This window comes from Oncorhynchus nerka, linkage group LG12 (genome assembly GCF_034236695.1).
Source record: "Oncorhynchus nerka isolate Pitt River linkage group LG12, Oner_Uvic_2.0, whole genome shotgun sequence".
Classification (NCBI taxonomy): Eukaryota; Metazoa; Chordata; class Actinopteri; order Salmoniformes; family Salmonidae; genus Oncorhynchus; species Oncorhynchus nerka.
In genome coordinates this window covers 79,149,908-79,271,803 of record NC_088407.1, presented here as the reverse complement: position 1 = coordinate 79,271,803, position 121,896 = coordinate 79,149,908, and the positions used below count along the sequence as shown (strand labels likewise).

Genomic DNA, 121,896 nt, shown 5'->3' with positions numbered 1-121,896 from the left:
AGTGGCCAAGCCAAATTTCTTTAGCCTTTTGAGGTTGAAGAAGCACTTTTGCACCTTCTTCACCACCATGTCTGTGTGGGTGGACTATTTCAGATTGCCAGTGATGTGTACACCGAGGAACTTGAAGCTTTTCACCTTCTCCACTACAGTCCCATTGATGTGGATAGGGGCGTGCTCCCTCTGCTGTCTCCTGAGGTCCACGATCAGCTCCTTCATTTTGTTGACGTTGAGGTTATTTTCCTGGCACAACTCCGACAGGGCCCTCACCTCCTCTCTGTAGGCTGTCTCGTCATTGTTGGTAATCCTCTGCAAACTTGATGATTGAGTAAGACACAATGGTCCCATCTGATCTCACCTCCTCCAGCCTGCCATCTTTGAGGACATGTATTTCCATTGTTAGAGCAATCAATCGAAAATCTTGGATGTGAACTGTGATTATATTTTAGCAGACACTCTTATCCAGGGTGATTTACAGTAGTGAGTGCATTAATTTTCATTCTGGTCTCCTGTGGGAACTGAACCCAAAATCCTGGCATTGCAAGCACCATGCTCTACCAACTGAGCCACACAGGAACTTATTATGAAAAGAAGGATCATGGATAGTAAAGCAAGGAGGCCATAAAATCACTAGACAGCCTATAAATATCAATACACATATTTTTTTTAATCAGAAAGTATACTATTCAGATTTAAGGTTTATGTAATCATTATGAACACAAGACAAGACATTAGGCTATAATAAACACTACAAACACAGATTATTATTATTAGTAATCGGTAGGCCTTAAATGTGTGAGAAAATCCAGGGTGATGTGAGCAATAGCAGAGCCAACAAACTATTACCTTTTGTAAAATAAAAATGTTTTTAAAACGGTTTAAAAGTAGGCTTTAGTTTTTACTTTAGTATAGATGTGCAACAATTGTTCCATGGGTAATGTATGTTGTTATGTTTGGGGCGGCAGGGTAGCCTAGTGGTAAGAGCGTTGGACTAATAACTGGAAGGTTGCAAGTTCAAATCCCCGAGCTGACAATGTACAACTCTGTCGTTCTGCCCCTGTTCCTAGGCTGTCGTTGAAAATAAGAATTTGTTCTTGACTTGCCTAGTTAAATGAAGGTTAAAAAAAAAAATTGCTAAGAAACCTGATCAAGTATAGTGATCAGATTTTGTATGGTTCAATTTATTCCGGGTATAGGTGAAGAATAACAAGAGCTATCATATTTTTGCACAAAAACAATACATTTATTCAAGTGTTCTCCAGCACAAATACATAAGGAGCCGTTTTCTTATTTCTGGGCACTAAAACATAAGTAATGGGTAAAGGGTGGAGAATGACTGCTACATCTGCTGTATCCACTGATCATCTTAAAGACAAAGAACATAGGCCATAAAACAATGAATATGACACAAAAAGAAAGTCACACAGACTGACCTGTCTGATGCATTGGAACAGTGAAATGTCATGGGTTAGAATCCTAAATGGCACCCTATTCCCTATATAGCGCACTACTTTTGACTAGTGTCCAATGTAGTGTAGTGCACTATATAGGGAATAGGGTGCCATTTGGGACACAGCTTAATATTTGCCAATAATAACAAAAATGACCATTGAAAACAAGACATGGAGGACAGAATATTATGGCACGGAATGTAGGATTAAGAAGCAAAGCGAATGCCAGGTTTTACACATACATTATGCTACAGTAAACGTTATTACTGAAATGCTTTTATTTTTTTGTTATTTCCCATTATGGAGTAAATGGTATTTCCAACAGATAAGCACCAACCAACTACAGCAATTTCTAGTCTAAAACAATATAGGAAACTCATTATTATTTATATTTTTTTCAAGTCAAAAGTTCAAATGTTAATATATGCATCCTATGAGAGTGAAATAATGGTGCTTTTCCATCATACTACAAGGAAGTTAAAAACAGTCATTGTCAAGACAAGTTTTATTTCTCTTCCAAAACAAATATATTTTTTCTTGATTAGATAAAATGTTTAGCACCGTCAGAAACACCTACAATCCCTCTTTATAGTTCTTATAAAAAGAACAAAACAAAAGGCAAAAACAACCAACATTATGTAGGGCTGTGCAGTGAAGTAGAGACCGTTGCATCTTAAAGCTGTCATTATTAGGCTAAAGATCACTTGACACATTTAAACTGGATTCACTCAGGACTCACTCAAAACATCAAAAAACAAATCAAACAAATGAACAGTACTAGAAGGCAACACTTGGAGTCTACCCTCTAATGCTTCATAGCTTATTATGATATTTAAAAAAAAACTATTTTTACTTGATTTTCTTTTTACTTTTTCACCTAATCTTTTTTTTTCTAATTCCATGATATATATTAGCAAAGAATTATATTTGTACATCTCATAGGTCATTCAAAAAGATAAAAACAAATCAAAAACAGTGACAGGAAAACTCTATGTACAAACTGTACAAGGGGCATGGTCATTTACTATAGGCAAAGGGAATTAACATCAACGTCAACACAACGCATGAGGATTCCTGCAAACCCAATGTCCGAAGTTCAACTAAAAAGGTGGAAAGGATACGATAAGGTCACTTAAGAACTTAATCATGTATGAAACTACATTTATGAAATGAAGTCATTTTGAATATTTAGATACAACATTGGTAAGTCATCATCTCTGCTACTGTATTTTTATGGTCACCGTTCACTCTTCAGTTTTGAGTTCTGAAAAACTCATTTCTAAATCGTCCACAAATTTAAAAATGAATTCCCAGCAATTCTACACGTCTTGCCATGGGGCGTAGAGAAAATGTTGCAGTTTTAAATAAAGTTTTCTGCAATTCTACACATTTTGCCATTGGACAGAGAATTATTTTTGCAATTTCATCACACATTTCATGCAATTCTACTCATTTTGCCATGGGGCAGAGAATTTATTTTTCAGTTTTATAGCTAATTTCCTGCACTTCTATCCATTTTGCCAAGATTTAGAGTGAGAATAACTAACCAAATAAATGGGGCCCCCTTGAAGTCAGGGCCCTAGGCACGTGCCCTGCTTGGCCGGTCAGTATTTGGCCATGACTACTCAAGTTTAGATAGCAGGCTAGACTAACTACCAATCTAAAAATGATTAGCTGACATGGCCAATTGAGTGACTGTCAGTGACTGACAAAACAAAAACTGCAGAATGATGCCCAACCAAATTTCTAAATTGCACCTGGTGTATTGTACTATTCTTACTTTCAATAGTAAGTTCAGACCCCGACTGAGTTCCTAAAAAAAAAAAACGCTTATGCCTGGAGCAGGCCCTGTAATCAGTTTGAAAATCTGTCTCTATCACTCTCGCTTTTTCTAATTATTTGAGGTCTACAAGAGGAAGGTGCAGAGGACATTGCATCTGCGGTCTGGAATTCATTTGGAAAGGTAACGTTACAAACATACGGTATAACATAGTTCCTCAACTCTGTTTTAAATTCTACAATGTATTTTTTTATCCAGAGAATGGCATACTGAATTACGGCTTTCAACAGAAGACAATATGAAAATGGAGCACATCAATCATTTTCTATGAATCTACTGTACATTGAGTAGGATCAATAATCAATCGTTTCCATGGATACATGGATTTAACATAATTCTATGAGTCCATTCTTCCACTTCTATTGGCACAGCCCTACTGTATAGAAAACATACTGTATTACACAGCTGTAGAACAGTTCACATCATAAAAACAACATTTCACAAGAAAAACCAAGAAGAAACATTTTAAAATACTGAAGAAAAAAAAAGTATACATATAAAAAAGTGCTTTATAATGTTGGTAAAACAGCACAAAATCGCTATAAAAAGGTAGAAGAACATTGTGAAGCCGCACCATTTTGTTAGAAGATTTGCACCTGACAGTATGTAGTTTGCAGGGGTGAAAAAGGGAAGGAGAGAGTCTTTACTTTATTGTGGAAACCCCAGGCCATCTGCCCTCCCTCCAGTCCAACCACCGTGCTCACTAACAGTTGTACAGTGATGACATTAGAAAAGAAGCATCACCACAGACTTTGATCTTAAGGTATTTTGTTGTTGTTGTAACGACAGAATGCATCACCGCCCATGTGGCTTCATGTTGTGTTTGTGCAGAGTCAGACACAGGCATGCATGGGGGGGCCTGAGTTTACATGTAGCAAGGCTTGAACAATTATTTTAAAAACACCAGTAGAATTGATGTTTATAAAAGCTGTAAAACAGAAAAGAGGAGGATATGGCATATTGTTCTGCAGTCTACTGTCACCACACCTTTAATCGCCACTTTGAAATCATTTAAATTGACTAAAATAACACAGAACTTCTTTAAATAGTAAAAACATTACACTGAAAAAAAAAACATTAAAAAAAATAAATTCCCATCTTGTCTAAAGTGTAGTGCCTGTGCCACATGACCTGTGATGCTTCCTATCGTCGTGAAGCACCATGGTATTGTAACCATTTTACAGTAGTACCTTTACCTTCAGTTAACTGTGTATATAAACTTTAAACAAAGAGGTATATGTGATCTGATGTTTTGGATTCATTAAGATACAGCTTTCTATGACACTGAAGACAATCACCCTTATTCACTTTAGCTCTGCGAGGCTCAGTAGCTGGAGGAATCTAAACTCAACATGACGATACTATCGCTGGCTTGCTTTACCCACTTGAGATATTGGCCAATAGAAAATCATGCCTACACAGCCAACATCTTTCACATACATACTGTACATACAGTATCATCAACTCTCTTTCAGATCTTTTCCAATCATCCAATCCTAGTCCTTATTCTAAAAGCCACACAGATCCTAGTTTCTTCTTTCTCAGTGCCTTGAGAAGAAAGCCTTGTCTCAAGTATAGCTTGCACTAATAAATCAATTTAAAAAATACTGGATAACACTGCTAAAAGGTAAAATGACATATACATATTAAATAGAATAAGAAGTACATTTCAAATTACAAGAAATAATTTGAAATATTTACTTTCATGATGTTTTGCTTGCCTGGGAAATGATACCAGGTACCAGGGAGTAGTATAATTTCACCAATGCTCATGTTTCTGGTTACAACATCAGTTCTATGTTTGTGATGGTCTAGTAAGTCAAGTCTTGTTAAACGCAGGTGGTCTTGTTGAGTCAAGTCTTGTTAAACGCAGGTGGTCTTGTTGACGCCAAGTCTTGTTAAACGCAGGTGGTCTTGTTGAGCCAAGTCTTGTTAAACGCAGGTGGTCTTGTTGAGTCAAGTCTTGTTAAACGCAGGTGGTCTTGTTGAGCCAAGTCTTGTTAAACGCAGGTGGTCTTGTTGAGCCAAGTCTTGTTAAACGTAGGTGGTCTTGTTGAGCCAAGTCTTGTTAAACGCAGGTGGTCTTGTTGAGCCAAGTCTTGTTAAACGCAGGTGGTCTTGTTGAGCCAAGTCTTGTTAAACGCAGGCAAAATATTCTTTGAGTGGTGCAAACAAGTGTCGGATGACCGGTACACTCCACGACCTTCCCAGAAGCCTTTGCCTGGCCAGCCGACTCATGTTGGACACGTCTGTGTAATGGACTGGGAAGCCAAACACCCTGGGGAAGGAGACAGTAACCAGACAGCCACCAGAGGGAACAAGAGACAGACAGACAGCGCAGGAGACAGATGGATAGATACAGAGGGACAAAGAGAGGAAGAAAGCCTTGAGAATTAGTGACATAGGGCTATGTTTCCATGTGAGATTGACTTTAGGTCCTTTATAGAAGGGTACATTGGAATCATACAGTGGGGCAAAAAAGTATTTAGTCAGCCACCAATTGTGCAAGTTCTCTCACTTAAAAAGATGAGGCCTGTAATTTTCATCATAGGTACACTTCAACTACTTTAAAAAATCCAGAAAATCACATTGTAGGATTTTTATTGAATTTATTTGCAAATTATGGTGGAAAATAAGTATTTGGTCACCTACAAACAAGCAAGATTTCTGGCTCTCACAGACCTGTAACTTCTTCTTTAAGAGGCTCCTCTGTCCTCCACTCGTTACCTGTATTAATGGCACCTGTTTGAACTTGTTATCAGTGTAAAAGACACCTGTCCACAACCTCAAACAGTCACACTCCAAACTCCACTATGGCCAAGACCAAAGAGCTGTCAAAGGACACCAGAAACAAAATTGTAGACCTGCACCAGGCTGGGAAGACTGAATCTGCAATCAAGAAATCAACTGTGGGAGCAATTATTAGGAAATGGAAGACATACAAGACCACTGATAATCTCCCTCGATCTGGGGCTCCACGCAAGATGTCACCCCATGGGGTCAAAATGATCAGAAGAACGGTGAACAAAAATCCCAGAACCACACGGGGGGACCTAGTGAATGACCTGCAGAGAGATGGGACCAAAGTAACAAAGCCTACCATCAGTAACACACTACGCCGCCAGGGACTCAAATCCTGCAGTGCCAGACTTGTCCCCCTGCTTAAGCCAGTACATGTCCAGGCTAGAGAGCATTTGGATGATCCAGAAGAAGATTGGGAGAATGCCATATGGTCAGATGAAACCAAAATATAACTTTTTGGTAAAAACGCAACTCGTCGTGTTTGGAGGACAAAGAATGCTGAGTTGCATCCAAAGAACACCATACCTACTGTGAAGCATGGGGGTGGAAACATCATGCTTTGGGCTGCTTTTCTGCAAAGGGACCAGAACGACTGATCCGTGTAAAGGAAAGAATGAATGGGGCCATGTATCGTGAGATTTTGAGTGAAAACCTCCTTCTATCAGCAAGGGCATTGAAGATGAAACGTGGCTGGGTCTTTCAGCATGACAATGATCCCAAACACACCGCCCGGGCAACGAAGGAGTGGCTTCGTAAGAAGCATTTCAAGGTCCTGGAGTGGCCTAGCCAGTCTCCAGATCTCAACCCCATAGAAAATCTTTGGAGGGAGTTGAAAGTCTGTGTTGCCCAGCAACAGCCCCAAAATATCACTGCTCTAGAGGAGATTGCATGGAGGAATGGGACAAAAAAACAGCAACAGTGTGTGAAAACCTTGTGAAGACTTACAGAAAACATTTGACCTTTGTCATTGCCAACAAAGGGTATATAACAAAGTATTGAGATAAACTTTTGTTATTGACCAAATACTTATTTTCCACCATAATTAGCAAATAAATTCATAAAAAATCCTACAATGTGATTTTCTGGATTTTTGTTTCATTTTGTCTGTCATAGTTGAAGTGTACCTATGATGAAAATTACAGGCCTCTCTCATCTTTTTAAGTGGGAGAACTTGCACAATTGGTGGCTGACTAAATACTTTTTTGCCCCACTGTATATATCACTTTCTGTAAGGGAATCATTTTATAATAAAGATGTGAAAAACTGCTCGTAATAAAGTCATTTAATTATGGTATGATTAATTCATTTGAAAGGTAATCCATTCCTACCTCTCCATCTCAGTGCACCAAAGAATGTCCTCCTTCTCGTTCATGAAGACGGGAAAGTGCTGGTCTTTACCCTGCTTAATGGAATTAGAGCGAGTGGTGATGGTCCTCACTTTGCCAAACTGAGGGGAAACCAGATGGTGAACACACTAAGTGGCTGGTGCATAAGAATAGGACAACCAAGTATTGTTTACAGACCAAATTGTTCATATGACCAAACATTTAATTTGACTGTTCAAAAGGTACTCACACTCAACTTATTTTTTTCTTGAACTAAGTTAATCAAACTAATGAACTATATAAATTACATATTTGGCCATATGCATAATTTGTACAATAAAAAAAAAATACAGCTACAAAAATAGATGAATAAGTGACCTTCGCTGTTCTGCCGTGCTCCAAACAGTCCTGAAGGTCTAGTCTGTCAGTGAACATGGCCGTCAAGGGCCTGAAGAGGAATACAGATGGAAAAGTAAGAGATGTGTGAAAATACAGAGTGAGAGAGAGAGACAGTGGGAAAGAGAGAGGGCAAGTGAAAGAGAGAATAAGAGCGAGAGTGAGAGAAAGAGAGTGAGCGAGTGAGCGAGAGGAGGAGAGCGTGAGAGAGATAGGGCGAGTGAAAGAGAGTAAGAGCGAGAGAGTGGGTGAGTGAGCGAGAGGAGGAGAGCGTGAGAGAGAGAGGGGAGAGAGAGAGAGAGAGAGAGAGAGAGAGAGAGAGAGAGAAAGAGAGTGAGTGAGCGAGAGGAGGAGAGCGTGAGAGAGAGAGAGAGAGAGAGAGAGTAGAGGGGAGAGATAAAAAAGGTGATTAGGATTATTTAGTTCCTGGGTTTGACTGGCTCAGGAACTGGCCCAGGTATAAATTGCTTTAGGTGACAGGCTCGCTGTTTCTTCCCTCACCGTTCTCTCACCAACCTGTTCATGCCAGGCAGGTTGCCCCAGAAGTAGCGAGCACGGTGGGCAGCAGTCACCTCCTTGGCATCGATCATCACCGGGTTACACTGGAAGAGGAGAGACAGGATATTCATTTAACCTCTATTTAACCAGGTTATTGAAGACTCATTCTCTTTTGCAATAATTACCAGAAGAATGTAGTGAAGATAATATTTTGTGTAAGGAAAATGTCATACAATGATCAATTAATATGTTTAAATTAACAGTTTAAACTGCTCCTTCATAACTTAACTAGTATATTGACAGCATACACTGTCAATTATCACCACAAGGCATTCATAATACGTTAATCCATATGCCAATGGATGACTGATATACATGACTTACATGACTGAAATATAGTATAATTTGTTCTTCTAGAAGTTATATAGTCTCTGTAAAGGAACAAACCTCTAGAAAGCGAGAGATGTCCCTCTTGTCACTGACGCCCATTGCCACCACGTTTTCAAAGAGCCAGAAGAACGGCCGGTTGTCGCCCTCTTTGGGCCGAGCCTCGTGCAGCAGGCGGTAGAACTCAAAGAACAGCCGACCAGTGCCCTCTACAGGACAGACAGAGAAGGACAGGCATATGAAATTCAGCTACAGGAAATAAGTCTTCAGCAGGCCCAGACCACAAGTGATAAATGGTAAAGAGTTGTCACCTACCATAAAGACCCTTCCTAGCTGGGTTGACAATAGAGAGGTCGTTACACGGACTTCCACCAATCACCAAGTCAAAGGGGCCCCACTCGTGTAACTGTTAACGAGGGAGAGAGAGAACAGGAAAACAACGAGAGAAAGGAGGAGGACAGGAGATAAGAAAGACAAAATAGATTGATTATTCAACTAAGAGACACATTTTGTGTTATATGAAGTGTTATTGTAATAACTCTCACTGATAGGCACCTTACAATCTTTGAGCCAGGCTATAGGGATATCCTTATTGAGAGACTGGGCTAGGGTGTTCGTCTTTGAACCAGGCTATAGGGATATCCTTATTGAGAGACTCTGGCTAGGGTGTTCGTCTTTGAGCCAGGCTATAGGGATATCCTTATTGAGAGACTCTGGCTAGGGTGTTCGTCTTTGAGCCAGGCTATAGGGATATCCTTATTGAGAGACTCTGGCTAGGGTGTTCGTCTTTGAGCCAGGCTATAGGGATATCCTTATTGAGAGACTGTGGCTAGGGTGTTCGTCTTTGAACCAGGCTATAGGGATATCCTTATTGAGAGACTCTGGCTAGGGTGTTCGTCTTTGAGCCAGGCTATAGGGATATCCTTATTGAGAGACTGTGGCTAGGGTGTTCGTCTTTGAACCAGGCTATAGGGATATCCTTATTGAGAGACTCTGGCTAGGGTGTTCGTCTTTGAGCCAGGCTATAGGGATATCCTTATTGAGAGACTCTGGCTAGGGTGTTCGTCTTTGAGCCAGGCTATAGGGATATCCTTATTGAGAGACTCTGGCTAGGGTGTTCGTCTTTGAGCCAGGCTATTGGGAGTGACCTTGATCTAGTCTCACAGTTCATAACGTTATTCTGTATGATACTCACATGTTTGCGTGTGACGTTCCTCACGTCGCCCACGTACATGATGCGTCCCTGATGCCTGACGATGCCCACCGTGATAGAGTCCTCACACACCTCCGACGCCACATAGCGCTCCACCTGGATACCCAGCTCCTTTAGCACCAGCAGACCTAAAGGTCAGAGGTCAATGAGGTCAAACAGTAGCATGTTGTTGCTCTTTTGATGGACGCCATGACTTCCTGGACAACACTGACAGTTGTTGCTGAGTGGATTATCCTGGTTAAATAGAGTGGATGATTCTATTTATATAATGATTAACTTGAAATTGATGAACTGAATGACAGAATACAGACACAACGCTGAAGGTCTGGCCTGAGGCGCACCATTAATTAGCGTTCACAGTTGTTGCCTTTTCTTTTTACAGGAGTGGGAATTCCAACGTCTTTTGTATTTTTGTGTGGTTTTATTAAACAGATGGGGAAGTGAAGGACAGACAGGAAAGGTATGAGAAGTGCACTGCTAGACAATATGGTTAAACAGCATACTGTGTGGATTAGTTTTCTATCCATCCATCCATCCATCCTTCCAAGACAGTCAGTGTAGTAAATATAGTCATGAGTTAGGGGGCCAGTCCCAGTGAAACCTGAGGCGGGCAGAACGTTTTGTAGAGACAGAGGCTTTCAGAGGGTTTTGTGTCAAGGAGAGGAGAGGAGGGGAAGGAGAGGGGAAGGAGGAGAGAAGAGGACAGGAGGGGAGATTCCTGTCTAACCTGTTGCTATGCCGTCGAACAGTGACAGGACACGAATAGGTTGTCTCTTCTCTGCCATGACTGGAGGGTAAAGCTTTGGTTGTTCCTGTGAAACAACAGAGAGAGAGAGAGAGAGAGAGAGAGAGAGAGAGAGAGAGAGAGAGAGAGAGAGAGAAGATACGGCTCAGTTTTGACCCAGAGGAGAGGGAGCCTGGAATGACTTCAGCTGTCTCTAATGTGTGAAGCCCTATTCATTGAGCCCCATAGCTGTGATAATCTGCCTGCTCATTGTTGCAGATTTAGGGAGCTAATTTGGCTGTAATACACACTGTGTGTCACAATGGAACATAGAATCACTGTGGCTCTGTGGCTTCTTTATTTTGATTTGTTATTTAATTTATACATTTTTTACTTCAGGTTATTTTAGTAAATACTTTCTTAACACTTGTTTTTCTTAAAACTGCATTGTTGGTTAAGGGCTTGTAAGTAAGCATTTCACTGTTGTATTCGGCGCATGTGACATTTTTTTTTGATTTGGGTGTGAAATTCACACACACAGCTAGTACTGAGGTACTACTCACAAAATCTTGGTCGTGATTGTTAGCGAAGAAGTGCTGTAGACGGCAGGGCCAATCAGTGTGACGCTCCAGCAGGCCGAACACTCCCTTCTGGCCCTTCTCACACATGTAGCAGCACCAGGGATCCTCTTTTATAGCTATCTGTGCTGATCCTGGCCCCACAAGTAGGTCAACACACTCCACACAGAAACACCTGGAGGGGACAGAGGGAGGTGTGTTATTCCACTGCTAGACACTTGTACACACACACACACACACAGACACACACACACTCACGGACCCACGCAATCACACATACGTAAGAACGAACATACTGTACACACACAATGCACAAAGACACACACACTTATGCAAACCATCAAGATAAACGTAAACTGGCACACTCTAACAAACCGAGTGAATCACACAAGTTAATGAACAATAACACACATATTTGTGAACTCAGCATCATATGAAAGTAGTCCACTCACCTGCAGCAGTTGTTGTTCCCACACATGAGAACCTCTCGTCCTCCACAGCAGATGGTGCAGTATGACTGGTAACCATCGTCATCATACTGATATGCACATTCTAGAAAGCAGTTCTGGAACACAGTGAACAAGACATTTCAGCGTTGAGATTCGCTGTGTAATGATATGCGCTCTATAAGCTGAATCACATTATTGTCAATATTATTATTAAAAGAACAACAAGTATCAATGAGAAAACCAGTGTGAACACTAAGTATCATTGACTCACAGAGAACACTGACTGTGTACTAAAAGGTTTGTTGTGTTTGTAATAGCCTTATTGTTAACACATTATGTGCTTAGTGATTCTGTAAGCCTTTCCTGTAAGCTGTGTTTGTGTTTTGGTAACAGAGAGCTTTAAAATAGGGCTTAAAACCTAGAGGGGGGTTAGACCAGGGTCCATATCAAGCATCTCAGAATAAGAGTGCTGAATCATGTCCAACCCGTCCTTGTAATCTTATTTATTGTGATCTAAAAGCAAAACTGATCTGAACTTTATAATAACCGTTTCATCATAAACTGATCTGAACTTTATAATAACCGTTTAATTATTTTTTCATTCAACTTTTTCACCTGGACGCTTTATCTGGTTAGGGTTAGGTTTATGGTTAGGGTTTAGGGGTAGAGGTTAGGGGTTAGGTTTATGGTTAGGGTTTAGGGGTAGGGTTAGGGGTTAGGTTTATGGTTAGGGTTTAGGGGTAGAGGTTAGGGGTTAGGTTTATGGTTAGGGGTAGGGGTTAGGTTTATGGTTAGGGTTTAGGGTAGGGTTAGGGGTTAGGTTTATGGTTAGGGTTTAGGGGTAGAGGTTAGGGGTTAGGTTTATGGTTAGGGGTAGGGGTTAGGTTAGGGGTAGGGGTTAGGTTTATGGTTAGGGGGTTAGGTTTATGGTTAGGGGTAGGGGTTAGGTTTATGGTTAGGGGGGTTAGGTTTATGGTTAGGGTAGGGGTTAGGTTAGGGGTAGGGGTTAGGTTTATGGTTAGGGGTAGGGGTTAGGTTTATGGTTAGGGGTAGGGGTTAGGTTTATGGTTAGGTTTATGGTTAGGGTTTATGGGTAGAGGTTAGGGGTTAGGTTTATGGTTAGGGTTTAGGTTTATGGTTAGGGTTTAGGGGTAGAGGTTAGGTTTATGGTTAGGGTTTACGGTAGAGGTTAGGGGTTAGGTTTATGGTTAGGGTTTAGGGGTAGGGTTAGGGTTTATGGTTAGGGTTTGGGGGTAGGGGTTAGGTTTATGGTTAGGGGTTAGGGGTTAGGTTTATGGGTAGGGGTTAGGTTTATGGTTAGGGTTTAGGGGTAGGAGTAGAGGTTAGGGGTTAGGTTTATGGTTAGGGTTTAGGGGTAGGGGTTAGGTTTATGGTTAGGGTTTAGGGGTAGAGGTTAGGGGTTAGGTTTATGTTTAGGGTTTATGGGTAGGGGTTAGGTTTATGGTTAGGGTTTAGGGGTAGAGGTTAGGTTTATGGTTAGGGTTTAGGTTTATGGTTAGGGTTTAGGGGTAGAGGTTAGGGGTTAGGTTTATGGGTAGGGGTTAGGTTTATGGTTAGGGTTTATGGGTAGGGGTTAGGTTTATGGTTAGGGTTTATGGGTAGAGGTTAGGGGTTAGGTTTATGGTTAGGGTTTATGGGTAGGGGTAGAGGTTAGGGGTTAGGTTTATGCTTAGGGTTTATGGGTAGGGGTAGAGGTTAGGGGTTAGGTTTATGGTTAGGGTTTATGGGTAGGGGTAGAGGTTAGGGTTAGGTTTATGGTTAGGGTTTATGGGTAGGGGTATAGGTTAGGGGTTAGGTTTATGGTTAGGGTTTATGGGTAGGGGTAGAGGTTAGGGGTTAGGTTTATGGTTAGGGTTTATGGGTAGGGGTTAGGTTTATGGTTAGGGGTAGGGGTAGAGGTTAGGGGTTAGGTTTATGGTTAGGGTTTATGGGTTGGGGTAGAGGTTAGGGGTTAGGTTTATGGGTAGGGGTTAGGTTTATGGTTAGGGTTTAGGGGGTAGAGGTTAGGGGTTAGGTTTATGGTTAGGTTTAGGGGGTAGGGGTTAGGGGCAGGGTTAGGGGTTAGTGGTAGGTTTAGGGTAGGATTTGGGGTAGGGGTAGGGTTAGGGGTAGGATTAGGGGTTAGGGGTAGGGTTAGTGGTAGGGTTAGGGGTAGGATTAGGGGTAGGGTTAGGGGTAGGATTAGAGGTAGGGTTAGGGGTAGGATTAGAGGTAGGGTTAGGGGTAGGGGTAGGGTTAGGGCTACCGACGTAAAGGCTAATCTGAAGAGGGTACTGGCTAAGGTTAAAACTGTAGAGTGTAGAGAGTATAGGGATATTGTTATCCACGTTGGCACCAACGATGTTCGGATGAAACAGTCAGAGGTCACGAAGCACAACATAGCTTCAGTGTGTAAATTAGCTAGAAAGATGTGTCGGCATCGAGTAATTGTCTCTGGCCCCCTCCCAGTTAGGAGGAGTGATTAGCTCTACAGCAGAGTCTCACAACTCAATCGCTTGTTGAAAACTGATTTATGCATGTCCCAAAACATAGAATGTGTAGATAATTGGCCCTCTTTCTGGGACTCATCCACAAACAGGACCAAGCCTGGCCTGCTGAGGAGTGATGGTCTCCATTCTAGCTGGAGTGGTGCTCTCATCTTATCTACCAACATAGACAGGGCTCTAACTCCTCTGGCTCCACAATAAGATAGGGTGCTGTCAGCCAGCCTGCCAGGTTAGTGGAGTCTGCCATTAGCACAGTCAGAGTAGTCAGCTCAGCTTTCCCCATTGAAACCGTGTATGTGCCTCGATCAAGGTTGGGCAAAACTAAACATGGCAGAGTTCGCTTTAGCAATCTCACTGGAATAAAGACCTCCTCCATTCCTGTCATTGTTGAAAGAGATTGTGATATCTCACATCTCAAAATAGGGCTACTTAATGTTAGATCCCTCACTTCCAAGGTAGTTATAGTCAATGAAGTAATCACTGATCATAATCTTGATGTGATTGGCCTGACTGAAACATGGCTTAAGCCTGATGAATTTACTGTGTTAAATGAGGCCTCTCCTTTTACAACAAAAAAAATGACTGTGTTTTCGTCTTTTGAGCTTCTAGTCACGACATCTATGCAGCCTACTCAATCCCTTTTTATAGCTACTGTTTTCCTCACTGAGTTCCCTGAATTCCTATCGGACTTTGTAGTCATAGCAGATAATATTCACATTTTTGGTGACTTTAATATTCACATGGAAAAGTCCACAGACCCACTCCAAAAGGCTTTCGGAGCCATCATCGACTCAGTGGGTTTTGTCCAACATCTCTCCGGACCTACTCACTGCCACAGTCATACTCTGGACCTAGTTTTGTCCCATGGAATAAATATTGTGGATCTTGTTCTTCCTCATAATCCTGGACTATCGGACCACCATATTATTACGTTTGCAATCGCAACAAATAATCTGCTCAGACCCCAACCAAGGATCATCAAAAGTCGTGCTATAAATTCTCGGACAACCCAAAGATTCCTAGATGCCCTTCCAGACTCCCTCCACCTTCCCAAGGATGTCAGAGTACAAACATCTGTTAACCACCTAACTGAGTAACCTTGAATAATACCCTAGATGGAGTTGCACCCCGAAAAACAAAAAACATTTGTCACAAGAAACTAGCTCCCTGGTATACAGAAAATACCTGAGCCCTGAAGGAGAAGCATGCTTCCAGAAAATTGGAATGGAAATGGCGCTCCACCAAACTGGAAGACTTCCAACCAACTTGGAAAGACAGTATCGTGCAGTATCGAAGAGCCCTCACTGCTGCTCAATCATCCTATTTTTCCAACTTAATTGAGGAGAATAAGAACAATCCCCACCAAAAATGTGGTACTGTCGCAAAGCTAACTAAAAAGCAGCATTCCCCAAGAAAGGATGGCTTTCACTTCAGCAGTGATGAATTGATAAACTTCTTTGATGAAAAGATCATGATCATTAGAAAGCAAATTACAGACTCCTCTCTGAATCTGCGTATTTCTCCAAAGCTCAGTTGTCCTGAGTCTGCACAATACTGCCAGGATCTAGGGTCAATGGACACGCTCAAGTTTTTTTATCCTTTGTCTCTTGTGTCACGCTCGTCGAAATCGTGGAAATGACCGGACCAAGGTGCAGCGTGCTGAGCGTACACTTTACTTTACTTTAAAAAAAAAAAATTAAATGTCGCCAACAAAACAAGAAACAACAAAAACAAACATGAAGCTTACTAGGGCTATACAGGCCACTAACAAAGATAACTACCCACAAAATACAAAAGGAAAAAAGGCTGCCTAAGTATGATTCCCAATCAGAGACAATGATAGACAGCTGTCCCTGATTGAGAACCATACCCGGACAAAACATAGAAACACAGAACATAAGAGTTTCCCACCCGAATCACACCGTGACCAACCAAACAGAGAATAAAAAGATCTCTACGGTCAGGGCGTGACATCTTGACATATTCATGAAAATAGTCATGGCCTCTAAACCTTCAAGCTGCATACTGGACCCTATTCCAACTAAACTACTGAAAGAGCTGCTTCCTGTGCTTGGCCCTCCTATGTTGAACATAATAAATGGCTCCCTATCCACCGGATGTGTACCAAACTCATTAAAAGTGGCAGTAATAAAGCCTCTCTTGAAAAATGCAAACATTGACCCAGAAAATTTAAAAAACTATCAGCCTATATTGAATCTCCAACTCCTCTCAAAAGACAAACAATGTATACAAAATGCTTCAGTCTGGTTTTAGACCCCATCATAACACTGAGACTGCACTCGTGAAGGTGGTAAATTACCTTTTGATGGCATCAGACCACGGCTCTGCATCTGTCCTCGTGCTCCGAGACCTTAGTGCTGCTTTTGATACCATCGATCACCACATTCTTTTGGAGAGATTGTAAACCGTAATTGGTCTACACGGACAAGTTCTGGCCTGGTTTAGTTCTTATCTGTCGGAAAGATATCAGTTTGTCTCTGTGGATGGTTTGTCCTCTGACAAATCAATTGTAAGTTTTGGTGTTCCTCAAGGTTCCATTTTATGACCACTATTGTTTTTGCTATACACCTCTTGGTGATGTCATTCGTAAAAAATATTTTTATTTGTTGTATATTCTATTCTTTTTTTTACCCCTTTTTCTCCCCAATTTAGTGGCCAATTGGTAGTTAGTCTTATCCCATCGCTGCAACTCCTGTACGGACTCGGGAGAAGCGACAGTTGAGAGCTGTGCGTCCTCCGAAACACAACCCAACCAAGCCGCACTGCTTCTTGACACAACACCCGCTTAACCCGGAAGTCAGCCGCACCAACGTGTAGGAGGAAACACCGTATACCTGGCAATCGTATCAGCGTGCATTGCGCCCGGCCCACCACTGGAGTCGCTAGTGCGCGATGGGACAAGAATATTGTTGCCGGCCAAACCCTCCCCTAAACCAAACGACGCCGGGCCAATTGTGTACTGCCCCATGGGTCTCCTGGTTGCAGCCGGCTGCGACAGAGCCTGCACACGAACCAGGATCTCTGGTGGCACAGCTAGTACTACGATGCAGTGCCTTAGACCACTGCGCCACTAGGGAGGCTGTCATTTGGAAACATAATGTTAACTTTTACTGCTATGCGGATGATACACAGCTGTACATTTCGATGAAACACGGTGAAGCCCCAAAATTGCCCTCCCTGGAAGCCTGTGTTTCAGACATAAGGAAGTTGATGGCGGCAAATGTTTTACTTTTAAACTCGGACAAAACAGAGTTGCTAGTTCAAGGTCCCAAGAAACAAAGAGATATTCTGTAGTGTCTGACAATTAATGTTGATGGTTGTACAGTCGTCTCAAATAAAACTGAAGGGCCTCGGGGTTACTCTGGACCCTGATCTCTCTTTTGACGACCATATCAAGAATATTTCAAGGACAGCTTTTTCCATCTTCGTAACATTGCAAAAATCTGAAATGTTTTGTCCAAAAATGATGCAGAAAAGCTAATCCATGCTTTTGTCACTTCAAGATTAGACTACTGCAATGCTCTACTTTCCGGCTACCCGGATAATGCACTGAATAAATTTCAGTTAGTGCTAGAATCTTGACTAGAACCAAAAAATGTGATCATATTACTCCAGTGCTAGCCTCTCTACACTGGCTTCCTGTTAAGGCAAGGGCTGATTTCAAGGTTTTATTGCTAATCTACAAAGCATTACATGAGCATGCTACCACCTACCTCTCCGATTTGGTCCTGCTGTACATACCTACGATCACAAGACGCAGGCTTCCTTATTGTCCCTAGAATTTTTGCGCAAACAGCTGGGATTTCTGCTATAGAGCTCCATTTTTATAAAATGGTCTGCCTAGCAATGAGAGAGACGCAGACTCGGTCTCGACTTTTAAGTCTTTATTGAAGATTCATCTCTTCAGTAGGTCCTATGATTGAGTGTATTCTGGCCCAGGGGTGTGAAGGTGAACGGATTAGGCACTGGAGCGGTTCCCCTCTCTCCACTGAGATTATCTGCCTCTGACCCTTTACGGGGGCTAAGTCACTGGCTTACTAGTGCTCTTCCCTGCCGTCCCTAGGAGGTGTGCGTCACTTGAGTGGGTTGAGTCACTGACATAATCTCCCTGTCTGGGTTGGCGCCCCCTTAGTTTGTGCCGTGGGGGAGATCTTCATGGCCTATACTCAGCCTTGTCTCAGAGTAGTAAGTTGGTGGTTTGCGGATATCCCTTTAGTGGTGTTGGGGCTTTGCTTTGGCAAAGTGGGTGGAGTCATATCCTGCCTGGTTGGCCCTGTTCGGGGGTATTGTCGGGCGGGGCCACAGTGTTTCCCGACCCCTCCTGTCTCTGTCTCCAGTATCTATGCTGCAATAGTTTATGTGTCGGGGGGCTAGGGTCCGTCTGTTATATCTGGTGTAATTCTCCTGTCTTATCCGGTGTCAGGACCTGAGCCCTGGGACCATGCCTCGGGTTCACCTGGTCGTGCTGCTGCTACAGTTTCAACTGTTCTGCCTGTGGCTATGGAACGCTGATCTGTTCACCGGACGTGCTACCTTGACTCTCGACTCTCTCTTTCTACCTCACCTGCTGTCTAGAACTGAATGCTCAGCTATGAAATGCCAACTGACATTTATTCCTGAGGTGCTGACCTGTTGCACCCACTATAACCACTGTGATTATTATTATTTGACCCTGCTAGTCATCTATGAATGTTTGAACATCTTGGCCATGTTCTTTTACAATCTCCACCCGGGCACAGCCAGAAGGGGACCCCTCAGAGCCTGGTTCCTTCTAGGTTTCTTCCTAGGTTCTGGCCTTACTAGGGAGTTTTTACTAGCCACCGTGCTTCTACATCTGTATTGTTTGCTGTTTGGGTTTTTTCGCTGGGTTTCTGTAGGGAAACTTTGTGACAAAGGCTTTATAAATAAATGTGATTTATTTATTGAAGTCAGCACTCCTGCTGCAGACACTTGATACATAGAGCCCTCCTACAGCTAGTCATGACCCCTAAAGGTAGCACTGACCCCTACAGCTAGTCCTGACCCCTAAAGGTAGCACTGACCCCTACAGCTAGTCCTGACCCCTAAAGGTAGCACTGACCCCTACAGCTAGTCCTGACCCCTAAAGGTAGCACTGACCCCTACAGCTAGTCCTGACCCCTAAAGGTAGCACTGACCCCTACAGATAGTCCTGACCCCTAAAGGTAGCACTGACCCCTACAACTAGTCCTGACCCCTAAAGGTTGCACTGACCCCTACAGCTAGTCCTGACCCCTAAAGGTAGCACTGACCCCTACAGCTAGACCTGACCCCTAAAGGTAGCACTGACCCCTACAGCTAGTCCTGACCCCTAAAGGTAGCACTGACTCCGACAGCTAGCATTGACGCCTACAACTGGTCCTGACTCCTACAGCTAACACTGACTCCTACAACTGGTCCTGACTCCTACAGCTAATCCTGACTCCTACAGCTAGTCCTGACTCCTACAGCTAATCCTGACTCCTACAGCTAGTTCTGACTCCTACAGCTAGTCCTGACTCCTACAGCTAGTCCTGACTCCTACAACTAGTCCTGACTCCTACAGCTAGTCCTGACTCCTACAGCTAGTCCTGACTCCTACAACTAGTTCTGACTCCTACAGCTAGTCCTGACTTCATGGTCTCGATGGCCTCTTCTTCTCTCCTTACCTTACAGCTCTGGCACATTCCTCCAGCAAACAGAGGGTGTTCACGGGAAACATTCAAACTTCCACAGGAGATGCAGATGTCTGTGGAGAAAGACAGAATGTAATTGGTGCAAGCCAGAGACGTAGTGGTAAAACCAACAAGTGGGTAAACCCTGATCGCTCAGAGATGTAAATCAATAAGTGGGTAACTAATCTCTGATGGAGACACGGTGCTTTAACATAATAGGCGCCTAGCAACTACTTACAAAAGAAAAAGGTGCGTAAACAGAGTCCTTTATCAACATTTATACAACGGGTGGGTCTAATCCTGAATGCTGATTGGTTAAAACCGCATTCCAGCCAGTGTCTATTCCACAAGTTACCACCAGCTAAATCTATGATGTTAAAATGCCTATTTACTCTGTTTCACCTGACTGCACAATCCACTGTCAAGAAAGTTCAATGCCCACAAGACCAACTGGAGGTCTGAAAATCCCACTGCCATGCACCCAGCCTTGGATCCAAAAGGAATAATTGAACAGATGTGAGAAGAATGTACATTTCATAAGGAAAGCCAATGTGCTTTGAGGATATAAAATAGTCCCTTCGTTCCGTTTGATGCCCACTGAACACGAGCCTGGCTACCTGAACATGACCCTGGCTGCCTGAACATGACCCTGACTGTCTGAACATGACCTTGGCTGCCTGAACACGACCCTGACTGTCTGTACACGACCCTGGCTGTTTGAATACGACCCTGGCTGTCTGAACACGACCCTGACTGTCTGAACACGACCCTGGCTGCCTGAACATGACCCTGGCTGTCTGAACACGACCCTGGCTGTCTGAACACGACCCTGGCTGTCTGAACACGACCCTGGCTGCCTGTACACGACCCTGACTGTCTGAACATGACCCTGGCTGCCTGAACACGACCCTGACTGTCTGTACACGACCCTGGCTGTCTGAACACGACCCTGGCTGTCTGAACACGACCCTGGCTGTCTGAACACGACCCTGGCTGTCTGAACACGAGCCTGGCTGTCTGAACACGAGCCTGGCTGTCTGAACACGACCCAGACTGTCTGAACATGACCCTGGCTGTCTGAACACGACCCTGGCTGTCTGAACACAACCCTGGCTGTCTGAACATGAGCCTGGCTGTCTGAACACGACCCTGGCTGTCTGAACACGACCCTGGCTGTCTGAACAAGACCCAGGCTGTCTGAACACGACCCTGGCTGTCTGAACACGACCCTGGCTGTCTGAACACGACCCTGGCTGTCTGTACACGACCCTGGCTGTCTGTACACGACCCTGGCTGTCTGTACACGACGCTGGCTGTCTGAACACGACCCTGGCTGTCTGAACACGACCCTGGCTGTCTGTACACGACCCTGGCTGTCTGAACACGACCCTGGCTGTCTGAACACGTCCCTGGCTGTCTGTATACGACCCTGGCTGTCTGAACACGACCCTGGCTGTCTGAACACGACCCTGGCTGTCTGAACACGACCCTGGCTGTCTGAACACAGAGACAGAACACTTACCCTCTATGCTTCTGCACTTCTGTCTCACTTCATACACAAGTCTCTCTGGAAACAGACAGACAGTTTCAGATCAGGATATGATATGCATGTTTGTTGTATCATTCGTGGGGGACAACATGTTTACTGTTGTTTACATCTGCAGACAGATACATCTTTACAGACGACATCTTCAAGATATGTAAAAAATATAAATAAATCTGCAGACATACTTCCTCCTACCCTTCCATTTGCTTCACATATATTAAATAGATCTATCTACAATATAAAGTGTATTATAACGAGAGTTAGGCTGAGTACATTTATAACAACTACATAAAAGCTAGATAAGAGCTACATAACATTTACCAGCTACATAACATACAACACCTACACTCATTAACAGATTTGATGTGTTAACCCTTTGACTTCTAGTACAAGCACCTGCTAACCTGTCACCACACACACACACACACACACACACACACACACACACACACACACACACACACACACACACACACAGCCCTGAGATCCTCCCTGAGGAGGAAGTATATAGGGGTCACAACCCCTATTTAAGCCACTTAAAGGAGCCGCCTTACCTCTCGTCCCCTCATCAATCATCTCCTTGACCTTGGGTTTCTCGGCTGCTGTGCTTTTGCGAGGCTTTTTGGCTGGAGGGGGCGTGTAGGCTGCCGCCTCTGGCTCCACCCAGACGTCAGGGTACACCTCCTTATATGGGTTACGCTCCTCTGGTGGGCGGGGCATATGAGTAAGACAATAAACACCTCTGATAAGCAGAGGAAAACAGAGTACTTGCAAAGGACAACCCAAGTCAGATTCTTTATTTCCCCATTATGTGCCATGTTAGCTGTTGTGTAATACATCTAGCATATGGTGTAGAAATTGAGCTTCCGCTTTCTTTGTGGCGCTCATTTCGGTAACACTTTACTTAAAGCCTGCCGGTATATTGGATTATTACTTGTTTATAAGCGTGTAGGTAGGTAGGGGCGGTAGGTAGCCCAGCGGCTAAGGAGTTGGACCTGTAGCCGCAAGGTGGCCAGTCTGAATCCCGGGCCAGGCGCTGGAAAAAAGGGGGGAATTGATCTGGCAACTGGAGGGCTGCTGGGATCACATCCTAAAGACATTCCCCTACCGTTGGGCCCTTGAGCAAGGCCCTTATCCCCACAACATGCTCTCCAGCTGCAGTCTGGCCCTGTACTTCTCTCAACTGTGTGTGATGTGTGCTGTCTCGGTGGGAGTTGAGAAGGGAGCAGAGGACACATTTCACTTGGCCACTGTAACGTGGACACTTCAATGGTATTGTAGGTATGAGCCTTCACGTCTTATTAGAAGGGTTGTAACATGATATGAGCTTCTCTTGCCTTCAGGTGGCTCTAAGCTCAGGTGATTTCCAATATATTCACTACAAATCATTGTAAAATAAACATGAAACTCTAACTTACCTTCTGGTGGCTCTAGGCCCTTGGGCCCGGTGGGTTGGAAGCCTGTCATAGCCCAATCTATCATCTGGTTGTTGTGTAGATCCACTGACTTGGAGGTGTCTGTCTCATCGCTCTCTGGACAGGCAAGGAAGGCTTTGCCTGCACGGGTGCTAGCCACCTGCAAAGAGACATGACCTGTCAGTGTTTTCATAATTTCATCACGTGTGTGTGTGTGTGTGTGTGTGTGTGTGTGTGTGTGTGTGTGTGTGTGTGTACGTACAGTGGGGTCCGAAATTATTGACACCCTTGATAAAGATGAGCAAAAATGACTGTGTAAAATAAATAATTAAAATGCTGAGCTATATTGTATGCAAATTATATTATTTTATACTCATTTTATACTAATACAATTGCTTTGTGTTGCTTAAGAAGTAAAACAGCTCTATTTTCGTGTCATTTAACAAATGTAAATGCCTGGAGTTTTCTAAAAGTTATTGGCACTTGGATTGGAACTGGTGCTTTGGTCAGATAATATGAGCTCTTTGGCCACGCACACCAGTGGTGGGTTTGGTGTCTAAATGAGAAGGGATCCGTAGAAAATAACCCAATACCTACTTTAAACCAGTGGTGGGTTTGGTGTCTAAATGAGAACGGATCCGTAGAAAATAACCCAATACCTACTTTAAACCAGTGGTGGGTTTGGTGTCTAAATGAGAACGGATCCGTAGAAAATAACCCAATACCTACTTTAAACCAGTGGTGGGTTTGGTGTCTAAATGAGAACGGATCTGTAGAAAATAACCCAATACCTACTTTAAACCAGTGGTGGGTTTGGCGTCTAAATGAGAACGGATCTGTAGAAAATAACCCAATACCTACTTTAAACCAGTGGTGGGTTTGGTGTCTAAATGAGAACGGATCCGTAGAAAATAACCCAATACCTACTTTAAACCAGTGGTGGGTTTGGTGTCTAAATGAGAACGGATCTGTAGAAAATAACCCAATACCTACTTTAAACCAGTGGTGGGTTTGGTGTCTAAATGAGAACGGAGCCGTAGAAAATAACCCAATACCTACTTTAAACCAGTGGTGGGTTTGGTGTCTAAATGAGAACGGATCTGTAGAAAATAACCCAATACCTACTTTAAACCAGTGGTGGGTTTGGTGTCTAAATGAGAACGGATCCGTAGAAAATAACCCAATACCTACTTTAAACCAGTGGTGGGTTTGGTGTCTAAATGAGAACGGATCCGTAGAAAATAACCCAATACCTACTTTAAACCAGTGGTGGGTTTGGTGTCTAAATGAGAACGGATCCGTAGAAAATAACCCAATACCTACTTTAAACCAGTGGTGGGTTTGGCGTCTAAATGAGAACGGATCCGTAGAAAATAACCCAATACCTACTTTAAACCAGTGGTGGGTTTGGCGTCTAAATGAGAACGGATCCGTAGAAAATAACCCAATACCTACTTTAAACCAGTGGTGGGTTTGGCGTCTAAATGAGAACGGATCTGTAGAAAATAACCCAATACCTACTTTAAACCAGTGGTGGGTTTGGCGTCTAAATGAGAACGGATCTGTAGAAAATAACCCAATACCTACTTTAAACCAGTGGTGGGTTTGGCGTCTAAATGAGAACGGATCTGTAGAAAATAACCCAATACCTACTTTAAACCAGTGGTGGGTTTGGCGTCTAAATGAGAACGGATCTGTAGAAAATAACCCAATACCTACTTTAAAATATGGTGGTGGATCTTTTTGTTTCCTTTTTTGTTTACACCGATCCTTGTTAAGGTCAACGGCATCATGAACTTTACTCAGTACCAGGACATTTGAAATGTTGAAAACGTGTGGTTTGAATGGAAGAGGGCAGTCCATAAGTGCAGACAAAGGATATCAAGGGTCTGTAAAGTTTCTGTATGGAGGAAGGGTCTAAGATCCCTCCCAATGTGTTCTCCAACTAATAAAGCATTTTAGAAAAAGCTCAGTGCCGTTATCCTCACAAGGTGAGGTATTGAAAGGTATTGAAAACGTGGTGTCAATACATTTTACTCCCATTTTTTTGAGAAAAAAAGATTACTTGTTAAACAAAATCGCTTTCTCTGAGCAATTGTATTAGTATAGAATACTATAATTCCCCAATTTTTGGGAGCATACAATATAGCTCAGTATCTAAATTGTTTATTTTATACAGTCATTTATGCTCGTCTTTATCAAGGGTGTCAATAATTTCATAGCCCACTGTATGTACAGGGCATTCGCAAAGTATTCAAACCCCTTCCCTTTTTCCACATTTTCTTACGTTACAGCCTTATTCTAAAATGGATTAAATAAAACATTTCCCTCATCAATCTACACACAATACCCCATAATGACAAAGTGAAAACAGTTTATACACATGTATTAAATATAAAAAACAGAAATGCTTTTGCTTTGACACTCGAAATTGAGCTCAGGTGCATCCTGTTTCCATTGGTCATCCTTGAGATGTTTCTACAACTTGATTGGAGTCCACTGTGGTAAATCCAATTGATTGGACATGATTTGGAAAGGCACACACTTGTCTATATAAGGTCCCACAGTTGACAGTGCATGTCCGCAAAAGCAAAAACCAAGCCATGAGGTCGAAGTAATTGTCCGTGGAGCTCCGAGACAGGATTGTGTCGAGGCGCAGACCTGGGGAAGAGTACCAAAACATGTCTGCAGCATTGAAGGTCCCCAAGAACACAGTGGCCTCCATCATTCTTAAAAAGAAGAAGTTTTTAACCACCAAGACTCTTCCTAGACCTGGCCGCCCAGCAAAACTTAGCAATTGGGGGAGAAGGGTCTTGGTCAGGGAGGTGACCAAGAACCCGATGGTCACTCTGACAGAGCCCCTCTTTAAAGATGGGAGAACCTTCCAGAAGGACAACCATCTCTGCAGCACTCCACCAATTAGGCCTTAATGGTAGATTGCCCAGACGGAAGCCACTCCTCAGAAAAAGGCACATGACAGCCTGCTTGGAGTTTGCCAAAAGGTACCTAAAGGGCTCCCAGACCATGAGAAACAATATTCTCTGGTCTGATGAAACCAAGATTGAACTCTTTGGCCTGAATGCCAAGAGTCACATCTGGCGGAAAACTCACACCATCCCTACAGTAAAGTATGGTGGAGACAGCATCATGCTGTGGGGATGTTTTTCAGCAGCAAGGACTGGGAGACTAATCAGGATTGAGGGAAAGATGTAGCAAAGTACAGAGAGATCCTTGATGAAAACCTGCTCCAGAGCGCTCAGGACCTCAGACTGGAACGAAGTTTCACCTTCCAACAGCACAACAACCCTAAGCACACAGTCATGACACCGCAGGAGTGGCTTTGGGACAAGTCTCTGAATATCCTTGGGTGGACCATCCAGAGCCCGGACTTGAACCCGATCAAACATTTAAGTCATTTAGCAGACGCTCTTATCCAGAGCATCTCTGGAGCATCCAAACATCTCTGGAGAGACCCAAAAATAGCTGTGCAGCAATGCTCCCCATCCAACCTGACAGAGCTTGACAGGATCTGCAGAGAAGAATGGGAGAAACTCCCCAAATACAGGTGTGCCAACCTTGTAGCGTCGTAGCCCATAAGAATCAAGGCTGAAATCGCTGCCAAAGGTGCATCAACAAAGTACTGGGTAAGGGATTTGAATACTTATGCAAATGAAATATTTCAGTTTTTAATTTGTAATAAATTTGCAAAAAGTTCTTAAAACCTGTTTTTGATTTGTCATTATGGGGTTTGTGTTTAGATTGATGAGGAAAAAAAAATGTAATCCATTTTAGAATAAGGCTGTAGTGTAACAAAACGTAGAAAAAGTCAAGGGGTCTGAATACTTTCCCAATGCACTGTATGTATGTATACTAGCAGGTATTTACATTGACATTTTAGTCATTTAGCAGACGCTCTTATCCAGAGAGATTTACAGTAATGAGTCATTTAGCAGACGCTCTTATCCAGAGAGATTTACAGTAATGAGTAATTTAGCAGACGCTCTTATCCAGAGAGATTTACAGTAACGAGTCATTTAGCAGACGCTCTTATCCAGAGAGATTTACAGTATTGAGTCATTTAGCAGACACTCTTATCCAGAGAGATTTACAGTATTGAGTCATTTAGCAGACGCTCTTATCCAGAGAGATTTACAGTATTGAGTCATTTAGCAGACACTCTTATCCAGAGAGATTTACAGTATTGAGTCATTTAGCAGACACTCTTATCCAGAGAGATTTACAGTATTGAGTCATTTAGCAGACGCTCTTATCCAGAGAGATTTACAGTATTGAGTCATTTAGCAGACACTCTTATCCAGAGAGATTTACAGTATTGAGTCATTTAGCAGACACTCTTATCCAGAGAGATTTACAGTATTGAGTCATTTAGCAGACACTCTTATCCAGAGAGATTTACAGTAATGAGTCATTTAGCAGACGCTCTTATCCAGAGAGATTTACAGTAACGAGTCATTTAGCAGACGCTCTTATCCAGAGAGATTTACAGTATTGAGTCATTTAGCAGACACTCTTATCCAGAGAGATTTACAGTATTGAGTCATTTAGTAGACACTCTTATCCAGAGAGATTTACAGTAATGAGTCATTTAGCAGACACTCTTATCCAGAGAGATTTACAGTAACGAGTCATTTAGCAGACACTCTTATCCAGAGAGATTTACAGTATTGAGTCATTTAGCAGACGCTCTTATCCAGAGAGATTTACAGTATTGAGTCATTTAGCAGACACTCTTATCCAGAGAGATTTACAGTATTGAGTCATTTAGCAGACACTCTTATCCAGAGAGATTTACAGTATTGAGTCATTTAGCAGACACTCTTATCCAGAGAGATTTACAGTATTGAGTCATTTAGCAGACACTCTTATCCAGAGAGATTTACAGTAATGAGTCATTTAGCAGACGCTCTTATCCAGAGAGATTTACAGTAACGAGTCATTTAGCAGACGCTCTTATCCAGAGAGATTTACAGTATTGAGTCATTTAGCAGACACTCTTATCCAGAGAGATTTACAGTATTGAGTCATTTAGCAGACGCTCTTATCCAGAGAGATTTACAGTAATGAGTCATTTAGCAGACGCTCTTATCCAGAGATTTACAGTAATGAGTAATTTAGCAGACGCTCTTATCCAGAGAGATTTACAGTAACGAGTCATTTAGCAGACGCTCTTATCCAGAGAGATTTACAGTATTGAGTCATTTAGCAGACGCTCTTATCCAGAGAGATTTACAGTAACGAGTCATTTAGCAGACACTCTTATCCAGAGAGATTTACAGTATTGAGTCATTTAGCAGACGCTCTTATCCAGAGAGATTTACAGTAATGAGTCATTTAGCAGACGCTCTTATCCAGAGAGATTTAGAGTAACGAGTCATTTAGCAGACGCTCTTATCCAGAGAGATTTACAGTATTGAGTCATTTAGCAGACACTCTTATCCAGAGAGATTTACAGTAATGAGTCATTTAGCAGACACTCTTATCCAGAGAGATTTACAGTAACGAGTCATTTAGCAGACACTTATCCAGAGAGATTTCTTATCATTTAGCAGATGATTTACAGTATTGAGTCATTTAGCAGATGCTCTTATCCAGAGAGATTTACAGTATTGAGTCATTTAGCAGACACTCTTATCCAGAGAGATTTACAGTATTGAGTCATTTAGCAGACACTCTTATCCAGAGAGATTTACAGTATTGAGTCATTTAGCAGACACTCTTATCCAGAGAGATTTACAGTATTGAGTCATTTAGCAGACACTCTTATCCAGAGAGATTTACAGTAATGAGTCATTTAGCAGACACTCTTATCCAGAGAGATTTACAGTAACGAGTCATTTAGCAGACGCTCTTATCCAGAGAGATTTACAGTATTGAGTCATTTAGCAGACACTCTTATCCAGAGAGATTTACAGTATTGAGTCATTTAGCAGACGCTCTTATCCAGAGAGATTTACAGTAATGAGTCATTTAGCAGACGCTCTTATCCAGAGATTTACAGTAAGTATTATAAGCCTCTGTCATTACTACAGAGTACACCTTCTTGGAGCCATTCTATAATAATAATAATTTGGTGAGTGCTTATTTGTCTTACTTCACACATATACAAGTGAGTATTATACGCAGGTGTGAATTAGAAATGTGTTTTTTACACATCCCAACTCCCCCTGCGACTCCCTCGGAGAGTGGATCACGGCCAGGGTCAGCAATTATCATCACCGGACCTGGAGCCAATTAGAGTTTAGGGCCTTGCTCAATGGCACATCGGCATCACCATTCTAGAGGGTTTGATGCCTCTTTCAACAGTCTATGGCAGGGGAATGGTTTACCAAGAAAAACTTCCAAAATGACTAAAGAACTCATCTCTTTTTGACCTTAGATGTGGTAAATTTGGAGTGTTCAAAATTATTATAAGTATGTTCCGGCCACCCGAAAATTCCTCTCAGACAAAAATCGGACCCCGCGGCTGAATCTAGTTGCCTACCTATGGTCTATGGTTTTGAGATGTGCTGTATCTTTGAGCTATCCCTCCCAGCACACAAAGCTGGTAGACATGACATTATCACAATCAAACTACAACCATTACAATGAAATTATAATCCATTACAACCAGATTATAATCAATTACAACAAGATTATAATCCATTACAACCAGATTATAATCCATTACAACCAGATTATAATCCATTACAACCAGATTATAATCCATTACAAACCAGATTATAATCCATTACAAACCAGATTATAATCCAGGTCTAGTTGTGAACTGGTAATAATGAGGTCATTTCAAACAGTTTAACCCGCTGCGAAGACTGTGATGGGAAACGACTGAATACTGTGAATGAAACAATGAAAGCTAACCCCGTACTGACCTGTAGCACCTCGTAGATGGCTTTCTTATACATGGGCTGCTTGATGAAGGTGGGCTGATGGAAGGCGTTGGAGAAGGAACTGAAAGGCAACAGTTTCTCTACACACACCTGTACAACACAACATTGTCATTGATCTTTTGAATTTATTTTTTAATTAGTGGAACAGAAATGGTGTTTATAACGGGTGGTGTTCAGTAGGGTAATCTGTAGCAAAACGTTTAAACCGTTTAAAACGGAAAATGACAGTTTTTTATTGGGCAAATTAATCCAGGTAGTCCCTTCCAGTTCCACTCTGTTTTCATCTGTTTGTTGCCTACTGAACACAACACTGTTTCCCTGTTTTACAGTTTTTTACTCACCACTGAGAATTTTCCGTCACCGAACCACATGACCCATCGTGTCCCCTCGGCGGCTCGGCTGCGTCCGGTCATCCACCAGGAGACAATACGACCAGGCCACCAGGAAAACCCCCTCAGCTTCCCCCACACCAGCTCCCCAATGCCGAAATCCCGCCCGTCCTACAGCACAACAACAACAACGGTCAACAACAATAACACCACCAGGGGTTCCAGAGTGGAGCAGCAGTCTAAGGCACTGCATCTCAATGCTAGAGGCGTCACTACAGACCCTGGTTCGATTCCAGGCTGTATCACAACCGTCTGTGATTGGGGTAGGTCGATATTGTAAATAAGAATTTGTTCTTAACTGACTTGCCTAGTTAAATAAAGGTTAAATAAATACATAAAAGGAGAACCCCCTCAGCTTCCCCCACACCAGCTCCCCAATGCCAAAACCACACCTGTACTACAGGGATCATCACATACCCATACTAACAAACAACAATGTACTCACTGAACTATCAGTCAGTGTCTGGTGGATGACCGTCTGCTAAATGGTATACATTATATGTAATTGCTACACCGTGTGTTTACCTCATACTCCGGCTCAGTATCGGCAATCTTGGGGGATGTCTTGTCCCCTCCTGCCATGGGGACAGGTTCAGGTGTGGTGGCCACAGTCGGGGACGCTGGGTCCGTGGGCTGCTGTTGTTGTTGTTGTTGCTGGTGGGGTGTGATGACTGACACCTCTTCTTTCTGTTCAGGCTCAGGCTCCATCTCCTCATGGTCCTCCATTAAGTTCAACACTGACACCAGTTGGGCTTTTTTCTCTGCCTGAAACACCACAGAGACAGGGGACAGGGAGAGGTCACTTTTCTCTGCCTGAAACACCACAGTGCATATACAGTGCCTTGCGAAAGTATTCGGCCCCCTTGAACTTTGCGACCTTTTGCCACATTTCAGGCTTCAAACATAAAGATATAAAACTGTATTTTTTTGTGAAGAATCAACAACAAGTGGGACACAATCATGAAGTGGAACGACATTTATTGGATATTTCAAACTTTTTTAACAAATCAAAAACTGAAATATTGGGCATGCAAAATTATTCAGCCCCCTTAAGTTAATACTTTGTAGCGCCACCCTTTGCTGCGATTACAGCTGTAAGTCGCTTGGGGTATGTCTCTATCAGTTTTGCACATCGAGAGACTGAATTTTTTTCCCATTCCTCCTTGCAAAACAGCTCGAGCTCAGTGAGGTTGGCTGGAGAGCATTTGTGAACAGCAGTTTTCAGTTCTTTCCACAGATTCTCGATTGGATTCAGGTTTGGACTTTGACTTGGCCATTCTAACACCTGGATATGTTTATTTTTGAACCATTCCATTGTAGATTTTGCTTTATGTTTTGGATCATTGTCTTGTTGGAAGACAAATCTCCGTCCCAGTCTCAGGTCTTTTGCAGACTCCATCAGGTTTTCTTCCAGAATGGTCCTGTATTTGGCTCCATCCATCTTCCCATCAATTTTAACCATCTTCCCTGTCCCTGCTGAAGAAAAGCAGGCCCAAACCATGATGCTGCCACCACCATGTTTGACAGTGGGGATGGTGTGTTCAGGGTGATGAGCTGTGTTGCTTTTACGCCAAACATAACGTTTTTGCATTGTTGCCAAAAAGTTCAATTTTGGTTTCATCTGACCAGAGCACCTTCTTCCACATGTTTGGTGTGTCTCCCAGGTGGCTTGTGGCAAACTTTAAACAACACTTTTTATGGATATCTTTAAGAAATGGCTTTCTTCTTGCCACTCTTCCATAGGCCAGATTTGTGCAATATACGACTGATTGTTGTCCTATGGACAGAGTCTCCCACCTCAGCTGTAGATCTCTGCAGTTCATCCAGAGTGATCATGGGCCTCTTGGCTGCATCTCTGATCAGTCTTCTCCTTGTATGAGCTGAAAGTTTAGAGGGACGGCCAGGTCTTGGTAGATTTGCAGTGGTCTGATACTCCTTCCATTTCAATATTATCGCTTGCACAGTGCTCCTTGGGATGTTTAAAGCTTGGGAAATCTTTTTGTATCCAAATCCGGCTTTAAACTTCTTCACAACAGTATCTCGGACCTGCCTGGTGTGTTCCTTGTTCTTCATGATGCTCTCTGCGCTTTTAACCTGTTGCTCCTACCCTCTACTTTTTTGAACATTTTGTTAAAAATCGCGCAACATTTCAGCGCCCTGCTACTCATGCCAGGAATATAGTACGTTCATATGGTTAGAATGTGTGGATAGGAAACCCTCGGACGTTTTTAAAACTGGTTAAATCACGACTGTGGCTATTACATAACGTGCGTTACATCGGAAAGCGCAGGAAAACCTGATCACAGAAAATGGAAATAAATATCCTTGCGCCACTTCAAGCAATTGTTAACAGTGAGCCGAATTAGATAAGACCGAACATTCAACTCCCACAGCATCCCCATGTTGTCTAGAGTCTTGTGAATTGAATCCTCTTTGATTCTTGGTTGAACCGAAAGAGGGGCACGACTTACCTCCGGTCTCCGCCCAGATCATTCCGGAAGAGCTCTCTCCTGAAATTTTTTCCAAGACGACAGCTAATGATATTTACATCGCCTACGGATGATTTTTATCGCTTATTAACGTTTACTAATACCTAAAGTAGCATTACAAACGTATTTCGAAGTGTTTTGTGAAAGTTTATCGTCTACTTTTTGAATTTTAAAAATGACGTTACGTTGTGAAATCGCAGTTTTTTCGTTTATCACACAGTCTACATATAACGATATCTTGGCTTTATATGGCCCGATTTAATCGAAATAAAGACCCAATAGTGTTTATGGGACATCTAGGAGTGCCAACAAAGAAGATGGTGAAAGGTAATGACTGTTTTCTATTTTATTGTGCGGTTTGTGTAACGCCGAAATGCTAATTATTTTGTTTACGTCCCCTGCTGTGCTTTTCTGTTGTAGTGTATTGGTGCATGCTATCAGATAATAGATTCTCATGCTGTCGCCGAAAAGCATTTTAAAAATCTGACTTGTTGCCTGGATTCACAACGAGTGTAGCTTTAATTTGATACCCTGCATGTGTATTTTAATGAACTTTTGAGTTTTAACTAATACTATTAGCATTTAGCGTAGCACATTTGCATTTCCAGAGCTCTAGTTGGGACGCAAGCGTCCCAACTAGAGGCAAGAGGTTAACGGACCTCTGAGACTATCACAGTGCAGGTGCATTTATACGGAGACTTGATTACACTTACTTAATACTTATTTTCCACCACAATTTGCAAATAAATTAATTCTTCCTCTTCCTCTTTATCCCTGGGTGACTTACTTGGTAGAGCATGGCACTTACAATCTCAGAGTTGTGGGTTCAATTCCCGCTTGGGCCACCCATGCAAAAATGTATACACACACACACACACACACACACACACAAACAGTGGGGCAAAAAGTATTTAGTCAGCCACCAATTGTGCAAGTTCTCCAACTTAAAAAGATCAGAGAGGCCTGTAATTTTCATCATAGGTACACTTCAACTATGACAGAAAAAATGAGGAAAAAAATCCAGAAAATCACATTGTAGGATTTGTAATTAATTTATTTGCAAATTATGGTGGAAAATAAGTATTTGGTCAATAACAAAACTTTATCTCAATACGTTGTTATATACCCTTTGTTGGCAATGACAGAGGTCAAACGTTTTCTGTAAGTCTTCACAAGGTTTTCACACACTATTGCTGGTATTTTGGCCCATTCCTGCATGCAGATGATGTTTTGGGGCTGTTGCTGAGTAACACGGATTTTCAACTCCCTCCAAAGATTTTCTATGGGGTTGAGATCTGGAGAATGGCTAGGCCACTCCAGGACCTTGAAATGCTTCTTACGAAGCAGTGGTTCCAAAACTTTTTGGGTCCAAGACCCCATTTTGATTTCAATTTATTTTTGCGACCCCACCATGTAAAAAAAAAAAGGTTATGTAATCAAAGGCCAATGTTTACTTCTTTAATTGGGGCTATGACAATTTATTACAAATCAGTGTGACAGTACTTTTTGACAGTATTTCAATCTGAAGGAAGTATGGTTTGAAGTGAATTAAATGCATTAGAAAGGTATTGGGAAGTTCAGAAGATCATCAGCCAATAATTGGGTATAATCTTCTTTGTAGAAATGTACCCCTCAGCCTGATTTAGTGCCTGGTCTAATCTTTCCCCCTCAGTCTGATTTAGTGCCTGGTCTAAATCTTTCCCCCTCAGCCTGATTTAGTGCCTGGTCTAAATCTTTCCCCCTTAGTCCGTTTAGTGCCTGGTCTAAATCTTTCCCCCTCAGCCTGATTTAGTGCCTGGGCGAAATCTTTCCCCCTCAGTCTGATTTAGTGCCTGGTCTAAATCTTTCCCCCTCAGCCTGATTTAGTGCCTGGGCGAAATCTTTCCCCCTGCCTGATTTAGTGCCTGGGCGAAATCTTTCCCCCTCAGTCTGATTTAGTGCCTGGTCTAAATCTTTCCCCCTCAGCCTGATTTAGTGCCTGGTCTAAATCTTTCCCCCTCGGCCTGATTTAGTGCCTGGTCTAATCTTTCCCCCTCAGCCTGATTTAGTGCCTGGTCTAAATCTTTCCCCCTCAGCCTGATTTAGTGCCTGGGCTAAACCTTTTCCCTTTTTTTCAGTTTCTCTTGCGACCCCATTTTCAAATCAGTTGACCCGTGACCCCTAGTATGGGAAACACTGGGTTAATGGGACAAACTCTCTGCAATTTCATTAGCAATCATCTGACAACAACCCATGTATACTTGGACTCCCGAGTGGCACAGCGGTCTAAGGCACTGCATCTCAGTGCTTGAGGTGTCACCACAGACACAACCGTCCGTGATTGGGAGTCCCATAGGGTGGCGCACAAATGGCCCAGCATTGTCCAGGTTTAGCCGGTGTAGGCCGTCATTGTAAATAAGAATTTGTTCTTATTAGTTAAATAAAGGTTAAAAATATATTTCTATGTATTTTACATCCACTTTGTAGCTAAACCTAACATAGCAGGCATAAAAGAAACACCTGAAACTTGATCCCCTTCATACTGGTCTTGACAGGAAGAAAACATGTTGGGGAGGTTCTCTTCTGTACTGTTCAACCAATCCAGTAAATGTGGAGGAGGAGTTAAGATGAAGTGTCTCCTTGTTAACGTTCAAAAGAGGAAGTTGTGTCACAGGCTCTTTTGAAAACTGGAACGTCCCCAGTTGTTGGGGACTCGACAGAGGCTACTTTACAGCAAACAACTTATTTACATCACTACAATACTGGTTTTCAATTCTCAGAACTGTACAGCAAAGTCTCCCCTCAAGACTGCACACAGAGAAGCCAATCACCAGTAGGATCAGGACTACACACAGACAGGTCAATCACCAGTAGGATCAGGACTACACACAGACAGGTCAATCACCAGTAGGATCAGGACTACACACAGACAGGTCAATCACCAGTAGGATCAGGACTACACACAGAGAGGTCAATCACCAGTAGGATCAGGACTACACACAGACAGGTCAATCACCAGTAGGATCAGGACTACACACAGACAGGTCAATCACCAGTAGGATCAGGACTACACACAGACAGGTCAATCACCAGTAGGATCAGGACTACACACAGGCAGGTCAATCACCAGTAGGATCAGGACTACACACAGACAGGTCAATCACCAGTAGGATCAGGACTACACACAGACAGGTCAATCACCAGTAGGATCAGGACTACACACAGACAGGTCAATCACCAGTAGGATCAGGACTACACACAGACAGGTCAATCACCAGTAGGATCAGGACTACACACAGAGAGGTCAATCACCAGTAGGATCAGGACTACACACAGACAGGTCAATCACCAGTAGGATCAGGACTACACACAGACAGGTCAATCACCAGTAGGATCAAGACTGCACACAGAGAAGTCAATCACCAGTAGGATCAGGACTACACACAGAGAGGTCAATCACCAGTAGGATCAGGACTACACACAGACAGGTCAATCACCAGTAGGATCAGGACTACACATAGACAGGTCAATCACCAGTAGGATCAGGACTACACACAGAGAGGTCAATCACCAGTAGGATCAGGACTACACACAGAGGTCAATCACCAGTAGGATCAGGACTACACACAGACAAGCCAATCACCAGTAGGATCAGGACTACACACAGACAGGTCAATCACCAGTAGGATCAGGACTACACACAGACAGGTCAATCACCAGTAGGATCAGGACTACACACAGAGAGGTCAATCACCAGTAGGATCAGGACTACACACAGACAGGTCAATCACCAGTAGGATCAGGACTACACACAGAGAGGTCAATCACCAGTAGGATCAGGACTACACACAGAGGTCAATCACCAGTAGGATCAGGACTACACACAGACAGGTCAATCACCAGTAGGATCAGGACTACACACAGACAAGCCAATCACCAGTAGGATCAGGACTACACACAGACAGGTCAATCACCAGTAGGATCAGGACTACACACAGAGAGGTCAATTACCAGTAGGAATAAAAGTCAGGACTACACACAGACAAGCCAATCACCAGTAGGATCAGGACTACACACAGAGAGGTCAATCACCAGTAGGATCAGGACTACACAGAGAGGTCAATTACCAGTAGGTATAGGAGTCAGGACTACACACAGAGAGGTCAATCACCAGTAGGATCAGGACTACACACAGACAAGCCAATTACCAGTAGGTATAGGAATCAGGACTACACACAGAGAGGTCAATTACCAGTAGGTATAGGAGTCAGGACTACACACAGAGAGGTCAATCACCAGTAGGATCAGGACTACACACAGAGGTCAATCACCAGTAGGATCAGGACTACACACAGACAAGCCAATCACCAGTAGGATCAGGACTACACACAGACAGGTCAATCACCAGTAGGATCAGGACTACACACAGACAGGTCAATCACCAGTAGGATCAGGACTACCCACAGAGAGGTCAATCACCAGTAGGATCAGGACTACACACAGAGGTCAATCACCAGTAGGATCAGGACTACACACAGACAAGCCAATCACCAGTAGGATCAGGACTACACACAGAGAGGTCAATCACCAGTAGGATCAGGACTACACACAGAGAGGTCAATTACCAGTAGGTATAGGAGTCAGGACTACACACAGAGAGGTCAATCACCAGTAGGATCAGGACTACACACAGAGAGGTCAATTACCAGTAGGTATAGGAGTCAGGACTACACACAGAGAGGTCAATTACCAGTAGGTATAGGAGTCGGGACTACACACAGAGAGGTCAATCACCAGTAGGATCAGGACTACACACAGAGAGGTCAATCACCAGTAGGATCAGGACTACACACAGAGAGGTCAATTACCAGTAGGAATAGAAGTCAGGACTACACACAGAGAGGTCAATCACCAGTAGGATCAGGACTACACACAGAGAGGTCAATTACCAGTAGGAATAGAAGTCAGGACTACACACAGAGAGGTCAATTACCAGTAGGAATAGAAGTCAGGACTACACACAGAGAGGTCAATTACCAGTAGGTATAGGAGTCAGGACTACACACAGAGAGGTCAATTACCAGTAGGTATAGGAGTCAGGACTACACACAGAGAGGTCAATTACCAGTAGGATCAGGACTACACACAGAGAGATCAATTACCAGTAGGAATAGAAGTCGGGACTACACACAGAGAGGTCAATCACCAGTAGGATCAGGACTACACACAGAGAGGTCAATTACCAGTAGGAATAGAAGTCAGGACTACACACAGACAAGCCAATCACCAGTAGGATCAGGACTACACACAGACAAGCCAATTACCAGTAGGTAGAGGAGTCAGGACTACACACAGAGAAGCCAATCACCAGAAGGATCAGTGTGTTTCACACATTCTAGTAGTGAACTGACCTCAATGGGTGTAGCATTTCAATATCAACAAGTCAGGGAAAAGTAGCGTAAATTAAGCCTACCTAATGTTTACACAATTATGGTTAAAGAGCAGGAATATGGTAATTATAGCCGTGAACTACTAGATAAATCAGAACAGATCTCCCTTGAAATTTAGGTATTTTGACCACAATGGGACAACCTGGTAAAATAAAGGTTCAATTAAGACAAATAAAAACCAGATTCTAGAACCTTGCCATCCTAAACTTGTATAAACATTATTTTCTCAGTAAAAGTCCAGTCTGTTCACTGATACAAAAGCAAACAGGTTTCTCTTCCAAAAGAAAATGAAAGGAAAAATCCACTCCAAAAATATATTCTGATATTTTTAGCATTATTAGAGGCCATAAATGATATATATATATTTTTTGGCCCTAAATATTTTGCTTGTCAGCAGTCAATTTTTCACTTGCCACCTCAAAACCGGATCATCATGGTGTGGCAAGTGACATGTTGCTTCCTGAAAAACCTACAACCTGAAAACCTGAGCGCTGACATGCAAAACATTTTTGGGAATGTACTGTATCAACAGTGGACAAATGACAAAATTATTAAAATATCGTTTTTCAGTGGATTTTTCCTTTAATGCTAACCTGTATAAATAGCCTGTATAAATAACCTATATATCTGAATAAAGATACAAATCCTATACAATACTTTAGTGTCCACTGTCCAGCACTGGCGGCTGTTCACACAATACAAAAAGAAAACTGTAGTATAGAGCACTGCCCAATAATGTTTCTACCATGTTGTGCTGCTACCATGTTGTTCTGCTACCATGTTGTGCTGCTACCATGTTGTGCTGCTACCATGTTGTGCTACTACCATGTTGTGCTACTACCATGTTGTTCTGCTACCATGTTGTTCTGCTACCATGTTGTGCTGCTACCATGTTCTGTTGCTACCATGTTGCGCTGTTGCCATGTTGTGCTGCTGCCATGTTGTTGTCATGTTGTGCTGCTACCATGTTGTGCTGCTACCATGTTGTGCTGCTACCATGTTGTGCTGCTACCATGTTATGCTACTACCATGTTGTGCTACTACCATGTTGTTCTGCTACCATGTTGTGCTGCTACCATGTTGTTCTGATACCATGTTGTACTACTACCATGTTGTTCTGCTACCATGTTGTGCTGCTACCATGTTGTGTTGCTACCATGTTGTGCTACTACCATGTTGTGCTACCACCATGTTGTGCTGCTACCATGTTCTGTTGCTACCATGTTGCGCTGTTGCCATGTTGTGCTGCTGCCATGTTGTTGTCATGTTGTGCTGCTACCATGTTGTGCTGCTGCCATGCTATGTTGTCATCTTAGGTCTCTCTTTATGTAGTGCTGTGTTGTCTCTCTTGTCGTGATGTGTGTTTTGTCCTATATTTTTATTTAAAAAAATAGATTTTTTGCCTTTTGCCTTTTGGTAGGCCATCATTGTAAATAAGAATTTGTTCTTAACTGACTTGCCTAGTTATATAAAAGGTTAATTAAATAAATACAATTTAAATATCTGCTGACCAATAGCATCTCTCTATGTACTGTATTTGCTAGGCCCTGACGTCTCCAGGCAGTAGACAGAGGGAGAGTTCACTGGGTTTTGGTACCTGACACTGAACCAATCACACAGAGAGGACGAGAGAGAGGCCCTACAGCCCCTCTCACACTAAATTCCCAACAGCTGCACTCATCTTACTGCAGTCTGCCTCTCTCTCTCAATCAGGTTCTCTCTCTCTCTGTCACTTTCTCTCTCTCTCAGGTTCTCTCTCTCTGTCACTTTCTCTCTATCTCTATCAGGTCTCTCTCTCTCTCTCTCTCACTGTCACTTTCTCTCTATCAGGTTCTCTCTCTCTCTCCCTGTCACTTTCTCTATCTCTATCAGGTTCTTTTTCTCTCTCCCTGTCACTTTCTCTCTATCTCTATCAGGTTCTCTCTCTCTCTGTCACTTTCTCTCTATCAGGTTCCCTCTCTCTCTCGCTCTGTCACTTTCTCTCTCTCTCTACCAGGTTCTCTCTCTCTATCTCTATCAGGTTATCTCTCTCTCTCTATCAGGTTCTCTCTCTCTCTCTCTTTTTCAGTTTCTCTCTCTCTCTATCGGGTTCTCCCTCTATCTCTCTCTCTCTATCAGGTTCTCCCTCCCTCTATCTCTCTGTCTCTCTATCAGGTTCTCCCTCCCTCCATCTCTCTGTCTCTCTATCAGGTTCTCCCTCCCTCTATCTCTCTGTATCTCTATCAGGTTCTCCCTCTAGCTCTCTATTTCTCTCGCTCAGTCGCTGTCTATCTCTTTCTTTCTGTTGATCTCTCTCTTTGCCTTTCTCTTTTACACACAGCATATATCTCTCATAACACACACACACATGTGAAAACCCTTCCCTGCACTTATTCCAATGCTCTGGTGCAAAATCTTTCTCAGGTTTCTCTCACACTATGAGTGTCCCAGGGCTGACTGTAGTGTATCAAATAGTGGGTGCTTATATTTGTCCTGTTTCCTTTCATGTACAAGTGGGTAACCTGTACAAGTGTGAGGTGTGAAATGGAAATGGAATTTTTGCATATCCCAACTCTCCCTGAGACACCCTCAGAGAGATAAGGAGAGGGCTGGGAACAAACCCTAAGCCCCCGTCTGAGTCCCTTCCCTTCCTCCCTCTCTGCCTCTCGCCCTCCCTCCCTCCCTCCCTCCATACAGTAGGTCCTCAGGGAGAGGGGGTGGATGGGGAGGGGCTGGTGAGGCAGAGCAGAAACATGTGGTGTTCAATCAAGAGGCTCTGCTCTAGTTTATAAATATCTGCAGTAAGTAGTGGATGACTTCCTGGTTCAAAGCCCTCCTCAACCATATGTGTTAGAGTGTTGGTTCAGCTGGCTCAGCTAAAGGTTATACAGGAGGCAGGGGATTTGATGTGTAGAGGAGGGAAAATATGTCCTGTAAAAAAATAATAGTTTAAACACTGTTTTCTTCTAAGTCTATGATGGTAATAAACTTTTTACTAGGTTTTAGTTGAACACAGGAGTCAGGGGATGAGCAGAGTATAGAGGTGGTGTCCTCTTGGACGTGTGTTAGATTTAAACAAACTTGTGAATCAAACACACTGATTCAAACACTCTGAATCAAATAAACTTGTTAATCAAACACACTGATTCAAACACTCTGAATCAAATAAACTTGTTAATCAAACACACTGATTCAAACACTCTGAATCAAATAAACTTGTTAATCAAACACACTGATTCAAACACTCTGAATCAAATAAACTTGTTAATCAAACACACTGATTCAAACACTCTGAATCAAATAAACTTGTTAATCAAACACACTGATTCAAACATTCTGAATCAAATAAACTTGTTAATCAAACACACTGATTCAAACATTCTGAATCAAATAAACTTGTTAATCAAACACACTGATTCAAACACTCTGAATCAAATAAACTTGTTAATCAAACACACTGATTCAAACATTCTGAATCAAATAAACTTGTTAATCAAACACATTGATTCAAACACTCTGAATCAAACAAACTTGTGAATAATACACACTGATTCAAACAAACTGATTCAAACAAGCTGATTCAAACAAAATCCAAATATATTATCTACTTATAGTAATAAAGTTTTACTATGTTTTCTTATGCAGTCGAATAATTGATTTGGTGCCAAAGTCAAATCTGTTACAAGTGCACCTGTTGATACTGTGGACACAGTATGGCACAACAAAGGAATCTCTGCTAATCATTGACTGTAAAAATAAAAAATAAACTGACTTCAGACTCATTGATAATGTAACAGGCCATCTGGTGGGCCTACAACACAGTAAGTAAGTTACAGGTAGATTTTAAGGAAGTGAGAAAAACTTATGAACTCACTACTGTAAGTCGTTCTGGATAAGAGCGTCTGCTAAATGACAAAAATGTCAAATAGAAATGTAAAATCCTGTAGGCTACTGTACAGTACTGTTACAACGGTACTGTGGTGGCCATCTTGGCACGTTTTGGGGGAGTAACTGCTCTCTCCAGGGTGCTGCTAGTGGGTCATTTATCCTCAGAATCAATGGAAAGCTGACTCTACCAAACAATGGTGGGGGAGGAATAGAGTACAGGGGCTATAAGAACCAGATATTTGTCTCTGGCCTTTTTCCCAGTTGTAAATGCCCCCTTTTGGGGCCTCTCTCTCTCACGTGAGAGTGCAGCTACACCAGGCAGGCAGTCTGCAAGACAGGCTCTCTAGATCCACAGGAGAGAAAAAATAAAACGCACAGGAGGTAGTGGGGAGAGAGAGAGAGAGAGAGAGAGAGAGAGAGAGAGAGAGAGAGAGAGAGAGAGAGAGAGAGAGAGAGTGACAGAGAGAGAGAGAGAGAGACAATGCAGTCTTTATCATTTGACACACGCTGCCTACCACTGACAACTTCAGAAATACCAGCTAGCTAGCAGCACATATACACTATGTGCCAACTCAGAGATCAACATAGAAAATGACACCATGAATGGATACTAACAATAAGACCAGTAGGAAGGAAAAGTAGCTACTCCTGGTAAATGGTATCTTTGATGTTAAAAAGATGCTGAGTGTTGGTATAATGTACCATACAGACATACTGTCCTACACACTAAACTTGTCTCAAATATATACAGTACTGTACTGCACACAGGAAAGAAGGCAAACATAAGCAACAATGGAGAAACGACTAACTGCTATCAGCTAACTGCTATCAGCTAACTGTTATCAACTAACTGCTAACTAGTAACTGCTATCTGTTATCAGCTAAATGCTAACTACTAACTGCTAACTGTTATCAGATAACTGCTAACTGTTATCAGCTAACTGCTAACTATTAACTGATAACTGTAATCAGCTACCTGTTAACTGTTATCAGATAACTGCTAACTGTTATCAGCTAAATGCTAACTACTAACTGCTAACTGTTATCAGCTATCAGCTAACTGTTATCAGATAACTGCTAACTGTTATCAGCTAAATGCTAACTACTAACTGCTAACTGTTATCAGCTAACTGCTAACTACTAACGGCTAACTGTTATCAGCTAAATGCTAACTACTAACTGCTAACTGTTATCAGCTAAATGCTAACTACTAACTGCTAACTGTTATCAGCTAAATGCTAACTGTTATCAGCTAACTGCTAACTATTAACTGATAACTGTAATCAGCTACCTGTTAACTGTTATCAGATAACTGCTAACTGTTATCAGCTAAATGCTAACTACTAACTGCTAACTGTTATCAGCTATCAGCTAACTGTTATCAGATAACTGCTAACTACTAACTGCTAACTGTTATCAGCTAACTGCTAACTACTAACTGCTAACTGTTATCAGCTAAATGCTAACTACTAACTGCTAACTGATATCAGCTAACTGCTAACTGTTATCAGCTAAATGCTAACTACTAACTGCTAACTGTTATCAGCTACCTGTTAACTGTTATCAGATAACTGCTAACTGTTATCAGCTAACTGCTAACTACTAACTGCTAACTGTTATCAGCTAACTGCTAACTACTAACTGCACCTGGTTGAGATTAGTAGGTTAGTAGTTAATCGGTGGAAAAGCCCTCCACTCCTCTGACTGACATCCTGACTGTAGAGACATTTTGCAGAAGTCAACCTCTCTTGTCACGTGTTTGTTGTTCAGTACCCCATGAGGCCCCCAGTTCCTAGACAAATAATAAGAGCTGTTTCTTATCCATAGACTGGATCTATAACAGTTTCCACACATAATAGCAGCTTCATGTCTAGTGTTACCAGATGAAATAGACAACTACACGGTTAATATACAGGTATGGTCAAGGATTTGACCAAGTCATTTCTCTGACACAAAGATCTCCAACACGTCTACTCTGTAGTCAGGAACATTGAATTACTGTATACTGTATGACCAACTGGGTTGGTATTTGTAAAGCATTAATAAAACACAACCATTTCTTTCCCCACACAGGAAGAAATCAATTGGGATTCCCAGAGAGTTGTAAGCTAAAATGAATAATGTGATTCAACATTATAGTAAACAGACTGTTAGGATCATCAGATCATGATCATAGCTGCTTTCAGGCAGGTAATTAACCCTGAAACACCTTAACACACAGATGAACACAGCAGAGCCGTGTGTAGCAATGTGGTAACAGTATTCATTAGCCCTAATCGTTGTCATAATGCCCCACAATGGCTGTGTATTTTATTACTGGCCCAGGCGCGGGGTCACTCAGATACACACACACATTCGCACATGCCCAAGCACACACACACACATAACAAATGCCACACACACACACACACACACACACACACACACACACACACACTGAAAGACGCCATCTGGTCCCCATTGTATTGGGTCCTTTTAGGAGGCAAGTAGGAATAATATTCCAGGGTCAGTCATGAATACATGAACATAGTTCACTATGAATACACAAGTGGTATTGTTAAAACTGCCACCCGATGAGCTTGGTCAAATTACTTTCAAAAGGACTTGAAAATCTTTTAATCATCTTACAAGGAATTTCCATTAAGCATATCCCCCCTTCTACTTACTATGCCTGTAATATGTGGTTGTCCCACCTATTTACTTTATTAAGTGGCTCTAGATAAGAGTGTCTGCTAAATGACTACAGTGTAAAATGTAGACTTAAAACAGTCCACATGACAGAGAGAAGGGTTGAGGCCTAGCATTGAACGTCTTCCCAGTTCAACCGGTTCAGATATTCAATCTTTACACTACGAACTCTACAGCTGCTAAACCGTCTGTCAGAAACATAAGTATAATGCTTTTAGAACTATTCTGATCTAGAACGGGTGGCTGATAATGTACATAAAAGTGTCATGTATTGTGTAAGCAAGTAGCTTATCTAAACTGGGAAGAAAACCAAACCCTCCCGGGGAAAAAAATAGTAAAAACACAAGAAAACACAGCTAATGTGTGCATTAAAAACTCTTAGTGTTACTGCTGTAAAACAGGAAACAGTTTATGCACATTCCCCCCTGAGGATCACATTATTCTCATAAAAAAAAAAAAAAATAAAAAAAAGTTTTCTCTGCACTTGTGAAAATCACTGCTTTCACTTTCCTTTCATAAAGAGAGTGTTTCCCTTTAAGCTGCTGAGAGACAACAGATGGGCAGTAGCAACTCTAGTGGAAATACCCGAAGTCAGCATATTCCTCTTGCTGTATGCGGGTTCATGTCTAATGCACGCTCTCCACCACAATGTTAGCAAACAAATAATGCAATGCACATACCCATACACGCCGGCACACAATCCTTTTAATCCAATGTGGGGGCTGCAATTTATTTACCCCCCACTCCTGGGGTAGAGGAGATCACTCAATAAAAATAAAGAAAGAAGCATGAACATTTCTTTGTCTGGAAATTCAGGGTCAGGTGACTGAAGACAGGAATTCTGGTTGGCTAGAGAGGACTTGCAAAATGTTGGCAGAGAGCCAAGAGGCTGCCTTGCAAACAGTGCTGGAAATATGCTGCAAACCTCATCTTCATCCTCATATCCATAGCTGGGGCTGGGGGAGGGGTTAGGAGAAGAATGAGGGGTGGGAGGAAGGAGAGAAAAGTCCACTGTAAGACAAGGAACTTAAAAAGAGTGATCCCTCTCTTTCTCTGGGAGAAACGGAAGAACAGAGTAGAAAGGAATTATTCCCCTTTAAGCTAACCCTTTCAGTTCAGACAGCTCCTTTCCTTCTCAGTCAACTCCAGAATCACGGTGAACCTGATGCCTTGTCCCCAGCAGCAGCAACAACAACAACAACAACAGCCAAACCAGCCAGCTTATTCTTTACCTCTTCTGTTTAGTCCTGGGAAAAGGGCTTCTGCAATGCCATCACAACAAATCCATCCTTATGCAAATGTTCTCACAAAGAAATAAAATGTATATCACAATATACTGACTATTTCTTCTAACACATGCTTATTTTATGAAATGCCCTCTTTATGTTATCTTATGATTTTTAAAGCCGCTAGTTGAAAGAAAATCTGCTTCTATTTTTGTAAAATGAGAACTGCGGTGCCTAACCTCAGCTGCCTGTTTCTGTGGTTCTTTACCACGTTTCACTCGCCAGACCCCAGCATGTCCTGCTAATTTGCAAATAATTCCCCCCACCAGACACTCTTATGGGTTCTTCCCAAGCCTGCTCCAATGGCAGGGCTGAGGTTTGGAGGGGTGGGGTGAGAGACGAAATGGTAGCCCCCATCTTGTTGCCATGGACACAGCCACTCATTACGTAACAGTGACAGTCTCACTACAAGTTCTGGCCTTACTACCAGGAGTATTATAGTCTGATGTGAAGAGGAAGGAGAGAGAGGGGGGGAAGGAAGGAAGGAAGGAAGGAAGGAAGGAGAAAAAGGGAGAGAGAGAGAGGAGAGGGAGGGGAGAGCAAGAGAGCGAGGGAGGGAGGGAGAGAGAGGGGGAAGGATGGAGAGAAGGGGAGTTAGAAAGAGAGAGGAGGAGGGATGGAGGGGGAGGAGGGAGGGAGAGAGAGGGGAGTAGGAAGGAAGGAAAGGAAGGAAGGAAGGAAGGAAGGAAGGAAGGAAGGAAGGAAGGAAGGAAGGAAGGAAGGAAGGAAGGAAGGAAGGAAGGAAGGAAGGAAGGAGAGAGAGAGAGAGAGAGAGAGGAGAGAGAGAGGAGGGGTAGGTAGGTAGAGACAGAGGGGAGGAGGGATGGGAGAGAGGGATAGAGAGAAAGAGATAGGGAGGGAGGTAGAGACAGAGGGGAGGAGGGTTGGGAGAGAGGGATAGAGAGAAAGAGATAGGGAGGGAGGTAGAGACAGAGGGGAGGAGGGATGGGAGAGAGGGATAGAGAGAAAGAGATAGGGAGGGAGGTAGAGACAGAGGGGAGGAGGGATGAGAGAGAGGGATAGAGAGGAGGGGGTAGGGAGGTAGAGACAGAGGGGGAGGAGCGATGAGAGAGAGGGATAGAGAGGAGGGGGTAGGGAGGTAGAGACAGAGGGGAGGAGGGATGAGAGAGAGGGATAGCGAGGAGGGGGTAGGGAGGTAGAGACAGAGGGGAGGAGGGATGAGAGAGAAAGAGATAGAGTGGGAGGGAAACATTTCTAAGGATTTATGACATATTGTATTGAGAAAGAGTTATTAATGATCTGAAATGAAATCCCACAGCTTGAATTAGCAGTAGAGTACATTACATCACATTGGGTGAGTAGGAATGCTGTGTAGTCACATTCAGGAGGAGGCATGATTTCAGAAACTACCAATGCAATAGCCTGTTAAAGGGATGTACATTTGGCAGCCACATTACTGCAACATAAACTATAATAAAGTGGTTGTAACAACAGAAGAATGTGCTTATTAGTCTCGATATTGTAAATGAACTTAATTAGTCTTGATATCGTAAATTAACTTAATTAGTCTTGATATCGTAAATTAACTTAATTAGCCTTGATACCGTAAATTAACTTAATTAGTCTCGATATCGTAAATTAACTTAATTAGTCTTGATATCGTAAATTAACTTTATTAGTCTTGATATCATAAATGAACTTAATTAGTCTTGATATCGTAAATTAACTTTATTAGTCTTGATATCGTAAATTAACTTTATTAGTCTTGATATCGTAAATTAACTTTATTAGTCTCGATGTTGTAGATTAACTTGGTTTTCTCCAATTTCCAATTAGTTCATTACATGGCTAATAAACTTAAGCCCAGTTTGGATTCAGGTGGGGGCAAGATTAGTCTTTAACTGGTGCAAGTCCATGCCTATAATGTGACTTTGGGCTGTATAGTGGGAACCAAACTGAGGCAACAAAGCACAAAAGTGAGCAACAACATAGCGGTCATTTATCATTGGTCAACAATGGTGCCCTGAAGTAGGTCCTACAAAGACAGGAAGGAAACTGTGAACTCAACCAACCTACAAAAACAATGAAATAAATGGTATCTCTTTGATATATCAATGACCTATCAAATACACTTGGCTGTGAGAGAACCCAACAAATACCGTCCCACTTTGTTGAGAATGCCCTGTCTATTGGCCTATTGGAATCTTGGTAACCCTGCCAGACAGCTCTGGACTATTTGTGGTCCCTGAAACCAGGTTTGAATAACAGGATGGCTAGAGAGGACTGGGAACAAATCATCTCCATAACAAATCAGGGCCCACTAGGGCTGAAACCCAATGATTCAAATCTTTGGAGTCAGTCCTAGAGCCCACACATAAGCCCCACAATTGTGAAAGATATCAACATTGGGCACCCCCAAGACACATTGGGCACCCCCAGGGCTCATTGGGCACCCCAAGGGAACCCCCAAGACACATTGGGCACCCCCACAACACATTGGGAACTCCCAAGACACATTGGGCACCTCCAAGAAACATTGGGCACCTCCAAGACATATTGGGAACCCCCAAGATACATTGGGGACCCCCAAGACACATTGGGCACCCCCAAGACACATTGGGCACCCCTAAGACACATTGGGCACCCCTAAGACACATTGGGCACCCCAAAGACACATTGGGCACCCCTAAGACACATTGGACACCCCTAAGACACATTGGGCACCCCTAAGACACATCGGGCACCCCAAAGACACATCGGGCACCCCTAAGACACATTGGGCACCCCTAAGACACATTGGGCACCCCTAAGACACATTGGGCACCCCCAAGACACATTGGGCACCCTTAAGAGTCTAACCCTGCCTGAGACAGTGGCTAGCCAGCCATCCAGTGGGAGGTACTGTACTCACCTCCATCTTCCACTTGGCCAGCCACTCCTCCCTGGTCCTCTTGCTAATGTAATATGGGTCCCCGGCCTGGAAGGTTACTCTGGGAATGGGCCTCTGACGCAGACTGACGGAGCCACGCAGCCTGCCTGTCCCAGGGCCTCCAACTCCCTGTTTAAAGGTATACAAAGAAGAACACCGGAATAAAGATATTAACTAACGTACTTGTTTTCTGTTTGTTTGTTCTGCTTTTTGCAAGGTTGTAGAGGAGGAAGATGACTCAGGCAAACAGTTTCATGCTATCACTGCTGAAACTGCTGGCTAGTACTGTTGCTAGTTAGCCGGAGAAGCAATATTTTGCTCTTTGTCCTTTTTGGGGTGTGGGCGGAGGGGGGCTGCGTAGGGGGGGTGCTCCAGAAAAGGATGATGACTCATTGACAAAACTGCAGCCCAATGCAGACAATGTGTGACTGGTCAAACAGCAAGGAACACAAACGGTCTCTTCCAGAGCCCTGGCAACCCACTATACTGTCTCACTCTACCAATCACTGCCTGGTTTGGCGAGCCCGCTTAAGTCATTGGCCAACGCAAGGACCTTCTCATGTCGGACTGGGCACCAAGTGTATTTGATATCTCAGATCTATATGCCAATAGGTACCATTTCTTTCAAAAGTCCAGGACGTCATGATATTGTACAAATGATATTGTAAAAGGAGAACAGCACTTCCCCCTAGTTCAGCATCATCACCAGCTAACATCACAACCCCCAAAGGTCAGTCTGAAGAGGATACATCCCATTTCTCCAAACTTTTCCAGGAGGGTGTACTTGTGTACAGCAGTCTGAATGTTAGACTAGATCCTCCATAGGATTGATGTAAGCATCGGCTGGAGGGAGATTCTACCATTGTTAAATTGATGCGAGGAGCTGGAGAAGTGGGCTGACTGATTGACTGGTTGATGGATGGATGGATGGATTGATTGATTGATGATGTAACACAGTATAATGAAGACAGTGGATGACTTACCTGTTTCTTGGCTGTATCACCTCCATCCTCCTTCTGCTCCACATCTAGAGGGAAACACAGTGAGTGACACTGGAGCAATCATTCAATAACGTGTTCCTGTGGGCGAGCCAAAAGTCAGAGTAATCTCAGCACATAGGAGACGAGAGAGACTACAGCCACAGTCACCTTGGCATCGACAGAAAAAACAAAGCCACTCGGCAACACAGGACCAGTGGATCTCCTCAATCATTCATAAGAGTTCTACCTGACCTGTAGTTAGACACTTGTGGGCTAGCTGAGCTTGTCACAATAGCCTGTCACCTTAGCAGCGTATATCAAAGTCTGCTGGCTGGGTTAGAAGTCTATTCACCACATGGCATCGTTGTCTTAGGAAAGTTAGACGTGTCAGAACGACGTAGCTGTCTGAAGACAACGTCAATGGCCCCCCGAAGATGTCCTTAATTCACTCTGGTTCTCTCAGCTGCCAGGTAGAACCTAAAGCCACAGGTAAATGAACATCCCTGTTGTAGGCCCTTTTCTAACATCCCTGTTGTAGACCCTTTCCCAACATCCCTGTTCTAGGCCCTTTTATAACATCCCTGTTGTCGGCCCTTTCCCAACATCCCTATTCTAGGCCCTTTCCCAACATCCCTGTTGTCGGCCCTTTCCCAACATCCCTGTTGTAGACCCTTTCCCAACATCCCTGTTCTAGGCCCTTTCCCAACATCCCTGTTGTCGGCCCTTTTCCCAACATCCCTGTTCTAGGCCCTTTTCTAACATCCCTGTTGTAGGCCCTTCCCAACATCCTGTTGTCGGCCCTTTCCCAACATCCCTGTTCTAGGTAACAGGCCCTTTCCCAACATCCCTGTTGTCTAGGCCCTTTCCCAACATCCCTGTTCTAGGCCCTTTTCTTTCCCAACATCCCTGTTGTAGGCCCTTTTCTAACATCCCTGTTGTAGGCCCTTCCCAACCCTGTTGTCGGCCCTTCCTTTCCCAACATCCCTGTTCTAGGCCCTTTTCTAACATCCCTGTTGTCGGCCCTTTCCCAACATCCCTGTTGTCGGCCCTTTCCCAACATCCCTGTTGTAGGCCCTTTCCCAACATCCCTGTTGTAGGCCCTTTCCCAACATCCCTGTTGTCGGCCCTTTCCCAACATCCCTGTTCCCAACATCCCTGTTGTAGGCCCTTTCCCAACATCCCTGTTGTCGGCCCTTTCCCAACATCCCTGTTCTAGGCCCTTTCTAACATCCCTGTTGTAGGCCCTTTCCCAACATCCCTGTTGTAGGCCCTTTTCCCTGTTGTCGGCCCTTTCCCAACATCCCTGTTGTAGGCCCTTTTCTAACATCCCTGTTGTAGGCCCTTTCCCAACATCCCTGTTGTAGACCCTTTCCCAACATCCCTGTTAGGCCCTTTTCTAACATCCCTGTTGTCGGCCCTTTCCCAACATCCCTGTTGTAGGCCCTTTTCAACATCCCTGTTGGCCCATCCCTGTTGTAGGCCCTTTCCCAACATCCCTGTTGTAGGCCCTTTCCCAACATCCCTGTTGTAGGCCCTTTCCAACATCCCTGTTCCCAGGCCCTTTTCTAACATCCCTGTTGTCGGCCCTTTCCCAACATCCCTTTCCCAACATCCCTGTTGTAGACCCTTTCCCTAACATCCCTGTTCTAGGCCCTGTTTAGGCCCTTTCCCAACATCCCCTAGGCCCTTTCCCAACATCCCTGTTGCCCTTTCCCAACATCCCTGTTGGACCCTTTCCCAACATCCCTGTTGTAGGCCCTTTCCCAACATCCCTGTTTGTCGGCCCTTTCCCAACATCCCTGTTGTAGACCCTTTCCCAACATCCCTTCTAGGCCCTTTTCTAACATCCCTGTTCTAGGCCCTTTTCTCCCAACATCCCTGTTGTAGGCCCTTTCCCAACATCCCTGTTCTAGGCCCTTTCCCAACATCCCTGTTGTAGACCCTTTCCCAACATCCCTGTTGTAGACCCTTTCCAACATCCCTGTTTCCCTGTTGGCCCTTTCCCAACATCCCTGTTGTTGTAGACCCTTTCCCAAACATCCCTGTTGTAGGCCCTTTCCCAACATCCCTGTTGTCGGCCCTTTCCCAACATCCCTGTTGTAGGCCCTTTCCCAACATCCCTGTTGTAGGCCCTTTTCTAACATCCCTGTTGTAGGCCCTTTCCCAACATCCTGTTGTCGGCCCTTTCCCAACATCCCTGTTGTAGGCCCTTTCCCAACATCCCTGTTTAGGCCCTTTTCTAACATCCCTGTTGTCGGCCCTTTTCTAACATCCCTGTTGTAGACCCTTTCCCAACATCCCTGTTCTAGGCCCTTTTCTAACATCCCTGTTCTAGGCCCTTTTCTAACACAGGCCCTTTTCTAACATCCCTGTTCTAGGCCCTTTTCTAACATCCCTGTTCTAGGCCCTTTTCTAACATCCCTGTTCTAGGCCCTTTTCTAACATCCCTGTTCTAGGCCCTTTTCTAACATCCCTGTTGTCTGCCCTTTCCCAACATCCCTGTTGTAGACCCTTTCCCAACATCCCTGTTCTAGGCCCTTTTCTAACATCCCTGTTGTCGGCCCTTTCCCAACATCCCTGTTGTAGGCCCTTTTCTAACATCCCTGTTGTAGGCCCTTTCCCAACATCCCTGTTGTCGGCCCTTTCCCAACATCCCTGTTGTCGGCCCTTTCCCAACATCTAGGCCCCCAACCCTGTTGTAGGCCCTTTTCTAACATCCCTGTTCTAGGCCCTTTCTTCCCAACATCCCTTTTCCAAACATCCCTGTTGTCGGCCCTTTCCCAACATCCCTGTTGTAGACCCTTTCCCAACATCCCTGTTGTAGACCCTTTCCCAACATCCCTGTTGTAGGCCCTTTCCCAACATCCCTGTTGTAGGCCCTTTCCCAACATCCCTGTTCTAGGCCCTTTCCAACATCCCTGTTGTCGGCCCTTTCCCAACATCCCTGTTGTCGGCCTTTCCCAACCCTGTTTCTTTCCCAACATCCCTGTTGTAGACCCTTTCCCAACATCCCTGTTGTAGGCCCTTTCCCAACATCCCTGTACGTTTCTCCCCCTGGCCCTTTCCCAACATCCCTGTTGTAGGCCCTTTCCCAACATCCCTGTTGTCGGCCCTTTCCCAACATCCCTGTTGTAGGCCCTTTCCCAACATCCCTGTTGTAGACCCTTTCCCAACATCCCTGTTGTAGGCCCTTTCCCAACATCCCTGTTGTCGGCCCTTTCCCAACATCCCTGTTGTAGGCCCTTTCCCAACATCCCTGTTCTAGGCCCTTTCCCAACCCTTTCCCAACATCCCTGTTGTAGGCCCTTTCCCAACATCCCTGTTGTAGGCCCTTTCCCAACATCCCTGTTGTAGGCCCTTTCCCAACATCCCTGTTGTAGGCCCTTTTCTAACATCCCTGTTGTAGGCCCTTTCCCAACATCCCTGTTGTAGGCCCTTTCCCAACATCCCTGTTGTAGGCCCTTTCCCAACATCCCTGTTTGCCCTTTTCTAACATCCCTAGGCCCTTTTCCAACATCCCTGTTCTAGGCCCTTTCCCAACATCCCTGTTGTCGGCCCTTTCCCAACATCCCTGTTGTAGGCCCTTTCCCAACATCCCTGTTGTAGGCCCTTTTCTAACATCCCTGTTGTAGGCCCTTTCCCAACATCCCTGTTGTCGGCCCTTTCCCAACATCCCTGTTCTAGGCCCTTTCCCAACATCCCTGTTCCCTGTTGTAGGCCCTTTTCATCCCTGAACAGGCCCTTTTCTAACATCCCTGTTGTAGGCCCTTTCCCAACATCCCTGTTGTCGGCCCTTTCCCAACATCCCTGTTCTAGGCCCTTTTCTAACATCCCTGTTGTAGGCCCTTTCCCAGCATCCCTGTTCTAGGCCCTTTCCCAACATCCTGTTGTCGGCCCTTTCCCAACATCCCTGTTGTAGGCCCTTTTCTAACATCCCTGTTGTCGGCCCTTTCCCAACATCCCTGTTGTAGACCCTTTCCCAACATCCCCTTTCCCAACATCCCTGTTGTAGGCCCTTTCCCAACATCCCTGACCCTTTCCCAACATCCCTAGGCCCTTTCCCAACATTAGGTCGGCCCTTTAACATCCCTGTTGTTCATCCCTGGCCCTTTTCTAACATCCCTGTTCTAGGCCCTTTTCTAACATCCCTGTTCTAGGCCCTTTTCTAACATCCCTGTTCTAGGCCCTTTTCTAACATCCCTGTTCTAGGCCCTTTTCTAACATCCCTGTTGTCTGCCCTTTCCCAACATCCCTGTTGTAGACCCTTTCCCAACATCCCTGTTCTAGGCCCTTTTCTAACATCCCTGTTTGTCGGCCCTTTCCCAACATCCCTGTTGTAGGCCCTTTAGGCCCTTTCCCAACATCCCTGTTGTAGGCCCTTTCCCAACATCCCTGTTGTAGACCCTTTCCCAACATCCCTGTTGTGCCCTTTCCCAACCCTTTCCCAACATCCCTGTTGTAGGCCCTTTCTAACATCCCTGTTGTAGGCCCTTTTCTAACATCCCTGTTGTAGGCCCTTTCCCAACATCCCTGTTTAGGCCCTTTTCTAACATCCCTGTTGTCGGCCCTTTCCCAACATCCCTGTTGTCGGCCCTTTCCCAACATCCCTGTTGTAGACCCTTTCCCAACATCCCTGTTCTAGGCCCTTTTCTAACATCCCTGTTGTAGGCCCTTTCCCAACATCCCTGTTGTGCCCTTTCCAACATCCCTGTTGTCGGCCCTTTCCCAACATCCCTGTTGTAGGCCCTTTCCCAACATCCCTGTTGTCGGCCCTTTCCCAACATCCCTGTTCTAGGCCCTTTTCAACATCCCTGTTGTCGGCCCTTTCCCAACATCCCTGTTGTCGGCCCTTTCCCAACATCCCTGTTGTAGACCCTTTCCTAACATCCCTGTTGTAGGCCCTTTCCCAACATCCCTGTTGTCGACCCTTTCCCAACATCCCTGTTGTAGGCCCTTTTCTAACATCCCTGCCCTTTCCCAACATCCCTGTTCTAGGCCCTTTTCTAACATCCCTGTTGTCGGCCCTTTCCCAACATCCCTGTTGTCGGCCCTTTCCCAACATCCCTGTTGTAGACCCTTTCCCAACACCCTTCCCCAACATCCCTGTTTGCCCTTTCCCAACATCCCTGTTGTAGGCCCTTTTCTAACATCCCTGTTGTAGGCCCTTTCCCATCCTGTTGTCGGCCCTTTCCCAACATCCCTGTTGTCGGCCCTTTCCCAACATCCCTGTTTAGGCCCCCAACATCCCTGTTGTAGGCCCTTTCCCAACATCCCTGTTGTAGGCCCTTTCCCAACATCCCTGTTGTAGGCCCTTTCCCAACATCCCTGTTGTCGGCCCTTTCCCAACATCCCTGTTGTAGACCCTTTCCCAACATCCCTGTTGTAGACCCTTTCCCAACATCCCTGTTGTAGGCCCTTTCCCAACATCCCTGTTGTAGGCCCTTTTCTAACATCCCTGTTGTAGGCCCTTTCCCAACATCCCTGTTCTAGGCCCTTTCCCAACATCCTGTTGTCGGCCCTTTCCCAACATCCCTGTTGTAGGCCCTTTCCCAACATCCCTGTTGTAGGCCCTTTTCTAACATCCCTGTTGTCGGCCCTTTTCTAACATCCCTGTTGTAGACCCTTTCCCAACATCCCTGTTCTAGGCCCTTTTCTAACATCCCTGTTCTAGGCCCTTTTCTAACATCCCTGTCCTAGGCCCTTTTCTAACATCCCTGTTCTAGGCCCTTTTCTAACATCCCTGTTCTAGGCCCTTTTCTAACATCCCTGTTCTAGGCCCTTTTCTAACATCCCTGTTCTAGGCCCTTTTCTAACATCCCTGTTGTCTGCCCTTTCCCAACATCCCTGTTGTAGACCCTTTCCCAACATCCCTGTTCTAGGCCCTTTTCTAACATCCCTGTTGTCGGCCCTTTCCCAACATCCCTGTTGTAGGCCCTTTTCTAACATCCCTGTTGTAGGCCCTTTCCCAACATCCCTGTTGTCGGCCCTTTCCCAACATCCCTGTTGTCGGCCCTTTCCCAACATCCCTGTTCTAGGCCCTTTTCTAACATCCCTGTTGTCGGCCCTTTCCCAACATCCCAACATCCCTGTTGTCGGCCCTTTCCCAACATCCCTGTTGTGGACCCTTTCCCAACATCCCTGTTGTAGGCCCTTTTCTAACATCCCTGTTTAGGCCCTTTCCCAACATCCCTGTTCTAGGCCCTTTTCTAACATCCCTGTTGTAGACCCTTTCCCAACATCCCTGTTGGCCCTTTCCCAACATCCCTGTTGTCGGCCCTTTCCCAACATCCCTGTTGTAGACCCTTTCCCAACATCCCTGTTGTCGGCCCTTCCCAACATCCCTGTTTCGGCCCTTTCCCAACATCCCTGTTGTAGACCCTTTCCCAACATCCCTGTTGTCGGCCCTTTCCCAACATCCCTTTCCCAACATCCCTGTTGTAGGCCCTTTCCCAACATCCCTGTTGTAGACCCTTTCCCAACATCCCTGTTGTAGACCCTTTCCCAACATCCCTGTTCTAGGCCCTTTCCCAACATCCCTGTTGTAGGGCCCTTTTAGGCCCTTTCTAACATCCCTGTTGTAGGCCCTTTCCCAACATCCTGTTGTCGGCCCTTTCCCAACATCCCTGTTTAGGCCCTTTTCTAACATCCCTGTTGTCGGCCCTTTCCCAACATCCCTGTTGTAGACCCTTTCCCAACATCCCTGTTGTAGACCCTTTCCCAACATCCCTGTTGTACGCCCTTTTCTAACATCCCTGTTGTAGGCCCTTTTCTAACATCCCTGTTGTAGGCCCTTTCCCAACATCCCTGTTCTAGGCCCTTTCCCAACATCCTGTTGTAGGCCCTTTCCCAACATCCCTGCCCTTTCCCAACATCCCTGTTGTAGGCCCTTTTCTAACATCCCTGTTGTAGGCCCTTTCCCAACATCCCTGTTCTAGGCCCTTTCCCAACATCCTGTTGTCGGCCCTTTCCCAACATCCCTGTTGTAGGCCCTTTTCTAACATCCCTGTTGTCGGCCCTTTTCTAACATCCCTGTTGTAGACCCTTTCCCAACATCCCTGTTCTAGGCCCTTTTCTAACATCCCTGTTCTAGGCCCTTTTCTAACATCCCTGTTCTAGGCCCTTTTCTAACATCCCTGTTCTAGGCCCTTTTCTAACATCCCTGTTCTAGGCCCTTTTCTAACATCCCTGTTGTCTGCCCTTTCCCAACATCCCTGTTGTAGACCCTTTCCCAACATCCCTGTTCTAGGCCCTTTTCTAACATCCCTGTTGTCGGCCCTTTCCCAACATCCCTGTTGTAGGCCCTTTTCTAACATCCCTGTTGTAGGCCCTTTCCCAACATCCCTGTTGTCGGCCCTTTCCCAACATCCCTGTTGTCGGCCCTTTCCCAACATCCCTGTTCTAGGCCCTTTTCTAACATCCCTGTTGTCGGCCCTTTCCCAACATCCCTGTTGTCGGCCCTTTCCCAACATCCCTGTTGTAGACCCTTTCCCAACATCCCTGTTGTAGACCCTTTCCCAACATCCCTGTTGTCGGCCCTTTCCCAACATCCCTGTTGTCGGCCCTTTCCCAACATCCCTGTTGTAGGCCCTTTTCTAACATCCCTGTTGTAGGCCCTTTCCCAACATCCCTGTTCTAGGCCCTTTTCTAACATCCCTGTTGTCGGCCCTTTCCCAACATCCCTGTTGTCGGCCCTTTCCCAACATCCCTGTTGTAGACCCTTTCCCAACATCCCTGTTGTAGACCCTTTCCCAACATCCCTGTTGTCGGCCCTTTCCCAACATCCCTGTTGTCGGCCCTATCCCAACATCCCTGTTGTAGACCCTTTCCCAACATCCCTGTTGTCGGCCCTTTCCCAACATCCCTGTTGTAGGCCCTTTTCTAACATCCCTGTTGTAGGCCCTTTCCCAACATCCCTGTTCTAGGCCCTTTTCTAACATCCCTGTTGTAGGCACTTTTCTAACATCCCTGTTGTCGGCCCTTTCCCAACATCCCTGTTGTCGGCCCTTTCCCAACATCCCTGTTGTAGACCCTTTCCCAACATCCCTGTTCTAGGCCCTTTCCCAACATCCCTGTTGTCGGCCCTTTCCCAACATCCCTGTTGTAGGCCCTTTTCTAACATCCCTGTTGTAGGCCCTTTCCCAACATCCTGTTGTCGGCCCTTTCCCAACATCCCTGTTCTAGGCCCTTTTCTAACATCCCTGTTGTCGGCCCTTTCCCAACATCCCTGTTGTCGGCCCTTTCCCAACATCTCTGTTGTAGACCCTTTCCCAACATCCCTGTTCTAGGCCCTTTCCCAACATCCCTGTTGTCTGCCCTTTCCCAACATCCCTGTTGTAGACCCTTTCCCAACATCCCTGTTCTAGGCCCTTTTCTAACATCCCTGTTGTCGGCCCTTTCCCAACATCCCTGTTGTAGGCCCTTTTCTAACATCCCTGTTGTAGGCCCTTTCCCAACATCCCTGTTGTCGGCCCTTTCCCAACTTTCCCAACATCCCTGTTCTAGGCCCTTTCTAACCCTTTCCCAACATCCCTGTTGCCCTTTCCCAACATCCCTGTTTCCCAACATCCCTGTTGTAGACCCTTTCCCAACATCCCTGTTGTCGGCCCTTTCCCAACATCCCTGTTCCCAACATAGGCCCTTTCTAACATCCCTGTTGTAGGCCCTTTCCCAACATCCCTGTTCTAGGCCCTTTTCTAACATCCCTGTTGTCGGCCCTTTCCCAACATCCCTGTTGTCGGCCTTCCCAACATCCCTGTTGTAGACCCTTTCCCAACATCCCAGGCCCTTTCCCAACATCCCTGTTCTAGGCCCTTTTCTAACATCCCTGTTGTCGGCCCTTTCCCAACATCCCTGTTGTCGGCCCTTTCCCAACATCCCTGTTGTAGACCCTTTCCCAACATCCCTGTTGTAGACCCTTTCCCAACATCCCTGTTGTAGGCCCTTTCCCAACATCCCTGTTGTCGGCCCTATCCCAACATCCCTGTTGTAGACCCTTTCCCAACATCCCTGTTGTCGGCCCTTTCCCAACATCCCTGTTGTAAGGCCCTTTTCTAACATCCCTGTTGTAGGCCCTTTCCCAACATCCCTGTTCTAGGCCCTTTCCCAACATCCCTGTTGTCGGCCCTTTCCCAACATCCCTGTTGTAGACCCTTTCCCAACATCCCTGTTCTAGGCCCTTTCCCAACATCCCTGTTGTCGGCCCTTTCCCAACATCCCTGTTGTAGGCCCTTTTCTAACATCCCTGTTGTAGGCCCTTTCCCAACATCCTGTTGTCGGCCCTTTCCCAACATCCCTGTTCTAGGCCCTTTTCTAACATCCCTGTTGTCGGCCCTTTCCCAACATCCCTGTTGTCGGCCCTTTCCCAACATCCCTGTTGTAGACCCTTTCCCAACATCCCTGTTCTAGGCCCTTTTCTAACATCCCTGTTCTAGGCCCTTTCCCAACATCCCTGTTGTCGGCCCTTTCCCAACATCCCTGTTCTAGGCCCTTTTCTAACATCCCTGTTGTAGGCCCTTTTCTAACATCCCTGTTGTAGGCCCTTTCCCAACATCCCTGTTGTAGGCCCTTTCCCAACATCCCTGTTGCCCTTTCTAACATCCCTTTTCTTTCCCAACATCCTGTTGTAGGCCCTTTCTAACATCCCTGTTGTAGGCCCTTTTCTAACATCCCCTAGGCCCTTTCTAACATCCCTGTTCTAGGCCCTTTTCTAACATCCCTGTTCTAGGCCCTTTTCTAACATCCCTGTTCTAGGCCCTAACATCCCTTTCTAACATCCCTGTTGTCTGCCCTTTCCCAACATCCCTGTTGTAGACCCTTTCCCAACATCCCTGTTCTAGGCCCTTTTCTAACATCCCTGTTGTGCCCTTTCCCAACATCCCTGTTGTAGGCCCTTTTCTAACATCCTGTTCTAGGCCCTTTCCCAACATCCCTGCCCTTTCCCAACATCCCTGTTGTAGGCCCTTTCCCAACATCCCTGCCCTTTCCCAACATCCCTGTTCTAGGCCCTTTCCCAACATCCCTTTCCCAACATCCCTGTTGTCGGCCCTTTCCCAACATCCCTGTTCTAGGCCCTTTTCTAACATCCCTGTTGTCGGCCCTTTCCCAACATCCCTGTTTCGGCCCTTTCCCAACATCCCTGTTGTAGACCCTTTCCCAACATCCCTGTTGTAGACCCTTTCCCAACATCCCTGTTGTCGGCCCTTTCCCAACATCCCTGTTGTCGGCCCTTTCCCAACATCCCTGTTGTAGGCCCTTTCTAACATCCCTGTTGTAGGCCCTTTCCCAACATCCCTGTTCTAGGCCCTTTTCTAACATCCCTGTTGTCGGCCCTTTCCCAACATCCCTGTTGTCGGCCCTTTCCCAACATCCCTGTTGTAGACCCTTTGCCAACATCCCCCTTTCCCAACATCCCTGTTGTCGGCCCTTTCCCAACATCCCTGTTGTCGGCCCTATCCCAACATCCCTGTTGTAGACCCTTTCCCAACATCCCTGTTGTCGGCCCTTTCCCAACATCCCTGTTGTAGGCCCTTTTCTAACATCCCTGTTGTAGGCCCTTTCCCAACATCCTGTTGTCGGCCCTTTCCCAACATCCCTGTTCTAGGCCCTTTTCTAACATCCCTGTTGTCGGCCCTTTCCCAACATCCCTGTTGTCGGCCCTTTCCCAACATCCCTGTTGTAGACCCTTTCCCAACATCCCTGTTCTAGGCCCTTTTCTAACATCCCTGTTCTAGGCCCTTTCCCAACATCCCTGTTGTCGGCCCTTTCCCAACATCCCTGTTCTAGGCCCTTTTCTAACATCCCTGTTGTAGGCCCTTTTCTAACATCCCTGTTGTAGGCCCTTTCCCAACATCCCTGTTGTCGGCCCTTTCCCAACATCCCTGTTCTAGGCCCTTTTCTAACATCCCTGTTGTAGGCCCTTTCCCAGCACATCCCAACATCCTGTTGTCGGCCCTTTCCCAACATCCCTGTTGTAACAGGCCCTTTCCCAACATCCCTAGACCCTTTCCCAACATCCCTGTTCTAGGCCCTTTTCTAACATCCCTGTTCTAGGCCCTTTTCTAACATCCCTGTTCTAGGCCCTTTTCTAACATCCCTGTTCTAGGCCCTTTTCTAACATCCCTGTTCTAGGCCCTTTTCTAACATCCCTGTTGTCTGCCCTTTCCCAACATCCCTGTTGTAGACCCTTTCCCAACATCCCTGTTCTAGGCCCTTTTCTAACATCCCTGTTGTCAGCCCTTTCCCAACATCCCTGTTGTAGGCCCTTTTCTAACATCCCTGTTGTAGGCCCTTTCCCAACATCCCTGTTGTCGGCCCTTTCCCAACATCCCTGTTGTCGGCCCTTTCCCAACATCCCTGTTCTAGGCCCTTTTCTAACATCCCTGTTGTCGGCCCTTTCCCAACATCCCTGTTGTCGGCCCATTCCCAACATCCCTGTTGTAGACCCTTTCCCAACATCCCTGTTGTAGACCCTTTCCCAACATCCCTTTCCCAACATCCCTGTTTGCCCTTTCCCAACATCCCTGTTCCTTTTCAACATCCCTGCCCTTTCCCAACATCCCTGTTGTCGGCCCTTTCCCAACATCCTGTTGTAGACCCTTTGCCAACATCCCTGTTGTAGACCCTTTCCCAACATCCCTGTTGTCGGACCCTTTCCCAACATCCCTGTTGTCGGCCCTATCCCAACATCCCTGTTGTAGACCCTTTCCCAACATCCCTGTTGTCGGCCCTTTCCCAACATCCCTGTTGTAGGCCCTTTTCTAACATCCCTGTTGTAGGCCCTTTCCCAACATCCCTGTTCTAGGCCCTTTCTAACATCCCCTTTTCTAACATCCCTGTTGTCGGCCCTTTCCCAACATCCCTGTTGTCGGCCCTTTCCCAACATCCCTGTTGTAGACCCTTTCCCAACATCCCTGTTCTAGGCCCTTTCCCAACATCCCTGTTGTCGGCCCTTTCCCAACATCCCTGTTGTAGGCCCTTTTCTAACATCCCTGTTGTAGGCCCTTTCCCAACATCCTGTTGTCGGCCCTTTCCCAACATCCCTGTTCTAGGCCCTTTTCTAACATCCCTGTTGTCGGCCCTTTCCCAACATCCCTGTTGTCGGCCCTTTCCCAACATCCCTGTTGTAGACCCTTTCCCAACATCCCTGTTCTAGGCCCTTTCCCAACATCCCTGTTGTCTGCCCTTTCCCAACATCCCTGTTGTAGACCCTTTCCCAACATCCCTGTTCTAGGCCCTTTTCTAACATCCCTGTTGTCGGCCCTTTCCCAACATCCCTGTTGTAGGCCCTTTTCTAACATCCCTGTTGTAGGCCCTTTCCCAACATCCCTGTTGTAGGCCCTTTCCCAACATCCCTGTTGTCTTTCCCAACATCCCTGTTCTAGGCCTTTTCAACATCCCTGTTGTCGGCCCTTTCCCAACATCCCTGTTGTAGCCCTTTCCCAACATCCCTGTTGTAGACCCTTTCCCAACATCCCTGTTGTAGACCCTTTCCCAACATCCCTGTTGTCGGCCCTTTCCCAACATCCCTGTTGTAGCCCTTTCCCAACATCCCTGTTGTAGGCCCTTTTCTAACATCCCTGTTGTAGGCCCTTTCCCAACATCCCTGTTCTAGGCCCTTTTCTAACATCCCTGTTGTCGGCCCTTTCCCAACATCCCTGTTGTCGGCCCTTTCCCAACATCCCTGTTGTAGACCCTTTCCCAACATCCCTGTTGTAGACCCTTTCCCAACATCCCTGTTGTCGGCCCTTTCCCAACATCCCTGTTGTCGGCCCTATCCCAACATCCCTGTTGTAGACCCTTTCCCAACATCCCTGTTGTCGGCCCTTTCCCAACATCCCTGTTGTAAGGCCCTTTTCTAACATCCCTGTTGTAGGCCCTTTCCCAACATCCCTGTTCTAGGCCCTTTCCCAACATCCCTGTTGTCGGCCCTTTCCCAACATCCCTGTTGTAGACCCTTTCCCAACATCCCTGTTCTAGGCCCTTTCCCAACATCCCTGTTGTCGGCCCTTTCCCAACATCCCTGTTGTAGGCCCTTTTCTAACATAGGCCCTTTCCCAACATCCTGTTGTCGGCCCTTTCCCAACATCCCTGTTCTAGGCCCTTTTCTAACATCCCTGTTGTCGGCCCTTTCCCAACATCCCTGTTGTCGGCCCTTTCCCAACATCCCTGTTGTAGACCCTTTCCCAACATCCCTGTTCTAGGCCCTTTTCTAACATCCCTGTTCTAGGCCCTTTCCCAACATCCCTGTTGTCGGCCCTTTCCCAACATCCCTGTTCTAGGCCCTTTTCTAACATCCCTGTTGTAGGCCCTTTTCTAACATCCCTGTTGTAGGCCCTTTCCCAACATCCCTGTTGTAGGCCCTTTCCCAACATCCCTGTTGTAGGCCCTTTCCCAACATCCCTGTTGTAGACCCTTTCCCAACATCCCTGTTCTAGGCCCTTTTCTAACATCCCTGTTCTAGGCCCTTTTCTAACATCCCTGTTCTAGGCCCTTTTCTAACATCCCTGTTCTAGGCCCTTTTCTAACATCCCTGTTCTAGGCCCTTTTCTAACATCCCTGTTGTCTGCCCTTTCCCAACATCCCTGTTGTAGACCCTTTCCCAACATCCCTGTTCTAGGCCCTTTTCTAACATCCCTGTTGTCAGCCCTTTCCCAACATCCCTGTTGTAGGCCCTTTTCTAACATCCCTGTTGTAGGCCCTTTCCCAACATCCCTGTTGTCGGCCCTTTCCCAACATCCCTGTTGTCGGCCCTTTCCCAACATCCCTGTTGTCGGCCCTTTCCCAACATCCCTGTTCTAGGCCCTTTTCTAACATCCCTGTTGTCGGCCCTTTCCCAACATCCCTGTTGTCGGCCCTTTCCCAACATCCCTGTTGTAGACCCTTTCCCAACATCCCTGTTGTAGACCCTTTCCCAACATCCCTGTTGTCGGCCCTTTCCCAACATCCCTGTTGTCGGCCCTTTCCCAACATCCCTGTTGTAGGCCCTTTTCTAACATCCCTGTTGTAGGCCCTTTCCCAACATCCCTGTTCTAGGCCCTTTTCTAACATCCCTGTTGTCGGCCCTTTCCCAACATCCCTGTTGTCGGCCCTTTCCCAACATCCCTGTTGTAGACCCTTTGCCAACATCCCTGTTGTAGACCCTTTCCCAACATCCCTGTTGTCGGCCCTTTCCCAACATCCCTGTTGTCGGCCCTATCCCAACATCCCTGTTGTAGACCCTTTCCCAACATCCCTGTTGTCGGCCCTTTCCCAACATCCCTGTTGTAGGCCCTTTTCTAACATCCCTGTTGTAGGCCCTTTCCCAACATCCCTGTTCTAGGCCCTTTTCTAACATCCCTGTTGTAGGCACTTTTCTAACATCCCTGTTGTCGGCCCTTTCCCAACATCCCTGTTGTCGGCCCTTTCCCAACATCCCTGTTGTAGACCCTTTCCCAACATCCCTGTTCTAGGCCCTTTCCCAACATCCCTGTTGTCGGCCCTTTCCCAACATCCCTGTTGTAGGCCCTTTCCCAACATCCTGTTGTCGGCCCTTTCCCAACATCCCTGTTCTAGGCCCTTTTCTAACATCCCTGTTGTCGGCCCTTTCCCAACATCCCTGTTGTCGGCCCTTTCCCAACATCCCTGTTGTCGGCCCTTTCCCAACATCCCTGTTCTAGGCCCTTTTCTAACATCCCTGTTGTAGGCCCTTTCCCAACATCCCTGTTGTCGACCCTTTCCCAACATCCCTGTTGTCGGCCCTTTCCCAACATCCCTGTTGTCGGCCCTTTCCCAACATCCCTGTTGTAGGCCCTTTCCCAACATCCCTGTTGTCGGCCCTTTCCCAACATCCCTGTTGTCGGCCCTTTCCCAACATCCCTGTTGTAGGCCCTTTCCCAACATCCCTGTTGTCGGCCCTTTCCCAACATCCCTGTTGTCGGCCCTTTCCCAACATCCCTGTTGTCGGCCCTTTCCCAACATCCCTGTTGTAGACCCTTTCCCAACATCCCTGTTGTAGACCCTTTCCTGTGAAGCTCAGGCACCTCAATGTGCTGAGGGACAGAGAATAGACAAGTGCAGGTGCTGCTGGTGCAGTCAGCCAGTCAGTCAGTCAGTCAGTCAGTCAGTCAGCTAAAGAGATGGAGGCTGAGATGAGTTGATGCAACAGAGGTTTGGTGTGGTAAAACCATGATGAGTAGTGGAGAGGAGAGGAGAGCCACAGCTGGCTGCTATTACCATAGCTCGTACCACTTCACAACCCCTCACCACTAAGCAGAAAAAAACAACGACACACTGTAGCCTACTCACTGCTTCTCTTGTGTGACTTTAGGTCCACATAACATCTCTGCAGGGATCTCTACGCACTTGATGGACTTGAACCAGTATGGACGTGTGCTACACCGACTACTATGCCTTCTTGATTACAATCACCCTGCTTCTGGAACAGTGTTGTTCCAATGACTTCACTGTAATAAAGTAGTAATACTTATAGTAGAAACAGGAGTCTCTCTCCAACAGCTTTCACACTCACCATTCACTAACATGGTCCAATCAGAAGGGCATCATCCACTTCCCAGGCAGCTTGACTATGTACATCCACACCCAGCCTGACTGAATGTTGCTGGATGTTTCCTATCTACACCTCAAAGAAATATGCTTTGCATTTCCTGTTAGAGCACATGGTTCCATTAAAACTAGCTGTCTGTCGTTTGTGTGTTCGCGCGTGTGTGTGGGCATGTCTGTGTCTGTGAGTGTGCATGTGTGTGTGTGCGTGCGTGTGCTCATGTGCATGAGCGTGTGTGTCCGTGTGTGTGCATGAGTGGGTGTGTGCATGTGTGTGCGTGCATGAGCATGTGTGTGTATGTGTGTGTGTGCATGAGCGTGAGCGTGAGTGCGCGCGTATGTGTGTATGTGTGTGTGTGCGTGCGTGCGTGCGTGTGTGTGTGTGTGTGTGTGTGTGTGTGTGTGGATGGAAAACAGCACCCTAAACCGTAACATAACATACCTGGCCTGGAAACACAAAACCACACAACCGTTGGTGGTGTGATAAAAATATACAGAAAAGGAAACTGCCACACTTCCTGTAGGCTAAATGCTGCAGAGAATATACTTCCTGTAGGCTAAATGCTGCAGAAAATATACTTCCTCAAGCCTCTAGTAATAAAATGTAGTTTAACCTACTCTCCACTAGTAGTATGAACTTCAGAAACGAGACTCTGTCCCAAATGGCACGCTGTCCCCTACACAGTGCCCTACCTTTGACCAGGTCAGAGGAAGTTAACCTACATAGGGAATAGAGTGCCATTGGGGAAGCATCCTTGGGGCTTTCCCCACATGTCTGGCGGTGAATGAAATGAGTTCCTGAGGTCTGTAAGTCAGAGTGCCATATGGGCGGGGTTTGCACAACTCTTCTATTGGTTCCATTACACCAGACAAGCTCAATCGAGCCCAGATAAAGGATTTGAAATTGTTTTTTGAATAGTATTGAACCCAGGTCAGCTGTGATTACAAAGGCTTGTTATCCATTCTGAAGCAGCATTGTTTCCCTGCTTGCGTACAGCAGAGTTGAGGTTAACCAAGGAGCATGGACACTACCCAACTGAAACAGCATTATGACTAATGACTTTTAACCACGGACGTCCCCATTCAAGTCCATGATGGCATAATGGGTGGACCGGCAGCCATTTTGTAACCATGCCAGGAAGTACAAGCAGGAGGTGTGCCTTTCACACTGTGCTGTGATTTGTTGAGTCAACTGACTTTACAACATATACATAACATTACATGAGCCTCATCAGTTAGCATCATTTTAATCAACACATTCTACATTACCATGGAAATGACTGCATCAAAATACCAGGCAGCTATTGTGAGTATAGCCATCAGTTTCCCAGTGTTACAGCTTCCAAGCCTGTTCTATTTCTAGAATATGTAGAGCAGCGAGAGGCTGAGGAAGGGAGAAGGTCCAAGGAAAAAGCAGCTGACTCACATTCACAACAACATTCTTTATAGCTATGATCCCTCTTGAGCAGTGTGCACATTTGTGGAACAGGGTTGATACAATACACTGTTTTCATATCAACCCTCAACAGTGCATGTAGCTGCTACACATCACAGGACGTTATGACACAACATTGAGAAACACAGAACACAACCATTTTATTACCCTACCCTGAAAGACCATGACAGCCCAGCAGAAGAACAGTAGACTGAAGAGTTGTATTATCCAGCCCCATTACAACACTTGAGCTCTGAGAGGCCTGTGGGAACATCCTGATAGCATGGGTACATCCCAAATGGCACCCTATTCCCTATATAGTGCCCTACTTTTGACCAGGTCCCATTTGGTACGCCGTCTCAAAGTCCCCTTTTACCCCGACATGTAATTTGGGATGCAGACCATGTTTTCCTGCTTTAACTACCTTGGGGCTGTCACTGAAGTACCGTACACAACCTTTACACCCTACACTCACTGGTCCACGCTCATTAAGAGAGGCCTTTTCAACTTGGTTCTCTCTTTCTGCCTTCACCTCGCTCTCTCCCTCCCTCCACTTCTCTCTCTCTCCCTCTATTCCTCCCTCTCTCCCTCCCTCTCCCTCTCTCCCTCTCTCCCTCCACCTCTCTTTCTCTCCCTCCCTCCCTCTCTCCCTCCACCTCTCTTTCTCTCCCTCCCTCTCTCTCTCCCTCCCTCTCTCCACCTCTCTCTCTCCCTCCCTCCCCCTCTCTGTCTCTCCCTCCCTCCCCCACATCTCTCCCCCCCCTCCTTCCACCTCTCTCCCTCCCCCCACCTATCTCTCTCTATCCCTCCCTCTCTCTCCATCTCTCCCTCCCTCTACCTCTCTCCCTTCTTCCACCTCTCTCTCTCTCCCTCCCTCCCCCTCTCTGTCCCTCCCTCCCTCCCTCCAGCTCTCTCCCTCCCCCCACCTCTCTCTCGCCCCCTTCCAGCTCTATCTCTCCCTCCCTCCCCCTCCCCTCTCTCCCTCTCTCCCTCTCTCTCCCTCCCCGCACCTCTCTCTCTCCCTCCACCTCTCTCTCCCTCCTTCTACCTCTCTCTCTCCCTCCCTCTCCCTCCACCTCTCTCTCTTGCTCCTTCTACCTCTATCTCTCTCCCTCCCTCTTTCTCCCTCCCTCCCCCCCTCTCTCTCTCTCCCTCCCTCCCTCCACCTCTCTCTCCCTCCTTCTACCTCTCTCTCTCTCCCTCCCTCTCCCTCCACCTCTCTCTCTCCCTCCTTCTACCTCTCTCTCTCTCTCCCTCCCTCTTTCTCCCTCCCTCCACCTCTCTCTCTCCCTCCTTCTACCTCTCTCCTCCCTCCCTCCCTCCCTCCCTCCCTCCCCCTCCCTCTTTCTCCCCCCTCTCTCTCTCTCCCTCCTTCTACCTCTCTCTCTCTCTCCCTCCCTCTCCCTCCACCTCTCTCTCTTGCTCCTTCTACCTCTATCTCTCTCTCCCTCCCTCTTTCTCCCTCCCTCCCCCCACCTCTCTCTCTCCCTCCCTCCCTCCACCTCTCTCTCCCTCCTTCTACCTCTCTCTCTCTCCCTCCCTCTCCCTCCACCTCTCTCTCTCCCTCCTTCTACTCTCTCTCTCTCTCCCTCCCTCTTTCTCCCTCCCTCCACCTCTCTCTCTCCCTCCTTCTACCTCTCTCCCTCCCTCCCTCCCTCCCCTCCCTCCCTCCCTCTTTCTCCCCCTCTCTCTCTCTCCCTCCTTCTACCTCTCTCTCTCTCTCCCTCCCTCTTTCTCCCTCCCTCTTTCTCCCTCCCTCTCTCTCCCTCCCTCCCCCTCCCTCTTTCTCCCTCCCTCTCTCTCCCTCCCTCTTTCTCCCTCCCTCTCTCTCCCTCCCTGCACCTCCCCTTTTCCTCTATCTCACCGTTTTTATCTCTCTCTCTCTTTCCCTGTCCACCTCTCTCTTGTTCTACCTCCCTCTCTAAAGATTGTGTACGATACATTCTCTCTCTCTCCACCTCCACCTCTCTCTCCATCCACCTCTCTCTCTTTCTCTCCACCTCTCTCTCAGTTTCATCAATAGGAATAAGTGACTAAAATAACCAGAGTGAAGCAGGCAGAGTCGGGGTTACTTTACATTATAGTGGCTTCTGCCAAGGTCAGGGAGTTTCTGTTACGTTGCAAGGAGAGCAGGGGAGGGAGGGAGGAGTCGGCACTATGTCGGCATCCCAAATACTCTAATCCCTAACCTTGCCAGTTTGGGGGCGTTCCAACTCTCGTATTCCTAGCGCTCATGCAGTTCACCTAATCCTTCCCTCTTCCTCTCCTCCTCTCTAAACTGCTGTAGTTATCGTGCTGTGCCCTGTAGATCATCAACTAGGTTCAGCCACGGGACTATTTGTTTTGTTGAGCGGATGGTCAATTACAAAATCATTTGTGGGCAGCCTCCCGGGTGGCACAGTGGCCTCCCGGGTGGCGCAGTGGCCTCCCGGGTGGCGCAGTGGCCTCCCGGGTGGCGCAGTGGTTAAGGGTGCTGTACTGCAGCGCCAGCTGTGCCACCAGAGACTCTGGGTTCGCGTCCAGGCTCTGTTGTAACCGGCCGCAACCGGGAGGTCCGTGGGGCGAAGCACAATTGGCCTAGCGTCGTCCGGGTTAGGGAGGGTTTGGCCGGTAGGGAAATCCTTGTCTCATCGCGCACCAGCGACTCCTGTGGCGGGCCGGGCGCATTGCGCGCTAACCAAGGTTGCCAGGTGCACGGTGTTTCCTCCGACACAAGAAGCATTGCGGCTTGGTTGGGTTGTGTATCGGAGGACGCATGACTCTCCCGAGCCCGTTGTAGCGATGAGACAAGATAGTAGCTACTGAACAATTGGATACCACGAAATTGGGGAGAAAAAGGGGTAAAAATTCAACAACAAAAACAAATAAATAAATAATTTGTGGACTGCAAATTGACCACAAGAAGCCAAAACAAATATAATATTTTACTAAACACAATCATTTCAAACCTTGCTTCCATTTGTATACGTCATTCTATTATGTGTGGGAATACTGTGGAACAGATTTAATCACCTAGAGCTGATTTCCTGTCGTTTTTACAGTCTGTTATGTCCAACAATGAAAAATTCCCAAACAAATATAGATTTTTTGGGGGCTCAGAAAACTTGGGAGGCCAAAGAAAAGCACCAACAGGCCACCAGTAGAGGAACCCTGCTTTGGATGGATGGCAGAACCCCTTCCCTTTATTCAACCTGCTATGTATCCCTCCCTCCCTCCATCCATCCCTCCATCCTCCCTCCTCCCTGTGAATTAGGTTCATTTAGAGAGGTACGATATCTGGCCATACAGCATGTGGATTAGGTTCACTTAGAGAGGTACGATATCTGGCCATACAGCATGTGGATTAGGTTCACTTAGAGAGGTACGATATCTGGCCATACAGCATGTGAATTAGGTTCACTTAGAGAGGTACGATATCTGGCCATACAGCATGTGGATTAGGTTCACTTAGAGAGGTACGATATCTGGCCATACAGCATGTGGATTAGGTTCACTTAGAGAGGTACGATATCTGGCCATACAGCATGTGGATTAGGTTCACTTAGAGAGGTACGATATCTGGCCATACAGCATGTGGATTAGGTTCACTTAGAGAGGTACGATATCTGGCCATACAGCATGTGGATTAGGTTCACTTAGAGAGGTACGATATCTGGCTATACAGCATGTGGATTAGGTTCACTTAGAGAGGTACGATATCTGGCCATACAGCATGTGGATTAGGTTCACTTAGAGAGGTACGATATCTGGCCATACAGCATGTGGATTAGGTTCACTTAGAGAGGTACGATATCTGGCCATACAGCATGTGGATTAGGTTCACTTAGAGAGCAATATACCAATACACAAATCCGTACCCAACAGAAAACTGACTCTCTCTGTCTCTCTCTCTCTCTCTCTCACACACACACACACACACACACACACACACACACACACACACACACACACACACACACACACACACACACACACACACACACACACAGACAGCCTGGCTGCCCTCTGAGAAGGGAGAGAAGAGAGAGAGGGGGATAGGAAGATAAGTGGGGGACACAGAGGTGACCAGGGTCACTGTTTCCAGATCTATTTAAAGCTTTTTACTATCTTTTGTTTATTTAACATGTTCTACATTACTGTGTTAAATTCATCCACACTGAACACACCCGAAGAATAATTCAAAATGGCCACAGCGTTCAAGGAGAAACCATACATTGTTAATTTTCATTCACTTGGCATTGCCTGTCAGTTCAGCCAGTGCAGAGCTGGCTGTGCCAGGAATGTAGTGAGAATGAAGACAGTAATGTCACCAAGCAGGAGGCGGGACTCACATTTTGTTGGGCGCTCCAGTTTCCGCCTGCCTCGTTTCTTGCGTGGCGGAGTTGTCAGAGTCTCCTCTTTGTCTTTCTCAGAGTCCTCCTGCTCGTCCCGGCTCGGATCCCGGCTCGGCTCCCGGCTCACTAGAAACCTGTTCTCCAGGGAGGGGGGGCTCCGGCTCTTTTGCAGGAGGGTGGGTGGTCCCGGGGGACCGTCTTCAGACTGATTGGCACTGGGGGAACCAGGGGCATCTGGTAACCCGTTCTTCTCTGGACCTTTCCTCTCTTGCTTTGGGCAGCTGCTGGCATCAGCCTGGGTCCTGTCTCTATCTGTGTGCCCACTGCTGGCATCAGCCTGGGTCCTGTCTCTGTCTGTGTGCCCGCCGCTGGCATCAGCCTGGGTCCTGTCTCTGTCTGTGCGCCCGCTGCTGGCATCAGCCTGGGTCCTGTCTCTGTCTGTGTGCCCGCTGCTCATGACTCCATTCTGCACCTGCGCCACAGACACTCTCTCTCTTTCCGCTGCCACCCCGGTGAGACTGAGGCCTCCAGACACACTGTCCTTCACAGACACACTGCCCTCCGCCTGCAGGTAAAAGAAGGAGATAAGCTAAGATTATAGTGGAGTGGATATTATTGCCAATCATTTCACGTTGTTAGCCAATAACCTTAAGGACAATGGAGTCATTTTTATTCTATGTTAGTTAGCCTTTAGTACAAGTATTTTGTTTAAGTTTCACTGCATCACTTTAATCTTTATTTGAATGAATCACACAATTCAGTATATTGGTATGCTTCAGTAGCCTGAGGTCCTGTCTGCCTGCGCCTGCAACTGTTGGAGCTCCAAACATCAGTCAATACAGTCCAACTGTACCAATAACCTCAAGTAGATAACTGTATTATAGTGGGACACCCTGTGAACTCGCTGTGCATTGGTTGTGTGCTGTAACTCAGCTATTCATTGCATCACTGTAGTGCACAAATATGAGAGGAATGTTGGCTTTTTGTCAAAGGCAGGAAATCTTTCATTTTATTGACGTGGGACTCGTCCCTGGAAACCATTTCATGCTGTAAAGAGAAGTATTTACTAATCTCTGTTCAAGCAGAAGAACAGAGATTCTCCAACCCAATGACACCATAGCACAGCCAAACAACGTTATCTGTCTGGTATTATCTGCACGTGATTCAACTACATTGTAAATCTATATAATCGTAGTGGGGCAAAAAAGTATTTAGTCAGCCACCAATTGTGCAAGTTCTCCCACTTAAAAAGATGAGAGAGGCTTGTAATTTTCACCATAGGTACACTTCAACTATGACAGACAAAATGAGAAAAAAAATCCAGAATATCACATTGTAGGATTTTTAATTCATTAATTTGCAAATTATGGTGGAAAATAAGTATTTGGTCACCTACAAACAAGCAAGAATTCTGGCTCTCACAGACCTGTAACTTCTTCTTTAAGAGGCTCCTCTGTCCTCCACTCATTACCTGTATTAATGGCACCTGTTTGAACTTGTTATCAGTATAAAAGACACCTGTCCACAACCTCAAACAGTCACACTCCAAACTCCACTATGGCCAAGACCAAAGAGCTGTCAAAGGACACCAGAAACAAAATTGTAGACCTGCACCAGGCTGAGAAGACTGAATCTGCAATAGGTAAGCAGCTTGGTTTGAAGAAATCAACTGTGGGAGCAATTATTAGGAAATGGAAGACATACAAGACCACTGATAATCTCCCTCGATCTGGGACTCCACACAAGATCTCACCCCGCGGGGTCAAAATGATCACAAGAACGGTGAGCAAAAATCCCAGAACCACACGGGGGGACCTAGTGAATGATCTGCAGAGAGTTGGGACCAAAGTAACAAAGCCTACCATCAGTAACACACCAAGCCGCCAGGGACTCAAATCCTGCAGTGCCAGACGTGTCCCCCTGCTTAAGCCAGTACATGTCCAGGCCCGTCTGAATTTTGCTAGAGAGCATTTGGATGATCCAGAAGAAGATTGGGAGAATGTCATATGGTCAGATGAAACCAAAATATAACTATTTGGTAAAAACTCAACTCATCGTGTTTGGAGGACAAAGAATGCTGAGTTGCATCCAAAGAACACCATACCTACTGTGAAGCATGGGGGTGGAAACATCATGCTTTGGGGCTGTTTTTCTGCAAAGGCACCAGGACGACTGATCCGTGTAAAGGAAAGAATGAATGGGGCCATGTATCGTGAGATTTTGAGTGAAAACCTCCTTCCATCAGCAAGGGCATTGAAGATTAAATGTGACTGGGTCTTTCAGCATGACAATGATTCCAAACACACCGCCCGGGCAATGAAGGAGTGGCTTCGTAAGAAGCATTTCAAGGTCCTGGAGTGGCCTAGCCAGTCTCCAGATCTCAACCCCATAGAAAATCTTTGGAGGGAGTTGAAAGTCTGTGTTGCCCAGCAACAGCCCCAAAACATCACTGCTCTAGAAGAGATCTGCATGGAGGAATGGGCCAAAATACCAGCAACAGTGTGTGAAAACCTTGTGAAGACTTATTGACCAAATACTTATTTTCCACCATAATTTGCAAATAAATTCATTAAAAATCCTACAATGTGATTTTCTGGATTTTTTTCTCTCATTTTGTCTGTCATAGTTGAAGTGTACCTATGATGAAAATTACAGGCCTCTCTCATCTTTTTAAGTGGGAGAACTTGCACAATTGGTGGCTGACTAAATACTTTTTTGTCCCACTGTATATATCTATATCACCAGGCATGTCTCTACTCTTTTCAGATAAGTACATATAAAAATCACACGTCAAGTATCTCATATAACATGTTGATCACAAGATATACACCTCTTTTTAGTGACCTAGAAAATGAACTCCTTTTAAAAGACTTGAAGAAGAGGACATGTGAGCTGGTGGGAGAGCAATCTTTTCTCCGCAGTGTCTCTGCTAGAGACTACTGCCTAAAAATAGTGTTAAAAATCATTTCGGAGACAATTCCATTACTAGGTCACAGCAAAGGAAAGTAGAGCATGTCTACTAGCGAGATGAGATTGGCCTGTCTGTCAACACTGAGATTGGCCTGTCTGTCAACACTGAGATTGGCCTGTCTGTCAACACTGAGATTGGCCTGTCTGTCAACACTGACAACATCATGTCTGAAGCATCGATTGTCTCAGACAGGCGGAAGGACGGACAGATGCAGAGTGAAAGACAGAGACAGGCAGGCAGGCAGGCAGGCAGAAAGGCAGGCAGGCAGGCAGAAAGGCAGGCAGACAGGCAGGCAGACAGGCAGAGAGGCAGGCGGGCAGAAAGGCAGGCAGAAAGGCAGGCAGGCAGGCAGGTAGGCAGAAAGGCAGGCGGGCAGGCAGGCAGAGGCAGGGAGTGAGACAGAGACAGAAAGACAGGCAGGCAGAAAGACAGACAGGCAGACAGAAAGACAGGCAGGCAGACAGGCAGGGAACAAGAGAGAGACAGAGACAGAAAGACAGACAGGCAGGCAGGAAGGCAGACAGACAGAGGCAGGGACTGAGATCGAGACAGAGACAGAAAGACATACAGGCAGGCAGACAGGCAGGGAATGAAAGAGAGACAGAGACAGACAGGCAGGAAGGCAGGCAGGCAGGGACCGAGAGAGAGAGAGAGACAGAGACAGACATGCAAGCAGGAAGGCAGGCAGGCAGACAGACAGATGCAGGGAACAAGAAAGAGACAGAGAATGAGAGACAGACACACCCACACAGAGACAGGTGCAGTATGTACATCTGACTCTGTTAGCAACAGTCTAATGCCTAATGAGACAAGAGATCTGGCACTTTAGAACATGTTGATGTTGTGGGAAATGATTTTATTATATCAGACTAATGACTGTCTTTTCATTCCTTACCAGGCTCTTTAGAGAAGCCAATCCTAATTATACTGCGATGTGGACGGAGTAGAACTAAAACATATCCACTGTTAAATCCAGAAAGCTGATGTTCTGAAAGAGCTTCAAAATTTGGACCCATACAAATCAGCTGGGCTAGACAATCTGGACCCCTACAAATCAGCTGGGCTAGACAATCTGGACCCATACAAATCAGCTGGCCTAGACAATCTGGACCCCTTCAAATCAGCTGGGCTAGACAATCTGGACCCCTACAAATCAGCTGGGCTAGACAATCTGGACCCATACAAATCAGCTGGGCTAGACAATCTGGACCCCTACAAATCAGCTGGGCTAGACAATCTGGACCCCTACAAATCAGCTGGGCTAGACAATCTGGACCCATACAAATCAGCTGGGCTAGACAATCTGGACCCATACAAATCAGCTGGGCTAGACAATCTGGACCCCTACAAATCAGCTGGGCTAGACAATCTGGACCCATACAAATCAGCTGGGCTAGACAATCTGGACCCCTACAAATCAGCTGGGCTAGACAATCTGGACCCATACAAATCAGCTGGGCTAGACAATCTGGACCCATACAAATCAGCTGGGCTAGACAATCTGGACCCATACAAATCAGCTGGGCTAGACAATCTGGACCCCTACAAATCAGCTGGGCTAGACAATCTGGACCCATACAAATCAGCTGGGCTAGACAATCTGGACCCTCTCTCTCTAAAATGATCCGCCGCAATTGTTGCAACCCCTATTACTAGCCTTTTCAACCTCTCTTTCATATCGTCTGAGATCCCCAAAGATTGGAAAAATGCCACGGTCATCCCCACTCTTCAAAGGGGGAGACATTCTAGACCCAAACTGTTACAGACCTATATCTATCCTACCCTGCCTTTCTAAGGTCTTCGAAAGCCAAGTGAACAAACAGATCACCGACCATTTCGAATCCCACCGTACCTTCTCCGCTATGCAATCTGGTTTCTGAGCTGGTCATGAGTGCACCTCAGCCACGCTCAAGGTCCTAAACGATATCATAACCCGCCATTGATAAGAGACAATACTGTGCAGCTGTATTCATCGAGCTGGCCAAGGCTTTCGACTCTGTCAATCACCACATCCTCATCGGCAGACTCGACAGCCTTGGTTTCTCAAACGATTGCCTCGCCTGGTTCACCAACTACTTCTCTGATAGAGCTCAGTGTGTCAAATCGGAGGGCCTGTTGTCCGGACCTCTGGCAGTCTCTTTGGGGGTGCCACAGGGTTCAATTCTCGGGCCGACTCTTTTCTCTGTATACATCAATGATGTCGCTCTTGCTGCTGGTGATTCTCTGATCCACCTCTACGCAGATGACACCATTCTGTATACTTCTGGCCCTTCTTTGGACACTGTGTTAACTCATCTCCAGACGAGCTTCAATGCCATACAACTCTCCTTCCGTGGCCTCCAACTGCTCTTGAAATGCAAGTAAAACGAAATGCATGCTCTTCAACCGATCGCTGCCCACACCTGCCCGCCCGTCCAGCATCACTACTCTGGACAGTTCTGACTTAGAATATGTGGACAACTACAAATAGCTAGGTGTCTGGTTAGATTGTAAACTCTCCTTCCACACTCACATTAAGTTTCTCCAATCCAAAATTAAATCTAGAATCGGCTTCCTATTTCACAACAAAGCTTCCTTCACTCATGCTGCCAAACATACCCTTGTAAAACTGACCATCCTACCGATCCTCGACTTCGGCGATGTCATCTATAAAATAGCCTCCAACACTCTACTCAACAAACTGGATGCAGTCTATAACAGTGCCATCCGTTTTGTCACCAAGGCCCCATATACTACCCACCACTGCGACCTGTATGCTCTCGTTGGCTGGCCCTCGCTTCATATTTGTCACCAAACCCACTGGGTCTAGGTCATCTATAAGTCTTTGCTAGGTAAAGCCCTGCCTTATCTCAGCTCACTGGTCACCATAGCAGCACTCAACCATAGCACGTGCTCCAGCAGGTATATTTCACTGGTCACCCCCAAAGTCAATTCCTCCTTTGGCCGCCTTTCCTTCCAGTTCTCTGCTGCCAATGACTGGAACGAATGGCAAAAATCACTGAAGCTGGAGACTCATATCTCCCTCTCTAACTGTAAGCACCAGCTGTCAGCACAGCTCACAGATCACTGCACCTGTACATAGCCCATCTGTAAACAGCCCATCCAACTACCTCATCCCAATTCTGTTATTTATTTTTTTGCTCCTTTGCACCCCAGCATCTCTACTTGCACATTCATTTTCTGCACATCTATCACTCCAGTGTTTAATTGCTCAACTGTAATTATTTGCCACTAAGAACTATTTATTGACTTATCTTACCTCATTTGCACACACTGTATATAGATTTTTCTATTGTGTTATTGACTGTATGTTTGTTGATTCCATGTGTAACTTTGTGCTGTTGTTTGTGTCGCACTGCTTTACTTTATCTTGGCCAGGTCGCAGTTGTAAATGAGAACTTGTTCTCAACTTGCCACCTGGTTAAATAAAGGTAAAATAAATAAAATACACATTTGTCAAGCTATTTTCGGAGAAGAGTTCTGAAAGCAAACTCCACTGATTTCTCACTGACATAAGAAAAAAAGGATAGCATTTAACCAAAACATTGTGAGAAGAAGATAGACAGAGTGAGAGAGAGAGAGAGAGAGAGAGAGAGAGAGAGAGAGACAAAGAGTGGAGACAGAGTGAGAGAGATAATGAGAGACAGAGACAGAGTGAGACAGAGATTGAGACAAAGACAGAGTGAGAGAGAGTGAGAGACAGTACTATTTAACGAAGCTGCCATTTGAGGACTCGTGAGGTGTCTGTTTCTCAAACTAGATACTGTACTTGTCCTCTCCCACTCCTCTTTCTATTCTAGTTAGAGCCAGTTTGCGCTGTTCTGTGAAGGGAGTAGTAGACAGCGTTGTACGAGATCGTCAGTTTCTTGGCAATTTCTCGCATGGAATAGCCTTAATTTCTCAGAAAAATAAGAAGAAGTTTCAGAAGAAAGGTCTTCATTTCTGGCCATTTTGAGCCTGTAATCGAACCCATAAATGCTGATGCTCCAGATACTCAACTAGTCTAAAGATGGCCAGTTGTATTGCTTCTTTAATCAGGACAACAGTTTTCAGCTGTGCTAACATGATTGCAAAAGGGTTTTATAATGATCAATTAGCCTTTTAAAATTATCAACTTGGGTTAGCTAACACAACGTGCCATTGGAACACAGAAGTGATGGTTGCTGATAATGGGCCTCTGTACGCCTATGAGATATTCCATAATTTTTTTTATTGATCAACTGAATTCCCGTAGCTAATTGGTCAGTTTCAGTGAGATGAACTCCCCTGGCTAATTGGTCAGTTTCAGTGAGATGAACTCCCCTGGCTAATTGGTCAGTTTCAGTGAGATGAACTCCCCTGGCTAATTGGTCAGTTTCAGTGAGATGAACTCCCCTGGCTAATTGGTCAGTTTCAGTGAGATGAACTCCCCTGGCTAATTGGTCAGATTCAGTGAGATTAACTCCCCTGGAATTTTTTTATATATTTTTTTCTCCCCAATTTTGTGGTATCCCAATTGGTAGTAGTTACAGTCTTGTCTCATTGCTGCAACTCCCGTACGGACTCGGGAGAGGCGAAGGTCAAGAGCCATTGTCACGCCCTGACCTTAGAGAGCCTTTTAATTTCTCTATTTGGTTAGGTCGGGGTGTGATTTGGGTGGGCATTCTAGCTTTCCTATTTCTTTGTTTGGCCTGGTATGGTTCCCAATCAGAGGCAGCTGTCTATCGTTGTCTCTGATTGGGGATCATACTTATGCAGCCTTTTTTCCCCCTTTAATTGTGGGATCTTGATTTTGTATAGGTGTTGTGTAGCCTGCAGAACTTTATGTTCGTTTTGTATTTTGTTGTTTTCGGTCTTCATTTTAAATAAAGTAAGATGTTCACCTACCACGCTGCACCTTGGTCTAATTCATCCAACGAACGTAACAGCCATGCATCCACCAAAACACAACCCAACCTAGCCGCACTGCTTCTTGGCACAACGCACATCCAACCCGGAGGCCAGCCGCACCAATGTGTCGGAGGAAACAATGTACACCTGGCGACCTGCTCAGCGTGCACTGCGCCCGGCCTGCCACAGGAGTCGCTACTGCGCAATGAGACAAGGACATCCCTGCCGGCCAAACCCTCCCTAACTCAGAACACACTGGGCCAATTGTGCGCCGCCACATGGGCCTCACGGGCGGCTGCGACAGAGCCTGGGCACGAACCCAGAATCTCTGGTGGCACAGCCTTAGACCACTGCGCCACCCGGGCGCCACCCGGGAGGCCCCTCCTCTGGCTAATTGGTTAGTTTCCTCGGATGGGGCCACAGTGTCTCCTGACCCCTCCTGTCTCAGCCTCCAGTATTTATGCAGCAGTAGTTTATGTGTCGGGGGGCTGGGGTCAGTTTGTTATATCTGGAGTACTTCTCCTGTCCTATTCGGTGTCCTGTGTGAATCTAAGTGTGCGTTCTCTAATTCTCTCCTTCTCTCTTTCTTTCTCTCTCTCGGAGGACCTGAGCCCTAGGACCATGCCCCAGGACTACCTGACATGATGACTCCTTGCTGTCCCCAGTCCACCTGGCCATGCTGCTGTTCCAGTTTCAACTGACCTGAGCCCTAGGACCATGCCCCAGGACTACCTGACATGATGACTCCTTGCTGTCCCCAGTCCACCTGGCCATGCTGCTGCTCCAGTTACAACTTCCACCTGACTGTGCTGCTGCTCCATTTTCAACTGTTCTGCCTTATTATTATTCGACCATGCTGGTCATTTATGAACATTTGAACATCTTGGCCATGTTCTGTTATAATCTCCACCCGGCACAGCCAGAAGAGGACTGGCCACCCCACATAGCCTGGTTCCTCTCTAGGTTTCTTCCTAGGTTTTGGCCTTTCTAGGGAGTTTTTCCTAGCCACCGTGCTTCTACACCTGCATTGCTTGCTGTTTGGGGTTTTAGGCTGGGTTTCTGTACAGCACTTTGAGATATCAGCTGATGTACGAAGGGCTATATAAATAAATTTGATTTGATTTGATTTGATGAACTCCTCTGGCTAATTAGTCAGTTTCAGTGAGATGAACTCCACTAGCTAATTAGTCAGTTTCAGTGAGATGAACTCCACTAGCTAATTAGTCAGTTTCAGTGAGATGAACTCCACTTGCTAATTAGTCCGTTTCAGTGAGATGAACTCCACTAGCTAATTAGTCAGTTTCAGTGAGATGAACTCCACTAGCTAATTAGTCAGTTTCAGTGAGATGAACTCCACTAGCTAATTAGTCAGTTTCAGTGAGATGAACTCCACTAGCTAATTAGTCAGTTTCAGTGAGATGAACTCCACTTGCTAATTAGTCCGTTTCAGTGAGATGAACTCCACTTGCTAATTAGTCAGTTTCAGTGAGATGAACTCCACTTGCTAATTAGTCAGTTTCAGTGAGATGAACTCCACTTGCTAATTAGTCAGTTTCAGTGAGATGAACTCCACTAGCTAATTAGTCAGTTTCAGTGAGATGAACTCCACTAGCTAATTATTCAGTTTCAGTGAGATGAACTCCACTAGCTAATTAGTCAGTTTCAGTGAGATGAACTCCACTAGCTAATTAGTCAGTTTCAGTGAGATGAACTCCACTTGCTAATTAGTCCGTTTCATTGAGATGAACTCCACTTGCTAATTAGTCCGTTTCAGTGAGATGAACTGGTTGAAGTGCTTCCATTACCCATTTAGAAAAATAGCTAATTAATAAATTGACGACAGCCTATATGCCCTTCACCTATCTGGTTCATGTCTCAAGCCAGCATGGATAAAATGCAATAATTAACTAATAATAGCCATATTCTAATCATTCTCATGTGCCAACGTATCGCCTCGGTGAAACTTTCACTCCTGTAGAATTTAAATAATTGGATGATGAAACTCGCAAGAGAACAATTTCCAATGACAACTTTGTGAGTCACACAGCCTCCGACAGTGTTTCCCCTACCACAAATGCTATATTCTGCTATTCTTACAATAAACCTACAATGTGTGTATAGCCTTCAGTTCTGCATGACACTGTTTCTGACACTGTTTGTTTGTGAAAAAGTCCAATGAAGATATTATTAGAAATGATCTATTTACAGCGATCTGCTTGTGTTTTCTCCCAGCAGGCCGGCCCTCTTTACAGCTGGTGTTGCTTTTAGACCATTTCTCTTCTGGCGCCAGCTCTTTGTCCAGTATCGTGCTCTCCCTCTATCAAACAATCACACAACACAATATTATCAATCTCATATGAAGAATCAGGTAGAATCACACATTCATAAACCATATTCAAAATGTGACATCAGTCCCCACAACTTTGACCCTAAAATTGTACCCTGAATTCCCTGTATAGCTCTACTATAAACATTCCAAGTTTTCACATGAACAGTTTAGAATCGCAAGTTTACAGGAAATGCATAGTAAGCATCACCCATAGGATTGACAGGCAGTTTGAATGTGTAATGTGATTCTATTTGTAGTTTAACAGTATACAGTATTTATCCATTCCAACTGTTGAGCAGTTTAAGGTCTCTCAATAGGTCTCCATCCTATTCCTCTTTAGGATGAAGACAATAGGACACATGGGATGTGAATGTCTCTTTGAGAGCAGGACAGTCACATTCCCTAATGACACTGTTACAAAGACACTGTGTGTGTGTGTGTGTGTGTGTGTGTGTGTGTGTAGACCCCATCCAGCACATTGCCTTTGATTAATAAAACTGTGTCCACCCCGATGCAGCACCTCTGGGGTTTTCTGTCCACCTCGATGCAGCACCCCTGGGGTTCTCTGTCTACCTCGATGCAGCACCCCTGGGGTTTTCTGTCTACCACGATGCAGCACCCCTGGGGTTCTCTGTCTACCTCGATGCAGCACCCCTGGGGTTTTCTGTCCACCTCGATGCAGCACCCCTGGGGTTTTCTGTCTACCTCGATGCAGCACCCCTGGGGTTTTCTGTCTACCTCGATGCAGCACCCCTGGGGTTTTCTGTCTACCTCAATGCAGCACCCCTGTTTTTTTTTGTCTACCTCGATGCAGCACCCCTGGGGTTTTCTGTCCACCTCAATGCAGCACCCCTGGGGTTGATGGAACATATGATAATGCTAATGTAGTTGCTTCTATAAAATGTCTCAGACTGCTGACTTAGAATCTGTTTAGCCTTTTAGATGATAATGAAGAAGGTGATATGGACCTGGAGGACCTGATCCTCGATCAGCACTCCAACTAAGACTATTTTGTGAATACAGGCCACCGGGGTTCAATAACGACTGAATAACATGTACTGACTGAGTGTCTTACTGAGTCTGTTGTGGGGGTATGAAGGGAGACAAGCTTGAACAATTAATTGAGGCAGATCAAATCCTGCTTAGCAACCAGCTATAAGCATCACGAGGAGGGAGCTACTGGGAGCTGCTGATGACAAACAGTCTGGACTTTTTAAAGGCAGTCTTATAAGCAGTCATATTATGCAGGCACATTATTGGTAGTAAATCTACTGAGCTAAAATCATTCACATAATCTTCCAAATCTAATCTCCTCCTTATATAAGATTAATCTGACTGTACATTTTCATTATCTGTTGTTTATTTCTCCAGTAGTGATTTCCCTTCTCCTTTCTAGAGCTACGTTCCAAATGGCACCCTATTCCCTACAAAGTGCAAAGAACCCTATGGGTCTTGGTCAACAGTAGTGCACTACGGTATATAGAGAATAGAGTGCCATTTGGGACAAACTACTAGTGCCTGGTTTAGCCTGGCTCCACCACAGGCGTATTGGTACTGCGTGGCCTCTCTGAGTGCTACTCTATACAAGATGACCAGAGAGAGACCGAGAGATTCAGTCTACAGACGAGAGAGAGACAGAGAGTCAGTCTACTCTCTGTCTCTACAGACGTGTGGTGTCATGTGATGTGAAGAGCTCCTGGCTCCAGCCATGCTTCAAGCTCACCAACCCCCATGTCACCAAAGGAGTGTGGAAACGAGGTAACCGCAAGGGCAGAATTCTAGAATACGGAATGTTTTATATGCGGCCCTAAATCATGCTCCGTTTGGAGACACCGTCAGTCCAGCCCACGGACATGTCGCCTTCTATTGTATTGTCAAAATCCTCCATATTTTCAATGAAACACAACATGCCATTTATAAGACCTGACTAATAGACATGGAAACAATAGATGGCATAAAATACAAAGACTATTTTGTTATTGCCTTTTGTGTGAACCCTATAACACACTCTGGCACTATTCGATATCTCTGGCACAATTTCAGTCGGCGGTCGGTTTATTTAAGGCAATGGTTGTTGCTTAGCAACAGGACTACATTGGGCGGGCAGTGTGATGGGAGAGCGTAGTAGAGGAGAGAGAAGAGAGGAAGAGAAAGAGAGGAGGATAAATGTCCCAGTATAACACATAGGGAGAGCAGTTTCAGCAGCAACTGGCTGGCTGGCACAGCATTAGATATAACAGCCAACGCCCCACGTAACAGTAAGAAAACACTGTCACCATTCTAACAGGCACAATGAGAGAGAACACAATCATTTTGTTATCAATAATGTAATGCAATTGATCAAATGTATTTATAAAGCCCCTTTCACGGCAGCAGTTGTTACTGTTGTTAATGTGGCTAATGGGTGTCTAACTTACAGTAGCCCAGCATGACATGTTATGATGTTTATAGTATAACTGTACAGAGTAGAGATTCATATGAATCCTTACATACAATGGAAACATCTGGTGTATCAACCTGCTTTATGTTTATTTTTGTATGGAAATTATGGAAATGGTAATCAATTACACAGTGGTTCAGATAAATAATGCAACATAACTCAATGATAAGATCTCTGATCAATATGGGTATAACATGTTATAATAACATTGTAAAACACACTGTTATAAACGTATTAACACAAAATGTTACAGTGTTTTAATGACAGTAGTTTGGCTTTACATAGCTGTTTGTTTCTCACCATTCTGTTCCCAGGTGCATCGCAGGTGTAGTCTAAGCTTTGGAATGCAGCGGTGTTGTTGGTGGCAACAGTGTTGGACGGCATCGCCAAGAGTGCAAATCGTACGGATGATATTCTCAATGGAAAACAGAAGAAGCTTCAAAATATGAGAAATAAAATCAAAGGAACAAAATAATGACGATCCTTCAATGAACCTTCGATGATCCTGCAAAATGAAGAACAACAAATGTAATCATTCACTCTGAAAAACTGTAAATGCAACTATTTATTATTATAATAGTATATTTATTATTACATTGTGATTATTCCTTCGTTTTGTGTTAAGTTGAACATGATTCTAGCCTATATACCTACAGATTGGATTCAATGAATCTCAGTCTCCCTACTATGACTGCAGTGATCTGATCAGGCAAAAGCAGGGCCTACTAGCGTCAAATTGTCAACGGCTTTACATGCCGTCTACTCCAGTTGTGCCTTTTCTAGTTAGAAAAACATTTTAAGCATGCTTAAATAAGTGTCAGTTCTCTCTGGTTTCTCCCGTGTCTCTCACACAATATACCACACGTGTAGGCCTGTAGGGCTATATGGCGTTATCGAATAAACTATTACCGGTATATATGCATTATGCATATAATAATCTATATGCAGATTAGATTTTCATTATAGCCCAACACCTGTGGTCAAACGAGACACTCCTTTGCACAGACTGCTGGCTCCATGCAAGGCCTAGCCTACTACCTCTCTGCCTATCGAGATCCATAGCTAGCCATGTGCACTTATAAATACAGTATCAATGTTGATGGTCAATGTTATACTTTTCATCGATTTTTCCAGAAGGCTTGTAATATAGGCCTAGTCTTGATATAGGCTAAACGTCCTTGGTGTTTTTTGTTATTGCCCCCATTTTCACTAGTTAGTATTACACTACCGTCTACCGATAACTGCCGGAGGTAAAGTGCTCGAGCCACACGTTCACCCTCGCGCACAGACAGACTTTCTGACACATTGATACAAATGTTGCATTAATGCGTCATTGGGGACATTTGAATGATAGTTCAAATCAATCTAAACATATTGGTAAATGTAGCATATCACTGTCGTTCAAGTGTAAATGCATGTTTCCATTTGTTCGTGGGAAGAAAACAATGTTGCGGGAAATGATATTGCAGCTACAAAACGTGTTACTTTTTAAATGTATATATATATTTTTGTGTGTGAATACAATGTCACCTACTGTTCCATTGTCAGCAAAATTCACAAATATTATGCATTATAACAATTCTGATTGAATTAACGACTTTATCTATGAACACATGGCTGGCGGTCCACTGCATTTGTCACTGTTGCAGGCTTAAATGACCAAATTGTACACGTATTTGAAGGGGAAATCAGCATCTAACCCGGTGGGACTGTACCCGCGTTTATAGGCCACAACCATTTGATGGACAAAACCCCGTTATTTTCAGACGGGCGTGTATTCTGTAGAAACAATCGCCTTTCTGTATGTACAAATACGCGGTCACCAAGTTCAAATGAGTATCGCAATGTCTAATCACAAGTCAGTCATCACATATCTGCAAAAGCACAAAAAGGAATACGGTTTCCCCCCACCACCACGATCGAATGCAGCCAGTCTTCCTTCCGTTCTAAGGGATCTCACTGACTGTGTGTGTTCCGATAAAGGTTAGCCCTACAGAGGGTTTGGTAATAACGGGCTATGGTTTTTAAACGAGTGAATCACGGTGTTCATTACCCGTTTTGCCAAGTCCCAGGCCAGACCCTTTTTGTTGTCGCTTGCTCCCGGATCCTCCTTCTTCTTCTCTCCCCGTCCTCCACCACACCAGCCGGCCAGCACTCCGCCAGATGCTCGGCTCACACTGCAGGGGCCAGCGGACCGATAGTGTCTCCACTAGGTCCTAAAGGTAGTGCTGTAACGGCTGCTGCTTCATTGCCATTATGCTAGAATTTATACACAATATATTTAATTACTGTTTAAAAATCCGGTTAAACTCAAATAATTGTCCATTTCTGTGTCAAATATTCAAATAGCCAAAAAGGTTCAGAGTGTTGAAAATAGCATACATCAGACCACATAGCTGGCAATAGGCCTACAAGTAGGCACCAGACAGGCATATAGGCTGCAGGTCTATTTCACACTGGTGGCCCTAGGTCAAGGGTCAAACCTCTGGCCATAAACATGAAAATAAACATATAAGAGAGAAATAAAACAATATTACTAAGAATGAATAAAACCCAATAGCTAATAAATAAGCCTGCAGTCTGCATTGTGTTTATAGTGATTACATAATAATGAATCTTCTGGGAAGGCTTTCCACTAGATGTTGGAACACTGCTGTGGGGACTTGCTTCCATTCAGCCACAAGAGCATTTAGGCCTGGCTCGTAGTCGGTGTTCCAATTCATCCCAAAGGTGTTTGATGGGGTTGAGGTCAGGTCTCTGTACATGCCAGTAAATTTCTTCCACACCGATCTCAACAAACCATTTTTGGATGAACCTCGCTTTTGCACGGGGGCATTGTCATGCTGAAACAAGAAAAGGCCTTCCCCAAACTGTTGCCACAAAGTTGGACGCACAGAATGATATAGGATGTATGCTGTAGCGTTAAGATTTCCCTTCACTGGAACTAAGGGGCCCGAACCATAAAAAACAGCCCATACCATTATTCCTCCTCCACCAAACGTTACAGTTGGCACTATGCATTCGGGCAGGTAGCATTCTCCTGGCATCCGCCAAACCCAGATTTGTCCGTTGGACTGCCAGATGGTGAAGCGTGATTCATAACTCCAGAAAACGCATTTCCATTGCTCCAAAGTCCAATGGCAGCGAGCTTTACACCACTCCAGCTGACGCTTGGCATTGAGCATGGTGATCTAACATGCTGACCACACTGCCCACGTCGCTTGCGCAAGCATCGCAAAATAAATGTACACATACACGTTATTCAACCATTTCACCCACACTGCTCGCGCGCGTCTGCCTAGCCAGGCGCTAAAATAGAACTTGGTTGTATTTGTGACGCTTGACACGCTGCAAGTCCCGCCTCTCCCATCACCTCATTAGTTTTTAGAAGCATATACCCACGTGGTGATTGAAAGATGAACTGAGGTCCACACTCCAGTCCAGTTGGTGGTGGTAATGCACCTTAAAGTTGGTTGCCAACCGCCATATAAAGTCCAAAGAAGAAGAAGAAGCCTGAAGTAGGAGAGGTTACGAGAAACAAACTTTACATTTACATTTACATTTAAGTCATTTAGCAGACGCTCTTATCCAGAGCGACTTACAAATTGGTGCATTCACCTTATGACATCCAGTGGAGCAGCCACTTTACAATAGTGCATCTAAATCTTTTAAGGGGGGGTGAGAAGGATTACTTTATCCTATCCTAGGTATTCCTTAAAGAGGTGGGGTTTCAGGTGTCTCCGGAAGGTGGTGATTGACTCCGCTGTCCTGGCGTCGTGAGGGAGTTTGTTCCACCATTGGGGGGCCAGAGCAGCGAACAGTTTTGACTGGGCTGAGCGGGAACTGTACTTCCTCAGTGGTAGGGAGGCGAGCAGGCCAGAGGTGGATGAACGCAGTGCCCTTGTTTGGGTGTAGGGCCTGATCAGAGCCTGGAGGTACTGAGGTGCCGTTCCCCTCACAGCTCCGTAGGCAAGCACCATGGTCTTGTAGCGGATGCGAGCTTCAACTGGAAGCCAGTGGAGAGAGCGGAGGAGCGGGGTGACGTGAGAGAACTTGGGAAGGTTGAACAATAGACGGGCTGCGGCGTTCTGGATGAGTTGTAGGGGTTTAATGGCACAGACAGGGAGCCCAGCCAACAGCGAGTTGCAGTAATCCAGACGGGAGATGACAAGTGCCTGGATTAGGACCTGCGCCGCTTCCTGTGTGAGGCAGGGTCGTACTCTGCGGATGTTGTAGAGCATGAACCTACAGGAACGGGCCACCGCCTTGATGTTAGTTGAGAACGACAGGGTGTTGTCCAGGATCACGCCGAGGTTCTTAGCGCTCTGGGAGGAGGACACAGTGGAGTTGTCAACCGTGATGGCGAGATCATGGAACGGGCCGTCCTTCCCCGGGAGGAAGAGCAGCTCCGTCTTGCCGAGGTTCAGCTTGAGGTGGTGATCCGTCATCCACACTGATATGTCTGCCAGACATGCAAAGATGCGATTCGCCACCTGGTCATCAGAAGGGGGAAAGGAGAAGATTAATTGTGTGTCGTCTGCATAGCAATGATAGGAGAGACCATGTGAGGTTATGACAGAGCCAAGTGACTTGGTGTATAGCGAGAATAGGAGAGGGCCTAGAACAGAGCCCTGGGGGACACCAGTGGTGAGAGCCCGTGGTGAGGAGACGGATTCTCGCCACGCCACCTGGTAGGAACGACCTGTCAGGTAGGACGCAATCCAAGCGTGGGCCGCGCCGGAGATGCCCAACTCGGAGAGGGTGGAGAGGAGGATCTGATGGTTCACAGTATCGAAGGCAGCCGATAGGTCTAGAAGGATGAGAGCAGAGGAGAGAGAGTTAGCTTTAGCAGTGCGGAGCGCCTCCGTGATACAGAGAAGAGCAGTCTCAGTTGAATGACTAGTCTTGAAACCTGACTGATTTGGATCAAGAAGGTCATTCTGAGAGAGATAGCGGGAGAGCTGGCCAAGGACGGCACGTTCAAGGGTTTTGGAGAGAAAAGAAAGAAGGGATACTGGTCTGTAGTTGTTGACATCGGAGGGATCGAGTGTAGGTTTTTTCAGAAGGGGTGCAACTCTCGCTCTCTTGAAGACGGAAGGGACGTAGCCAGCAGTCAGGGATGAGTTGATGAGCGAGGTGAGGTAAGGGAGAAGGTCTCCGGAAATGGTCTGGAGAAGAGAGGAGGGGATAGGGTCAAGCGGGCAGGTTGTTGGGCGGCCGGCCGTCATAAGACGCGAGATTTCATCTGGAGAGAGAGGGGAGAAAGAGGTTTACACTTTTATCTGTGGATTCATTGTCAGAGTAGAGGACCTTGTGCATTTCAGGTAAAATAACAACCCAATGTTTGTATCCCAGGACAAATTAGCTAGCAACAGCAAGCAAGCTAGCTATATTGTCATAAATATTTAATGCTTTTCGACCTGTCCCCAAATTAATAAAGTTGGTTCAGAGTTCATTTTGATATTTAAACCTGCGTGTCCTGGATCGAGTCTGGTACGGATGGACAAAATCAACATGCGCGCATTGGCACATGCGCGAGTGGTGTGATCAGCATGTTAGGCTTGTGTGCGGCTACTCGGCCATGGATACCCATTTCATGAAGCTCCCTACAAACAGTTATTGTGCTGGCGTTGCTTCCAGAGGCAGTTTGGAACACAGTAGTGAGTGTTGCAACCGACACTTCAGCACTCAACGTTTCCACGTCACAATAACAACACTTACAGTTGACCGGGGCAGCTCTAGCAGGGCAGAAATTTGACAAACTGACTTGTTGGAAAGGTGGTATCCTATAACGGTTCCATGTTGAAAGTCACTGAGCTCTTCAGTAAGGCCATTCTACTGCCAATGTTTGTCTATGGAGATTGCATGGCTGTGTGCTAGATTTTATACACCTGTCAGCAACGGGTGTGGCTGAAATAGCCGAATCCACTCATTTGAAGGGGAGTCCACATACTTTTGTATATTTTGTGTACGTCCTGCCTGCTGCTTCAGAGTATGTCATTGTCAGGAGTATAGTGCCAGAGGCTCTAGAGGCTCTTACAAGCACAAACAGAACAAAACCCTGGGGATCAGACAGGCTACAGATATTTAAGAGGGAGGAGGGATGGGAGGGGGAAGGGGGAGAGAGGGAGAGGGAAGGAGAGGAGGCGGAGAGAGGGGAAGGGAGACAGGGATAGAGAGGGAGGGGAGACAGGGAGGGAGAAAGGGGAGGGAGGGAGAGCGAGAGAAGGAGGGGGAGGGAGAGAGAGATCGAGGGAGGGAGGGGTGAGAGACAGAGAAAGAGAGGGGAGTGAGAAAAAGAGGCAGAACGAGTGAGAGAAAGGGAGAGTGAGGGAAGAGGGGGTGGAGAGAGGGAGACGGGGAGAGGCAGCGAGTGGGAGGGAGGGAGGGAGGAAAAGAGAGAGAGATCCAGAGAGAGGGGGGCAGGCTGATGTGGTTCAGTGAGCTTGAAGCATGGCTGGAGCCAGGAGCTCTTCACATCACATGACACCACACGTCTGTAGAGACAGAGAGTAGACTGACTCTCTGTCTCTCTCTCGTCTGTAGACTGAATCTTTCGGTCTCTCTCTGGTCAAATGTCATATTATGTATCTATACGGTGTTGTAACGACGTGCAAATAGTTCAAATACAAAAAGGAAAATAAATAAACATAAATAAAGGTTGTATTTACAATGCTGTTTTTTCTTTTTTTCTTTATTTTCTTTTATTTCACCTTTATTTAACCAGGTAGGCTAGTTGAGAACAAGTTTTCATTTGCAACTGCGACCTGGCCAAGATAAAGCATAGCAGTGTGAGCAGACAACACAGAGTTACACATGGAGTAAACTATTAACAAGTCAATAACACAATAGGAAGAAAAAAAAAGGGGAGTCTATATACATTGTGTGCAAAAGGCATGAGGTAGGCGAATAATTACAATTTTGCAGATTAACACTGGAGTGATAAATGATCAGATGGTCATGTACAGGTAGAGCTATTGGTGTGCAAAAGAGCAGAAAAGTAAATTAATAAAAACAGTATGGGGATGAGGTAGGTAAAAATGGGTGGGCTATTTGCCGATAGACTATGTACAGCTGCAGCGATCGGTTAGCTGCTCAGATAGCAGATGTTTGAAGTTGGTGAGGGAGATAAAAGTCTCCAACTTCAGCGATTTTTGCAATTCGTTCCAGTCACAGGCAGCAGAGAACTGGAACGAAAGGCGGCCAAATGAGGTGTTGGCTTTAGGGATGACCAGTGAGATACACCTGATGGAGCGCGTGCTATGGATGGGTGTTGCCATCGTGACCAGTGAACTGAGATAAGGCGGAGCTTTACCTAGCATGGACTTGTAGATGACCTGGAGCCAGTGGGTCTGGCGACGAATATGTAGCGAGGGCCAGCCGACTAGAGCGTACAAGTCGCAGTGGTGGGTAGTATAAGGTGCTTTAGTGACAAAACGGATGGCACTGTGATAAACTGCATCCAGATTGCTGAGTAGAGTGTTGGAAGCAATTTTGTAGATGACATCGCCAAAGTCGAGGATCGGTAGGATAGTCATTTTTACTAGGGTAAGTTTGGCGGCGTGAGTGAAGGAGGTGAAGGAGGCTTTGAATAGAAAGCCGACTCTTGATTTGATTTTCGATTGGAGATGTTTGATATGAGTCTGGAAGGAGAGTTTACAGTCTAGCCAGACACCTAGGTACTTATAGATGTCCACATATTCAAGGTTGGAACCATGCAGGGTGGTGATGCTGGTCAGGCGTGCGGGTGCAGGCAGCGAACGGTTGAAAAGCATGCATTTGGTTTTACTAGCGTTTAAGAGCAGTTGGAGGCTACCGAAGGAGTGTTGTATGGCATTGAAGCTCGTTTGGAGGTTAGATAGCACAGTGTCCAAGGACGGGCCGGAAGTATATAGAATGGTGTCGTCTGCGTAGAGGTGGATCAGGGAATCGCCCGCAGCAAGAGCAACATTACATTTACATTTAAGTCATTTAGCAGACGCTCTTATTCAGAGCGACATCATTGATATATACAGAAAAAAGAGTCGGCCCGAGGATTGAACCCTGTGGCACCCCCATAGAGACTTCCAGAGGACCGGACAGCATGCCCTCCGATTTGACACACTGAACTCTGTCTGCAAAGTAATTGGTGAACCAGGCAAGAAAGAGTCTGCCGATAAGAATATGGTGATTGACCGAGTCGAAAGCCTTGGCAAGGTCGATGAAGACGGCTGCACAGTACTGTCTTTTATCGATGGCGGTTATGATATCATTTAGTACCTTGAGCGTGGCTGAGGTGCATCCGTGACCGGCTCGGAAACCAGATTGCACAGCGGAGAAGGTACGGTGGGATTCGAGATGGTCAGTGACCTGTTTGTTGACTTGGCTTTCGAAGACCTTAGATAGGCAGGGCAGGATGGATATAGGTCTGTAACAGTTTGGGTCCAGGGTGTCTCCCCCTTTGAAGAGGGGGATAACTGCGGGAGCTTTCCAGTCCTTGGGGATCTCAGACGATATGAAAGAGAGGTTGAACAGGCTGGTAATAGGGGTTGCGACAATGGCGGCGGATAGTTTCAGAAATAGAGGGTCCAGATTGTCAAGCCCAGCTGATTTGTACGGGTCCAGGTTTTGCAGCTCTTTCAGAACATCTGCTATCTGGATTTGGGAAAGGAGAAGCTGGAGAGGCTTGGGTGAGTAGCTGCGGGGGGGGGCGGAGCTGTTGGCCGAGGTTGGAGTAGCCAGGCGGAAGGCATGGCCAGCCGTTGAGAAATGTTTGTTGAAGTTTTCGATAATCATGGATTTATCGGTGGTGACCGTGTTACCTAGCCTCAGTGCAGTGGGCAGCTGGGAGGAGGTGCTCTTGTTCTCCATGGACTTCACAGTGTCCCAGAACTTTTTGGAGTTGGAGCTACAGGATGCAAACTTCTGCCTGAAGAAGCTGGCCTTAGCTTTCCTGACTGACTGCGTGCATTGGTTCCTGACTTCCCTGAACAGTTGCATATCGCGGGGACTATTCGATGCTATTGCAGTCCGCCACAGGATGTTTTTGTGCTGGTCGAGGGCAGTCAGGTCTGGAGTGAACCAAGGGCTATATATGTTCTTAGTTCTGCATTTTTTGAACGGAGCATGCTTATCTAAAATGGTGAGGAAGTTACTTTTAAAGAATGACCAGGCATCCTCAACTGACGGGATGAGGTCAATGTCCTTCCAGGATACCCGGGCCAGGTCGATTAGAAAGGCACTGGTTGTCCTTTTCTTGTGGCAACAGGACACACACCTTGCTGGTGTGTTTGCACACAGCAAGGTATTTCACCCAGTAGATATAGGAGTTTATCAAAATGGGATTTGTTTTTGGAATTTTTTATGGATCTGTGTAATCTGAGGGGAATATGTGTCTCTAATATGGTCATACATTTGGCAGGAGGTTAGGAAGTGCAGCTCAGTTTCCACCTCATTGTGTGGGCAGTGTGCACATTGCCTGTTTTCTCTTGAGAGCCAGGTCTTTCTCTTGTCTGTAGAGTAGACTGAATCTCTCTGTCCCTCTCTTGTCTGTAGAGTAGACTGAATCTCTGTCCCTCTCTTGTCTGTAGAGTAGACTGAATCTCTGTCCCTCTCTTGTCTGTAGAGTAGACTGAATCTCTGTCCCTCTCTTGTCTGTAGAGTAGACTGAATCTCTGTCTCTCTCTTGTCTGTAGAGCAGACTGAATCTCTGTCCCTCTCTTGTCTGTAGAGTAGACTGAATCTCTGTCCCTCTCTTGTCTGTAGAGTAGACTGAATCTCTCAGTCCCTCTCTTGTCTGTAGAGTAGACTGAATCTCTGTCTCTCTCTTGTCTGTAGAATAGACTGAATCTCTCAGTACCTCTATTGTCTGTAGAGCAGACTGAATCTCTCAGTACCTCTCTTGTCTGTAGAGTAGACTGAATCTCTGTCCCTCTCTTGTCTGTAGAGTAGACTGAATCTCTCTGTCCCTCTTGTCTGTAGAGTAGACTGAATCGCTCTGTCCCTCTCTTGTCTGTAGAGTAGACTGAATCTCTGTCCCTCTCTTGTCTGTAGAGTAGACTGAATCGCTCTGTCCCTCTCTTGTCTGTAGAGTAGACTGAATCGCTCTGTCCCTCTCTTGTCTGTAGAGTAGACTGAATCTCTCTGTCCCTCTCGCGTGGTCAGGTTCAGTCAAGGACAGAAGCATGATGACACAACCCAACAAAGAGGAAGAGGGAGAGAGAGAGAGAATGAGGGAGAGCAGAAGGAGAGGAGAGCAGGAGCTGTGTCTGGGGCTGCTCTCACTGACCCTCACACAGACAGATGGGTGGACGGACGGACGGACGGAAGGACAATGCACATACACAAGCACACAAACATATTATTTGCCTGGTATGATTAGGGCCCTGTGTTTTGGACAATCATTTGACATGACCTGGATTTGAACCTTTATATAAATATTATTCATAAAAAATGTCCCCTTTTCTTTTTATGGCAGATGATCCAGCACCATACACAGACAATTGCTTACATTTTTGGTGTAATTCTCATTTCTGGAAAAGGCTAAAAAATAGAGGTTAAAATCTAGGTCATGCGACATGATAGTCTAAAACACAGGGTCATAGTTATGATTACAGTTATGCAAACATCAGGAGATATTATTTGTGATTGGAGGATATATGACTCCCTGCGGGCCAATGGCAATCTTATCCGATAGCAGGGAGTTGTTTCCCAGAAAAAATAACCACTCAGTGGTTATTTTATATATATATGTATATAATTAAAAAAATGTAACACAAATTCTTATTTACAATGACGGCCTACCCTGACAAAACCCTAACCGACGCTGGGCAAATTGTGCGCCACCCTGTGGGACTCCGAATCACGGCCGGTTGTGATAGAGCCTGGATCGAACCAGGGTCTGAAGTGATAACTCTAGCACTGAGATGCAGTGCCGTAGACCACTGCGCCACTCGGGTGCCCCTAAACTGTAAAGTTATGACAGTCACATTTCTTTCAAGGCCATATTCAACAGGACAGTACACACAGTGCCTTCAGAAAGCACATCATTACTTCATCTACATAAATATTCACAGCCCTTTACTATGACACTCCAAATTGAGCTCAGGTGCATCCTATTTAATTGACATCTGATTAATTTAACAGACACTCTTATCTAGAACGACTTACAGTGTTGAGTGTCTACTTTTTCGTAGTCCTTTGATCCTCCTTGAGATGTCACTACAACTAGATTGGAATCCACCTGTGGCCATTTGGACATGTTTTTAGAAAGAAACACACCTGTCTATATACAGTTGACAGTGCATGTCAGAGCAGAAACTATATAATGAAGTCCAAGGACCCGTCTGTAGATCTCTGAGATAGAATGGTGATGGCATATATCTGGGGGAGGGTAGAAAACTATTTCTAGTGTTGAAAGTTTCCAAGAGCACAGTGCACAACACATCTTCGGGAGATGGAAAAAATATGGAACTTCCCAGACTCTGCTTAGAGCTGCCCATCCGACCAAACTGAACCACAGGGCAAGAAGGACCTTGGTCAGGGAGGTGACCCAGAACCCAATGACCACTCTGACAGAACTACAGAGTTCCTTGGCTGAGATGGGAGAACCTGCCAGAAGGACAACAGTCTCTACAGCACTTCACCAATCTGGGCTTCATGGGAGAGTGGCCAGACTGAAGCCACTCCGGCAAAAAATGCACAACAGCACGCCTAGAGTTAGCAAAAAGTTTACATGAAAGACTTTGTGATCAGAAGGCAAAAGATTATGTTGTCTGCTGAAACAAAAATTGAACGCTTTGGAAAGTGTTATGTCTGGAGAAAACCAGGCACAGCTCATCACCTGTCTAACACCATCCCTACTGTGAAGCATGGTGGTGGCAGCATCATGCTATGGGGATGCTTTCCATCAGCAGGGACTGGAATACTGGTAAGGACAGAGGGAACAATGAATGGAGCCAAATACAGGCAAATCCATGATGAGAACCTGCTTCAGAGTGAAAACGACCTTAGACTGGTGGGAAGAGTTACATTCCAACAGGACAATGACCCCAAGCATACAGCCAAAGCAACGTTGGAATGGCTTCAGAACAAGAATATGATAGTCATTGAGTGGCCCAGCCAAAGCCCAGACCTGAATCCCTTTGAAAACCTTAGGAAAGACTTGAAGATTGTCAGAGCAGCTCACAAATCACTGCACCTGTACATAGCCCATCTGTAAACAGCCCATCCAACTACCTCATCCCCATACTGTATTTATTTATCTTGCTCCTTTGCACACCAGGTATCTCTATTTGCACATTCATCTTCTGCACATCTACCATTCCAGTGTCTAATTGCTATATTGTAATTACTTAGTATAGTAAAAGTGAAATAAAAAAAAATGTTTAAAAAAAGATTGCTTTTCACAACCGCTCCTTCTAACTTGAGAAAATATGCAAGTAAGAATGGGAGAATATCCCCAAATCCAGATGTGCAAAGCTGATACAGACATACCCAAGACGACTCAATGCTGAAATTGCCGCCAAAGGTCGAATAAGTCAAGGGGTATGAAAACTTTCTGAAGGCACTGTCTGAAGTTCAAACGATAACAGACTAAATACTGTTTGGAAAAAAGGCATCACATCACATCAAAGCATATCAAGTTTTTAAATATTTTAATACATTTCACAATTGATTCATTGTATTTACAAAAGACAGTGGTCATGTGACATAAAACCATGTTTTTAAAATGAACATGAGAAACAAATGAATACCAGAAGCATATCAGTATATAACACATAGAAAGATAAATAACATTTCGGGAAGCTTATGGTTTGTCATTTTGCCATTTTTGGTCATTTTCTCTCTGCAAACAATAAAACAATCATAATGTGCAGTATGTACCTTTCTTTTGACTCTGTTGGCTAGAAGGAAATCATTCTAGAATGGTTGGGAGTTCTTGAACGAGTGGTACTGTAGCTCTAGAACAGTTTGTAACTATAACTGTTGGTAGCTCTAGAACAGTTTGTAGCTGTAGAACTTTTGATAGCTCTAGAACTATTTGTAGCTCTAGAACTGTTGGTAGCTCAAGAACAGTTTGTAGTTCTAGAACTGTTGGTAGCTCTAGAACAGTTGGTAGCTCTAGAACAGTTTGTAGCTCTAGAATAATTTGTAGGTCTAGAACTGTTGGTAGCTCAATAACAATTTGTAGTTCTAGAACTGTTGGTAGCTCTAGAACAGTTTGTAGCTCTAGAACTGTTGGTAGCTCTAGAACAGTTTGTAGCTCAAGAACTGTTACTGGTTCTAGAACGGTTGGGGGTTCTACATTTTAAGGAAGACCAAGTAAATGTATGGCCGGGATTTTATCATGCAAAATATGGACATCAACAACAACAACATATGGAATGTAGTTATATCTGTATAATGACACACAAAGTCTGCATTTTTGGCACAAATGTAAAGGCTGAACAAAAATACTCTACTTTTCCTCCTGAACAACAATAAATAAATCCTATTTTTCCACAAGGTAACTGACTGAGACTAAAACTCCTACTTAAAAGGCTGATTGATGTTCTTATATCTGCATGAATGGGTTTTGACTTTATTCAGCACTTTATACAGAACATCTAGGCAGTAGGCACAAAGTCAAATCATAATATTCCTATCTGTGAGCGGAGTGAAGAGGGAAAACAATAACTGGCTTTTCAGAAGGTTTTATCTCAGCACTTTCCTTAGATCTTGAATATACAGTACCAGTCAAAGGCTTGGACACACCTACTCATTCAAGGGTTTTTCTTCATTTTTATTATTTTCTACATTGTAGGATAATAGTGAAGTCATCAAATCTATAAAATAACACATATAGAATCATGTAGTAACCAAAAAAGTGTTAAATGAAAATATATTTGAGATTCTTCAAAGTAGCCACCCTTTGCCTTGATGACAGCTGTGCACACACAGGTGTTTGTGGATGCTACGTCATCTGATGCAGCACCATCACTCTCCTTCTTGGTCGAATAGCCCTTACACAGCCTGGAGGTGTGCTGGGTCATTGTCCTGTTGAAAAATAAATTATATTCCCACTAAGCGCAAACCAGATGGGATGGTGTATCGCTGAAGAATGCTGTGGTAGCTATGCTGGTTAAAGTGTGCCTTGAATTATAAATAAATCACTGACAGTGTCACCAGCAAAGCACCCCCACACCTCCTCCATACTTCATGGTGGGAACCACGCATGCGGAGATCATCTGTTCACCTACTCTGCGTCTCACAAAGCCACGGAGGTTGGAACCAAAAATCTCAAATTCGGACTTACCAGACCAGAGGACAGATTTCCACCAGTCTAATGTCCATTGCTCATGTTTCTTGACCCAAGCAAGTCTCTTCTTATTATTGCTGTCCTTTAGTAGTGGTTTCTTTGTTGCAGCAATTTGAACATGAAGGCCTGATTCACAGTCCCCTCTGAACAGTTGATGTTGAGATGTGTCTATTGCTTGAACTCTTTGAAACATTTATTTTGGCTGCAATCTGAAGTGCAGTTAACTTTAACGGACTTATTCTCTGCAACAGCGGTAACTCTGGGTCTTTCCTGTGGCGGTTCACCTGAGAGCCAGTTTCATCATAGTGCTTGATGGTTTTTGCGACTGCACTTGAAGAAACTTTCACATTTCTTGAAATGTTTCACATTGACTGACATTCATGTCTTAAAGTAACGATGAACTGTCATTTCTCTTTGCTTATTTAAGCTGTTTTTGCCATAATATGGACTTGGTCTTTTACCAAATAGGGTTATCTTCTGTATACCACCCCTACCTTGTCACAACACAACTGATTGGTTCAAATGCATTAAGGAAAGAAATTCCACAAATGATCTTTTAACAAGGCACACCTGTTAATTGAAATGCATTCCAGGTGACTACGTCATGAAGCTGGTTGAGAGAATGCCAAGCGTGTGCAAGCTGTCATCAAGGCAAGGGGTGGCTATTTTGAAGAATCTCAAATATTAAAATCTATTCTGATTTGTTTAACACTTTTCATTTCATAGTTTTGATGTCTTCAATATTATTCTACTTTATCAATGATTTAATTCGCTTGCAAACTAAAATAACACCCAGAATGATAAGATCACGTAAAATAAGTAACCAAATAAAAACATCACATTTAGAACAATGGATAGTTAGAATCCACTTCTTCGTTCTTCTATTCCTGGACACAGTGTAGTAGGTTGATAAGGCCTTGTACTTCATTTAAAGGATAGCTGACTGTACTTTACACATTATCTCAATGCTAAATGTTCAAGTACAACTTCAGTACAGTTCATTACTTAACCAGTGTTTCAATTTAGCGTAAACATGTTATTATTATGTAATAACACGACGTGAACCAAACCCTACTCTTCTCCGTCTGGCCCTTTATCGTGTCACATTGCTAAACCTAACATTTATTATCTAGTTATTCATTTCAGAGATACATGCAAACCCCGAACAACAGAAATGTCCGTCGATCAGAAGAGTGTTTTATTGTATCTGATATCCTCCTGATTCAGTTTCCTGCTCTTATCCCACATCTGTTCTCTGCTCTAAATCATTCAATATTCTAAACCAAAACCAGACTTTCCGTCTGGTTAACCCCTCTTGCCCTGTCTCCTAATGATCTGTCCTTCCAGCTGTCTGGTTAACCCCTCTTGCCCTGTCTCCTAATGATCTGTCCTTCCAGCTGTCTGGTTAACCCCTCTTGCCCTGTCTCCTAATGATCTGTCCTTCCAGCTGTCTGGTTAACCCCTCTTGCCCTGTCTCCTAATGATCTGTCCTTCCAGCTGTCTGGTTAACCCCTCTTGCCCTGTCTCCTAATGATCTGTCCTTCCAGCTGTCTGGTTAACCCCTCTTGCCCTGTCTCCTAATGATCTGTCCTTCCAGCTGTCTGGTTAACCCCTCTTGCCCTGTCTCCTAATGATCTGTCCTTCCAGCTGTCTGGTTAACCCCTCTTGCCCTGTCTCCTAATGATCTGTCCTTCCAGCTGTCTGGTTAACCCCTCTTGCCTTGTCTCCTAATGATCTGTCCTTCCAGCTGTCTGGTTAACCCCTCTTTCCCTGTCTCCTAATGATCTGTCCTTCCAGCTGTCTGGTTAACCCCTCTTGCCCTGTCTCCTAATGATCTGTCCTTCCAGCTGTCTGGTTAACCCCTCTTGCCTTGTCTCCTAATGATCTGTCCTTCCAGCTGTCTGGTTAACCCCTCTTGCCCTGTCTCCTAATGATCTGTCCTTCCAGCTGTCTGGTTAACCCCTCTTGCCTTGTCTCCTAATGATCTGTCCTTCCAGCTGTCTGGTCAACCCCTCTTGCCCTGTCTCCTAATGATCTGTCCTTCCAGCTGTCTGGTCAACCCCTCTTGCCCTGTCTCCTAATGATCTGTCCTTCCAGCTGTCTGGTTAACCCCTCTTGCCTTGTCTCCTAATGATCTGTCCTTCCAGCTGTCTGGTCAACCCCTCTTGCCCTGTCTCCTAATGATCTGTCCTTCCAGCTCTCTGGTTAACCCCTCTTGCCTTGTCTCCTAATGATCTGTCCTTCCAGCTGTCTGGTTAACCTCTCATGCCTTGTCTCCTAATGATCTGTCCTTCCAGCTGTCTGGTTAACCCCTCTTGCCCTGTCTCCTAATGATCTGTCCTTCCAGCTGTCTGGTTAACCCCTCTTGCCCTGTCTCCTAATGATCTGTCCTTCCAGCTGTCTGGTTAACCCCTCTTGCCTTGTCTCCTAATGATCTGTCCTTCCAGCTGTCTGGTTAACCCCTCTTTCCCTGTCTCCTAATGATCTGTCCTTCCAGCTGTCTGGTTAACCCCTCTTGCCCTGTCTCCTAATGATCTGTCCTTCCAGCTGTCTGGTTAACCCCTCTTGCCTTGTCTCCTAATGATCTGTCCTTCCAGCTGTCTGGTTAACCCCTCTTGCCCTGTCTCCTAATGATCTGTCCTTCCAGCTGTCTGGTTAACCCTCTTGCCCTGTCTCCTAATGATCTGTCCTTCCAGCTGTCTGGTTAACCCCTCTTGCCTTGTCTCCTAATGATCTGTCCTTCCAGCTGTCTGGTCAACCCCTCTTGCCCTGTCTCCTAATGATCTGTCCTTCCAGCTGTCTGGTCAACCCCTCTTGCCCTGTCTCCTAATGATCTGTCCTTCCAGCTGTCTGGTTAACCCCTCTTGCCTTGTCTCCTAATGATCTGTCCTTCCAGCTGTCTGGTCAACCCCTCTTGCCCTGTCTCCTAATGATCTGTCCTTCCAGCTCTCTGGTTAACCCCTCTTGCCTTGTCTCCTAATGATCTGTCCTTCCAGCTGTCTGGTTAACCTCTCATGCCTTGTCTCCTAATGATCTGTCCTTCCAGCTGTCTGGTCAATCCCTCTTGCCCTGTCTCCTAATGATCTGTCCTTCCAGCTGTCTGGTCAATCCCTCTTGCCCTGTCTCCCAATAATCTGTCATTTCTGCCATCTGGTTAACCCTTCTTGCTGTGTGTCCCAATAATATGTCCATTTTAAGAAATATAGCAGTCTAGCACATGCTCAGACCAATCCAATGCTTTTAACTGCAGGAGAAAGGCCATATTATTGAGACGCAGGGTTGCTGTCTGCTCCCTCCAGACTCTTTAATGATTACACAGCAACTGACCCCTAAACAAGCAGGTCTGGAGCCCATTAGGGCCTAGCCTACTGACTATTAGTTAACCACACATTTTGAATATGTGACCCAAATTGCGCCCCATTGGCTATATAGTGCACTATTCTTGACCCACTGGGCTGATGGCTCTGGTCAAAAGTAGTGCACTATGTCGGGAATAGGGTGCCATTTGAGAGTCACCACTGCATTCCATCTACCGCTACAGTTCCCAAACTCCTATCTATCAAGTCACATGAACATGTTCCAGTCCTCGTTTCTTTTAAGCCATCAAAACTAGTCTTATCTGTGCACAACTTTTCTGTGTCGGCCTCCTGTCGTCACCTATGTACAGGTGAGTATGTTGTAACGAAAGATCACAATATAATATTCATTTAAAACTAATGTCCTGAGTTCCTCTCCCTCGCTTTGCTTTATGTGGTCAATAAATACGGTCACTACTGAGTGACTAGTTTAGTGGATGAGGGACGAGACACCATGTAGAGTTTTAAATGCACTTTAAAATACATTTAGTAGCTTCTCTCACTTTGTTTTTTTTCTATAAAATATTAACTATGAGAAGAATTAATCCGATTCTAACAACGGGACATTTCCCTGATTAAAATAAACAACAGCCCCCATAGGCTCCCTCCCTACGACCAAACAACCCTCATATTTTTGCAAAAGGGTGTCTCGCGGCAGAGTGAGCACATAGTAGCAGCATTATGCGACTCAATGGTTACGTCCCATAAATGGCACCCTATTCCTTATATTGTGCACTACTTTTCACCGGAGCCCTATGGGCACTGGTCAAAAGTAGTGCACCATATAGGGAATAGGGTGCCATTTGGGATATAATCAATGTGAATTCTGAGGCATGACAAGATACATGACTACAAATCCCAGCAGTCATCGTAACCAAGTGTTTCTCAACCTTTTGTGTACCAGGGACCGGCAAGGACCAGCTATAGTCCTTCCTCCTTTGAAGATCACTTAGTTTTAATCTAACACTTGAGAACTGACTAAATCAGTGTCCACTCACTATCTGAGGGACCAATCAGCAACACCCCAAGGACCAGTGCTGGCCTGGGGACCGCAGGTTGAGAAGCACTGATAAACCCACAAAGAGCTGGGATAACATGGTACCTACCAACCTACAGTACACCCAGTCAGACTCAGGACAGTGCAACTTCATGCAAAACCCCTAATGAAAGCACACTAGCAAGTGATCTGTAATCATACAAAAGGCAATGACGGCCGGGGAACATGTCATGGTGAAAATAGGTTGTTTTCAGGTTATGGTCAGTGCTGTGTTCCCAAGGTCATATATAATATGTACAGTTTATGCAGATAGAGGTAGCATCCCAAATGGAACACTATTCCCTATGTAGTGCACAACATGGCACCCTATTCCCTATGTAGTGCACCTGCCATTTATGATGCACACAGGGTGATCTGTATTTAACAAGACAGATTGAGAGAAAGCACAGGAAGCCATTCCTTAGACATTTGACCCTTGCAGTCATGACGGGGGGAATCAGTCATTACATAATAATTACAGCTTCAAGTTTTTATACAGAATGACATATACACTTTGCCAACAGACATCCCACAGCAAGGTGTAACAAACATGTTGAATAGGAGTTCACACTGTGAAATCCTGTTTGATAACAGCATGCATTACTCTACGTGCTAATTCCTGATAGAAGGGTTTGGTCGGTGTGGCAGATTCTCATTCTGATTCTTCTTCTCCAGTCTGACATCCTGTCTAGATCAATGGAGTGATGTTTGGGGAGGTTGTTGTTCCCTCAATTATGTTTTAGATCTCTCACTGTGCCTGAAGACAGAGACAGACAGATGGGGAGGTTTTAGACTGGGGCACAACATAACTATAAATATTCACAGATGAAGGATTTGGGATTTTGATGAACAAGTGGGACTGAAAAAGTTCCTGGGATTTCTATTATGTTCATTGAGAGATTTGTTGACTTACATTGTGAATGACTCATTAATGACTATGCGATGATATACAAACAATGTTAAAAGTATAGGAATATTCATACTTTTCTTTTCATTCTGCATCGTCTTGAAAACAAAGTGAAAAATGTTCCTTTATTTGCAGTAACATAAAAGTCTAATACTCAGTACCAGTCAAAGGTTTGGACACACCTACTCTTTCAAGGGTTTTCCCCTTACATTTTTACTATTTTCTACATTGTAGAATAATGAAATAACACATATGGAATCATGTAGTAACCAAAAAAAGTGTTAAATCAAAATATGTTTTACGTTTGAGATTCTTCAAAGTAGCCACCCCTTGCCTTGATACACTCTCTTCGCATTCTCTCAACCAGCTTCATGAGGTAGTCACCTGGAATGCATTTCAATTAACAGGTGTGCCTTGAGAAAAGTTAATTGGTGGAATTTCTTTCCTTCTTAATGGGTTTGAGCCAATCAGTTGTTGTGTTGTGACAAGGTAAGGGTGGTATACAGAAGATAGCCCTATTTGGTATAAGACCAAGTCCATATTATGAGAAGAACAGCTAAAATAAGCATAGAGAAACAACAGTCCATCATTATTTTAAGACATGAAGGTCAGTCAATGTGGAAAATTTCCACAACTTTTAAAGTTTCTTCAAGGGCAGTCGATAACCATCAAGCGCTATGATGAAGCTGGCTCTCATGAACAACGCCAGAGGAAAGGAAGACCCAGAGTTACCTCTGCTGCAGAGGATAAGTTCATTAGAGTTATCAGCCTCAGAAAGTGCAGGCCAAATAACACTGACACTGTCAGTGATTTATTTATAATTCAAGGCACACTTAACCAGCATGGCTACCACAGCATCCTGCAGCGATATGCCATCCCATCTGGTTTGCGCTTAGTGGGACTATCATTCATAGTGACCCAACAATGGTGACCCAACAATGACTAAACAACTCCAGGCTGTGTAAGGGCTATTTGACCAAGAAGGAGACTGATGGTGTTGCATCAGATGTCCTAGCATCCACAATCACCTGACCACAACCCAATTGAGATGGTTTGGGATGAGTTGGACCGCAGAGTGAAGCAGCCAACAAGTGCTCAGCATATTTGGGAACTCCTTCAAGACTGTTGGAAAAGCATTCCAGGTGAAGCTGGTAGAGAGAATGCCAAGCGTGTGCAAAGCTGTCATCAAGGCAAAGGGTGGCTACTTTGAAATAGAATAGAAAATATATTTTGATTTGCTTAACACTTTTTTGGTTACTACATGATTGCATGTGTGTTATTTTGTAGTTTAGATATAAATTAAAGAAAAACCCTTGAATGGGTAGGTGTGCCCAAACAATTAGAATTCTAGAATGTTGTTTCAAAGAAATTACTAATTCAAATCCCAAACAGCTTGATACAGGGAAAAAACGGTGTTAATAAGATAATAGTGAGCCAAGGCTTCCGCCCCCTATCCCTTATGCCTCCATTCCTCACCTGGTTGTCCTCATCCTCTGCCCTGTCCCTTAGGCCTCTGTTCCTCACCTGGTTGTCCTCATCCTCTGCCCTATCCCTTAGGCCTCTGTTCCTCACCTGGTTGTCCTCATCCTCTGCCCTGTGCCTTAGGCTTCCGTTCCTCACCTGGTTGTCCTCATCCTCTGCCCTGTCCCTTAGGCCTCTGTTCCTCACCTGGTTGTCCTCATCCTCTGCCCTGTGCCTTAGGCTTTCGTTCCTCACCTGGTTGTCCTCATCCTCTGCCCTGTCCCTTAGGCCTCTGTTCCTCACCTGGTTGTCCTTATCCTCTGCCCTGTGCCTTATGCTTTCGTTCCTCACCTGGTTGTCCTCATCCTCTTCCCTGTCCCTTAGGCCTCTGTTCCTCACCTGGTTGTCCTCATCCTCTGCCCTGTCCCTTAGGCCTCTGTTCCTCACCTGGTTGTCCTCATCCTCTGCCCTGTCCCTTAGGCCTCTGTTCCTCACCTGGTTGTCCTCATCCTCTGCCCTGTCCCTTAGGCCTCTGTTCCTCACCTGGTTGTCCTCATCCTCTGCCCTATGCCTTAGGCCTCCGTTCCTCACCTGGTTGTCCTCATCCTCTGCCCTGTCCCTTAGGCCTCTGTTCCTCACCTGGTTGTCCTCATCCTCTGCCCTGTCCCTTAGGCCTCTGTTCCTCACCTGGTTGTCCTCATCCTCTGCCCTGTCCCTTGGGTCTCCGTTCCTCACCTGGTTGTCCTCATCCTCTGCCCTATGCCTTAGGCCTCCGTTCCTCACCTGGTTGTCCTCATCCTCTGCCCTGTCCCTTAGGCCTCTGTTCCTCACCTGGTTGTCCTCATCCTCTGCCCTGTGCCTTAGGCCTCCGTTCCTCACCTGGTTGTCCTCATCCTCTGCCCTGTCCCTTGGGCCTCCGTTCCTCACCTGGTTGTCCTCATCCTCTGCCCTGTCCCTTGGGCCTCCGTTCATCATCTGGTTGTCCTCCTCACGCCTGTCCCTTAGGCCTCCGTTCCTCATCTGGTTGTCCTCCTCACGCCTGTCCCTTAGGCCTCCGTTCCTCATCTGGTTGTCCTCCTCACGCCTGTCCCTTAGGCCTCCGTTCCTCATCTGGTTGTCCTCCTCACGCCTGTCCCTTAGGCCTCCGTTCCTCATCTGGTTGTCCTCCTCACGCCTGTCCCTTAGGCCTCCATTCCTCATCTGGTTGTCCTCTTCCTCTGCAGCATCATCTACTTTATTAAAGAGAATAGAACTTCAGTCCCAGAGAGTTATCAACCAATCACAGGCAACATAGCAGTCATGTGCCTCTCAACTAACCTGAGTGGAGTTCTTTGACAAGTGATGACATGGTGTTTGTGATTGAATCTGCAGCGACCAACAGATCATTACGAAGATTTCTAGGTACACCTGAAACACAGAGGACACAGTCAATGAAAATAGTCAGTGACTTACAGTTGAAGTCAGAAGTTCACATAAACTTAGGTTGGAGTCATTAAAACCTGTGTTTCAACTACTCCACAAATTTCTTGTTAACAAACTATAGTTTTAGCAAGTCGGTTCAGACATCTACTTTGTGCATGACAAGTATTTTTCACAACAATTGTTTACAGACATATTATTTCACTTATAATTCAGTGTATCACAATTCCAGTGGGTCAGAAGTTTACATACACTAAGTTGACTGTGCCTTTAAACAGCTTGGAAAATTCCAGAAAATTATGTCATGGCTTTAGAAGCTTCTGATAGGCTAATTTACATAATTTGGGTCAATTGGAGGTGTACCTGTGGATGAATTTCAAGGCCTAACTTCAAACTCAGTGCCTCTTTGCTTGACATCATGGGAAAATCTAAAGAAATCAGCCAAGACTCCAGAAAAAAAATTGTAGACCTCCACAAGTCTGGTTCATCCTTGGGAGCAATTTCCAACCACCTAAAAGTACCACGTTCATCTGTACAAACAATAGTACGCAAGTATAAACACCATGGGACCACGCAGCCGTCATACCGCTCAGGAAGGAGATGCGTTCTGTCTCCTACAGATGAACGTACTTTGGTGTGAAAAGTGCAAATCAATCCCAGAACAACAGCAAAGGGCCTTGTGTAGATGCTGGAGGAAACAGGTACAAAAGTATCTATATCCACAGTAAAAACGAGTCCTATATCGACATAACCTGAAAGGCCGTCATAAAAAAGCCAGACTACAGTTTGCAATTGCCCATGGGGACAAAGATCATAATTTTTGGAGAAATGTCCTCTGGTCTGATGAAACAAAAATAGAACTGTTTTGGCCATAATGACCATCGTTATGTTTGGAGAAAAAAGGGGGATGCTTGCAAGCCAAAGAACACCATCCCAACCGTGAAGCACGGGGTTGGCAGCATCATGCTGTGGGGGTGCTTTGCTACAGGAGGGACTGGTGCACTTCACAAAAGATGACATAATGAGGATGGAAAATTATGTGGATCAGGAAGTTAAAGCTTGGTCACAAATGGGTCTTCCAAATGGACAATTCAATTCTGGACAAGCATTCTTCCAAAGTTGTAGCAAAATGGCTTAAGGACAACAAAGTCAATGTATTGGAGTGGCCATCACAAAGCCCTAACCTCAATCCTATAGAACATTTGTGGGCAGAACTGAAAAAGCATGTGCGAACAAGGAGGCCTACAAACCTGACTCAGTTACACCAGCTCTGTCAGGAGGAATGGGACAAAATTCACCCAACTTATTGTGGGAAGCTTGTGAAAGGCTACCCGAAACGTTTGACCCAAGTTAAAAAATTTAAAGGCAATGCTACCAAATACTAATTGAGTGTATGTAAACGTCTGACCCACTGGGAATGTGATGAAAGAAATAAAAGCTGAAATAAATAATTCTCTCAACTATTATTCTGACATTTCACATTCTTAAAATAAAGTGGTGATCCTAACTGACCTAAGACAGGGATTTTTTACTAGGATTAAATGTCAGGAATGGTAAAAAACCCAGTTTAAATGTATTTGGCTAAGGTGTATGTAAACTTCCAACTTCAAACTGTACATGGTATTTCGTGGCTACTATTTTTGCATTTGGAATGCACTTTAATCGAATTTGTCACAGCTCAATCACAGATCAAAATGTTGTGTTGTCCTTGACTCAAACAAGGTCAGAAAATGGATAACTAACAACAGATGTACTGGATCTAAAGGAGGACATTGTCCAGTGGAGAAAGCGAGTTGAAATGACATCATGATGCCTTTTCAACCAGAAACTGATGTCATTTCAACTAGTTTTGCACTGTTTTTCCCGTTGGGCAAAGGTCCAGGACTCACCCTGAGCGAAGGCCTCCAGCACGTCGCCCCCCAACCCGGCCAGGCAGTCCTGGGGTGTGTGGGTGGGGGTGGACCCAGCTGAGGTGGAGCGGATCGGCATGGGCATGGAGCAGACTGCCCCGTGGCTGGGGGAGGACTGGGTTGAGCCTCCTGTCTGGGCCTGATAACATGCCAACATCACCACCGGTTAGGAAACAAACTATAGAAACACACCAATATTACCATAGGTTAGGACACATACCAATATTACCATAGGTTAGGACACATACCAGTATTACCATAGGTTAGGACACATACCAATATTACCATAGGTTAGGACACATACCAATATTACCATAGGTTAGGACACATACCAGTATTACCATAGGTTAGGACACATACCAATATTACCATAGGTTAGGACACATACCAATATTACCATAGGTTAGGACACATACCAATATTACATAGGTTAGGACACATACCAATATTACCATAGGTTAGGACACATACCAATATTACCATAGGTTAGGACACATACCAATATTACCATAGGTTAGGACACATACCAATATTACCATAGGTTAGGACACATACCAATATTACCATAGGTTAGGACACATACCAATATTACCATAGGTTAGGACACATACCAATATTACCATAGGTTAGGACACATACCAATATTACCATAGGTTAGGACACATACCAGTATTACCATAGGTTAGGACACATACCAGTATTACCATAGGTTAGGACACATACCAGTATTACCATAGGTTAGGACACATACCAGTATTACCATAGGTTAGGACACATACCAATATTACCATAGGTTAGGACACATACCAATATTACCATAGGTTAGGACACATACCAATATTACCATAGGTTAGGACACATACCAATATTACCATAGGTTAGGACACATACCAATATTACCATAGGTTAGGACACATACCAATATTACCATAGGTTAGGACACATACCAATATTACCATAGGTTAGGACACATACCAATATTACCATAGGTTAAGACACATACCAATATTACCATAGGTTAAGACACATACCAATATTACCATAGGTTAGGACACATACCAATATTACCATAGGTTAGGAGTAGAAGAGGCCTAGACCACCACCTGTTATCTTTGCTAACAAAACACACACACAGCTTGGCCAGTATGCCAAATATACCGTCTACCGGGGTATTTGGAAATAGCCACAGGATGGTTTTTCAATACCGTTGAAACTATGAAGAAGTAAAATATTTTATTTTAAGTTAAAAAAAAAATAATAATAATATTTGTAGTTACTTTTTAAGTAAATACCTGCAGTCAACTTGTGCAATACGTTAAGAGAGAAAGAAGATTGCGTTCTTCGTTTCACCTGTCACATAATTTTTCATTATGAAGCTTACCAGTAGTTCCCAGTCAAGTGGTGTTTGTTTAGAAACACACAATGACGAGAGACCGGAGCTTTGTGAGTAGTTCACTCTTGTGAGCTCCCCACTCCTTGACTGCAACCCTCATTCTTTTTATTTTACCTTTATTTATACAGGTTTTTTCTCATTGAGATAACAACTCTTTTCCAAGAGAGACCTGGTCCAATAGCAGCAGAGGTGACAACGTTTCAGACAACACAACCTACATACACTAACACAACATTAAACTAAACTATAAACACACATACAGTACAACAAAAACATTGTACATTAAAAACACAAACGTATTGACTAAAAACAGCTGGCCTAAAAACAATTACACACTTCTATGATATATTCATCGATCAAGTGTAAACTCCACCAACGAAACTAGATCATCACATTTTAAAATGTTCAGGAGAGAATTCCAGGACCACGGAGCTAAGTAACAAACTATTTGTACCATGTCCTGTTCTAATTTTTGGTACTGTTAGAAGCAAATCAGAATGGGACCGTAATTGATATTTATTTACTGACCTGACTAAAAAAGAACAGAGATAAAATGGCATTTTACCCAATATGGCCTTATAAATCAGTGTATACCAGTGTTTAAGCCTACGCAAGGTCAATGACGACCAGCCAACAGCCAGGTAGAGATCACAATGATGTGTTAGACGTTTCTGATTTGTAATGAACCTAAGGGCTGCATGATACACTGAATCAAGTGCTCTCAGGGTAGTGGCTGAGGCCTGCAAATATATATATATATATATATATATAACATCACTAAAATCTAAAACCGCCAGTAATGTACATCGTACCAGCTCCTTCCTGGCCTCAAAAGAAAAACAAGCCTTATGCCGGTAATAAAATCCTATTTTCAGCTTGAGCTTCCTTATCAAGTTCTCTACATGCACAGTGAAGCTCAGCTTATCATCAACCCACACACCCAAATATTTGTACACTTTAACTTGCTCTATAGTATGTATAGTATGTATAGTATGTATAGTATGTACAGTATGTATAGCATGTACAGTATGTATAGCATGCCCAGCAATGACATGATTTGTAACATGCCTGGCATTTGAAAATACCATGCATTTTGTTTTACCCGAATTTAGAATCAGCTTTAAATCATACAGATTCTGTTGTATGATGTTAAATGCTCTTTGGGCATTTTCAAAAGCTAAAGATAAACTACTACCACTTGAATAAAGAACAGTATCATCTGCATAAAAATGAACATCCGCTGTTTCAATAAGATCCCCAATGTTGTTGATATACAAAATGAACAACAGTGGGCCCAAAATAGAACCTTGCAGAACACCTGAGCACACCACTACGGACTCAGATTCCACCATTACACATTGTGTACGATTTGATAGGTAATTTATAAACCAATCTAGAGCATGACCAGTAATTCCACAACATTTTAACCTTTGCACTAACACAGCATGGTCCACGGTGTCAAAAGCCTTCGACAAATCAACAAAAACAGACACACAATGTAACTTCTTATCAAGAGCACATTGGATGTAATTTAAAACCAATGTTGCTGGCCAGACCTAAAACCTGATTGCATATCATTTAAGATGTTGTATTCTTGGAAGTAGACCTTTAGCTGCCTACTAACTAAGGACTCCAGTACCTTTGACAGTACAGACAATTTTGATATGGGTCGATATTTGTCAAGTAGCGAAGGATCTCCACCTTTCAGAAGAGGGAGTACAAAAGCAGATTTCCATAACTTGGGGATTTCCTTAACATCAAGTGTGAAGTTAAAAATACATGTTAAGGGGGAGCAATGATGTCTGCAGCTAGATGTAGGAGGCGGGGGTCTAGTTCATCAGGACCAGGTGATTTTTTTATTTTATGAAAAAAAATGTTTTGCAGCATTTGGAACTGTTGATCTACAGTTAAGAACGCTGAGATGCCTCGCGTGTGGCGCAGTGGTCTAGGGCACTGCATCGCAGTGATAGCGGCCGGCTCTGTCGCAGACCGGGAGGTCCGTGGGGCGACACACAATTGGCCTGGCGTCATCTGGGTTAGGGAGGGTTTGGCCGGTAGGGATATCCTTGTCTCATCGCGCACCAGCGACTCCTGTGGCGGACCGGGCGCAGTGCGTTCTAACCAAGGTAGCCAGGTGCACGGTGTTTCCTCCGACACATTGGTGCGACTGGCTTCCGGGTTGGAGGCGCGCTGTGTTAAGAAGCATGGCTTTTGACCTCTCCCGAGCCCGTATGGGAGTTGTAGCGATGAGACAAGATAGTAATTACAAACAATTGGATACCACGAAAATTGGGGATAAAAGGGGGTAAAAAAAATTACAAATTAAAAAAAGAACACTGAGATAATCTAAGCCTATGATGCCCTTCAGAGCTGCTCTCCCTTCACCTGACTACGTTTTCTCTCATAGTCCAAGAGCATCTGGTCGGCGCGGTGGTGGCACAGGGCTACTCATTTCTCCTAACTGGAGATGTGGTCTTTTCTCCCTCTCACCTGTCCATCTACTCTCTCACCTGTCCATCTACTCTCTCACCTGTCCATCTACTCTCTCACCTGTCCATCTCCTCATTTTAATTCCATGCGGTCACTGTCACTTGTCCACTCAAGCTTGTTGTCATCTATCGCCCACCAGGTGCCCTTGGAGACTTCCTCAATGAGTTTAACACTTTCATAAACTTATTTCCTGATGATGGCTCACCACTCTTTTACTGGGCGACTTCTACCTCCCGACCTCTCCCTTCGATTCATTTATTTGCAACTCTCTCATTCCCCTCCTTGCCTTTTGATGTCACCCTTTCCCAATCCCCTCCAACTCACAAGGCAATATGCTTGACCTCATCTCTACTAGATGCTGGCCGTTTACTAATCTCACTGCAACCGCCGTCAAGGTCGAGGATCACTACTTTTGTTTCCTTTTCTGTCTCTCTTTCCTCCAACCCTCTCAGCCCCTACCCAGATGGCCATGTGCCATTGCAATCTTCGTTCTGTCTCTCCCAGTACTCTCTCCTCTTCTAACCTATCATCTCTCCCTTCTAAATCCTTTTCTCTCCTGTGTACTGATTCAGCCTCTTCGACCCTACTCTCCTTCCTTTCCGCATCCTTTGACTCACACTACCCCATGTCCTCCCGGGCTGGCTCGGCCCTCCCCTCTTGCTTCGTGGCTGAGTGACTCATTGCGAGCTTACAGAACAGGGCAGCTGAGCGAAAATAGAGGAAAACAAAACTTCTGGAGGACCTATCATCCTTTCACTGATTCCTCTTTACCTTCTCTTCCTCTGAATCCACTGCTAATGCCACTTTCTATCACTCTACATTTCAAACTTCTGCCTCTAACCCTAGGAAACTATTTTCTACCTTTTCCTCCCTCCTTAATGCTCCACCCCCCCTCTCTGCAGACGACTTTGTCAACCACTTTGAAAAGAAGGTTGATGACAGTCCGCTCCTCATTCACTTAGACTATTGAGTCCACTGGTCTCACTCACACAGAACTACCCTACGCCTTGACCTCTTTCTCCCCTCTCTCTCTCCAGATGAAATCCTTACATTTACATTTAAGTCATTTAGCAGACGCTCTTATCCAGAGCGACTTACAACTTGGTGCATTCACCTTATGACATCCAGTGGAAAATCCTGTGACTAGTGAGGTCTGGCCGCCCGACAACCTGCTCGCTCGACTACATCCCCTCCATCCCCTCCTCCCTTCTCCAGACCCTCTCTGGAGACCTTCTCCCATCCCTCACTTCCCTCATCGACTCATCCCTGACCACTGGCTGCGTCCCCTCTCCCCGCTGCGTCCCCTCCCTGACCACTGGCTGCGTCCCCGCGTCCCCTCTGACCTCTGACGTCCCCTCTGACAAAATGGCCTGAGTCGCTCCGCTCCTCAAGAAACCAACACTCGACTCATTTGATGTCAAAACCTATAGACCTGTATCCCTGCTTTCTTTTCTTTCCAAAACACTTGAGCGTGTTGTCTCTGATCAACTCTCTCGTTATCTCTCTCAGAACGATCTTCTTGACCCTAACCAGTCAGGCTATAAGATGGGTCACTGCTCTCATCTGTGTCCCGGAGGCTCTCCGCACTGCCAAAGCTGACTCTCTCTCCTCTGTTCCCATCCTCTTACATCTATCTGCTGCCTTTGACACCATGAACCACAGTATGAACCATCAGATCCTTCTCTCCACCCTCTCAGGGATGAGTGTCTCAGACTGCAGACTCTTGGATTGCATCCCACCTGGCGGGCCACTATCAAGTGACGTGGAAAGGATCTGTGTCTGCACCACGTACTCTCACTAATGGTGTCCCTCAGGGCTCAGTTCTAGGCCCTCTCCTCTTCTCTCTATACACCAAGTCACTCGGCTCGTCATATCCTCACATGGTTTCTCCTATAATTGCTATGCGGATGACACAACTACTTTTCTCCTTTCCCATTTCCTTTTCTGACACCCATGTGACGAAATGCATCTCTGCGTGCCTGGCAGATATCTCAGCTTGGATGTCGGCTCACCACCTCAAGCTCAACTTAGAACAAGACGGAGCTGCTTAGAGACTATAAAATGTCCGCAATGCGCTTGTTAGCATTTAGATAGAGAATGCTATGGGATTTTACATGTACTTGTTAGCATTGCTAACCTTCAGATTACAAAGGCTCAGTGGGGTTTATAGCGCCCCTTGTGTGCAATGCCGGTATTACAGAATATCCCCCCCCCCCCTCCGAACATACACTCCGTCTATTACAGCATCTTTACTGCTCTGAAATCTAATGAGACCCATGTGTGAGCCTGCCTGTAGCAATTAAGGAGAGACTGTACTGTTCGGTCTGGAGAAAGGGACACTGTGCAGGGCCTAGGAGCAGACCCGGGTTCAAACACTATTCAAATAATTTAAAATACTGCATCTGTGCTTGATTGAGCCTGCTTAGCTTAAATGGACCATTAGAATAGTCCCAAAATATCAAACCCCGCCTATCTTGCACTCCAGGCAGGCTTGAGCAAACGCTGAATGTATTTGAAAGATTTCGAATAGCGTTTGAGGCCAGGTCCACGACTGTATGGCTTAGAGCCAGCCTGCCCGGGGGTCCACGACTGTATGGCTTAGAGCCAGTCTGGTCCAGGTCCTGCATGATGTGACAAATAAGCCACCTATAAAAGTACTGTGCCAAATCTCTGTAGGAAAACAGTGCTGCCTCAAACCGACCAGTGCAAGTGCATAACATAATATGTCCATAAAAACTGCTGCTACTGGAAGTTCCTTAAACACAATCCATCGGAGACATATCAACATGTGCATTAAGAGTGGACAGTAGTGGGACATGTAATATTATGGTTAGAGAGTGACTGGGTGACTGGGTCTGGCGCTGCCACTACTGCTTCCTTAATGTAAACTTAAGAGAGACACACTTACTGCCTGCTTCTGCTCCTCATCCTATCAGTCAGTCAATGGTAAGCAGTGATAGAAAGCATGAGCAGTGAGGGAGAGAGAAATGACAGAGAGGTACAGGCCGAGAACGAGAGAGAAAGAGAAGCAAGAAAGTGACAGAAAGAGAGAGAGCGCAAGACAGAAAGAGAGAAAAAGTGACAGAAAGAGAGAGAGAAAAAGATAAAACAGTGGCAAAGAGTCAGGAGCTTCAATATCAGGACAGGAAAGACAGGTTTCTACAAGTTAACCAATGGACCCTGAGGGAGAGCAACTGTCAACTACAATCAATGGGCCCTGAGGGAGAGCAACTGTCAACTACAATCAATGGACCCGGAGGGAGAGCAACTGTCAACTACAATCAATGGACCCGGAGGGAGAGCAACTGTCAACTACAATCAATGGACCCGGAGGGAGAGCAACTGTCAACTACAATCAATGGGCCCTGAGGGAGAGCAACTGTCAAATACAATCAATGGACCCTGAGGGAGAGCAACTGTCAACTACAATCAATGGGGCCTGAGGGAGAGCAACTGTCAACTACAATCAATGGGCCCTGAGGGAGAGCAACTGTCAACTACAATCAATGGACCCTGAGGGGGAGCAACTGTCAACTACAATCAATGGGCCCTGAGGGAGAGCAACTGTCAACTACAATCAATGGACCCTGAGGGAGAGCAACTGTCAACTACAATCAATGGACCCTGAGGGAGAGCAACTGTCAACTACAATCAATGGACCCCGAGGAGAGCAACTGTCAACTACAATCAATGGACCCTGAGGAGAGCAACTGTCAACTACAATCAATGGACCCTGAGGGAGAGCAACTGTCAACTACAATCAATGGACCCTGAGGAGAGCAACTGTCAACTACAATCAATGGGCCCTGAGGGAGAGCAACTGTCAACTACAATCAATGGACCCTGAGGGAGAGCAACTGTCAACTACAATCAATGGACCCTGAGGGGGAGCAACTGTCAACTACAATCAATGGACCCTGAGGGAGAGCAACTGTCAACTACAATCAATGGACCCTGAGGGAGAGCAACTGTCAACTACAATCAATGGACCCTGAGGGAGAGCAACTGTCAACTACAATCAATGGGCCCTGAGGGACAGCAACTGTCAAATACAATCAATGGACCCTGAGGGAGAGCAACTGTCAACTACAATCAATGGGGCCTGAGGGAGAGCAACTGTCAACTACAATCAATGGACCCTGAGGGGGAGCAACTGTCAACTACAATCAATGGGCCCTGAGGGAGAGCAACTGTCAACTACAATCAATGGACCCTGAGGGAGAGCAACTGTCAACTACAATCAATGGACCCTGAGGGAGAGCAACTGTCAACTACAATCAATGGACCCTGAGGGAGAGCAACTGTCAACTACAATCAATGGACCCTGAGGGAGAGCAACTGTCAACTACAATCAATGGGCCCTGAGGGAGAGCAACTGTCAAATACAATCAATGGACCCTGAGGGAGAGCAACTGTCAACTACAATCAATGGACCCTGAGGGAGAGCAACTGTCAACTACAATCAATGGACCCTGAGGGAGAGCAACTGTCAACTACAATCAATGGGCCCTGAGGGAGAGCAACTGTCAACTACAATCAATGGGCCCTGAGGGAGAGCAACTGTCAACTACAATCAATGGACCCTGAGGGAGAGCAACTGTCAACTACAATCAATGGGCCCTGAGGGAGAGCAACTGTCAACTACAATCAATGGACCCTGAGGGAGAGCAACTGTCAACTACAATCAATGCAGTGTCCAACACGTTCTAAACAGTTGGAACAAATTCATGGTTGATGTTAACGAATACCAGATGGCATAAAATGCAATAATGACAGAGGTTGATAACTGCACTCTCTCTCAAAAGCATTTCCCTACACTCACATTAACATCTGCTAACCATGTGTATGTGACCAATAACATTTGATTTTATATACTATATATCAATTTGATATACTACTAACTATATAGTAAAAAATGACAGCATCAGTATATAAAAGTCTGAAGAACAAGAAACAGATAGTGTATCAGCTAGTGTTTATAATAATCTGGCTGTCAGAGTCCTCTCCTACCTTCAGTAACCTCATCAGACCCTCTAGCTGGACCATCAGTTCCCGTCTGCTCTCCTGTAGGGCTGACATGCGCCTCTCCAGCTCATCCTTCCTGTGCCTGTTGTCACACAATCACACACACACACACACACACACACACACACACACACACACACACACACACACACACACACACACACACACACAACAGCTGTTAGTCTCTATTGCCTCCTGAAAGGTGAAAGCCTGAAAGTCTGTCAGTCACTAGGCTCCCTAGGGTTGCCTTCCACATGAACAATGATCCGTCCTTGGCCTGAGAAGTCCCAACTGTCTACCGTTAGGTGGCGTCCCTGAGTGCAGACTGCAGACGCTGAGTGGTGATGATGGAAGACATTGTTCAGTCCCTTGTCCATGTCTTTCCTAATATCACACCACTACACAGACACAGTCTCTTCTCTGAGCCTGGTTACACTACCTCTGGGTGAGACAACCCTGTTCCTGGAGTGCCACAGGTCCTGCAGGATTTTCTTCCAACTAGGCACCACACCTGACCAACCGAGCTAATTGATCAGTTCAGTGATTGCCTAAATTCAACACACCTGGTCTTCCAGGTCAGTTAAACCACAAACATGAAGCGCCTGCAGCAGTCCAGGACCAGGGTTACCAACCATGGCACTACATAGTCTCTTCTCTGAGCCTGGTCACATTCCAGGGTAACACAAAGAGACAACACACCACTGTCAAGATCACTTTTAATGTGATGAGATGATTGAACAGGTCCATCGGGCACCGAAACAATGCAGAGCAGAGCTACAGGCTACAATACAGCGCTATAGGCTACAATGCAGAGCTATAGGCTACAATGCAGAGCTATAGGCTACAATGCAGAGCTATAGGCTACAATACAGAGCTATAGGCTACAATGCAGAGCTATAGGCTACAATACAGCGCTATAGGCTATAGGCTACAATGCAGAGCTATAGGCTACAATGCAGAGCTATAGGCTACAATGCAGAGCTATAGGCTACAATACAGAGCTATAGGCTACAATGCAGAGCTATAGGCTACAATGCAGAGCTATAGGCTACAATACAGAGCTATAGGCTACAATGCAGAGCTATAGGCTACAATGCAGAGCTATAGGCTACAATGCAGAGCTATAGGCTACAATGCAGAGCTATAGGCTACAATGCAGAGCTATAGGCTACAATGCAGAGCTATAGGCTACAATGCAGAGCTATAGGCTACAATGCAGAGCTATAGGCTACAATGCAGAGCTATAGGCTACAATACAGAGCTATAGGCTACAATACAGAGCTATAGGCTACAATACAGAGCTATAGGCTACAATGCAGAGCTATAGGCTACAATGCAGAGCTATAGGCTACAATGCAGAGCTATAGGCTACAATGCAGAGCTATAGGCTACAACAGAATAGGCAGAGCTATAGGCTACAATACAGCGCTATAGGCTATAGGCTACAATGCAGAGCTATAGGCTACAATGCAGAGCTATAGGCTACAATGCAGAGCTATAGGCTACAATACAGAGCTATAGGCTACAATGCAGAGCTATAGGCTACAACAATGCAGAGCTATAGGCTACAATGCAGAGCTATAGGCTACAATACAGAGCTATAGGCTACAATGCAGAGCTATAGGCTACAATACAGAGCTATAGGCTACAATGCAGAGCTATAGGCTACAATGCAGAGCTATAGGCTACAATGCAGAGCTATAGGCTACAATGCAGAGCTATAGGCTACAATACAGAGCTATAGGCTACAATGCAGAGCTATAGGCTACAATGCAGAGCTATAGGCTACAATGCAGAGCTATAGGCTACAATGCAGAGCTATAGGCTACAATACAGAGCTATAGGCTACAATGCAGAGCTATAGGCTACAATGCAGAGCTATAGGCTACAATACAGAGCTATAGGCTACAATACAGAGCTATAGGCTACAATACAGCGCTATAGGCTACAATGCAGAGCTATAGGCTACAATGCAGAGCTATAGGCTACAATGCAGAGCTATAGGCTACAATACAGAGCTATAGGCTACAATGCAGAGCTATAGGCTACAATACAGCGCTATAGGCTATAGGCTACAATGCAGAGCTATAGGCTACAATGCAGAGCTATAGGCTACAATACAGAGCTATAGGCTACAATGCAGAGCTATAGGCTACAATGCAGAGCTATAGGCTACAATGCAGAGCTATAGGCTACAATACAGAGCTATAGGCTACAATGCAGAGCTATAGGCTACAATACAGAGCTATAGGCTACAATGCAGAGCTATAGGCTACAATGCAGAGCTATAGGCTACAATGCAGAGCTATAGGCTACAATGCAGAGCTATAGGCTACAATACAGAGCTATAGGCTACAATGCAGAGCTATAGGCTACAATGCAGAGCTATAGGCTACAATACAGAGCTATAGGCTACAATACAGAGCTATAGGCTACAATACAGAGCTATAGGCTACAATGCAGAGCTATAGGCTATAATACAGAGCTATAGGCTACAATACAGAGCTATAGGCTACAATGCAGAGCAATAGGCTACAATACAGAGCAATAGGCTACAATACAGAGCAATAGGCTACAAAACAGAGCTATAGGCTACAATGCAGAGCTATAGGCTACAATACAGAGCTATAGGCTACAATACAGAGCTATAGGCTACAGGCTACAATACAGAGCAATAGGCTATAATGCAGAGCTATAGGCTACAATGCAGAGCTATAGGCTACAATACAGAGCTATAGGCTACAACGCAGAGCTATAGGCTACAATACAGAGCTGTAGGCTACAATGCAGAGCTGTAGGCTACAATGCAGAGCTGTAGGCTACAATGCAGACAGATATTATAGCCAGATTGTCAATCAATCAGTGAAAGTGCCTGTGGCTACCAAAAGGTTACATTGAGAGGAGTAACCTTTGGGAGTCTCAGCCCTGAATCCACTGGCTGTTAGTACTGTTAAAGGGCTGATGAAGGCATAGAGAGTTAACACTTTACATTAATGCATACTTTATAAATGATTAGTTCTGAGTTTATAAAGAGTATATAAACATGTGATGAGCATTTATAACACATTTGTTTTAGAGGCATAGATGGGTATAGATGGGTAAAAATGTAGAACTAAAGAACAGATACAGCCCTTGGTTCACTCCAGACTTGACTGCCCCTGACCAGCACAAAAACACCCTGTGGCGGACTGCCCTAGCGTCAAATAGTCCCTCTATGCAACTTTTCAGGGAAGTCAGGAACCAATACACAGTCAGTTAGGAAAGCAAAGGCTAGCTTTTTCAAACAGAAATTTGCATCCTGCAGCACTAATTCCAATATGTTTTGGGACACTGTAAAGTCCATGGAGAATAAGAGTACCTCCTCCCAGCTGCCCACTGCACTGAGACTAGGAAACACTGTCACCACTGATAAATCCACGATAATCGAGAACTTCAATAAGTATTTCTCTACGGCTGGCCATGCTTTCCACCTGACTACCCCAACCAACAGCTCTGCCCCCCCCCCCCCATATATCACTGGAGTGATATATAGCTATAGAGACACAGTAGCTATAGACACACAACTAGACACACAGTAGCTATAGAGACACAGTAGCTATAGACACACAGTAGCTATAGAGACACAGTAGCTATAGACACACAGCTAGACACACAGTAGCTATAGACACACAGTAGCTATAGAGACACAGTAGCTATAGACACACAGTAGCTATAGAGACACAGTAGCTATAGACACACAGTAGCTATAGAGACACAGTTGCTATAGAGACACAGTAGCTATAGACACACAGCTAGACACACAGTAGCTATAGACACACAGTAGCTATAGAGACACAGTAGCTATAGACACACAGTAGCTATAGACACACAGTAGCTATAGAGACACAGTAGCTATAGACACACAGTAGCTATAGAGACACAGTAGCTATAGACACACAGTAGCTATAGACACACAGTAGCTATAGAGACACAGTAGCTATAGACACACAGTAGCTATAGACACACAGTAGCTATAGACACACAGTAGCTAGACACACAGCTAGACACACAGTAGCTATAGACACACAGTAGCTATAGACACACAGCTAGACACACAGTAGCAATAGAGACACAGTAGCTATAGAGACACAGCTAGACACACAGTAGCTATAGACACACAGCTAGACACACAGTAGCTATAGACACACAGTAGCTATAGAGACACAGCTAGACACACAGTAGCTATAGACACACAGTAGCTATAGACACACAGCTAGACACACAGTAGCTATAGACACACAGTAGCTATAGACACACAGCTAGACACACAGTAGCTATAGACACACAGTAGCTATAGACACACAGTAGCTATAGACACACAGCTAGACACACAGTAGCTATAGACACACAGTAGCTATAGACACACAGCTAGACACACAGTAGCTATAGACACACAGTAGCTATAGAGACACAGCTAGACACACAGTAGCTATAGACACACAGTAGCTATAGACACACAGCTAGACACACAGTAGCTATAGACACACAGTAGCTATAGACACACAGCTAGACACACAGTAGCTATAGAGACACAGTAGCTATAGACACACAGTAGCTATAGACACACAGTAGCTATAGACACACAGTAGCTATAGACACACAGTAGCTATAGACACACAGTAGCTATAGAGACACAGTAGCTATAGACACACAGTAGCTATAGACACACAGTAGCTATAGACACACAGTAGCTATAGAGACACAGTAGCTATAGACACACAGTAGCTATAGAGACACAGTAGCTATAGACACACAGTAGCTATAGACACACAGTAGCTATAGAGACACAGTAGCTATAGACACACAGTAGCTATATACACACAGTAGCTATAGACACACAGTAGCTATAGACACACAGTAGCTATAGACACACAGTAGCTATAGCAGGAAGATTTACAGTGCATTCGGGAAGTATTCTGA

At 45.1% G+C, this 121,896-nt stretch overlaps 2 protein-coding genes across 12 annotated transcripts in view; both read right to left on the bottom strand.

Annotated features, from left to right (window-relative positions):
* Positions 1–1,216: 1,216 nt before the first annotated feature.
* On the bottom strand, positions 1,217–85,827 carry LOC115138843 (DNA (cytosine-5)-methyltransferase 3A-like). 6 transcript variants are annotated; one of them, XM_065025818.1, is made up of 23 exons: positions 85,716–85,827; positions 83,963–84,167; positions 81,100–81,210; positions 71,051–71,618; positions 49,751–49,794; positions 48,750–48,896; positions 30,644–30,883; positions 30,071–30,229; positions 29,712–29,819; positions 22,825–22,981; positions 21,961–22,110; positions 21,383–21,427; positions 19,855–19,934; positions 11,664–11,776; positions 11,197–11,386; positions 10,637–10,721; positions 9,892–10,037; positions 9,012–9,102; positions 8,757–8,905; positions 8,313–8,413; positions 7,794–7,863; positions 7,419–7,537; positions 1,217–5,566 (listed from the first exon to the last, which is right to left on the bottom strand). In XM_065025818.1, exons 2-23 carry the CDS (start codon positions 84,044–84,046, stop codon positions 5,425–5,427), a joined length of 3,099 nt encoding a protein of 1,032 aa, XP_064881890.1. In that variant the 5' UTR covers positions 84,047–84,167; positions 85,716–85,827; the 3' UTR covers positions 1,217–5,424. The 6 variants fall into 6 exon arrangements, with proteins under 6 accessions (XP_064881890.1, XP_064881892.1, XP_064881891.1 ...); XM_065025820.1 differs by having other exon boundaries at positions 7,419–7,489; XM_065025819.1 differs by having other exon boundaries at positions 8,328–8,413.
* A 10,453-nt stretch (positions 85,828–96,280) lies between these two features.
* LOC115138739 (dystrobrevin beta-like) overlaps positions 96,281–121,896 on the bottom strand; it is a 62,433-nt gene continuing 36,817 nt past the window's right edge. For 4 of the 6 annotated variants that reach the window (XM_065025826.1, XM_065025825.1, XM_065025830.1 and 1 more), the window contains 5 exons: positions 116,923–117,019; positions 108,009–108,168; positions 106,018–106,107; positions 105,580–105,932; positions 96,281–103,089 (listed from right to left, as the gene is read on the bottom strand). In XM_065025826.1, coding sequence (XP_064881898.1) covers positions 103,081–103,089; positions 105,580–105,932; positions 106,018–106,107; positions 108,009–108,168; positions 116,923–117,019 — 709 coding nt within the window. In that variant the 3' untranslated portion in view covers positions 96,281–103,080. The remainder of the gene's footprint in view (positions 103,090–105,579; positions 105,933–106,017; positions 106,108–108,008; positions 108,169–116,922; positions 117,020–121,896) is intronic. The other 2 variants (XM_065025829.1, XM_065025828.1) reach the window with 2 other exon arrangements.

What these genes read in the sequence shown, in the direction of transcription:
- LOC115138843 (XM_065025818.1), bottom strand. Translation starts at nt 84,046, where the DNA reads ATGCCGTCCAACACTGTTGCCACCAACAACACCGCTGCATTCCAAAGC. An exon ending in GAATGTGCCAGAGCTGTAAG is followed by an intron (nt 11,777 to 19,854) that starts GTAAGGAGAGAA and finishes ACTGTGTTCCAG; the next exon opens with AACTGCTTTCTAGAATGTGC. An exon ending in ACAATCACGACCAAGATTTT is followed by an intron (nt 10,722 to 11,196) that starts GTGAGTAGTACC and finishes GTTGTTTCACAG; the next exon opens with GAACAACCAAAGCTTTACCC.